Source organism: Sceloporus undulatus, chromosome 5, assembly GCF_019175285.1.
Source record: "Sceloporus undulatus isolate JIND9_A2432 ecotype Alabama chromosome 5, SceUnd_v1.1, whole genome shotgun sequence".
NCBI lineage: Eukaryota > Metazoa > Chordata > Lepidosauria > Squamata > Phrynosomatidae > Sceloporus > Sceloporus undulatus.
The window spans coordinates 166,739,143-166,866,909 of record NC_056526.1 but is presented as its reverse complement, the minus strand read 5'-3'; the positions used below and the strand labels follow the sequence as shown (position 1 = coordinate 166,866,909).

The following is a 127,767-nucleotide window of genomic DNA, read 5'->3' as shown; positions in this document are numbered from 1 at the left end:
ATGATGTCCAGACTTTACCAGAGGGAGCTAGATGCATGTGTTACATTGTCATAAACCCAGTTTTTGAGTCTTTCTGATCCTATCTAGAGATGCCTTGGATTGTTAGCATGAAAAGCATATACTAAATATGGATTCTTACTTTATATCTTACCATTTTTGGAAAGAAATTAGCAATTTTTCATTGAAATTGGCTGGTGAAGAATGGCTTGTTCAGGGACAACTTGACACTTAATTTTTTTCCAAGAATGGAAAGCAAATTTGTTTTTCCTTTTTTGGTCTACCATTATTGTGTATGCCTCAAAGAAGAAGAGCTAAGGAAAGAGCATTAATGGGAAGGAAAATTATTTTTCATCTCAATTATAGTTTCAAGGATTATATGCAAAGGTTATGCTATGCAATATTATTAAACTTAAGCATCGAGAAGAGAACTTCAAAGTGAACACAATACTTTTAAAATTTAGTGAAATTTGTAACTCTCAAAGCTATGCATCTCAACAAAATTCTGAACAGCTATTTTTACATATCTGAATTCTGAATTCTAATGACATCATAAACAGCTCCAGCCCCAATCACACTCACCACAGACCCCTCTTAAGTACACATTAAGTACAATGTAGAGGACCATACTGAATATGATGTCAGCAAAAGGTATAACTTGTAGCTTAATTTTATGTATGGGATTCTGAGCAAAGGACATCTAATAACATATCAGATCAGAAGGAAAGGGGTATTTTCCTTTAGTTTAAGATTTCATTACCTTGTCATCTCTTGTATCATCTATTCTAAAACATACAATGTTTTGATATTGTCAAGAGAACAAATACAACAAAACTAAAATTGTAATGCTCCTAAATTTTAAAATGGAGCTTTGTTTTTTTGTCTCTCCTTCTTAGAAACAGTGTGTATTCACTGGTAACATCCTGCCTCTATAGTAACATCCTTTTAGATATAACAACTGTTATATAACAGCTCTTAATGCACAAATATGCCAGCGTTCTATGTCACTTGACAACCTCTCATAGCAATAATAATACATACAAATGACACATCCTGAAAATAGTTCAGTCACTTTTTCTGAGAGGAACATGTGACTGATTACACCTCTTCTCTTTGCTGGCTGTTGACTCACTTGTTTCTCTGAGGTGAATGAAAGTACATATTACTCAGCACACATTCTTGAGAACACATTCTCTTTTAATGACTACAATTAAAGTCGCTCTTTCCTTTTTTACAATTCGATACTATTGGAATCCTGGTCATGGTAGCCAAGAAATTATAAACTATTATTTGTGTCTGTTTTAAAGTGGAATCTTGAAGCTACAGGGGGCTTTGAAATAGCAAATACGTTTTTGACGTGAACTGGTGTCTATTCGTGTATGGGTTAGAAAGCATGTATCACAATTGTTAATGTCCTTAGTGGTTTTTTTTACAAACTAACTGTAATTATGAGAGTTAATTTCTTATATACTACAACATTGCTAGTTGTAAAAGTGAAGGGGGGGATCTTGTGTATAGATGTGAAGTTGTTTTAGGTTATAGGTGCAGTAATTACAATTAGAACAGCCTCCTCTCAACTATTGCCTGTATAAGGCATACCTTCCTTTTTCAAAAACAGTGCAAGCTCATTGGAATACTGTGATCATAATTAGAGTTATAGTGACAGATTTTATGGTGATAGAAATATTTCTTAAATTTATATAAATAAAACATACTTAAATCATATACCACACCATTACATCTTTCCAAGTCCTTACTACTTGTAGGCCTTAGAACTTCTGAAAACTGGTTCCAGAAGTTTTCCCAGCTCACCAAGTCAGGTTTTTTGGATGCATGGAGGACTGCACTGGGAATGGCAGTTATCCCTGCTTCCACTGTATCTATTTGGGCTATCTACCATATACACTAGACTATAATTCGAGAAATTTATGCCCAAATATTGACTCTATAATCTGTGGTTCACTTATATACGGGTAAATACAGTAATACAGCTTAGATAGGTCCTGAAAGAAGCGCCTCCCCATGTGCCTCAGCAGTGATTTCTGAAAGAGCTGCCGACAGGGAGTGTGTGCGTATGAAAGCAGTGATTCCTTTCCCGATCTGATGTTAAAGACTTCTCTTTCTACCCCACCCCACATTTAAATCCACTTCTTTCCCTTCCCCATCTGATGTTAAAACCTCCTTTCCCCACTGCACCCCACATTTGAATCCACTTCTCTTTCTCCATCCAACATTAAAGCCTTCTCCTCCAGCACCAGAGAAGTGGTATTAGGTGATTGGAAGAGATACAGAGAAGGAGGGAAGGAAGTGGTGTTTTCCTGTTTACATCCTTTGTTATAGCCCCCTATGTTTTACTTTTGACTTATCCACAGGCCATATCAAAATCCGTGATGTTGACCCTAAAAACCTTCCCCGTGACGTCAACTTGTATATGGTAAGTGTTGTTTGACAAACAATGTTCAGCACTGGATTCGTCCCAGTGAAATTGCAAACATGTCAACAATCATTCCATGGCACTACCTTTCCATGGTGGTGGAACTGACTGCTCCCGTGAGGCAAGAGGCTATGCTGATGGTAGCAGTGCTGCTAATATGGTCTATCATGTACGGCAGGCTTTTCCTGAGAAGAGAGATGAATGTGTCAGACAGCTACTGGGCAGCAGCAGTAATGGGGTAGTGGTGACACTGGTGGAGAATCTGTCAGAGAGAATAGCAGTGGCACTAAAACAAACACTTGTTGATTTTACACAGAAGGTAAACCCCCTTTGAATGTCTTTTACCATGAAAGCCCTATGATGAGACAATCCAGAATGAAAGGAGACAGTGTCATAAGATGAGATTCCCATGATGGAAGGTATTCAGTAAGCTGAGTACAGCAGAAGACAGCTACGAGTAGCTCTGTGGTTAAAGTTGCGAGTGGACTCAAGATGAAGGGACGGACATTCAGATGTTGATGTGCTCAGAGGTGAAAGGAAAGTCTGAAGCTGCACAACACATACTGTAGGAATATGGAATTTGAGGAACATGAATCTATGAAAGCTAGTAAAACAATAAATGGAATGTATAAACATTGCAGTATTTGGAGTGACCAAGCTAAAGTAGACAGGAATGGCACACTTTAAGTCAGATAATTGCACAGCGTTTTACTCAGGAAGTGAATAAGAAGAAATGGGGTGGCATCTATAGTGAGGAGTGAGATAGGAGAGATATAGCGAAGAGAGATATAGTTAAAGAATACTGTAATATGAACAATACTTGAGAGACAATGTAGCAATATAACCATACTCCATGTTAATGTGCCAATTATAGTGGCAGAAGGGGGGAAAATGAGTGCCAAAATCTGGATTATAAATAATAATCCCTTATATAAAATGGCAAAAATCATAGTTTGATTTTTGGATTTTTAGAAATATTTTAAAGCCATAGATGACTGAATCAGTGTATATGAAAGCCTGATTGTATACATGGGCATCATTTGATGGCTAATATATAAATCAAATACATGGCATAACTGGAAGCAGAAGATAGAGAAGTTCCATTCACTTTGCAGAAAGAAGACCAGGAACAGATTCTGACACACACCATGAACTGCAAATATGAAAAATTAGAGTAACGCTAAAGAACACGGATTCAAATATCATGACAAAATACAAACTGAATAATATCCTTGTAGAATTTTAAAAAGTAAAAATAGATTTGCAGTGTTATGCCTAATTACCAGGAGCCAGATGACCTAAAGGCACCAGCTTCTGTCCAATCTTGGAAGCTAAGTAGGGCAACCATAGGTAGTATTTGGATGGGAGACAAACAGTGAATACCAGGAAACACAAAATCCCTTAAAGGGGACAGGGGATTCTGGGGTCTTCCCTATTGGAGTGCTCTAGAAGCATTATCTCATCACTTTCTACTTCCTTATATTACATCACTGTTATCAATTTAACTGCTGATAGAATAATGCAGAAGCACATTATCTTCAAGTAGGTTTTCATTGTCATTCTTTTTGTTATATTTGAACTTATTTTAACCTGAACAGATTGAGATGACTGATGCTGTAGGGGAAGAGTGCCAGGACAAGTGCAGCTTGAATTGCCAAGATTTAAGCAGTTAACAAGTGTTCTGTTTATTTATTTATTTATTTGAAAAGCAGTTAACTTTACAGGTGCTTAGCACAAACCCTCCTGGAATTACCTGTCTGAAATTTGGTTGGGTTAATCTACTCTTTAGAATTTGTTGCCATCTCCAAATTTTAAGTGTATTTCTTGGGGTGGGGGTTGGGTGGGGTAGGGGTAGGGATAAAATTGTAGCCATTTTTGCTTTCACAGTGCAATAAGGACTGGTGATCAAGATTTCTGAATCTTAATTAAGGCTTGAATTCCAGATCAAATCAGGCTTAGATATGAATTACCAATTTGGATCCTGAACTCATACACAGCCCTAGTATTAACCTTGCTTTCCTCTCAAAATGGGAATAGTGTGGCAATACCATAAAAATTAAGCATTTTTACTTCACTCTTCACATAGCAATTGTCTGAAAATGCAACTTATATAAGTTCAATGTTTTATGGCTTTCAAACAATACAGATGGCAGCATTCTCTCTGTTCCTTTTCTGCTGACATTTGTTGGCCTCTAAGGGGTGGAGTGGCTCATTCAGCTTTGTGAAGCAGCAAAAGTAAACAAGGAAATACTGTAGTGGTAATTTACCTTGCTATGGTGTACTTCCGCCTTTCTGCTCACCTGAGAAATAAATACACAGCAGAGCTTGTGAATTTTAGAAGCCTAGCTCTAATTAGTAATTAGAGTAGAGTATATGCAGTAAGTAGAGTATACCCATTGAAGAAACATAATTTACACACTGACTTACCATTCAGCAACTGATTAAAGGGATGCTTTCTGATTATCCAATGACTGAAAATTCATATGAACATTTTTAACCATTTGATTTTAACCCATCTTCCCCATTTGCCATGTAATTTACTCTCTCCCATATTCTAGTGTACTAAATTAGGAGCTGGAACCTCATCACAACTTTCTTAATTTGTGCGTGTATATGTACATACACTTTGCTTAATAATAATAATGATAATGATAATGATAATTTATTTATATTCCGCCTTTTCTCAAGGAATCAAAGTGGATTACAACAGTATAAAATAACAGAGCATACAGTTAAAATTATAATTAAGAAAGAAAAATCCCAAAACCTAGCCCACCCCCCAATCATAAAAACATAACTCCAAACCACAAAATAGGATTAAACAGCGGATAATATAAAAACATGCCATTACAATGCTTTATTGTATGCTGTATTTATAAAGTTCTGGTATCAAGTCACTGTAGTGTTCACTTAAAATACACAGTGATCTATCCAATAACATTTTAAGTTTTAATGTTTATAAATGTTAGAGAATAACAGGGTGCTTTGTTTGGGATAAGTTTGCTCTCTTTCTTGATTTGAGTATACTCTTTGATGTCTTGAAAGCTGTACTTAGAGATCAGTCATTTGTCCTCAGATAGCCTGTGGTCAAAGGAAACCAATGTGATTGTATTCCAGTTCTTTGTTCCTGAGTATCTTAAAAGAGATTGCCACCTTTGTACACTGAGCCAACTGGTATAAAGAATTTTGGAAAAATCATTTTGTACAGTACAACATGAGAGCATAAAAAATCGAATTCACGGTGAATTGATATGATATCAACAAAACTCAAGGTTGTGCTGCAGAGGTGTGAAGGATGTGAAATGTAGCATTAAATATCCAAACATAGGGATAAAATGGGGCCAGATAAAGGGCTGAACTTCATATGGTACTGTCTTCTATAGTTGCCCCTTGGAACTCACAGGGGATCCATTCCAGACCCCCCATGCAAGTTCCAAATCTCATGCATATTCAAGCCGCATAGGCTTGAATGGGGCGCGTGCATTCAGGGGGGTGCCCCATTAAGATTAATGGCAGTCGCCCCTCCACAGATTTTCAAGGCCACAGATTTCAAGTCCGCAGACTTGGAGGGGTGACTGTACTTCAGTTGAGAGTTTAGTCATTTCCCAGAATTACCGAGCACTGAACCAAGGCAGTTTAAGCGGTCTCAAACTGGAATGCCATAGGAAATTACAGTTCAAGTAGCAAGGCTTTGTTTTGCTTAAACCAGGTACGCTGAGGGAATGAAAGAAGAGGAGAATCATGGTGCTTGCACAATTCATTGTGAGTCCAATGAAACATGGCTTATTACATAGGAATAGTTATGTCTTGACCAGACTTGAACATTTATTTTAAGAAGTTAAAATAAAAAACCTTACCTTTCTCAGAAAATTAAAGTGCAGCCAACTTCGAATATTTTTTTTCTTTTTTTAAAAAAGTACCACTTGTTATTTCTCATTGCATTGAAAGTAACTTGTGTCAAAGCAGAGTTGATTAAAATAGGGTGTACGGCATAAGCTTAGTGTGCTGAGCTAACTGTTGAAGGTCTGCCAGAATAAAATCCTCCTGCTTCCCTAATCCATTAGTACTTACTATGACACTCTTTGTCCGGAGACCAGGTTTTGTTCCCAGAATTACCAGAATCATCAGTAAGTGTCAGCTATGTTTTACATGCACAGCTCAAAAACTGTAAGCCTTGATTTTCCTGCAGCTCTCTCATCAAGGTTAAGTGATTTTAAGTCATAATACTCAAACCCAGATTGTTGTTGTTGTTGTCTCCAAATCATTTTTGACTTATGGTGACATTATACTCTAATAATTAAGCAGTGGGAGAGGAATTGTGATGTGCTGGTATTTAAGATATTTATTTATAAGGGAGACTTTAACAAATATATTACCTAGAAATCTGCCTAGAGAAGTGTTTTCCCAGTATTTTATCAGAACATGGAGAGTTGTTCTTTAAAAAGAAAATTGTTTAGATAAAGAACAATCCAATACCCCAGTTGTTCTTGTTAATTAAAATATTTATATCTGATGTATAGTCAGAGAGCTCAGAGTGGTTACAAATAGCATTAAAACACGTAAAACGTGTTAAAGGCTTTGGTGAACAACCAAGTTTTAACATGGTGCAGAGATGGCATCAATGTTGGTACAAGTCAGGCCTCCAGGGGGAAGGCATTCCACAGTTGGTGTGCCATAGCTGAGAATGTCCCCTCCCTTGTCTTGATACAGTATAGTACAACCCCTGTATCCATAGGTCCAATAACTGAAATAACTGAGGATTTACTTCAAGCATCTGGAGATCCTCCGGAGTGACTCTATGATCAACTTCAACTGGAAATACAGATTTCACCATTATCCGTGATTTTTGCTGCCTGAGGTATGTCTGGGAAGGTATTTCCTGCAGATCTGACAGTCATACTATAATTGATCTCACTAGTGGGATGTGGGGGAGGGCTCCCCAGCAGATTTTAATCCTCAGACAAGCATATATGGTAAGAGGTGCTTCCTCAGGTATTGAAGTCCCAAGCTGTTTGGGGCTTTCAATTTCATCACATGCACCTTGAATTCAGATTGGAAATGTATTGGAAGCCATTGTAATTCTTTCAAGACTGGCATTGCATCCTGTCTATATGATATTCCACTCAGCAGTTGAGGTGCTGCATTTTTCACTGTTCTTTTAAAAATAGTGATTGTCAGTTCAGTTAGTATAGTGGAGACAAGCATCTAGAACTATGTACAGATTACATATTATTTGTATTTAGTACACCATTTTCATATCATGATGTCCAGTTCTACTCTTGATACTTTATTTTTAATTTTATTTGGACTTATTATTAGTGTACTGACTACATTCTTGCACAAGAGATGCAGAGATATTCAAACAGAGGTGAGCCAGAGCAAATAATTTCGTGACTAGACATTTAGAGCATATTCTTTGACCACTTGCTTAGTCACATATCACTTCTGGTGATCTTGACCCAACTACTCAGTGTGAGGCATACACATGATTTGGTTTCTGGTGGTCCTTATCAAGATCAAAAGGAGAATATGAAACCACAGTTGGCAAGCAGATATGAGAGAGGAAGCAAACGTAAAACAAAACAAAAACCTTTGTGATCCAGTTACTAAGGGGACAGCTGTTTGTCTGAAGGGAAACATAGGATTCCTGTACTTATTTTCTCCTTTATAATGAAGTTGGAGCTAGGACATTTTAAGGAGAGAATGGATGTACTTAACCCATTGATTGTTTCCTGCAGATACCTCCCCATGCCATATTTAAGCATTGCCCTCCTTTTCCCCTTGCCAGTGAGAAGCCTAAATCTTCAAGAGTGTATTTGTAGCGGAGAATGATTGTGCCAAAAAAGTTAGTTTCTGCACACACACACACACACACACACACCCTGACACACACACTGTCATTTTCCCCTCTGGTGCTTGCCCCTCTTTTTCCATTCTTGGCAGATGCAAATTAAAATTCAAGCTTGCCAAGATAACTTAGAGCTTGTGTTCTGTTTATTAACAACCTATGACCCTAAGCCTCTGGCCTATCAATCTGCCAGTGACTGAAGATTTTCCTCAGATTCTCCAGAATGCTCTTCCATGTGAAAAGCAATGCAGGCTTGACTTTGTTTGTGTCCTTTTGACAGCGACACTACATTTGTACAACGCCTACCTGGAGGTAGCTTGCTCCAACTTTTGTCTGGGCTTCTCCGGTGTCCAGAAGTTTGAGGATTTGGTGCAGTTAAAGTTGTAGTTGATGGGGTTTTTTTTTTCTGATGTTGATATTTATTTTCTGGTGTTGATACGTCATTATTCCAGATTTTTTTGTGCATGTTTGATTTTCCAGTGTTAACTGGAACTTTTTAAACCAATTGCAGGGAAGGGGAATTTATCCTGTCCTGGGAGCTTTTGCTAGAGATCAGAGTAAAAATCATTCTTCTGTATCCATCCTTCTACTGTACTTTTAGGTAGTCCCACAGATGATACTTTGATTGAGGGTATAATCTTTGCCATAGAGATTTTCTGCTGACTTTTGTTCTCATTACGTTTCTGGTTACTAGATCAAATTTTTATTTTTTCTTTGTTTTACAGCTATAGTGCTTAGGTGGTATATCAGAATTTTTAAAAATAACTATACGAGACAGAGAATGTGGATGCTGGAGATGGCACATGAGTTAGAGGTATTGCATTCATGGAGAGGGTTCAGGCAAAGGGGTGGAGAGAAATCATACCCGCATCACAGCCTAACCTCAGTTAGGAGAAAATGCTGTTGAAAAGAATGTGCAGATTGGGAATAATGTTAACTTTGCTACAACCAGCAAAAAGCCAGAGGCAAAATCCCAATGAAGTCAGCCCTTCTTGTACAGGGATTTTTAATACATGGATTCAAGCATCCATGGTTTGAGAATGTTCAAAAAAAGTATAAATTTCAAATATCAAACCTTGATTTTCCATTTTTTGTAACGGACACCATTTTACTATGTCATTACAGTATATTTAATGGAACTTGAGCATCCCACAGATTTTGTTATCCATGGGGGATCTTGGAACCAAACCCCAGCGTATAACAAGGGTCCACTGTATATTTAGGGCATGATTGGATGTGGAAATAGAAAGAAACATACCAAAGAATGGGATTCTGAAAGAGAAAGCTTCAACATTTACAGGAACTGCTGGGCAGTCTGCCAGTTAACCAGACATATCACCACAGAGCATTGTTAGACAACTGACATAATTTTGTGGTCCTGTACTAAGAATAAATGATTTTTTTGTTCTGATCACATTTCAGTACAGTATGTAGAGAGATCTTGTAGCGCCTTTGAGACTAACTGAAAGAAAGAAGTTGGCAGCATGAGCTTTCATAGACTAAAGTCTACTTCATCAGATGCATTAAGAAGTAGACTCTAGTCTAGTCTATAAAAGCTCATACAGCCAACCCCTTTCTTTCAGTTAGTCTCAAAGGTGCTACACGATCTCTCTCTATACTGCTTCTACAGATTAACATGGCTATATCTTTGATTTCAGTACAGAGTCACCCAGTTTCCATTTCCCATGTGTAAACATAAACTTGAATGCATTTAGACCCAAATCAGAATATTTATGAAGTTAGCAGTTTGGTTTGTATTTAAACATTTATACGGTAGAAAAAAGTGTATAGAATTGCTCATATTTTGGTGTATGCACATGTAAATACATATGAATTTTCTTGTAAATTAGAAAAACGAATACAATCTGAAGGGGAAATGGAGTGGACATTGTACTGGAAAAATAAAAACCTGAACAAAATTGTATTTGAAAGATTTGTTAATTCCACATTGTTGAGCAATATCATTACAGATTACAGGTAGTAGACCCTATAGTTGAGTTATCTTTTACATCAACACCATTGATTATTGAAAGCTAAAGTGTCCAAGAGCACATCTGGTTCCTAGAAACATACTTTGCTAAATGAAAAAGTGTTGAAATTGTTTACCTGATCATGTAGGTTAGGGTAATCTTTACTGAACAGCTCACTTCACAGCATTATTATTGTACTTGTTCAAGCAGCATGTTACATAGTACAGGCTATTCCTTTTTGTCTTGTTCAACTGATTGACACTTGAGAATAGGGGAAAGAAACAAAGGCAGATTTATTTTCCACCTTATTGTTAAGGATGTACTGTTCTCATTTAACGTGGACCTACCTAAAAATTAAATCCCAAGCTCTGTCATCAAATTCATTTATGTTTTTCAAATTATTGAAGAACTAGGTGGCGTGTGACACCTAGAGCATCATTGAGCCATTGGATTAAATTGAAAGACAGGTCCAAAACTGCAGAAATAATTCAGTTTGAGACTGCTTTGACTGCCCTGGCTCAATGCTAGGGAATTGTAGGAACTGTAGTTTGTGAGACATTTAGCCTTCTCTGTCAGAAAGCTCTGGTGCCACAATGAACTACAATTCCTGGGGTTCCCTAGCACTGAGCCAGGACAGTTAAAGTGGTCCTAACATGGATTGCTTCTGCATTGAGTTTTGGACCATAGTCATGCTAATCTGGAAAAATAGTATGCAGAGGTATCTTGTAGCACCTTTGAGACTAACTGAAAGAAGCTGATAGCATGAGCTTTTGTAGACTTGAGTCTACTTTCTCAGAAGCATGGAGTGGAGAGTCCAGGGACAGACCAATATAAGCAGGCTGTTTGTGAGAATAGCAGTTGAAATGCAAAACCTGTGAGTATGGAGATGAAGTGACAAGTTCAGTTTTAACCATGGTTGTTGGGGGACAAAGGCATGAAGTTGCCTAAAGTCAAAGTGAGTAGATAACCATGATGAATCATGGTGGACATATTGGAATGTAATGTGGGGACCAGAAAGGAGATATGGTGAACTGGCCAAGAGAGCTCTCGTGTGGCTTGAGAGTTAGGTCATCCAGCCTCGGAGGGAGAGATGCAGACCCAGTTCCATCAGACCTGGCCTGGACTAAGAAGGAGAGCCCTCCCTCCTCTCCATCTGCCATGGTCCAGGCCTCAGAAGGAGAGAAGAATTGCTGGACCTGATCCCCTTCCTCAGTGCCATTCCATTCTTCTTTTGTGTCATGTCTTTTTAGGTGGTAAGCCTGAGGGCAGGGAACCATTTAATTAACTATTTGTTAGTTGCTCAGAGAGCCTTTGGGGTATAAATGTTCTAAATAAATCAATAAAATAAATTAGCTAGTGTTATAATGTGAGTAGTTGACGTTCTGGAGTTCAGGGATATATTCCAGTTCTCCACTCTTCTTTTGTAGTTTTGTTGTTGTTATTCAAGGACTGCTTTTCTGAGCTGTTGTGTAACAGGTTGTTAAAGTGTGGCTGAGTAAGGCCTACTGTGTTGGAACTTTCTGCATTAATTACCACATACAAGCATGCCACTATTGTTGTTTCATAGTATCTATTTTAGCATGTCATCTATTGTAAATATGTTGGAAAGAGTTTGCATATTGTAATTTATTTATTTCATTATCTCATTGAGTTCATTAATGCTGATGTGCATTATCATTTTATTGTAGCCTTATATACTTAATTGTCCGCATTTATGTCATGTGTTATATCATGTGTCATTTCACATTGCTTTCTTTAGCTTATTATTCATAGCACATAAAATCATTCTTTGTACACATACTTTTGTATATCATTATATAACATTACTATTGTATTACATGTTTCACATTTATTTTGTACATAATCTCGCCTACTTGGTTCTATTTGCAGGAGGTGAGTGGTGTTGTGTCTTTTTCCTTGTTGTTAACTAAACTTGTTCCCATATTTCAGGTATTACAGTACATCTGTATTGCTACTCAATAATAAGTGGGTTGTTGTGAAGGCCTTGCTGGGCCACAAGGTATTGCTGTTAGATTGTGTTCCACATTATTGGTCACAGGTTTAAGTTGTCATGATTAAGGATTTTTCTCACATCATCATTAATAATTACCTCTCTCACACCGTGTCTCAGTAAATTTTATTTATTTATTTAGGTATTTATATCCTGCCCTTCAGCCCTAATGGCTCTCAGGATGGCTTACAATTATTATTTATACGCTGATCAGTACGCTGATGACACCCAAATAGTCTTCTCTATGTCTCTGACTGATGCAGTAACTAAGGATGGCATCTCTCCTCTTGATGCCTGCTTGGAGTCGGTAATGGGTTGGATGAGGGAAAACAGACTCAGTGTGAATCCAGAGAAAACGGAAGTACTGGTGATAGGTTCTCCTGGTCCAGGTAAGAAAGTTTTTCCACCTGTCCTGAATGGGGTCACACTCCCTGTGAAGGACTCGGTTCGCAGTTTGGGGGTGCTCCTTGACTCGTCGCTCCACCTTACATCTCAGGTGGATGCGACGGTTAGGAGCACCTGTTATCAGCTTCGGCTGATACGCCAACTGTGACCCTTCTTGGACTGAGGGGACCTTGAAGCCGTTGTACATGCTCTGGTAACCTCTCGACTAGATTTCTGTAATGCGCTTTACATGGGGCAACCCTTGTACCAATCTCGGAAGCTTCAATTAGTGCAGAATATGGCAGCAAGGCTGGTCACTGGTTGCTCCAGGGCCAGCCATATAACACCTGTTCTGAAAGATCTCCATTGGCTGCCTATTCGCTTCCGGGCCGAATACAAGGTGTTGGTTATCAGCTATAAAGCCCTATATGGCTTGGGCCCAGGGTATTTGGAGGACCGCCTCTCCCCATATAGTCTGCCCCGCACTCTTAGATCAGGAGAAAGACATCTGTTGACGGTTCCAGATGTCCGCTACACTGTCACGAGGAGGGCTTATTCTGTCTCAGCCCCGAGACTCTGGAACGCACTCCCTAATGAGCTCCGCATGTCCACTTCCCTTGATGTTTTCAAGAAAAACTTGAAGACTTACCTTTTTCGTCAGGCATTCCGCCCATGAACGTTGGTGTTAATTTTCTCCCCCTGAATGTGACATTTTTCCATTCTGTCAGCCTTGTAATTGTACTGTTGTTTTTATCTTGTTATTTTATTGTATATTGTGTTTTTAAATTGTTTTTACTATGCTGTAAACCACTATGATCCATGGAATAGCGGTATATAAATAAATTTTATTATTATTTATTATTATTATTATTATTATTATTATTTTTAATCAGACGGTTCCCTGCCCTCAGGCTTACAATCTAAAAGACACGAAACAAAAGAAGAAGGGAATGGTGGAGGGAAAGGGGATGAGATCCAGTGGTTCTTCTCTCCCTCTTGAGGCCTGGACCAAGGCAGATGGACTGGAGGGAGGGCTCTTCCTTCTTCCAGGCTAGTCCTGATGGAGCTGGACCTGCCTGGTCAACTCCCTCTCAGGCCGGCGGATGGCAATTTTATTTTAGACACTATAAACTGTAAGCACCAAGTCTGTCTGCTTTCTATCTCTGCCTTCTGGTTGTTAAAAGCAGTGATGAGGTAATACAGGGTCTCCATGTCCACCCCATTGTTGAATGGTAAAAAAATACCCCCCCCCCATGCCAATTGTACCCTTTGGGAAATTTCTATAGCCCATTTTGCTGTATTTAGGGCCCCTTCCTCCCCCTTTTATGGTGAGACTACTTGTGTGCATGTGTGTTTGCTTTCAAGTTGACTGTTGACTTATGGTGACTGCATACATTTCACAGGGTTTTGGAATGCTTAGAGGTAGTTTTGCCAGTTCCTTCCTCTGAAATGTAGCCTACAGCACCTGGTATCCAATGGCAGTCTCCCGTTCACATGATGAGGGTACAAAAAAGCCAGCAAATGCAGCAGATGGCCAATAGGACCCCAAAAGGTTTTCAGAGTGCTACTAGAAATTTGGGTGTAAAAAAAAAAAGAGTCGGTGCAAAACAGAGGATTGCAATCCTCCATCCCCTGGCAGTTGTCCATATCTGGTTTAAACCTCACTCTTGCATGAATCAATATGATATACTGAAGAGAGTTAATGAAGATTTGTAAACTAACTATTCTGAGCATCTCAGGGTAATTGAATACAATGTTCCCATCTATCAGTTGATTCTAGTTAACAACCCTGCATGATAGATTAAGATGAGACAAAAATGACCTAAATCCAGTCACTAGTCCCAATTAGAGCAGACCCACTGAATCAATTGTCAGCATTTATTTAAATCTAATTGATTAAACAGGTCCATTCTAGTTGGTTGCCTATTGAGTGGGATTTGGCACTTGGCCTCCCTGGTTCTGTTGCTACAGTTATGAGAGCTTCAGAGATAGTGTGTGGTAGCATAGTTTTTTTTATCCCATAAATAGGAAGTGAATGTTCAAGCCTTTAAAAGAACGAAGAGTATATTTACATCCTATCAAATTTGAAAAACATAATAATATAATATTTTCAGATAGATACATTTCAGTTGTCTTGTCCTTTCAAGTACAGAAAGTAGTTTATGTGTTATGCATAGATTGCTACCTCAGTGGTACATAAACCACAGGGCAGTAGACTGAGCAACTTGGTTTGTATTGTTCTTGTTGCCTCGTCAGACTTTGCTTAAAATTGTTAATAAGTTACGTTTCATCCACTTGGAGCATTACATATTTTTACTAATTTTATTTGCTCAGAGTAGCCTAAATGGTAAATGCAAATTTCTTAGATTCAGTGGGACTATTCAAATTGGGATTAACAGTTGGATTCAGACTTGTGTTTTTTTATCCATTTAGCCAATTATTATCTTATATCAGTAGAGAAAGCAATAAGTTATGCTATCAGGCTTACAAACCAAAAAGACAAAACACAAGAGAGAAGGAGAGTGAAGAGAAAAGGAAGGATAGGTTGGGTTTTTTTTTCCTTCTTTTGTTCCTGCGGTGCCAGAGCAACAGACATTTGGTGACTGAGTGTTCTTTCTGGCTGGGAGAAAAGAAGCAAAGTCCCTACAACTGTTCCGTCTCTAGATGATGGATGAGAATGGTCTGATCTTAAAATGGGACAGATACATTCCCTAATATTAAGCTTGGCTTGATTGTTTAACTAGGTAGGTAGTCACTGAGCTACCAACTATCTATCTTGATGCCTGCTGGTGGTGGCATTCTTGCCTCCCCTATGAAAAAGGGGCAGGGGTGGGACCTTTCATATTATGTACAGTATGCTTAAAATCTTTATATTCCCCTTTCAAGTTTTATGTAAATTTCTGCTTCTGTAGCTTAGCTTTAAAGAGGAGTGATATATTATTTTTATCAAAAAGAACCCTTAGCTGTTCCTTGCTATGGGAATATGGAAAATAATCGATCTAAAAATAGAATAATAAATAAATAAAGGTCTGAGGTCCAAATACCTGAAAGAAGTATCTCCATTTGTATCATCCTGTCATACATTAAGATATTCAAGGGAAGCTCTTCTTCCTATATATCATCATAGGCAGAAATATACAGTATTACATATTTATGGAAAAGGACTCCTTTTTATGTGTAAAGCCCCCTTGTGAAAGATGTTATTGGTGCTGATCTTGCTGCTTCTTTTTTTTTCTGTGCCAAAGAAATTTTCTCTTTTTTGTCTTCATCTTTTAATTGTTATTGTTTAGCTTGTCCACTTCTTTCATAGTTTTATTCTTTTGTAATTTTATCACAGTTATATTTTTCATATTGATGTTTACCATATGACACTGAAAACCTTAGATTTGGGAATCTAAACAGGGTTGGACCTGTTAAGTACTTGAATGAGAAATCACCATAAAATATCAAGGATCTCCAGAAAGGCTGGAAAAGAAACCTGCCTAGTACCTTGGAGAGCCACTGTGAGTCAGGCTGGACAAAAGAGGGTTATATGTTACCCTGGTTTGAATGGTCTGACTCATTGTAAGGCAGCTTCCTATGTTGCTACCATTTTTTTTATAATACCAATTAATGTAAATATATTTTTCTTAAAAAAAGGTTAAAAACCCTATACGTACTTGGTTAGATTTTATGTATTATGATTCAACAATAAACCAGTTTCTTTCATTGTGTATAACTTAATTTGCAATTGTCATATATGTGGAGCCATATTTTCGTGATTTTACATCTGTTTTAACTTTTATTTCAGGGGGTATGTTGATGGTCCTTGGAAGGAAAACCTACAAGACTTTATCCCAAAGAACTGAAGCTATAACTGAACAAGAAAGTGGAATCCACAATTTCTGTATGCTTTGTGTTCGGCAGAAGGTATAGGAGGAAGACTTTTTTAAAAAAAGTGGATGATATTTCCTTTTTAGAAATTGGACAGGAATTCATTTGTTTTGTCACACGTACTAGGCCTGATGGATACCATAGAGACAGCAAAGCTTGAAGAGCACATGGAAGGCCAGAACAATGAAACAGCAAATGGTTACGTTCGACCTGATCTCACTGTGAGTGAAGAAAACAAGAATGGCAGCAGCAAAGCAAAGAGTTTATCCAATGGTTTGCGAAAAGGTGCTAAGAAGCATCCAGACTATATACAGATTTCTATGCCCACTGAATCTAGGAACAAATTCCCTTTGGAATGGTGGAAAACAGGCATTGCCTTTGTATATGCTGTTTTCAACTTAATTCTAACGACTGTCATGATCACAGTGGTACATGAGAGGGTGCCTCCTAAGGAGCTCAGTCCTCCATTACCTGATAAGTTTTTTGATTATATTGATCGTGTAGAATGGGCTTTTTCTGTATCAGAAATAAATGGAATTATATTGGTTGGATTATGGATAATCCAGTGGCTGTTTCTCAGATACAAGTAAGTGGCTCTGCTTCTTTGCCTTCTTTTTACTAAGAATATACACAGAATATACTGACTTTTTAAAAATTCCATATACACTGATTTGAAAATGGAGTCTTACAGTGCTAGAATAGATACTTCTGGAAGCCTGGCTAATGCAGTTACAACAATAGAGTGTTTGTTTCTTAATGATCAGTCTTTCTTCCCCAGAAAGTTACTTTGTGATAAAAACAATAGGAGTAGTTTTGTGTTCAAGACAAATTGATTTGTTACAACCAGCATGCAGCATATTTAATTACATCTAAACCACTGTAATAGTGTAATCAGTTACTTGGGAGTAAATCTCATTAAAGTCAGTAGGACTTACTTCTAAAAGACATGTATAAAATTACATAGAAAACCTGAAAGAAAGGTAGCACAGTAAATTTTTAATGTGTGTTGCTGTTTGTCCTAGTTTTTATGTTCTAAAATCCTTATGAAAAGTGCACACCACAGTCACAGCCATGTGGAAGAAGTAATGTGGTGAACTGTGCATTTCCCCTCAGATGGTTGTACAAGCAGTAAGCAAAATACTGTGTGCTCATGTATAAGTCTAGAAATTGTAGTCAAAAAATTGACCCCAAAAAACTGGATCGACTTATTCACACATCAATGTAAGTAATGTATCTTAACTTTTATAAAAATAGGAACAACTCCTTTCTCTGAAAGTTTACCGGACCTTAGTCTAAAAGTTGCACCAACCACATCCATTCTCTCTGTTGCGGGGCTGCTTTTTGGCTTCTTTGGATGCTTGGGTGGGAAAATGACGACATCCTTTGGCATCATTTTCCTTAATCCTTTACATCCTTTTTTACCCTCAACTTAATGCATGGGTTATATCAGAATGCATAATTTTGGCTCCAAAATCTACCGTAGACTTATACATAAGATCTCCTTACAGTCAAATATGTACAGTAGTTTAGCAATAAATGCCACTGATCTGCATCAGTGCTTTCTGTCTGCAGTTGTAATCCCAACTTTGCTCCTTGTAAAGGATTTTAGCACATATAAATTAGGACTGTAATTAATGTGAATTTTGAATTGCAAACCTTGAAATTTCAGAATCCTGCCATAACTTGTAAGTGATGCAACTATCCCTGGATCTTAGGTCTACCCAGGGCATTGGAATTTGGGGGTGGGAAAACAGCCTCTTAGGGAATGGAAGGTTAAAAGATAACTGTTAAAGGACCTGGTGTCAGCACTGAGACTGATATGAGCATGATGAGAGCATTTTTCTTATTTATTTAAAAAAAACATTTTATAATCGGGATGGCTGACTGGGTGTGGACATGGTCACATGTGCTGACTTCATTGTTACTTTGGGAATATATTTTCCTATTCTATCACATAAATGGTGCTTATTCTCAAAAATGTATTTGACGTCAGGACAGCAGAAACAAACCCTAAGTTAGTCTTTTTTCATGATGATGTATTTGTGTTATAGTATTGAATATTCTGTCTTGAACTTTTTCCTTTAGATCAATAATAGGACGAAGGTTCTTTTTTATAATGGGAACTTTGTACCTCTACCGCTGCATTACTATGTATGTCACCACCTTACCTGTGCCTGGAATGCATTTTCAGTGTGCTCCAAAGGTAAATTCAAGTGAATAAAAATTATCTTTATTTTACTAATGAACCTTTTTGGAATGTTTTATCCAACCAAATGTATTTCAGCTTGTGTTAATTCTTTTCTTATTACCTTGTTTTAATCCTAGTTAAATGGAGATTCTCAAGCTAAAGTACAGCGGATTCTACGACTAATTTCTGGTGGTGGGCTGTCTATAACAGGCTCGCACATCCTATGTGGAGACTTCCTGTTCAGTGGCCACACTGTAGTGCTAACACTCACGTACCTGTTTATCAAGGAATGTAAGTTTCCACTGTTCACAAATTAACAGAGATGCTTGCAAAAATTCTTCAAGTTGCTTTCCCCAAGATTTTTATAATAAATTCAGTATTTTATTTACATATAGTCTTAATATGCATATTATTATTATTATTATTATTATTATTATTAATTAAGCGCGTAAATTTACACAACGCTGTACATACAATCTTTTTAATTAGACAGTTCCCTGCCCTCAGGCTTAGAATCTAAAAAGACACGACACAAAAGGAGAAGGAAGTGGTGGAGGGGAAGAGGATGAGGGCCAGCAGTTCTTCTCTACATCCAAGGCCTGGACCAAGGCAGATGGACTGGAGGGAGGGCTTGGCTTCTTAATGGATGAGTAAACTTCTTCCAGGGAGGCCTGTTGGAGTTAGCCTGCCTCTCTAGTAGGATAATGCATATAAAATACATAGCAATACAGGAAATGATTCAATAAAACAGGCAACAAAAGAACATCACATAGCAAGTTGACAGTTATGCAATGCCTGGGAACGCTTCTCTGAACAGGATGGTCTTCAACTCCGTTTTGAAGCTGGTTAAAGAAGTGATGGCTCTTGCTAGTTGTTTTGTACTTGAAAGTATTGCAATTAGCTGAGAGTATATGTCAGTCCTGACATTATTGCCACTGTAGAGGAATCTCTTAAAACTTGTTATTAGCAACTCTTATTGCATGGTATATAATTTATGTGAAACAGTTTACCAATCAGAGTGTTTTCTCAATTTTATGTCCTTAATCTGTAAAGCCAACAATAGCAAGCTCTCCCCACATATTACAGCCGTCGCACATGTCAAATACATTTCAGGTTTCGTTTGTATTTTAGTTTTATAATTTTCTCATTCATTTGGTGAACAGAGTTCCAATAGCTTTTCGCTTTTACACACATCCAGCAGTGTTTCCTTTTCTTTCAAGTGAGCTCACTGCAAGGATGGCGAACCTTTTTTAGCCCAAGGACGAAACTGAATTCCACAGAAATTTTTGCAGCCCACATTCCAGTAGTGAACAGAAGAATAGGGTCAAAAATATCAGCCGGAATCCATTCTAACTACCACTTTAATTCTAGCTAAATTCTGTCAACAAATATGAAAAACAAAACAATAGCCCACAGGTTGGAAAGATTCAGTCTACATTCCCCAAGAAAGGAGATGCCAGGGATAAAAGTAATCACAGGACCATTACGTTAATTTCCCATGCAAGCAAAATGTTGCTCAAAATTGTACAACAAAGGCTCTTACTATATATGGAGCAAGAAATGCCAGATGTCCAAGCTCAGTTCAGGAAAGGAAGAAGCACTAAGGATCATATTGCAAACATATGCTAGATAGTGGAGTGTACTAAATAATTTCAAAAGAAAACCAGCCTGTATTTTATAGATTATAGCAAAGCATCTGATTGTGTAGATCATAAAAACTATATGAACATCTTGTGCCAAACGTTTTATTCTTCATTCTAAAAGAAAATATTCCGTAATCCAATTTTTAATTTTTTAAAAAGGGGGCTGTGGGGCGGAGAGGTTTTTTCCTGATTTTTTCTGGATCCCCCCACAAGCCTTTACATTGCTAATGTCACCCAATAATCTGTATCCATAGTAATCATTTTTAAAAAGTCTACCTAGAACCCCCCCACCCCCCCAAGCTTGCAGTTCCAGAAGACTTGTTTATTATGTGGATTAATACTTGGCATAAGAGTGTCCGAATGGGAACCTTTATGAACCATGAAGGTGATATTCTCCTTTCAGTGAAATAACTTCAGTATGTCCATGAAGATTCCCATAAACATTAATATATCTCTTTATCATGTTCTGTTCAGTCTGAATCTGTGACAGTTTCTACCAAAGCAATACTTGTACTTTTGATTTCAGTATGCCAATTGTACTAGAAGTGCAAGAGCAAATACATGGGCTTATATGTTTTGTGAATAAAAAGCTTTACCACAGTTTTTAATTTTTACAGTGTTGTAATTAACATAATGATCCAATCTAGTATCTTTTTCTAATGTGACCATTTTAACATGTTACATATGTAACGTGTATCCCCTCAGAAGGGGCCACTTTGCAATTTATTGATTTTTGAAGAAAGCATCACTTAGGTGACCATCTGACTTACTAAATCAATGTGGCATTATATTAAAGTATTGAAGTGGGTTCCAAAGCAGTACATAAATTAATATTGTGTAGATGCCTAAAATTCATGAGATAGGATGGCCAATCTTCGCATGTTTTTCTTGTAAACTCTGTTGGTAATATAGTAATATTTATTATTGGAATATAGCTGTTTTTTAATCAAAGCAGGGATTGTCTACATTTTTAGGGATGTGGTGAAGAAGTAGTTAAAGCAAGAGCAGATACTGTTCTGTTATTTTGAAACAGAGTACAGTATGCTTCTTAGTTCGCTTTGAACAGGCATCTTGCCAGTATAAAAGATCCTTCCTGTGCTCTCATCCCTGTTTATCAATATATTTAACTCTCTGGTCAGTGATGCTTGTACAAGCTTCCTTCCTCCTCCACCCACTTATGATTTATTTTTGGAATGAGCAATAAAACACAGTAGTGCACTACTTATTTTTATGTTGATATCATACATTGAACAAAATAAAAAAGCACAGGGGCTATTATCTTTCAAAATGATAAAGGAAATTAAATATTATTGATGTATTGTTTGGTATCGTCTTTGCTTCCTCAGACATAAATTATGATTTGTGTACTACTAACAGTGTGGTGTAGTGCGTTGGGTGTTGGACTATGACTCTGCATGAAATTGGGCAAGTCACACACTGTCAGCCACAGCTGAAGCCATGACAAAACCCCTCTGAACAAATCTTGCCAAGAAAAACCCATGATAGCTTCACCTTAGTCAGAAATGACTTAAAGACACACAACAGCTAACCTATAACAGAACAGTTACTAGGTCGTAGAATTAAATGCAATATTTGTCCTAATGAGAGTACATCCATTGAATCAATGAAGTTTAAAGGGTTGACTGATCAAATTCCCTTTGATACAATGGGTCTATTCTGAGGGGGATTAACAGTTGGATTTAGTCATGGACTGAAAAAAAATCAGTAATGTATTACTGAATGGTATTTGTCCCCTTGTGTGACATCTCATGCTGTACATCTGTATGTTTTCATGTATTTGGGAGATTTCTGCATGCTGTCCTATATTCCCCACTTGTACCCATTGTTACAGTTAGGCAGAGGCATCGTGCAAATTTGTACAGACAAGGTGAACCAACCGGCCTCTTCTCCCCCCCCCCCCCCCCCCTCCACAACTGCCCCCCTCTCTCACACACATGCATTTTTTTCAAGAAAGAATTTTCCCTGCTGAACACACAGTATGGTTTGTTCCTGTAAATCAGGGGTGGCAAAGTGCAGCATGCAAGCCACATGTGGCCCCTGGATATCTCATTTGAGCATTTTCAGCCTTCCACCACTTCCCAAATGCCATCCACCAGCCCCATATTTTTTTTTTAAAAAATGGCATGATATTTGGAACAGTTTTTGTCTAAAAGTATGCAGAAATCTCCCAAATACAACATACAGAAGTACCGCATGAGATGCCACTTCCCATTGTCATTATGAGCAGTACTGCAGAGGAAAATGAAAGTATTTGGGCTTGATGGGGGAAGTCCAGGTGTTTGCAGGGAATTGGCTCTGGCTCCCATGCAGTTTCCCAACTCTGTTGTAAGTTACGCATGAGTGTGCATCTGTTTTGCCATTTCCAACTTCCACCTTTTTTCCTTTCCTTTTTGGAATGAGTCACCTCATCACTTTTGGTGGTATCAGTTAACCTGCTACGGCATGGGTGGTGTTGGAATAACCTGCAATGTTCTCACTTGCAACTTGTTTATTTGCTGTCCTTTTTTCACAGATTCACCTCGTCACTTTTGGTGGTATCATTTGATCTGTTGGTGCATGAGTGTTGCTGGAATAATCTGTATCCTAGTTGGACATGAACACTACACAGTAGATGTTGTCATTGCTTACTATATCACCACAAGGCTTTTTTGGTGGTACCATGCAATGGCTAATGAAAAGGTGAGCAACAAGCATGCAAGTTGTAAAATAAATGTTAGATGCATGGAGTATTCTTTTAAAATGTATATTATGTTGCGATTTCTGAGGAGAACAAGGCTTTGGGACATTTCCCATACTCCTTTTGAAAGAGGCACAGGGCTTAACATCTGAAGAGTAAGTCCAGCCTGTTTCAATAGCTCTTATATCCAAGTAAATTTCCATAGTACTGCTCTGACTATTTAACCATATAATTTTTGTCATTTCTGTGACAGACACAAATGGTTCAGGCCACAATCTGGGAAACGTCTTGATCTAAAATGCCACATCTCCTCTGCTGTGCGGCTCTTTACTGCCTAATTACCTCAGTTCCAACAATGGCAGGAACCTACTCTTAGGAGTGAACTGGTTTTCAGAGCTTTTATTTTTGCCCTTTAGTGTTTCTTATTCTTAATTTGTCATTTTGTTTGTCTCCTTTCCCCTTTTGGAAGACTCTTCATCCTACACACTTAGGATTTTATAGCTTCTTCAAGTCGTTTCAAATTGTGCCTCAAGCATCGCCAGAAAATCCCTCACTCAGATGTTCACTCTCATTGTCTTCATGTGTTAGGGAGACCTTTTGTTGTTAACCACCTTCAAGTCAACTTATGGCGACCCTGTGGATGAGACATCTCCAAGAAGACTGTCTTTCCTCCACTGTTCTGCTTAGGTCCTGCAAATGTATACCCGTGACTTCCTTCATCTATCCATCTATCCATCTAGCATGCAGTCTTCCTCTCTTTCTGAATCCCTCCACCTTTCCTAGCATTATTGTCTTTTCCAATGAGTTATACCTTTTCATGGCATGGCCAAAGTATGACAACATCAACTTTATCACTCTGGCTCCCAGGGAGGTCTCAGGCCTGATCTATTCAAGGACCAATTTATTTGTCTTCCTGGCTGTCCACGGTAACCTCAGCATTTTTCTCTAGAACAGATCTCATTGATGAATGCATGCGTTGTTGAGTTTTCACTGTGCAAGTGCACCAGAATTGAGCTTTGTGTCTTAAGGTCCTACTTTGGGAGTGACTATCAATGTCTCTGTCATTGATACCTATGACAAGCCCACACATGCAGCATTGACACACATCTGTTCTAAAGTTGCTCCAGCAGTGAAGAAACTGGCAGAGGCCTCATCTACTTCAAGTGAGTTCTGTCAAATTGTGAATTAGTCAAAATGCAACTTCCAACCCATGTTAGAGCCCATTCTATAAGGGCTATTACTTAATCATCTGTGTTTTTCACAGGGGTGTGACTCCATGAGGTCACAGCCCTCTAACTTTGTCACTTCACTGTAGACTAACCTGCCTTTCTGGGGCCTTTCCAGGGCCATTGTCTTTGATGAATACTCTATTCATCTTCACCCAACCTATCATCTAGGTTAGTAACCATTTTAGTCTCCCATCTGTGCATCAGACACCATAAAGATGGACAGGTTGCTTGCCTGTAGCTGTAGTTGCTAGAGTGGTCATCTATAAATTTAAAGAACCTATTCTCCTTTCTCATCCTGCCTTACTTTTTTCATAATGGGTCACAGACTAAAATTGGATTAGAACTGAGGCAAGAAGAGAGGCTGGGCTTCCACCAGAAAGTTCAAACTTGTACTAGACATTTCCAAGGATGCAGAAGCACAAGCACAAACTGACCTATTCATATGAGTTCACAGACGACAACTCCAAGAACCACAGTTACAGGCAAACAGCTCTTCTGTTGTGTAAATTTCAGAGTAACTTAGTTGCAAATAATCTTTGCCAAATCACACACTTAATGGACCCATTCAATGGGTTCCTTACTTGCTGTTCACCGCTATGATCTTTGGAATAGCGGTATATAAATAAAACATATTATTATTATTATTATTATTATTATTATTATTATTATTATTGACAATTAATGTGCACATTAGTTAGCTCTGATGCCAGGAGGAGTGGGTTATGATTCCATCTTTTGAAGAGACAAATCAAGAGTTCTCAGTTTGATTGTAACAGTCAGTATACTATGGGTGGAAAGTCTGCATCTAGTCACTCCAAACGGAGGAGCCAAGTGGAAGCAACTGAGCCACATACTAACTCTCTCACAATTAGCCAGAATTGTGGGTGACTATCCCGGTCCTAAACCAGTGTCTGTCATCAGTAATAGACTGGATGAGGGCAAATAAGTTGAAACTTAACCTAGACAAGACAGAGCTTCTCTTGTTCAGTTGGAAGGCATATCAGGGAATAGGGATCCAGCCCATGTTAGATGTGGCTATGTTCTCCTTGAAGATGCAGGTTTACAGTGTGGGAGTAGTACTGGACTCAGCTCTGAACCTGGAGGCCCAACTCTCTATCAGGAGAGCTTTTGCACATTTAAAACCTTTGCACCAAGTGTGCCCAATCCTTGAAATTCTGGATCTACCCACAGTGGTACACGCCTTGGGTATATTCTGTTTAGACTACTGTAACATGTTCTACTTCAGGCTAACTTTGAAGCGTGTTCGGAAACTACAACTAGTCCAAAGAGCTGCAGCCAGATTGTTAACGGGGCAGGTTACAGAGACCACACACCACCCCTGTTGAAACAGCTCCACTGGCTGCCAGTTTGTTTCCAAGCACAAGTGTAAGTGCTGGTGATGATCTATAAAGCCCTATATGGCCCAGGTCCAAGCTATTTGACAGACCATATCTCCCTCTATAAGCCCGGGCTCTGAGATGCTCTGGAGAGTACTTTCTCTCAGTTCCACCTCCATCACAAGCATAGTTGGTAGGAACATAAAAGAGGGCCTTCTTGGTGGCTGCCCCTGGACTGTGGAACACCCTTCCTAGGGAGATCAAAATGGTCCCTTCCACCAATAGGTTAAAATCTTATGCACGCAGGCTTTTGAAACAGAATGTTTTTAAAGGACTAGTGTTTTAAACAATTTAAACTTTTTAACAGTATTTTTATTCTTTCAGTAAGCAATCTATTTTAATATTGTAACAATTTAATTTTGTTTTAGTGTATCACTTTTCTGTGTTTTTAATTGTATTCTTTTAATGTTGTGAGTCACTCTGGGTCCCAGTTCTGGGGAAAGAGTGGGAAGTAATGGTGGTGGTGGTGGTGGTGGTGATGATGATGATAATATTTCCTTCTCATATTGCAGAACCTGAAAATTTCATCACAGACTAATTTTCTCTCTCGAGCATGGTGGTATCCAATATTCAATTTCTTTGAGAAGAATATCCAGGGTTCAGTTCCTTGCTGTTTCTCATGGCCAATATCTTGGCCCCCTAGCTGTTTCAAGTCTTCATGCAAAAAATATTCCCGGGTTCAAAAAACAGGAGAGGACAATGAAAAATCTACCTGAAGAAAATGAAGGCAAGAAAATGGATTGACTCTTTTGTTTTACCAAAACATTGTGCTATAACCAAAGCTCTTAAGATGACTAGATTGTTAACTGAAGAAGTGGACCAAACTTTGTGCAACTGATCTGAGAAAAAGACAATTGTAGATACACACACACAAATTAATCATCCCTTGGTATGTTTTTATATGTATATTGTACAGTTCCATCCCACTCCTTGATGCCAGTAGACACTGGCACTCAGTGACACTCTGGTGCCAAAAGAATATTTCCTGAGAGGAGGACCAGGATGTGGTTTCCTAATGAGATTAAGAGGTGCCAAAGAATACATCACACCATCTGTTCATAAATATCACTTATCCACAGATGTACCAAAACAAAATATCAGCCTCAGATTTCTGGAGTTTGATTAGCCAAACTATCATAAATGATACAGGGCCCATATTGGCTGCGCTTGGTAAATGCAGAGAGTAAAAGCAGTTAGCAAGAGGTGGTTGCATTATTTTCACTAGTGATAGCAAGATCTATGATACATAACTAGTGAAACCCAAAGTGAGCCTTGATCTTTTTGTACTCTCTTTTATGAGAATGAATACATTATGACCGTGTAATGCCACCACAGATTCTATATACTTTGTCCTCTATTGACCTTTACATTTTTTAAAATGTGTGGTAATTTTATATATGAAAATAAAACCTATTTTACCTGATGATACTGAAGGTTAGAAATAATGTCTACTAAATGTCATCAGGGTTCTACAAGAGGAAAACTAATTTATTGTTAAAATACATATATGTTAAGTCAAGAAAACTGTTTAAATTTCTGCTGGTCAGTTAGCTTGCGTGAAAGTGTGGTGCGTGTGCATAATGTATTTTTGAGTATATGTACTTCATTGTGAATACTCAAAATATGGAGGCTTGACCGTTACAAAAGAATGTTGACAGTTTTTCAGACAGCAACTAAAAGTACATGTTGACTGCTGCCCATCTACCAGAATTCACAAGTCTAACTCCATTGTTTTGAATGAGTTGTATCCTCTTGGTCTCTCTCAGCTCAGCTGACAAAAGGGTCTTGGAGGCATTGTAGTCTCCTTTCTGAGATTTGTTCCAAGGAGGTTGAGCAAGTCTTTGCAATAACTTAACAGATGAGAAACTATAGAGGAAAAGAAGGGGGGGAAACCATTTTTTCCTGTTTTGCTGATGGGTGCCTCCAGCAAGTCAGCCTTTTTATCGCAGAACTCAAGAGTACCAATAGGATGCATTCCATCCAAAATTAAGGAATTACCATTGTGAATTCTGACATTGGCCATTAGCTGATTGTCCTCACACAGTTGTGTTCCTATAATTTTGGTCATTGTCTGAAGGACTTTTGGCATTCTTTTGTGACTGTTGCTACAATGAGTAACACAGACTACCAGGCATTTACATGCATTTGCAAATAATATATTAATTAAAATGAAGCATAATGGCAACATTTCAACCAATCTTCATTTGGCTGGCTAGTCTTGTATAAACTGACTGCCCCCCTCTTTTTTTTTTTTTTTGAATGCTTAACAAGCAATGTTAACCATTTTTGCTAAAACTATAAAACATTGAGTTGGATGGGATACATTTACAGATAAACATGACTTTTGTTTTTCCTTGGCAGGAATTTGTGTTAGCATGCCAAGGTTATTCACTGCAATAGGGGTGTGTGTGGGTGTGTGGGTGTGTGTGTGTGTTTTGTTTCACTATTATCTCACACTACTATTAAATGGCCATGTGGCTAATCTGCAAACTTTTTGCTTTCAGGGTTGGTTTGTTTGGACAAAGTGTCACATTATATTATAAAGTTAATATGTGGAAGCATCCTAACATTTTAAAAGCTAACATTGGCCACTTCTTTTCTGTTTTGTATAGGAATCAGACAGTGCCATTAGCATTACAGTACCTAGCAGTTAAATATTTTCTTGTTATCAAATGCTTTTATTAAAAAAAAAACCTCAGTAAAAGCAACATTCCAGAAAAAAAAATTGAATTTGCCTTACTCTAATCTCTTCCTCTATTCTGTTAAATAATGTTTTGAAGGCTATTGTTAAATGACAAGAATGGGAAATTTGCTCTGAAAATTCTTAAAACTAAGAATGGATGTCTAATTTTCAGAAGATCATTTTGACAACAAAAAGTCCTAATAAATGAAGTAACATGACCTGATCACAAAAGTATGGTAATCCACATGGTCATCTTACTTTTACAAAATCCACAAGACAGTGATCCCTTTATTGTGCGGGTAATACTCTCGATTTGGTCTTCTGTTCGGAGGCGGAAAATCCGTGGGTGGAAATAGCTAATGTTTCCCCCCTGCCATGGACGGATCACTTCCTGGTAGAGGTGAAAATCAAGGCCTTTACCCAGATCCCCCCTGGGGGTGGTGGACCTGTTAGGATGGTCCACCCTCGAAGGCTGATGGAACCTGAGAGGTTCCAAGAAGCCTTAGAGGGGCTCACGGTTGGAAATGACGGCGATTCTGTTGATGCCCTCACTGGTATTTGGAATACCGGTCTCTCTAGGGCTATACACAGGATCGCTCCCAAGCGCCCTCTCAGGCCTGCTTCCAAACGTAAGCCCTGGTATACGGAAGATCTCCGGGCAAGGAAGCGGGCTCTGTGACGGCTAGAGTACCGTTGGCGGAAACACCTTTGTTTAGACGACAAGGCTCTCCTAGACCAACTGTTAAAGGACTACGGAGAGGCAATACGAGCAACAAAGAACTCGTTCTATGGTGCTCGTATTGCGTCCGCAGAGTCGCGTCCGGCAGAGTTGTTCAGGGTGGTCAGGGAGCTAACTCAGCTCCCTCCCGCCCTGAACCAGATCCTTGAACCTTCTAAGGCCTGCTGTGACCTGTTTAACGACTTTTTTGCGGATAAAACCTCTCGTATAAGCGAAGGTCTGAACGCCTACATTTTAGCAGAACCTAGGGTAGAAGTGTCCAGAGCCTCCATGGACTTTGTTAAACTGGATCAGTTTGAGTTGGTGAGTACCGAGGATGTGGACAAGATCCTCGGAAGTGTTCGGAAGACAACCTGCTCTCTTGATCCCTGTCCCTCGTGGTTAGCGACCCAGGGGGGACCGGCGGTAACATTATTGTTACGCCGGATAGTTAATACATCTCTGAGGGATGGGCTATTTCCATCTCAATTGAAATTGGCCATTGTAAAACCTATCTTTAAAAAGCCCTCCCTCGACCCCCTGGTACATAATAATTATCGGCCTGTTTCGCTGCTACCATTTTTGGGTAAGGTGATCGAGAGGGCGGTTGCAATCCAGCTTCAGGCGGTCTTGGATGAAACAGATTATCTGGACCCATTTCAAACTGGCTTCCGGGCGGGTTACGGGGTTGAGACGGCCATGGTCGCCTTGGTCGATGATCTCCGTCTGAGCATCGACAGGGGAAGCGTGTCCCTGCTGGTGCTCTTGGACATCTCAGCAGCTTTCGATACCATAGACCATGGTATCCTTCTGGGACACCTGGCAGAGGTGGGAATCGGGGGCACTGCGCTTCAGTGGTTCCGGTCCTACCTCTCCGGGAGGTCCCAGATGGTGCAGCTGGGAGACGTGTGCTCTGACGAGCGGACCCTTAAAACTGGGGTCCCTCAAGGAGCCATTCTGTCTCCCATGCTATTTAACATTTACATGAAACCGCTGGGAGAGATCATCCGGAGACATGGGGCGCGGGGTTATCAGTACGCTGATGACACCCAAATTATTTTCTCTATGTCTCCGACTGATGCAGTGACTGGGGATGGCGTCTCTCCTCTCGTGGCCTGTCTAGAGTCAGTAATGGGCTGGATGAGGGAAAACCGACTCAAGTTGAATCCAGAGAAAACGGAGGTACTAGTGATAGGTTCTCCTGGTCCAGGAATGGCGGTGGTTCCACCTGTCCTGAACGGGGTCACGCTCCCTGTGAAGGACTCCATGCGCAGTCTGGGGGTGCTTCTTGACTCGTCGCTCCACCTGACTGCTCAGGTGAATGCGACGGTCAAGAGCACCTGTCATCAGCTTCGGCTTATTCGCCAGCTGCGCCCATACCTGGCCCAGAGGGACCTAGAAACTGTTGTACATGCTCTGGTAACTTCGAGACTGGATTTCTGCAATGTACTCTACATGGGGCAACCCTTATACCAAACTCGGAAGCTGCAAATGGTGCAGAATATGGCAGCCCGGCTGGTCACTGGTGCTTCCAGGACCAGCCATATAACACCGGTTTTGAAAGATCTCCATTGGCTGCCCATTCGCTTCCGAGCTCAATATAAGGTGTTGGTGATTACCTATAAAGCCCTAAATGGCTTGGGCCCAGGATACCTAAAGGACCGCCTCTCCCCATACATTCCGCCTCGCACCCTCAGAACGTCTGGGCAGCAATTACTGAAGGTGCCTGGGGCTAGGTTATCCTCCACCACACGGAGGACATTCTCCACGGCTGCCCCAGCCCTTTGGAATACGCTGCCCACAGAGCTCCGCTCGACTACCACCCTGGCCCAATTCAGGAAGGACTTAAAAACCTTCCTGTTCCAACAGGCATTCCCCGACTAAAAATCCTGTGGGCCTCCCTCCTCTTCCGTGGCCAAGAGGTTGGGCTAAGGGTTTTTTAATTCTGTTGGTTTTGTTGATAGTTTTTATAAATAAAATTTTTATTATTTATTATTTGATCAACCAAAATGTACAAAATACATGATGCAGGCTTTCAAAGCACCACTGACTTCTTCATCAGGTAGAGGTGCTAAAAATCAAACAGGAGATTTTTTAAAAAATTATGCTGTTAATCACAGACCTGCATCTTCTTAAGGTGTTGTTCTGTGAAGCGATATTTATGCAAGCAGGGCCCTCCTTCTTCTTGCCATTTGGCCCTGGGAACAAAACATTCCAGAGTCCAGAAGATAAAAAATGAATTCCATTAGCAATACAAAATGGTACTTCTAAGAACAAAGTTGAAGAAACATCAACTAACAGCTCTGTGCTTTTGTTATTTAAAAAGTTACTGATTTTCAGAAGGATTTAAGCATTCTTGACTTTATGTAGATTGCTTCCAAACTGAAGTATGGACATGTGGACCTAAATCCAGTTGTTATTCTCAGCTAGTGTAGACCTATTAAATCAGTGAGATTCCCACAAATTGCTTATTCAACAGTTGATTCAATAGGTTTGTTTTAGTTGGAACAAGCAATTGAATTTAGGATTCAATTTACCTTTCTTGTTTTCTTATTCTCCTCCTGTAAGTTTGAAAACATATTTATGGACAACCAGACAAATAGACAAAAACAGAGTGCAAGAACAGTTCTTGAATGTGTTCATTCTAGCTAGCTGGCTGCATTGGACTACATGGTCACAACTTGTGAAGACTTAACCTCTGCTATTACATTCCTATCAAATATTTTAACACTTTTCAGAAAAAGTTTTGAAAGTGCAGAGTCCCTGATTTAAAGTAATCCTAACACAGAGAATCTAAATATTATGTATAGAATGTGCCTGAAATCAAATAAATAACCATCATAGGAAGAGAAAAGATAACGTACCAGTAAAAGTAATTTGAAGCACAGTGAAAATCGCTACCACTTACCCTTTTCTCTTAACTCTGACATTTTTATTGTCTTAAATATGTTTTAAATGTACTGAGTTTATCCATCAAGTACCAGTACACTAACAATTCATTGGGCATGTTTTGGATCCCAGTTTTTAAAAAAGGTTTCTCTGTTATTTAGTGAAAATCCTCTGAGAAGATTTTTGAAATAGTGGGCATTATTTTAGGTGCTAGAAAATGGGTTTAGAAGTCTGACTTCAAGAAGAAATATGTAGATCAATTCAGTGTTACATATGTTTCCACAGGCTTTTGATCTTGTTGTTATGACTTACATGGGCCAACTGTGTATAACAGTGAACTGTTTTACCATAGTTGTAGAGAGTAAATTTAGTAACCTTACAGATTCAGTTCACTTGCAACAAGTATCTTCACTGTGTTCATAGCAAAATATAAGTATAGAATAAACCAATTCAGATAAGAATTCTGTACAATGTGCCTATTAACTCTTATTGGATGTATGTGACATTACATTGCTGTTGAGCACTGATTACTTTTAAGAATCAAATTGTAGATTAATCCTCAAGAGTTTGGTCTTTTTAAAAAGACTTATACCTTTGTCCATATATGCTTTACATTAAGAGAAATTTAGTAACTATTTTGTCTCCACAATTGCAGCTTTTTATGTGTCTTTCTGGTTTGGTCCAGAAAGCAGAATAAAGATATACTCTATATTATGAATATATATGTAATATTTTATGAGGGAAATGAAAGATGAGTTGTTGGGGAAAAGGCATCTGCATTTGTAAAATTTATAAATCCAATACCCATTTTTTAAAACCAGTTTGAATCTAGACTATATTAATGTAAGCTGCATAATGTTCCTATTGACCTCATTGGAATTTAAATCATTACTGATTCATCCCGTTAATTTCAACAGGACCCAAGTTCATAGCAATAGCAAGTACATTTTTATATCACTTACCGATTTACTAAGCAGTTTACAAAGTGCAAGCTAATTGCCCTCAATAAGCTGGGTACTCATTTTAACGATCTATGGAAGGATGTCAGGCTGAGTTGACCCGGACCCTCTGATTAGTATTGAATTCACAACCTTGTTGTTTGTGAGTGAGTGGCTGCAGTACATGTAACTTTGACCAACAAAAAACACTAGTGTGAGGGCAGAGTGAGGGCATCACACCAATCGCATGGCAGACAGCATCACACTGCGTTTTTGGCACAGCATGTAGACAAGTATCTTCACTATGCAAAAGGCACCATTTCCGCAGCTCAAAAAGAAGCCGGTTTTGTACCGGTTTGGGAGTGTGGCATGCGATTGCCACATACCCAACTCAGGGCTTCCAGGGGTAGCACGATGCTGCCTCTTAACAGTGGTCTGCCATCCCCAGAGTCTGGATCCATCTCATTGCTTTAAATGAAAGGGCTTTCTAAGTTGTTCTTACAAATTCTTTGATATAAGTAGCTTGAGCAACATAAATAACAAAGGCTTTTAATTTTACCAGATTGATGTACAACAATACAACTTCTATTAATTTTAAAGTAATCATAATACAACTATATCCAACTGTTTCTGCCTTGGGATCTATCTATTCCATTCTAAGGCCCGATACATATGGGCACGTTACGGCGATATTAGGGCTTGATAGGGCTGGGCGTCCAGACGCACCCATGCCTAGTGATATGACAGGTGCACGTACCCATCCACACAGCGGGTGCCACAGCTGCACAGCTGTAGTGCTGTGTACATACGCCTGTCAGCAGAAGCAGCATCATAGGGCTGCGTTGCAGCCCTTATGATGGTGCAAAAAAGGAGCCGCCTAGAAGAGCTCTTTTTTGAGTGCACATCTGTGCAGCCACATGTGGATGCTGCTGCACAGCTGCGCAGCAAAGAGGGGCAGCATTTCGCCGCCCATGTGTACCAGGCCAAAGTTGCTAGAAAGAGCTGGTTTGGCCACTAAAAATATATATAACTGGAGAAGTGTGTGTGTGTGTGTGTGTGTGTGTGTGTGTGTGTTACAAGAGCATCCAAGCTGCATTGTCAATGGTGTAGCTGTAACAAATTTTCAAAGGCCGTCAGTGGCTAGGCATGCCATGCTGCTGGTGCTGCATACATACATAAACTTAGAGTGATAAAATCATAGAGTTGGAAAGGGGCTCATGGGCCATTGAGTCCAATATCCTGCTCAGCGCAGAATCTCCAACTAAAGCATTCCCAGCAACTAGCTGTCCAGCCTCTTTTGAAAGATATGCACAGGAGACTCCCACCACTGTAGGCGATTGGTTCCATTACCAAATCTCTGTTACTGTCCAAAGCTTCCTTCTAATGTTCAACCAAAATCTACCCTTCTGCAATTTAAAACCATTAGACCTGGCCCAGTCCTCTGTGGCAACAGAGAACAAACCTGCTTTTTCTCTGTGACAGCCCAGTGAAGTACAGTGGTGCCTCGGGTTACGAAATTAATTCGTTCCGCCATTCCCTTCGTAACGCGATAATTTCGTAACCCGAAATAGCTTTCCGTTAGCGCTGGAAGCCTATAGCATTTGAATTTCGCGCCGAAATGAATTTCGTAACCCGAAACAGTTTTTGCCAATCCAACTTTTTTCGTATCCCGGAAATTTCGTAACCCGCGCATTTCGTATCCCGAGGTACCACTGTATTTAAAGAAGTTGAAAGAGACCACAAGGGCCATCCAGTCCAACCCCCTGCCATCCAGGATCTCTCAGTCAAAGCATCTCCGACAGATGGCCATCCAGCCTCTGTTTAAAGATCTCCAAAGAAGGAGACTCCACCACTCTCTAAGGAAGTGTGTTCCACTCTCGAACAGCCCTTACTGTCAGGAAGTTCCTCCTAATGTTGAGGTGGAATCTCTTTTCCTGCAGTTTGCATCCATTGCTCTGTGTCCTGTTCTCTGCAGCAGCAGAAAACAAGTTTGCTCCCCTCTCAATATGACATCCCTTTAAATATTTAAACGGGGCTATCGTATAACCTCTTAACCTTCTCTTCTCCAGGCTAAACATCCCCAGCTCCCTAAGTCATTCCTCATGGGGCATGGTTTCAAGACCCTTCACCATTTTAGTCACCCTCCAGTACTTTTTTGCCTTTTTTGAAGAAATCCTCTGGCACCTCACTTGTTATCCAAGATTTCTCAAAAATGATAGCAAAGGGTTCAAAGAGTGCATCAACAAGTTCCTTCAGTATCTGGGGTGCAGTTTGTCTGACTGCAGATTTTAACTCATTTGGGTTAGCTAGGTGAATTCTGACTAACTCCCTATCAATCCTGATTTCCAATCCAAATCCTTTGCCAAGGTCTCTGCTGCTGCATAGAAGTACGCAGTTCTTTTTTTGGGAAAGAACTGGAGCAAAATAGGTATTAAGCAATTCTGCCTTTTTGTTGTGATCTGTTAGCATTTTACCTTCTTTACTGAACAGTGGGCCCCACTGTATCCTGGGTCATTCTTTTGTCTCAAATAGATCTGGAAACCTCCTTTTTGTTGCTCCTTGCTTACCTAGCCAGTCTCAGCTCATTCTTAGCTTTAGCCTTCCTTACACTATTCCTGCAGGCTTGGGCTACACAGGTGTACTCTTCTTTCATTCTTTATGCATATGCTTTTCCCTCGCTTCCTCCATGGGTTTCCTGTGTGTACTGGCTTTTTCAGATGTTTCCCATTTTTTTTCTTCCATGGATTGCTTGTGATTGTTCTTCAAGAACTCCCACCTTTGCTGGGTGCCTTTTTCCTTTAGCAGGTGTAGCCATGAAATTCCACTCAGTATTTCTCTGAACTTGTTAAAATCAGCTTTCCTGAAATCCAAGGTCCATGTCTGACTATACTCTTCTTCTTCGTGGTCTCTGCGAATCATACAAATGGGTTTCACTGCGCCTGCGCAGTGCTGCTCGGAACCTACTGGAATCACTGGGCAGAGTTAACTGCAACATATTGAAACTTTTTGGCGGTAACTCCGCCCACCCGTTATAAGGTCCCTGCCTTCCCGCTCTTTTCCCCAGTTCCTTTTTTCCGCCGCGCTAGCTGCTTCAGGGAACTTTCGCTTGCTTTGCTTGCTTGGAATCACTTTCGTTTTTTGACCTCGGACTGTACTCTTGACCATTCTTTGTCTCCCGCCCCTGGTAACTTCGGACTTTCGGACTGTTGACCTCGTTTTCGGATTCTCCTCTGGCTTTGTCGATCTTGGAAATGCCTGCACCTTTCAAGAAGTGCGACATTTGCGGGGGCAAGGTGCCCGTTCAAGACCCGCACTCCTCCTGCTTGCTGTGCCTGGGCAAGAACCATGACACCAAGGCCTGCCTGCTCTGCAGATCCCTCTCGTCCCAGGCCCGGAAAAACCGTGATTCCTGGCTCACTTCGGCGATTGCCCTGGGGAAGGTGCAAGAGGGAGGTTCGCGGTCATCATCTGTCCCGCCTTCGGCGCCCCCGCCTCATCTTCTCGGGCCAGTGTGTCCAGTGTCGGATCTGGGAGAGCCGCCGTCCCCAGCGTGGTGTGTGTCCCGGCCGGAACCCCTTCCACCACCTCCGATGTGGCCCGTGGCTCCAAACCGCCCAGTGCCACCGACAAACCCTCCAGCACCCCCACAAGTCGTCGGGGACTGAGGGTACGAGCCGATCCTCAAACCGGAGGGGAATCGGAGGGCTCGCGTCCGAAGAAGGGCCACCGAGCCGGAGGTCGCCCTCGCTTCGCCTTCATCCTCTGAAGGCATCCAAGGCATCGCGCAGCCCGAAGCCTAAGGAGCTGCTGGGCCTGTGGAAGGGGAAAGTCCCCAAGGCCTTCGTCGTCGGCACGGCCGCTGTCCTCCTGGACTCCCGGACAATCCGTTCTTCCCAGCAGAGGAGCTTCCCAGCCTGGGAAGAAGGCACCACGACAACCCGGTCGTGACCCTGCCCCGAAAAAGTCCAAACCCTCCAAGGATCCCAGGTCAGAGTGACGGACCCTCTCCCTCTGACCTGGACTCCGAAGACGAGCCGCTGCTTCCTTTCTGAGGCCCCCTCGGACGAGGATGTCCTCTCGGACCCGGCCCCCCCCAGAGGATGCACAACCCAGAGCCGTCTTCCCCATCGGACGACGTCCGATCCTTTACCGAGCACGTCGTCAAAATGGCGAGGGCCCTCGACATCGAGCTCGCTTCCACGGAAGACGACGCCAAGGACCCGGTTGAGCGTCGGTGCACGGACGAGTGCCTACTCCGCCTTGCCTGCCTCTCCTTCCCTCACCCAGACCATCATGAAGAGGTCCTGGGACTCTCGGCCACCCTGTCGGCGCCCTCCCGCAAGGTGGAGTCGCTCTATAGGGTCGCCCCGGCGAGTTGCCCTTGGTTGGCCGACCACCCAGGCCGAACTCTGCCATCGTGGAGGGAGCCCAACACAGCTTCGTCCCGAAGCAGGCCCACCTCCCTGTCGACCGGGAGGCGAAGAAGGTGACGGACTGGCCAAAGAAGGCGTACTCGGCATCGGCTCTTGGGGTCAAGGCTGCAAACTACACCGCCTGCATGGGGGCCTACATCCAGACCCTCATGGAACGGATCCTCCCCCGCGTCCCGGACGTCCCAGATGACATCCAGAGGCAGCTGGTGGAGATCAGGATGAGGCCCATTCCATTGGAAGTTGGCTCATCACCACTTCCAGGAATATGGCGGACTGTTCGGGGAGGGCCATGTCAGCATCCATGGCACTTCGACGCCACGCCTGGTTGAGGGACTCCGACCTCAACCCTACGGTCAGGGCGGCCATCGAGGACATGCCGCTCGACGGGACCGGGCTCTTCCACCCGAGACCGACGACCGCCTGAACCGCCAAGTTTAGGATGAAGGCGGGCGGCGAAGAAGCACGGCATGTCCTCAGCACCGGCTTCTGCCTTCCGGAAGCATCAGCGCCCGTGGCAGCCGCAAGGTCAGTCACAGGGGACCTTCCCCCGGGATCGGCAGTCCCAGCAGCAGGGCTCCCAGAGACACCGCTTTCCCTCGCAGTCTTCCTCCTCCTCTGGCCGTCGCAACTTCCCGCCTCGGTACCGCAAGTCCCGCCGGCAGGACCACCGCCAGGGAAGAAGAGAGCCTGAAGGGACAGCGCGCTTCGTCTCTCCTTCACCCCTCTTCTTTGGACATTCTGAGGCCCTTCCCTAACACCTGGCCTCCATAACATCGGACTCGTGGGTTCTCAACATCGTCCGTAGGGGTTATGCCCTCGAGTTCCAAGAGCTCCCTCCAACTGGAGCCTTCATGTCCACTCCCTCTCGAACACCCTTCTCGACGAAGTGCGCACCTTGCTTGGTAACGGGGCAATCTCCCCTTTGCCGCCCGACCAATGTCCTCGGGCCTTTTTCTCCAGGTACTTCACGGTACCAAAGCGGATGGGGGCATCAGGCCCATCCTGGACTTGAGACAATTGAACTTGTTCCTGACTACCGTCGCTTTCGAATGGTAACCTTAGCTTCCATTCTGCCTCTACTCCACCAGGGCCTGTGGTTCGCGACCGTCGACCTGAAGGACGCCTACTTCCACATCGGGATCCGAGAGTCCCACGGAGATTCCTCGCGCTTCGCTGTCGGCTCCGCCCGTACCACTACAACGTGCTTCCTTTGGCTTGCCACGGCTCCACGAGTCTTCACAAGTGCATGGCACTGGTGGTGGCATACCTTCATCAGAAGGGCTTTATGGTCTTTCCCTACCTGGACGACTGGCTGTTTGCAGCCGAACCCAAGACGAGCTGCAGGAGGCAGTCTCATTCGCCTTGCACCTTTTAGACTCCCTCGGGCTGGTCGTCAACAGGGAAAAGTCCCACTTCACACCGACCAGGCAGGTCAAGCATCGGGGCCATCCTCGATCCGAAAACTGCCTAGCCTTCCTCCCTCCGGACCGGTTTCAGGCCCTGACAACGTCCCTCAGGCCGTGCATCTCCCACAGAAGGGTGAGAGCCAGAGACGTCCAAGTCGCCCTGGCCACATGGCATCGACGACATTCGTCACTCCCTGGGCAAGACTTCGTCTTCGACCTCTCCAATCCTGTTTCCTCTCCGTCTTCTCTCTGTTGGAGGACCCTCCTTCAAAGTGGCTCACGGTACCGAGACCGGTGGCCCTTCCCTCATGGTGGCTAGACAGCTCCAACGTCTGCACCGGGATGCCCTTCATCAGCCCCAGGCACAACTGACTCTGACAACCGATGCATCCCTGGAGGATGGGGCGCCCACCTGCTAGATCTCGTCGTCAAAGACAGGTGGTCCCACAAGACAAGCTCCTCCACATCAACGCTTTGGAGATGCTCGCAGTGGAGAAGTTTTGAGGGCGTTCGAGTTCGTTGGTCACAGGAAGAGTGGTCCTCCTGAGGAGGACAACACCACCGTGATGTTACTACACAACAAACAAGGTGGTACCAGATCCAGGACCCTGCTCGACCTCACGCTCTGCATCTGGGACTGGTGCATCCAGAGGCGCGTCCTCCTCCAGGCGATCACCTTCCAGGGAGGACAACGAGCTGGCAGATCGCCTCAGCAGATCTCCTTCGGTGTGCCACGAGTGGGAGGCCATCCCAGACGATCAGCGACCTCTTCGATCGGTGGGGAACCCCCCGGTCGACCTCTTCGCGACCAGGTGGAACAGCCACTGTCCCCGTTCTGCTCCAGGAAGCGATTGGACGGATCCCTCGAGACGCATTCGCTTTCCCTGGACGGGGGAGCTCTCTACGCCTTCCCTCCGTTCCCTCTCATCACAGAGTGGTGTCCAAGATGACAACGGACTGCGCGCACGCGATCCTGATCACCCTGTGGTGGCCGAGACAGCCGTGGTTCGCATCCCTTCTCCACCTCCAGGAGATGCTTCCTCCGTCTCGACCCTCGCCCGGACCGCTGTCGATCCAGGACGGACGAATTTCTCCACCCCGACATCGAGAGCCTGCCGCTGGTAGGCTGGAGGATTGCCCTGACTGCCTTGCCGAGGCAGTGAGGACGGTGATCCTGGCTGCGAGGAAACCTTCCACCCAGCGCTCTTATGCCCTAAAAGGAGGAGATTTTGCTCTTCCTTGACCAAAAGGGCTTGTCTCCTGCACAGGTGTCCACTCCAGTGGTCTGGAGTTTTTGATGGCACTTTTGGATGGAGGGCTGTCCCTCACATCCATCAAATGCTACCTGTCGCCATTTGTGCCAAATACCAGTTCGGGGGGGAGGGTTTCTTTCTTCAAAGACCCCTTGGTGAAGGGGTTCTGAAGGGTTGTGCCAACCTTTATCCTCCTGTGTCGGTACCAAGCCGGCGTGAGCTGGAGTCGGTACTGTCCGCCCTCCAATCCAAGCCCTTTGAACCGATGGCCACAGCGGACTTGAGACTATTGACTTGGAAAACCGCTTTTTCTTGTGGCCATCACCTCTGCCCGCCGTGCGGGCGAACTCTGTGCCTTAGGAGGGACCAGCCATTCTGAGGTTCCACAAGGACAAGTGGTCCTCCGTACGGACATCACCTTCTTGCCGAAGGTTGTGTCTGGCTTTCCACATGTGCCAGGACATTGTGTTGCCCACTCTGAGCATCCAACCCGACTTGGATGAGGAGCGACGCCTACACTCTCTTGATGTCAGAAGAGCATGGCATTTACCTGGACAGAACTGCTGCCTCCAGTCGGTCCGAGAGACTTTTCCAATGCTACTCGGAACCGAAGAAAGGGTTGCCTGTGTCTGCGCAGAGGTTGTCCAATGGGTGGCTGGTACCATCCACCTCTGCTATGAACTGTTAGGCAAGCCCCCCCTGGCAGGGTTCGGTCCCATTCACAAGGTCAATGGCGCATCCTCTGCATTCCTGTCGGGGATTCCCTGGAGAGATGTCTGAAGGCTGCTGTCTGTCCCAACCTTTAACCTTTAAACATACAGGTTGGACACCAGGGCCATCCGAGATGCAGCTTCGGGAGGGCTGTGTTGGTTTCAGGGTTGCATTGATTGCACTACTGCTGTTTGTGTCACTACACTTGTACTTTACACTGTTCACAGTTGTTGAATGTTGGTTTGCACAAGTTCTGGGAGACCGGTCTGCATGACCTCTGTCCCCCCATCAGGTTTAGCAATGTTATTGCTCTGTTGATCTGTGCAAACACAAAGACTGACGCTTTTATGGTTCAAGGTGTTTTATTGTAATAAATATACTTTGGTTCACCATAGCTTTGGTCTCAGGACACTCCCTCCGCCGCATACCTTAGCTTGTCAGTCTAAACCCATTTGTATGATTCGCAGAGACCACGAAGAAGAAGGACAGGTTGCTTACCGTAACAGTATTTCTTCGAGTGGTCATCTGCGAATACATACACAATCCACCCGTCCGTCCCCTCAGTGTCCTGCTCACATTGGCTCTTTCCATCGCCTGCTGGTGGAAAAATTGCGGAACTGGGGAAAGAGTGGGAAGGCAGGGGCCTTATAACGGGTGGGCGGAGTTACCGCCAAAAGTTTCAATATGTTGCAGAGTTAACTCCCAGTGATTCCAGTAGGTTCGAGCAGCACGGCGCAGGCGCAGTGAAACCATTTGTATGTATTCGCAGATGACCACTCGAAGAAATACTGTTACAGGTAAGCACCTGTCCTTCTTTGCCTGTCCCAAAATTGTGACTTCTAGCATTACACAGGCCTCATTCGCACATAATGGGTTTGCAATCCAAATTGATGGATCTGTTCAACATGGAGTATCATTCACACTACATTTGCACAATCGAAGCCTTCTTCTGTGGCTCATTTCCCCCATCAAGCCTGACGCTTCCAATCCAGGCAATATGCTGAGGACAGAGCAAGAGGCTGCAATGGCAGAAGTTCCCTCCCCGTGCCTGACCTCATTCCCCCCTCCATGGCAGGAAGCGAGACAGGCGGCCACAGAAGGCGGCATTGCAGTGGCTCGTCATAGGACTTTCTTCAGGAGAGGAGCGTCCCCTCTACAGACTATAGATGCAGTGCCACCACCCCATCCTTGAGATACCTGGGAGGCTCCCCATTGAGTAAAATGGGAAGCCCTGGGGGAGGGTACAAGTGTCTGGAGTACCCCCTGGGTGAAAGAATGGTGGTGAGGGAAGCGGCAGTGGCAGCCACAGCCACATTTGGCCAAATGGGCTGTGCCCCCCCCCCCCCGAACAGTTTGGATCCACAACCTGTTCACACTAGCACTGAATTGATTCAGCACAAAAGACATGGGAATTCAGCAGATCTGGAAGACACACTTTAAATGGGTCTAGCGGCAGGGGGCCCTCCATAAACCGCATCAGGGATTCAGCACAAGTGTGAACAAGGGCCATTTAAACCACTTCACAAACAGGTTTATTATGTAGTGGGAATGACACCACAGTCACTTCCCCTAAAGTACCAACTACTTTGATTCCAGTGACCCACTCCTTCCTATTGGTTAGGATCAGATCCAGAATTGCCAGTCTCCTTGTTCCTTTGTGTCCCTTTTGAACTAGGAAATTATCTGCAAGTCACATCAGGAGAGCCAATGTTCAGCAGAGTTAGTCTCCCAGCAGATATCAGGGTAATTGAAGCCTACGATAACAACTAATTCTTGCATCTTTGAGATTTCCAAAAAGTTGAGTTTCTGAAAAGCATCACCCACCACCTCGTCTTAGTTTAATGCTTTATAGATTAGGGAGAGGAGGTTATATGTTCAAGCCTTGGCCATGGCAGCTGTGGCACAGACAAGTGGGTGCCCTGAGCCATTCCTTCCCTCAAGCTTGAAAGTAATGGTTCTGGCCCTACCCATTCTTCTCTTGGCCTGGCAGCACTGCCAACCCAGATCCATTATAGTGCAGATCCAGCCTTGCACTGAGGCAGCTCATGTGTGTGCAGAGGGCACTCTGCTTTGGAACTCTTTGAGCCCCAACTGCCTTACAAGGCACCAGACATTGGCGGGTTACAAACCGCCACTTGGGACGTCCTCAGGACGTCCCAGTTTAAAAAAGGGGTGTCTCTTCCAGATGCCCCTATTCCTGTTATGGACTCTGTCCATAACAAATGGCGGCGGCCGTTCCACACGGCTGCTGCCATCTTGACTTAACGGACGCTGTGCGTCCGCACGTCGCGCGGCACTACTGACATTGCAAGTGCGCCATTGGCGCCTCGTGGCGTCATTAGCGTGCTGCCAGAAGAAGCTCCATTTTGGAGCTTCTTTTTTGCTCCGTAAGGGAGCCGTACGGTTTGGCTGCGGCGGCTCTCTCGCGGAGCAAACAGCAGCGCCGGGAGACCGCCGCAAAGCGGCAGTTTGTAATGCCTCATCGATAGGCTGGAGAGCTGAATTTCAAAAGCTTTGATTGCTGGAAGCAGTAATTCCTATTCCAGTCCATTTCAGCCATAATTGAGCATGTATAAAATTTCTGGCAGTTTGGCTACTCAGCAAAAAGTGCTGTAACCCAATAGCTAGATAGAGGTTTTGTGTAAGAAACAACTCAAAGCAGATCTACGCAACAATCTTACATGCACTTTATACTAGTTTTCTACTGCAAGCCCTCTTCAGAAAGAATCCTATGAGCTGTACTCTAGGGAGGTGTTGAGGTTTATGTAAGATGATTTACTAGATTGCCCATAGGTTCATAGGTTAGACCAGAGAAGCTATGACAGTGAACAGGAGTAAGGAAATAGTGCTGGGCAACTGTATGTTCTTCTCATGGATACAGGGAAAGTAGCTTCTTAAGGAGCAGATCCTGATATAAGAAAATGGTGTGAAAGCAGCTTTGAACCTGCAGTAGCTTTGAATTTAAAAGGTGTGATTTGATTAGTGGTTTCCTCTAATGTGAACCTGAGAATTCCCTGTTGAATAGACAGAGGAAATCTCAGAATTAAGTAGGAAAGAAAATGGCTGTTTTAAATCTGTAGTATTAAATATTCCATTAGTGTCAGTCCCTGATATCTTCTCTGCAGTGCTCCTGCACAGCAAGAAGAGAGTGACCTCTGCCTGAAATCCTGGAGAGCTGCTTCTCTTTGTAGAAAATACTATATTAGGTAGACTGAGTTTCTGATTTTGTCTTTCATAGTAGTTGGTTCTTGTTTATCTAGGACCTGGTGGCACAGTGGTTAAATGCCTGTACTGCAGCCACTCACTCAAAAGCATAAGGTTGCGAGTTCAAGACCAGCAAAAGGGCTCAAGCTTGACTCAGGCTTGCATCCTTCCAAGGAGGTCGCTAAAATGAGTACCCAGATTGTTGGGGGCAAATTAGCTTACAGTTGTAAACCACTTAGACACTGCTTAGGCGGTATGAAGGAGTATATGAATGAAGCTTGTTTGTTTGTTTGTTGTAGAATGAAACCAGATCCCTCCCCCCAAAAAAGAATTATAACAGGAAGATAATGGTGTAATGCAGTCTCAATTCTACATAGAAGGTAGTATAAAACATGCATAATTTTATGTGAATTTAGGAAAATTCTTCAGAAGGGAATTTTTTAAAATTAAAAATAATACCAGTGTTCTTAGTCATATAAGGGAGTTTAAGCATGCTTTAACGCACATTATATAAACATGAGATACTTATAATATTTCATAAAATTTGCTTTCTAGTGAATATTCTGAATTTTACACTTTTTTCAAGCATTACCCATTCCTGCAGCTCAGCTTTAATTCACACACATATATGGAGATACAGAGTTATTTCATGTGTGGACTGCCATCAAATCAGTTTTAAATAAAGGATTGTGCCTTAAGGTGGCCTTCCACCAGAATAGATCCCATGGGCAGATTAAATTCTCCCAGCACATCCACATGCGCATGCACACAAACACGCCTCAATTTGTTTCAGGAACCTGGGGAGGAAGAGAAGGGAAAAACCCTTTGTGTGAGCGGAGGACCATTTGTATAAATTAGGTTTGAACTCTAAAGTAAAAAATGCAACACTGGAGCAAAACAGTTGAAAGAGATTGATTGTTATGGCAGGTGAATGGCATATGATTTGTTTTGGTTGAAGTGCACCCAGCTGCCAGAATACTGAAACGGTTAAGTTGGGTGGTAGAGTGCATCATGAAGGTTTAAGAGGATAATATGGGATGAGAAGGGGTATTTTTCCTGCTGGTATGTGCACTTGTGGTGTGAAGGTGTGCCCCAACATCACCAATTTGCCTTCAGTGAAAATTGTCACTTTATAGTACTTCCTGGGACCAAATTATATGATTTGCTGCTTGAGATTCAGACACCACCTCTTCTGTGTACTTAATTTCTTGCCCAAGTTACCTGTCTCTGAGACTCATGAGTTTGCCCTCTGTGAAATGGGTATTGAACCAGAAAGCTCTGCATTCAAGAGTGACTTTCTGTTTTAGAGTCCAGACCCCATCTCTGCTTTTTACCGACTTCATGAGTAATATAACTTTTCTTGCCCACAGCTTTCCCCCAAATTAAAAATGTAGACTTTACCTCAAAAAAAGTTTGGGGATCGTGCTTCTTTAAGTTGAAAAAACACCACCACAAAACCCTGTACATACTGTATATACTCCACTATAAGTCGACCTCATATATAAGTTGAGGGCAGGTTTGGGGGCCAAAATTATGGATTTTTATATGACCTGTGGATGAGGATAAAACCCAGGAAATGATCACACACAGACATGATAGGGATGGGGTTGCTCTCCCGTCTTTATCCCATCATTAATCTGTCCATGACTGCGATAGAGGGAAAGTTTTTCAAATGGTAGCACGGAGCCCAACATTAACCTGTCATTTAAAGCAGCATTGCAGTAACATGAACTGTTGATGCAAAATGCCAGCCAATGTCGCTTTAATGACAGGTTAATGATGGGATCGGTGCACTGTCTTCTGAAAATCTTTTGCATGATCGCAATCAGTTGCACTTTTCAGACAGGTTAATGACAGGATCTGTGCAACGTCATCTGAAAGTCCTTCCTGTGATCGTGCGGGAAGGACAGGATAGGAATGGGACAAGGACCACCTAACCCCCATGTGATGATCCCCCTAGGAATATGTAACAAAGGATTTAAGGAAAATAATGCCAAAGAACCTACAAATGCCAACAGGGATAACTATTTGTGTTCACCCTAAAAGTTGGATGGATGAGAGAGGAGGTCAGTTCTTCCAGAACAAGCACTGTGCTATTACAGTATTATTGTTATTACAATACTTCGAATTTCACCAGGGAATGGTTTCTTTTTAAATAACAGTTCAAGTATAGTGCGTACATTGACTTGTGGATAAGCCAGCTCAGGTTTTTTGGGTCAATTTTTTGACTAAAATTTCTAGACTTATATATGAGTCTATGCAGTAATCTAGATTGACCAGTTTCATTATACGTATGTGTTTCAGATTTATTTAATTATCCCAAAAGCAAGAAATGCTTGCAGCTGTAGACCTATGTTAAGGCTAGCATTTCAAGAAGAGTTATCAGCACTTGCACAAGACTAGTTTCCACAGGCCTCTGCAGCAAGAGTGGAGAATGTGAGATGTTGTTGGACTGCAACAGCCATCAGCCCTAGCCATTTTAGTCAGTGGAGGGAGGATGCTGACAGTTGCAGCCCAGCAACATCTGGAAGGCCTGGATATTTTGTTTCCCTGATTTGGGGGAAACAATGCAACTTAAACGCATTTCAAACAGGTTTAAATTGTCAAGTAGATAATGGCCTTAGGATCTTAGTCCCATCCTGCCAGTTAATTGACGCAGGACATAAAATGCCTTCTCCAAGACACTCTTCCATTCACAGGAGGCAGCAAAAATAAATTCTACAGCTGTCTCTGTGAAAGCATTTCAAATGCAATGAAACTACTGTACAACTGCTTCCTATATACATTACTTAGACGTTCACGGTTTCCAGAAGTTGACACCACAGTTACGTCTGTGGAATACCTAAACACCTCCCAGAGAGTTGGAAAAAGTCCTAGCAGAAGTAACCAACCTTCATGGCAATTTCTAAAAAGGAAAATGTCCTGCTTGGTTACCACAACAAGAATATTTGTAGATTATTATTTTAAATTAAATAAAATACCATGCATCATAGGAGGTATGTTTTTGCAAATCGGAACTGTGTGCAGTAGACATTATCCTCAAGAATTCTAACTTGAGGTGAACTTTTTAAAATGTAAAGTTTCTTTTGTGTTTCAAATAGTAATCTGACCTTGTTATTGGTTCTGTGATTTGGAGATTTTATATACACTCACCAATACTAGCAGTATGTCAAGGTTTATCATGTCCTGAAAGAAATGCACTGCAGACCAATGCTACAAAATAAAGTGCCTTTGTAAGATACATGATTCCAACTCTACAATTTTATGATTCTATAATTCTATGATTCATGTGATGTACAGTATTTTGAAATGTGTGGTATTGTAATCTTCCATTCTTTTCACTTGTTATTCTTGGTCTCATTTTTTGTAGCATGTTTTTTAAAATGACATGTCTACACCAGAAAACCTATATTCTGTACCATGCCTATTATGCAAAATAAGGAAATTTTACATATTGTTTATGCAGACACCTTGAATATGTAGCAATTAAAATATTAAAGTAGTGATTAAGGTATCAAGAGGTACCTAATTGGTCGTAACAGATGTAACTTGAGGGTTAAAAGTAATGATATCTCCCTGACAGTGACTTCCATCTCCAGCTTTTGCAGCTATTCTCACAAGTTCAAATTGTAGAAATTAGCAGAAGAGACATGTCTGAAAATGAGGAACTGCCATATGGCTCAAGATCTTCATGAATGTTTATCTCTCCACAGACTGCACACATTAATTTAGCCAAACCAGCAAAACATAAGATAGCATATGACACTCGTGACTAAACTACAGTGATGGTTTGTTGCTGTGTGCTTTCAGGTCACTTCTGACATATGGCAACCCTAAGGTGAACATATCATAGGGTTTTCATGGCAAGATATTTTCAAAGGTTTGCCATTGCCTTCCACTGAGGCTGAGAGCATGTGACTTGTGCAAGGTCACCCAGTAGGTTTCATGGCCAAGAGGGGAATCGAACCCCGGTCTCCAGAGTTGTCCAATACTCAAACCATTACACCACGCTGGATCTTAGTGATGGTAGATGTTTAAACAAATCTACTTAACCTGGTCATTTTTGTTTGGAGTAAAACAAGCACAAGCCTTGATCAGTAAGCAGCACTTTGGGGAGCAACTTTCTGGAGGGAACACTTTTTGGCACAGAACTGGACCAGATCAAAGCCTGTTGGCTATCACCCATCCCCACCTCCAAGTAAAACTAGTTAGATTAAGCCAATGTGTTTAAACATGAGGCTTCCCTCCAAACTATGGTCTAGAAAATGCAGGGTAGCTATGGTCCAAAACACACTGCAGAAACAATCCAGTTTGAGACCGCTTTATCTGCCCTTGCTCAATGCTAGGGGATTCTGGGAACTGTGGTTTTGTAAGACATTTAGCCTTTTCTGTCACAGAGCTCTGGTGCCACAATAAACTACAATTCCCAGGATTCTGTAGCACTGAGTTAGGGCAGTTAAAGCATTCTAAAATTGGATTATTTCTGCAGTGTGTTTTGGACCTATGTTGACCATTAAACAAAATACACATTGGTGATACTCTTGTTAGGCCAACGAGAAAAGTGTGTGTGGAGGGGGCGAGAACACCAGCTTTCAAAACTCTTAATAAGACGAAGATGGTACAGAATTAATTAAAGGGAACAGGGCTGATGGTGGAAGCACAAGTTACAGGTCTGCATCTGGTTTGTTTCTGTTTTAAGGGAGAATGTTTAGGCAGATAGAAAGTTATGACCGCTGTCCCCCCCCCCCCCCCAAAAAAAAAAAAAAGAGTGGCAGAGAAGTGATAAGAACAAAGTAAAATAAAGCCATAACAATTCTGTTTTTGTTGGAGTCTCCTTCTTTGGAGGTCTTTAAACAGAGCCTGGATGGCCATCTGTCAGGGATGCTTTGATTGAGAGTTCCTGCATGGCAGGGGATTGGACTGGATGGCCCTTGTGGTCTCTTCCAACTCTACGATTCTATGGCGGAATACACACCGCCATATAGTACGTATTGTATACGTACTAGGGTTAGGAAGGGGCGGTGCTTCCGCACCCCCCTAACCCTAGTACGTAAACAGTACGTGCAAGATGGCGGCGCCCCTTCCACATGGGCGCCGCCATATTTATGTACTGGACGCATAGCGTCCAGACGTGTCGCAGCGCCTATGACATTGCGAATGCGCCTGCGGCGCCTCGCGACGTCATAGAGGCGCCGCAGAAAGAAGCTCCGAAATGGAACTTCTTTTTTGCTCCGCACGGGAGTCGTGCGGTTTGGCTGCTGCGGCTCCCGCGCGGAGCAAATGGCGCCGGCGGGGGAGCGCCGCAAAGTGGCGGTTTGTATCCCACCTATGATTCTTTGCTGCAGTCGTAGAATCACAGGATTGGAAAGGGGCCTGTGGGAGCCAGCTCAATGCTAGGCTTGCAGTGATGCCCAAACTCTAGTCCTCCAGCTGTTTTAGATTTTAGCTCCCAGAAGCCCCAGCCAACTTGACCAATAGTCAGGAATTCTGGGAGCTGAAGTCCAGAAATCTGGAGGACCATAGTTTGGGAAGCCCTGAGCTGGAGTATCTTTAGCAGTTGTTGGTGGGTTTTTCGGACTACAGTATGTGGCCATGTTCTAGAAGAGTTTATTCCTGACATTCTGCCTTCAGAATATTCTCTGAAGATGCCAGCCACAGATGCAGGTGAAACGTCAGGAATAAACTCTTCTAGAGCATGGCCACATAGCCCTATTTATTCCTCATGTCTCGCCGGCATCTTTGGCTGGCATCCCAGGCTGGTGAAACATCAGGAATAATCTAGAAGGTGGCCACATAGCCTGAAAAACCCACAAAAAACTATGGATGCCAGCCATGAAAGCCTTCGACTTCATATCCCTAGCAGGTGGCTGTCCAGCCTTTTTTGGAGGATGCCTAGAGAAGGGAGATCCAGCCACCTCTCTGGGCCTTTGGTTCCATTGCCAAAAAGCTCTTACTGTCAAGAGGTTCCTTTCAACATTCAATCAAAATGGACTCTCCTGTAACTTAAAGCCATTAGATCTGGACCTACTCTCTGTGGCAACAGATCACAAACCTGCACCTTCCTCTCTGTCAACAGGCCTTTTAATATTTAAACAGTGCATTTACACCACACACATATACCCAGCCCAACATGTCCAGTTCCTTCAACCTTTCCTCCTATGTTTTGTTCCTCTGCACTGTTTATCTTCCTTGTTCATCTGAACTCAGGAAGCCTCTTCCACAGAGAGTTTGGGTTAGTTCCTGCTGGTAGGAAGCCAAAAACTCCTGATATGAGTGTGTTCCATGCATGTTGTTGTGTTCCTATAGTCGTTTCCGACTTATGGAGACCTTATCATGGGGTTTTCTTGGCCAGAGTTGTTCAGAGGAGGTTTGCCATTGCCTCCTTCTGAGGCTGAGAGAGTGTGACTTGCCCCAGGTCACCCAGTGGGTTTCCATGGCCGAGCAGAGAATTAAACCCTGGTCTCTGGAGTCCTACTCCAACGCTTAAATCCTTAGGTCCTGCTATTTTATTCACACACACGAAAAGGAAACTTTTCAAATGCATTAGTACAGAGCCAGGGCAGTTAAAGCGGTGCCAGACAGAGCTATTGTTATGATTCGTGCAGGCTTCAGCCTCACACACTGCAGAAATAACCCAGTCTGAGACCGCTTTAACTGCCCTGGCTCAGTGTTAGGGAATCCTGGAAGCTGCAGTTTATCGTGGCCCCAGAGCTCTCTTGACAGAGAGAAGGCTAAATGTCTCACGAAAAGAACGGGATCAAAATAAGGTCAGGTTGGATTCTCTGCCTCCCAAAACTAGCCTCCCCTTAGCCAGGGCAGTTAAAGCGGTTTCAAGCCGGATTATTTCTGCAGTGTCGTTTGGGACCTTAAAGTGGATTATTTCTCTGTGGTTCGTTCCGCAGTGCATCCAAATGGAACGTTCAGGTCCCAGGAGCCAGGGAAGCCCCTTTATTGCCATTGTGACGTCAGTGCTACAGAACGTTCGCTTTCAGAATCCCTCCTCTGGACCTCCCACGAAGCCCTTTTGATCTGCGTTCTGATGACTCCGCCCCTTCGGGCGGGCAGCCAATGGGAGGCGGCGCTGTTGCAAACCGGGGGCTATTTACTGTCAAGCGGTGTAGCAGCAGCAGCAGCAGCGGAGGAGGAGGATGTAGCAGAGGAGGCTTGCGTTGAAGCAGAGGAGCAGGTCCCCCTTCTTCTGGTCCTCCATGGAGGACCATGCTCCTTCCCCGGCCTCCCAGGCCTGGCCCTCGGCGCTGCTGGCGGCCACTGGGCTGCTGCTGGGGCTCTGGTGGCTGCTGGGCCGGCGGCGGCGGGCTCTGGAGGGCCTCCCTCCGGGCCCCAAGCCCTGGCCCTTGGTGGGCAACGTGGCCTTCGCCCTGCTACCCAACGCTCAGTCCCGGCGGCAGCAGCAGCTCCTCGGGGGGGCCGCCAAGGGCCAGGCCAGGCCCTTCCAGGCTCCGGGCGGAGGAGGCGGGGGTCGCCGTCCCCTCTCGGCCCACCTGCTCCTGACCGAGCTGGCCAAGATCTACGGCAGCATCTTCACCTTGTTCGTGGGCAGCCACCCCATCGTCGTGCTCAGCCACTTCGAGGCCGTCCGCGAGGCCCTGGTCAACCAGGCCGAGGTCTTCAGCGACAGGCCCAGCGTCCCCATCGTGGGCATCCTCACCAAGAAGATGGGTGAGCCCCAGGGATCAGGGAGGGGCCCTTTGCTCCATCTTGCCTCCAGGAGGGATCCCCAAAGGTCTTCCATTCTGAGGCACAATGACCAGGCGCCCTCCTTTCTCCAGGACATGGCCACCCTTTCCATCTTTCCTCCAGGAGGGGTTCCCAAAGGTCCTCCATTTTCAGCAGGACTAAGAGAACTACCATGGCAGAATGGTTTGAGAGTTGGACTATGATTCTGGAGACCAGGGTTCCATGAAACCCACTGGGTGACCTTGGGCAAGTCACACTCTCTCAGCCTCCTCAGGGGAAGGCCATGGCAAACCCCTCTGAACAAATCATGCCAAGAAAACCCCATGGTAGGTTCGCCTTAGGGTTGCCGTAAGTTGGAAACGACTTGAAGGCACTCAACAACAAGGAAAGGGCTGCATCCACACTGCAGGAATGATCCAGTTTAACCCCACTTGAAGTGCCAGGGCTCCATGCAATCAAGTTCTAGGAATTGGTGCCATAATGAACTACAGTTCCCAGAAGTCCATTGCATGGCGCCATGGCAGTTAAAGTGGTGTCAAACTGGATTATTTCTACAGTGTGGGTGTGACCTTGTTGTTGTTAGCTGCCTTTGAGTCCACCTTGACTCATGGTAACCCTATGAATGAGACATCTCCAAAGCCCCTTATATTCTACATCTCTGCTCAGGCCTGTGGTCCAGATTGAGTCTATTCATCTGTCGTGTGGTCTTTTTCTCTTTCTATTTCCCTTTACCTTTCCTAGCATCATTGTCTTTTCTAATGTGTCATCCTTTCTCATGAGGTGGTCAAAGTATAACAGCCTCAATTTAGTCATCTTGGCTTCCAGGGAGATTTCAGGCTTGATCTGTGTGTCTTTTTGGCCATCCATGGTATCCCCAGCACTCTTCTCCAGCACTACATCTCAAATGAGTTGATTTTCTTCCTATCTGCTTTCTTCACTGTCTAGCTCTGACATCCATATGTGGTTACAGGTCTAAGAAGCACAAATTTATATTTCAATGAGTGTTTTTAGTTTTTATTTCATCGTGGCCTCAATTTTTTTCTAGCATGTCTTACATTTTGCAATGCCGTGTCATCCTTTGTGGTTAGGACAACATCTGGTTACCCTGAGCAGAGAGGTCCTCCTGATCCTCCACACTTCCCTCTGCAACGAGAGGGATTGGCTCTGAAAAGGGAAAGCCAGAGAGGATCGGCTGGGTGGGGTGAGGGGACGGAAAATGGGGGTTTCATGGGACTTTGATGGGTGCTGAAGCCCCAGCTGCATTTGAAACTAACTGAAAAGCATCAGGCATCTAGAAAGATGGAGGTGCCTTAGGACTAACCTCTGGTATCATCAGGTGTACAGGCTGAGTTGCCCTTAGCTGAAATGCTTGTGACCAGAGATGTCTTGGATATTGGATATTATTATTATTATTATTATTATTATTATTATTATTGATTTTGGAATACTTGTATTTGTATATGTGTACATGATGAGCCGGCATGGTGTTGTAGTTTGAGCATTGGACTACAACTCTAGAGATCAGGGTTTGCTTCCCTGTTTGGTCATAAAAACCCACTGGGTGAACTTAGGCAAATCACCTTCTCTCAGCCTCAGAGGATGGCAATGGCAAATCCCCTCTGAAGAAACTTGTTAAGAAAGCCCTTTGATAGGGTTACCATGACTTGGAGGCCCAGACCAATAACAATATGATGAGATAGGAGCCGGCATGGTGTAGTGGTTTGAGTGTTGGACTGTGGTTTCTGGAGACCAGGGTTTGGCTTAGCCATGTAAACCCACTGGGCAACCTTGGGCAAGTTACACTCTCTCAGCTCATAGGATGGCAGTGGCAAGAAACTTCCCAGGAAAACCCTGCGATTGGCTTGCTTTAGGTTCTTGAAGGCATGCAACAACAACAAAGAAGCATAATGAAGGGATCTTGGAGAAGGCACCCAAGTCTAAACACAACATTCATTTATGTAAAAAGATCTTGTTGCACCTTTGAGACTGACTGAAAGAGAGAAGTTGGGAGCATGAGCTATGGTAGACTTGAACCCTCTGAAGCATCTGAGGAAGGAGGCTCAAGTTTACGAAAGCTTGTGCTATCAGTTGCTCTCTTTCAGTTAGTCTCAAAAGTACTACAAGATCCATTGCATGCTGATTTTCCAAACGAACATACCTATGTCTTGGAACATTTACTTATGTTTCATATACAGCTTATACACATAGCCTGGAGGTAACAGTTACAATATTTTGAATAACTTTGTGTATGGAGTATTTCACCTTGTCTTCTTAGGTGAGTGTGCAAAAGGATCTTGTAGCACCTTTGAGACTAACTGAAAGAAAGAAACTGGTAGCATGAGCTTTCGTAGACTCAAGTCTATTTGGCTTTGTACACTGATTTTCCAAACTAAAACACAGCTATGTCCTTGAATTCTTGTCTTGTCTTAGACCTGAGCACTCCTTTTTAGGATAGTAAATAGACTTTGTAAAAGATTTTGGTTTCTTTTTGTCTATCACAACCAAAATCCAGCTCATGCTTGATGGAAGATTGAGGGAGTTGTAGTCCAATAAACTAATGTTTCAAAGTAAACCCTATTGAACTGGGCAAGACTTACTGCTAAGCAAATGTCCATAGGATTGTTTTTAAAGTCAATGGAGTAATAAACATGTTCAATACATGCACAGGATTGCAGTGGATCAAACTGTAACACTACAATGGTGGTAGAATTCATAGACATAACTGTGTTTGTTTGGAAAATCTGTATGCAGAGGGATCTTGTAGAACTTTTGAGACTAACTGAAAGAGAGAAGTTGGTAACATGAGTTTCCGTAGACTTTCTACCCCATGCAACAGAAGAAGTAAACTCAAGTTCTCATTTTCAGTTAGCCTGAAAGGTGGGACAAGCCCATGAATCTGAGGAAGTAGGCTCCAGTCTACAAAAGGTCATGTTACTAACTTCTCTCTTTCAGTTAATCTCAAAGGTGCTACAAGATCCCTTTGCATACTGTTACTCTGCCAGGCATGCTAATATTATCACTGGATGGGAGAGCAGGCACTGAAACAAAACAAGAGTCCAACCCCCAGCCATGCAGGAATAATAGTGAGGAACCTTTAGTGAATCTGAGTCCTAGTAGGCCTCACAAGGTAGAAATCCCATGCAATGTGATCCTGTGCTGAGCCAGATAGTTTTACTGTGCCACATCATCTTTGTTGATGTGGTGTTTGCAAATGAATACACAAAGTATGAAGAGCTGTGTGGAGTAAAGAGGGGTATAAACATTGGAAAAAGTATATCTCTGTGTTGTAGTGAACCCCAGAAAGTGTGATGCTTTCTCTGATAACTTGTGGGGAAGGAGACTGTGGAGAAGAGGGAAGATACTGGAAGAGTGTGAGATACAGGTATACCTCAATTAAGGAAGGATGTGAATTTCTGGATAGTTCTTCTTTAACAGAGACAGAAATAACATGGAAAGAACAGGGATAGTTTCCCCACATCCCCCCCCCCAAAGAACAATTCAACCTGTTTCAGCAAACTTTTTATTCAAAATGAATAAAATGTACTTGTGATATGAAACAACTGAATCCTTAAGAAATGGTTTTGAACTTTCTAAAGACCACTTGAAGGCTTCTTTCAAAATGCATCCAGGGATGATTTTTTTCTTGCACCAGACTCTAGTTTTCTTGCGATTTCCATTTTAGTGCCCAGATTTATAGATCTGCTTTTTTGTGTTTGCACACTGGAAGGAGCTTGTGAGACAGGATTATCTGCTCTCCCCTTTTCTCTCTCTTTTGCTATCCACACATGTTCAGTAAGGATTTCCAGAGACAGCTGATATTTATGTTGCCTGTTATAAGTAGGTTTACACTGCTACAGTAGGATTGGCTAGAGCAGAATCTTTCTGCTTCTCAGGGCGAGCTTTTATTACATTATTTACTGCAGACAGACTGCTGCAAACCAGCAGTCAGATTATATGTTTCTTCATCTCTTCTTCATCCTCCCAGTCATGTTGGTGCTAAAAAACTTTCAGCTAATCAGAGGATGTGGAAGGAAAGAGTTTTCCTGGATGGGTGTAAAATGACTTTGTTAAAAGGGGCTTCTTTGTCAAAGTCTTAGTTAACTGTGGTATGATGTTGTTGTCTGTCCCTTCAAGTCATTTCCAACTTGGGCCGACTTTAAGGCAAACCTATCATGGGGTTTTCTTGGCAAGTTTGTTTAGAGAAAGTTTGCCATTGCCTTCCGCTAAGGCTAAAAGCGTGTGATTTGCCCAAGGTCATCCAGTGGGTTTAATAGCAGAGCTGGAAATTGAACCTTGGTCTCCAGAGTTATTGTCCTACATTCAAACCATTATGCCAGTACTTAAAATATTCACCATTAAAAGCCATTGGTCCTGGCCATCATCTGGTGATGCTCATGCAGGTGAGATCCTTTGGAGGAATGGAACATTCTTCCAGTGTGACCAGAGTCTGTCAGATTCATTCCTGTAATGTGGAGGAGGCGAACATGTGATGTCGAGGCAAGCTCAGGTACCCATGGAAGCCCCATCCATTCTGCAAGCCTACTTCTCTTGTTAGTGCATCAGTGATGTTGTATGCATGGAACTGGGCTCTGTTTTGTAGTGTGGAAGTTGTTGCACTGTGCATTACTCTTGAGCAAACCTGCCTAATGAGAGACCCAGAATGGTGTAGTGGTTTGAATGTTTGGCTAGGACTCTGGAGAACAAGGCTGGAATCCCTGCTTGCCCATGGAAACACACTGGGCAAGTCACACTGTCTCATCTTCAGAGAAAGGCAAAGGCAACCCCCCTCTGAACAAATCTTGTCCTGTGATAGGGTCACCATAAGTCCTTTTTTCAAGTGGGGGAAGATTACTGTGGTTACCTTCCTGAGAGGAGGCATTCTGCAAATAGACATTCAAGCTCTCCATCCACAAGCAGATACTGAGTATTTAAAGACCTTAAATGCAGGGATCTACAGATTAGCTTTGGAAGGGATTGCTTTATCAAGTCTTTTGTAAACACCGTGAGCCCCCTTCATCTTCTAGAACAGGGGTCCTCATCTGCACAAGGGCCAGGGACTAGTTTTACCCCTTCTAATCCTGCCCCACAGGTCAACCCCTGTCAGATACCCCATCAACATTGCTCTCAAATATCTTTGTGTGAGTCCTTCCCAAAATGGTGACTAGAAGTGATGTTTCTTCACCTCCTGTCACCATTTTGAGAAGGACTCAGACAAAAATAGAGGGATTTGGGGATTGGAATAAGGGGAATTGGAAGTATAATCCGATGGCAATCTGAACACAGTCATGGGGTTTAACGTTATTTTGTGATAACCCACTACAACTACACACAAATTCAGGCAATGGGAAGTCAGTCTGAATGTAATCATGGGGTTTCACGTTGTTGTGTGATAGACTGCCACACGCAAATTCGGGCAACGGCATGCTATTTTTGGGCAATGGGGAGCCAGTTCAAATGCAATGTGTATTCACGTAATTGCGCTAAACTAGCTACTTTAAGTGAATGTGTTCTGGCCCCACTTTCTTTTCATGCAAATTTAAGAGAAATTCCTCCCGTTTGATAAACTCCTAAGTGTTCAATTAAAAATGTTGCAGCTGGAGCCAAGAATTTCCAGGAAATAGTTTGAGATAATAGAAATTGTTTTACACCCACAAGTACAGTCACCCCTCTGTATCCATGGATTTTCTATCCATGGATTCAACCACCCACAGCTTGAAAATATTAAATAAGGTATATAAATATACAAACAGCAAACCTTGATTTTGCCATTTTTTATAAGGGGCACCATTTTATTACATCATTGCATTTAATGGGACTTGAGCATTCACAGATTTTGGTATCCACAGGAGGTCTTGGAACCAAACCCCAGAAGATGCTAAGGGCCCAGTGTATAACATCCGCCTGCAACATCCAAATTTGCCTCATACGGAGGAGACCATAGATTATTTCATTAATGATAAAACTGCATCGCCATGCTGCTGGCTACATCTTTCAGAAAAACTGACAAGTGTAGCGCTTTCCAGCTTTGTCTTTGCCAGCCACACCTATATGGCGAAAGCTACAGATAGGTGTATTAGATTTACAAATTATGCATAGCCCTCAGGCTGCCATAATACTGCAAAGGGAAATTGCATTGCTAAATGCCGAGTACTGACATACAACAAGATGCTGGCTAAAGATATGTTTGTTCTGAAATAATTTTAACCAGCGTTTATAGGTTAATGCATTGTCTGTGTTCTATCCTTGTTCAGCATCCCTATTTTTAAAGATTTCCTATTCATGTCATGCCAGGCTTGCTTTAGCAGCATCCTTGAAAGTTTAAAATAGCTGGGAAGAAGTGCCAAGTTACTGGGCAGTCTCTCCGTTCTGATGGAAGAATTGATATAGGCTCACAAGAATTATGGCACTGAATGTTCATTGGAAGTTTTTAAAGTGTGCTGGCTCCTTTACCCTGTAGAAGTAATTCAGATTGTCACAACTTTCAGTGCTGTAGCTCCATTCTATGGAACCCTGGGATTTGTAGTTTTATAAGATCTTTAGCCTTCTCAAGCAAAGAATGCTCATGCTTCACAAAACTACAAATCCCAGGATTCTGTAGGATGGAGTCTGCAAGTAACTCAATGATCGAGAGTTTACTCCTCCTTTAGTGGATGCTCTTGTATTCCCTTTGCTTATCTCTTAAAATTTCTTTGCAAAATTTGTAATACTCCAAGATTGCACAGTAACACTGTCATAATGGTTTTTCTTTGTATAAACCTAACGTCAACATTTAATTTCCCAAGCAAAGCATTATTATCTTATTGAACACAGTGAATTCTGGACTGTTCAAGGAACAGTTGTTTTGATCTTTCAGCAGAGTAGCTTCCAGAGATTTGAACACCGAATAAGTTTAGAGTAGTTGAAATGTTGTGAGCTTATGCTTTAACAATGGGATTCATGCATTTTATCACCAGCATGAAATTCATGGGAGTCATCATAAGTTGACAGACAACTTGAAGGCACACACACACACACACACACACACACTTCTCAACACTTAGAGGAATAGTATGGACGTATCCTGGTTTGACGTAAGTAAAACTTGCTTCTATAGAATGCATTTACATATATTTGTGTTCTACAACAGCAACATGTTACAAAATGCACAAACAAAAATTTCTCCCAAAACCAAGTTGTAATTAAATTTGTGGTTAGATAATAGTGTCTTGGCTTAACCTCAAAGCATCATAAGCTTATTAGAACTTTTACACGTGTTGTAGCTCGGACATGTTACTTTTTCAAATATCTCTCACTGGCAAACACAGAGATACATACACTGGCTTGCAAACAGCACAACTTCTAAAATATCTGTTAATTTATTTTGGCTGAGCAGTTAACTTAGCCAATGTGATTATATCCAAAGTTAGCCCCATTTCTCAGTCACTTATTTCATTTGTGTATCTCACTCCTGCCTCTTACCTGCGAATGATACACAATCAATTCCTAGTAAGACTAGCAATCCCAGAAGGTTTTTCATTTTACAAAAGTTGTGACTAGTCAGCAAATGCAACTTGACCTGGCTATTTGGCTCAGGTATCCTCAGACGTAGACTACTGCCACATTGTACATGGGGCTGCTTTTGAAGGCTGCACAGAATACAAACTTAGTATTCCATACAAAACTGTGAAAACACAGCTGCTAGGTTGTGAACAGAGCCCAGGTACTGGGAATACATATTGTTGTTTAAAGAAATTCACTAGTATCTGATCTGTTTCCAAGCAAAATTCTATTATTTATTCATTTATGACACTGTTTTGTCAGGAAATTGTCCTTGAAGCAACTAGGAATGATATCTAAAAGATGTACTCGCAGGCAATCACTAGCACTCTACTAAACTAACTTCTTATTTGATAGGACAATCCACCTTAATATCTAATCAGCATTTTGCTCGTTGCCACTATATGTGAGATATAACATTGTTGCCGTTGAGATCCTTGAACTTTGATTTTATGTTCTGGTCAATTTGAACTATCATGTCATGTTATCTTCTTCTTGTGGACTGTTTGAACTGTTGGGTTTGTTCCAGAAAATAATGGATTATTTTAACCCCTTATAGAACAATGAACATTGTACATTCTGATGCTGATTCTCTGAAAGCATCTTTCTCCAGTACACCTGTCCATTTGTGGCACATCACAATCTGAGTTGTGTAAAATGCTCTTTCAGATGTGTAAAATGCTCTTTAGCTTGGAGGTCATGGCAAATCCCTTTCTGGACTATAAGTCTATAGTTCTAGCAGATGTTAGGACCATTGAAGGAAACGGTTCCATAAATGCAGCCAGTAACTGAAGATTTGATCCTATGAATTTTCCAGCCTTAGAAAATACTATAATAATAATAATGATGATGATGATGATGATTTATTTATAGCCCACCCAATCACAAGGAATCCGCTATGTCTGTTGTCAAGGCAGTGAAAATCCTCTGTCTGAGAAGCTGAGATAAAAAAGGCAGTATATAAAGAGTATACAGCATGCAAATACAAGTGAGTGTGGTCTAATGGTTTGAGTGCTGGCCTATGACTCTGGAGACCAGGATTTACATCCCTCTTGGCCATGGAAACCCGCTGGGTGACCCTGGGAAAGTCACACTCTCTTAGCCTCAGAGAAAGGCAAAGACAAACCCCTTCTAAACAAATCTCCCAAGAAAACCTTGTGACACGTCTGCCTTAGAGTTGCCATAAATCAGAAACCACTTTGGGGGGCATTTAATGACAACAAGGAAGGCTGAACCCCCCCCCCCCCCCCACAATGTCCCAGCTCCAGTATTTCTTCCATTCCTCATCACTGACAGGCTCTCTGCTTCTCATATATGGCATGGAGGAGTATCTGTGGCTCTCCAGGTATTACTGTATTCTCATTTCCCAGCAGCCTTAGATATCCCTCTAATGAGGGATGAATGGACTAATCGCTCATCAGTATCTGGAAAACCAAAGGTTCCTCTCCTTGCTGTATGATGATGGTAAGAGCCTTCGTGAAAGGGATTACTCCAGTTCCCCTTTCCATTTTATTATCAGTCCCCTTACTATGATGAGCCTATTTAGACCTCCTTTCCTAGGTTCCCTGCTGTCCTTCCCCACCTTCAAATTCTCTCACATTCTTATTTGATGGGACAATCCACCTTAATATCTCATCAACATTTGGCTCGTTGCCCCTACATGTGTGATATAACATTGTTGCTGCCCCTATATCCCAAGTCTTTGTACAGTTGGTGCTCTGTATCCACAGATTTTTTTTATTCATGGATTCAACCATCCAGTGATTGAAAATATTTTTAAAATTATATAAATTCTTTGTTTTTGCCATTTTATGTAAGGGACACCATTTCACTATGCATTGAGCATCCACAGATTTTCATATTCATGAATGGTTGGTGTTACCCGGTGCATTTCACACTCCCTATACCCCTCTGGTGATGCTCCTGATGTTGTGGACAATGATAATGAGTTTTCCAGCATAATAATCTAAATAATCTTTTAAGATCTAGTATGGTATGGTGATTTGAGCACTGGACTAGAAATGTGGGAGACCAGAGTTCACATCCCCTTCTAATAGTGTTGCCTTAGGATTGCAGTAAGTTGGAAATGACAATATTTTTTTCTCCCCACCCATTTGTTTATGGTCCAGCTTTCCACTAGCAGGCATCTGTCAAAAACCTCTCTGAAATTAATTCCAGCCCTCAGATTGTGGGAAACCATGTCCAAAGTCAAAAATGCCAGAGGTGGGAGTGAGGCTAAACAAGACCCCTGGAGATCTCAACCTTTTTTTCCCTTTTCTTCAGGTGTGGTGTTTGCCCCATATGGCCCGGTATGGAAAAAACAGAGGAAGTTCTCCCATTCAACTCTGCGTCACTTTGGGTTAGGAAAGCACAGCCTGGAGCCAAAAATAATTGAAGAAGCCAAATATGTGAAGGGAGAGATCCTGAAACATGGAAAGGAGCCATTCAATCCCTTTCCAATTATTGGCAACTCTGTATCCAACATCATTTGCTCAATGGCCTTTGGTCGGCGCTTTGACTACGACGACATAGGATTTAAGACCTTGTTGAAGCTCATGTCGCGTGGTCTGGAAATTAGCTTGGACAACCAAATCCTTCTGGTCAACATCTGTCCTTGGCTGTACTACCTCCCTTTTGGATCTTTCCGAGAACTCAGGCAGATTGAAGTGGACATCACAGCTTTCCTGAAGAAAATAATAACACAGCACAGGGAAAGCCTGGATGCCCAGAATCCCCGAGACTTCATCGATATGTATCTCCTTCATGCGGATGAGGAAAGAAAGACCAACAGTGAAAGCAGCTTTAACGAAGACTATCTATTCTTTATTATTGCGGATCTTTTCATTGCAGGCACGGACACGACATCTAACACACTGCTCTGGAGCTTGCTTTACATGTCTCTTCACCCACAGGAACAAAGTAAAGCACTGCTTTTCAGAATGTCTGATTAGGGGGACCATTGTGCCAGGGACCCATACCATATATGGCTACATTTTTTCTGTCTTTCCTAGAAACTTGCTAGGAACTGGCAGCTAATGGCTCAGGGACCAGCTCCAGTCCAGGGACCACCACTTTTAGTAGCACTGGAATAAAAAGTGCTGTTTTTTTATAACATTTCTCCTATGGTTAGCTTGCATTAGAGTTGTCCTTAAGTCAGAGGTTTTCCCTGCTAAGCCAATACTTTTAAAATGGGGACAAAGCTTTGGAAAGTTACATTTTTGGACCACAACTTCCAGGCGACCTTATCTACTGGCCTTGTTGTCTGGGGAATTCAGTGAATTGGGGTGCAAAGAAAATTACTTATCTAGCCTGTGGCCAGAGAGAAGCATTCCACAGGGTTAGTAACAGAAGTCAGTGGTGTTGGGTGCCTGGCATGATCCCTACCTTAGCAGGGTGTGTGATGACCATTGCTGAAGCCTTCTTATACTCCTGGCGCTTCTCTCCTTGCGGCATTTGTCTGTCACGGTCAAATGAACAAGGGAAAAGAACAGAAGCTCCTCATCACCTCACATTCTCCCTTTAAGCAGATGTGTTTGTTGGGCTCAGAAGGAAGGGAGAGCTGCAACAAATAGGCTTATTCAAAGTGTTTTGTCAAAGGACCCTCTAGAACATAACTACTTGTTGACTACAACTCCCAACATGGCCAGTGGAGAGTAGTAGTCCAAATGTAGTATTGGGATTTTTGGAGATATAGTCCAGGATAGTAACTTTTCAACGCTGTGCTCTAGAACATTTTTACATGTACTTGTCTAGCTAAGAATTACTAAGCACTGGGTACAAAGCTGGAGCAGGTCCAAAGATGTAAGGTCATGTTTCCAATAATGGTAAAGGGGCTGCAGTAGTGGAGATTGGTGGGTCCACCGGAGTGGTGTGGCATGTTGAACATGCTCCAGATTTTAGCTGGCATTTTAATGGTGCTGTCTGAGGTGTTGAAATTGCCGTGGTTGAATTGCTGATCATGAGAACTGTTCTCACCTTTGAATCTAACATCTTTAAAGGAAAGCACACTTTGAAAGCAACAACAAATTACAACATTTTGAAAACTTGGCAACAAGAGGAGGGAAGGGAAGAACTGGACACACATATGTCTGTTCTTTACACTGCAAACAGTTAAGCAACCTGTTTCTAATGGCAAACTCAGCGGCCTTGGGCAAGTCTGTCCCTGAGCCCAAACTGAGCCAGTGAGAAACAGAAGGAGGTATACTGACATGCTTGTGTGAACCCTGATGTAGGTATGCTATTTTTATCCAATTCAAAGAAGCAGTCAGCAGTTCTGATTTCCTGCAACTGCTGTCTGTGCCAGTCAGTCCCCTGGCTGCACAGTCGTCACTGGTAGGTTGCTGGGTTTTGTTTTTGTTTATGAAAACTTTAAGTCTGCATTAATTTCAGTGGAAAGAAAGAAAAACACAGCAACTCCTTGGCAGAAATGTGAGAAACACTCTTGTTGGTTGCTGTATGTCTTCTCCCACCCGTTTTCCCCACTCTGCAGTAGTACTGTCAGTCTTTGGCTGCAAAGAAGCTCTTGGTGGCCATGATCCATTTGAGTTTCACTGTATGTTTGGATTTAGATTGGCTCAGAAATGGACAGAGCTATTTTACTGGGTGCTTCCTCCACCCTCTTTCTGACAACTATTTTTATTTATTTATTTATTTCTGAGCCAATCCTATGTAAACTACCAGTGGACTTTCTACTGAGCTCCTACATTCACTTGAAAGATGTATCTAATGGCAGACATTGTATTTAACAGAATTAGTGCTCCCATCTTGATTTCATTCATTCACTCTATAAATTCTGCAAAGATCAAGATTTTGCTGCTAAAGTCAATAATTTATAATTAATTAATAATTTATAAGTCACCCTGCAAGCTCTTGTTGGCTGAAGGGCAGGATGTAAATAAGCACACCTCAGTTAAAAAAAAATTAAGTGCCAGAAAACAGAAATAACATGGAAAAAATAGGGATAGTTTTGTACATCTCAAAAAAAGAAGAGTGGTTCAAAATGTTTAAGCAAACGTTTTATCTAAAATGAACAAAATGCATGTGTGATATGAAATCAGGTCAGCTAAGTCTTGTATAAGTTTTTTTTTTAAAAAGCTTTGAATCTTCTAAAGACCATTTGAAAGCTTCGTCCAAAACACATCCAGGGATGACATTTTCTTTTGCCTGATTCCCCTTGGTGGCCAGATGTATAGATTTATGTGGTGTTTGTTTGTATGCATGCTGTGAGGTGAGGAGCAGGTGCTCCCTCTCCCCTTCCCTCTTTTGCTTTTCACACAGACTGTTCTTGTTGCTCTGTGAGGGATTCTGGAAACAACTGCTGTTTACCTTGCCTGTTGCAGGCAGACAAACAACTATAGTCGGCCACAGACTGACCAAATCTAACCTGTGGAGGGTAATCTTAGGGTTGCCATAAGTTGGAAACAACTTGAAGGCACACAACAAAACCTGGTCAGACCACAACATTTTGCTCACCCTTGCAACTGAGAAGATGAGCAGGACATGGAATCCCTGTGTTACCTCCATTCTCCTTGGGTTGGAAGGAGCTTTGCGGATGGCAGGGAGGGTGATTTGGAAAGTGAGTGGAGCAAAGGAGTGCCCTATATTTTGTCTAGGAACAGAACTAAAAACTGGAAAGCACGTATTCACTGTGGAAGAATGAAGGTAGGCAAAGTTCCACATGCTATAGCATGGTGAAAACCTTTTCTTCTTAAAAAGCCCAGTGCGTTTCGGCCTTATCACCAGTTGGCCTCCTTCAAGGACAATTCTCTCTAATTTCTGGAGTTGCAGTCTGCACTCTCTATAGAAGTGGACCTTCTACAGTACTTAGAAATCCTTCCTTCTAATACTCAAAGGCTGAATACAGCAGGCCCTGCACATTCACTGGGGTTAGGGACATGGGACCCCTGTGAAAGTGGGAAAACTGCAAATAAAAAAAACATTTTTTTTTTACTTGAAAGAATACCTCTCTGGGAATCTCTAGGTCCTCTAGCACAACTTTGTGGTCAACAACCACTGGAAGATGGCTAAAGAAGTGTGCTGGAGAACCTACAAATGCCTACAGACGTGTTCTTTCTAGGAATCTCTAGGTCCTGCAGTGCAGCTTCTGGCAAAACTTGGCCATATAGAGTCATGTTGGAGAACCTAGATTCCTAGATAGAGCATATTAATCAAATCCATAAATAATCAAATACGCAAAAGTCAAAGCCGCAAATGTGTAGAGCTAACTGTACTTCTAATTCTAATACTTGCGTTGGGTTTTTAAAGACATCATATAGCACAAGGGACTTTGTCTCCTTTCATTCTTCCGTGGGTGCTCAATTTATGTTTATAACTTCGTGTGTTTTATGTGATTTTATATGGCTTTAGCATTATGAGTTTAATTGGTTTTTTTTAATTTTTATTCTAAAGTTTTAAAACTATTCCATCAGTTTGCTGCCTTGGGTCCCTTTGCAGGAGAAAGGTGGCATATACATTTAATTAATTAATTAATAATGTCTTGTCTAGGCAGAGATAACTTGGGGATTCTCTTCAGGAGATTCTTGCCATCCAATCAGTAGGTGAAGAATATATAAAGAAACCTTTTCTCACTTGAGAAACTGGAAATAGGCTTTGGATCTGATGTGATGAACTGTCATTAGAGGAGTTGAGGAGTGTGGCTGTAGCCTCTGGTATCATCTGGCCAACCACATTAGTCCTTGAACACAAGCCAGTTCTCATGAGTAAAATAGTTCCCTACTCCTGGTTTTGGATATTTCTTGGTTTGCCCACTATTACAACTACGGACTTCACTGGCCAGTCCTAAGAGGTGCTAAACTAATTTCAAAGAGCTTTCAAAAGCAGGGGAGATGTGGATCTCCTAATAGACAAAACATACTGGCAATATGAGTTGAACCCTGAGTAGTAAGTGTCCATTAATAGGACAAAAACTACAAGTGTGTGTGATGATGGTAAATGCACATTTCAATTATGGGTTGTCAGGCCTTGTGCTTTGATTAGCTGAATGACTGATGGAGATATCGCAATCCATCCATGGCATCTCCATGTCCTCCTAAGGAATAAGAGTCAGAAAGAAATGAAACTGAAGCTACTTCAAAACTGCCCCCCAACACGTTCTTACCCCATGCTTTTCCTAATGTGGAAATGATGTGTGGGTTTCTAAAGTAACTCCAGAAACAATGAGCCAGAACTTGGAAAAGTTACCATTTTAGACTATAGCTCCTACCTGGCTAGCATAGACAGTTTCTGAGTGAGGATCTGAGAGGAGGTCAGACAAAAAAGCAAGAATCGGTAGATTTCATGGATGTCAATACTGCTGCTGGAGCTTTTCTTCTTCTTCAAGATACTAGTTTATTTTAATTTCTACCAGAAATGCGTGTTAAATGGGTTGTGCCATCAATATTGAATCATATGTATCTTTTTATCAATAAGCCTAACTACTAACTTTAGCTTTAAAATGATCGTAGAGCAATTTTAAACATAGCTAAAAGAAAGAGTCTGAGTCCTATTTTTTCAAATAGGTTTTGTAAGATTGTAGCCTTGGTATTCTGAATTTAGCCACCTGAGGGCAGTGTTTACATTTTAATTCACAATAGTGATTTCAAAACAGGAATAAAGGACAGTCATAAGGGATATGCAGGGCTGACAACCAGGAAGCAGCTGTTAACAAGTTTATGCTAAATACGAAATGTAATTATTGATTTCTGTTAACCTAGCCCTATATCTGTATAATTAACATATTGTCATATGCTTAAATTACATGATGACCACATTTCAGTCTCCATGAAGGGTCCATACCTCCCAAATATGAGATTTTTCGCATCTTGTTCAGTCTATATAAAAGGAAGAATTTGCAACCTTCAAATAGGCAACATCTCTTATAATAAAGGATACTTGCTAGCCCTATAGGGAACAAATTATCCAGCTCTCAAGTAAGGGATATCCCTTATAATGAGGGACACCTGGCAACCCTAGCTAATGTATACAAGATATAAGATCAGTATGGAAATATCAGTATTGATGCAAGTAATTGCATAAATCCATTCCTTCCCATCCCCAGCTGTGATTGTTACTTGAAAAAGAAACACAGAACTCATCAGGTAAAGAAGAACCCAATTTGCAGTGTTATACCAGCCCTTTCCCTCTCTGGCACTTTAGGATTCCCACATTAGAAGGTGAGAACAGTTACTAGTAGAGAAACTACAACTCCTTTTGCCCATCAGCATGATCATTGACCATGTTGGCTGTGGGACTCTGGGCATTCTAGGCCAAAAATGGTAACTTTCCCCAGCTCTGTCCATCCTAGTACATTTGTTATGGCTGCAGATGCGTCAATCACTTCTTCTTCCAATGCTGACCTTATTGTATTTTCTTTTGCATAGAAAAGGTTCAGGCAGAAATTGATTTGGTCATTGGACGAGAGAGGCCTCCTACTCTTGCTGACAAAGCACGCATGCCCTTCACAGAAGCAACGCTCATGGAAGTTCAAAGGATGACCGTCGTGGTTCCTCTTTCTATTCCTCGAATGGCCTCAGAAACTACAGGTGAGTACTGCTCTGGACTCTGGGTTACATATGCATATTTCTGTTTGGTAGAAGTTTATTTTAACTGTTTCCTATATACATCGGAGAGGTACTCACAAAGAGTTATTTAAATTTGGAAAATATTATTATTTTTTAGGCGTTAGAGTCCAAAAAATTATTTGCAGTGGAATACCAGGTGCTCTAGGCTATATTCCAACAAATGCAGTAGCAAACCACCTCTGAGTATTCCTTGCCTATGAATTTAATGGGATCACTACAAGTCAACAAGCACATGCTTCGCTTTTATTTATAGTGGACAGAAGCATCTGCTTGCCTTTTTCAAGCATTCTTGGTAAACATGTGGCAGTGGCCTAAATATCCTAAAGGGACCAGATCCAGTATGATCCTGGAAGCTAAGAAGGGTCATCTTGAATGGGAGACCACCAATGAATACCAAGTGCTGTAGTCTATATTTCAGAGGAAGGAATTGGCAAAAATCACCTGATTATTCCTTGCCTAAGAAAACCCTATGAAAAAAATTATTCACACATTCACACCACTTTAGGATGTCTTTGGCCTGGTACAAACCGGCAGGGAGCGGCATGCCAATTCTAGAGTTCCATAGCATGCACAAACTGCATGCACCTCCTGTCCATATGGCGGCTGCCATGGTGACGTCGACGTCGCGCAATGTCCAGACGTCACTTCCAGGAAGTGATGTCACGGTGGCGTCCTTTCCCCTTTACAGTGCAGCAAAAAAGAAGCCACTTATAGTGGCTTCTTTTTGGTAACGTGTTGGTGCTGCACAGTGCGGCCACTGCGGCAACAACAAAGGGGAAAGACGGGTGGCACGGAGCCACCCGTCTGTACCGTGCTCTTGTTACAGCAAACTGCTACATGAAGCACATACCCTCCAACTGTCCCAATTTGACAGGAGGAGTTCTGATTAATCTATTTTCCTACTTTTTCAGCTGTTTTAAAATGTCTCTGTTTTCCCCTTTTTCTCTGCCTTTCACCTCAGCTTATTTCAATTGCTGCAAACTGAATCCAAAATGAAAAAGTACAGTGGACCTTCCACTTTCAGCGTCACTGGGATTAGGGGCACAAGACCCCTATGAAAGTGGAAAAAACACTGGTTTTTAGCCTAAGAAAGTACTAGGAATTTCTAGGTCCTCCAATGCATCTCTGTGGTCAATATCTACCAAAAGTTGACCATAGGATCACACTGGAGGACCTACAAATGCCTGAAGAAGTGTTTTCTCTAAGAATCTCTAGGTCTTCCATGACTCTATGGTCAACTTCTGGTAGAGTCATGCTGGAGGATCCAGAGATTACTAGAGAGAACATATTAATAAAATTTGCAAATAATCAAATCCTCAAACGTCAAAGCCACAAATGTGGAGGGCTGACTGTAGTTTTTCATGCAATTAACTCAGCAGGGGAAAGAGGAGAGAAAGAACCTTGCCTTACTAGGTGGATTAAGGTAACAGCAAACTGCTGCAGCCTTTCCTAGCTTGTGTTTTTTCCTCAATAACAGCCTTTGTCATCTTGGCCACACTCTTATGTTGCTTTACCAAATGTGTCTGGGGCTGATGCTGCACTGCAGAAATAATGCAGTTTGACACTACTTTAACTGACATGGCTCAATTAGATGGAATTCTGGAATTTGTAGTTGTGGCACCAGAGCTCTCTGACAAGAGGTTAAATAGCATACAAAACTGAAATTCCCAGGATTCCATAGCCTTGAGCCATGGCAGCAAATGTGGTGGCAGACTGCATTATTTCTGCAATGCAGATGGAGGTCTGGTTTTCATCTATGAAAAGTTGGAGGGTGTGAAAGGAGGCTAATTTTATACTGTCGGTGTGTGCCAAATTTTAGTTGACCTATTATACTGCAAAACAATTTTTTTAAAGGTACTATGAAGGGAGGAGCAGGGCAAGCCTGGTTGGGGCCAGCCAATCACAATTCAGGGAATGCTATAAAAACCCGCTAGTTTGACCTTGGACAAGTCATACTTTTTCAGCTTCAGAGGATGGCAATGGAAAAATTATCTCTGAAGAAACCTTCCAAGAAACCCCACAATAGGTTCACCTTAGGGTTGCCATATATTGGAAATGACTGAAAGGCATACAACAATAGTATAGGAGAAAGGATTTTTTTAAAAAAGGCTTGTAACTGACAGAGGGCAGAGGGGGAAAGATGTAATAGAGATAGGACAATCAGCCAGGGGGAAGAACTGAATAATATTTTGAGGAGCCATTAAATAGTACAAGGGTAAATGATTAATCTGAGTGTGTCCTAATAAACTTCTTCTTGTTTATTCCTTTTTTACACCTGTGTCTGGCTCTTCCTGTTAAATTTTGATAGAGAGTCTGATCATGCTTAGCACAGTGAACCCACAGAACAACACATCCTCTTGTTCACATAGGAATCACCTTGAGGCCCAGGTACCTGTCCCAGGGAGGAATCTTTGAGGGTGGAAGGAAAGGGACAGGAGCCCAAGGGCTGGAACTGTGAGATATGTGCAGTCAGGGTCTAACAAAAGCACCACTTTGAAGCTTTGTCTCCCACTCCCAAACTATGCCCAGTCCCCAAATGCAGTGGGGAGAAAACGCAAATGTAAAGACACCTTCAGCCATGTTTGTTATTCTTGTTGTTAGTTGCCTTCGACCCGCGACGACTCTGTGAATAAGACATCTCCAGACTCCCTGTTCTCTACCTCTCTACTCAGGTCCTGCAGGCACAGGCCTGTGGTCTCTTTGACTGAGTCTAACCATCTGGTCCTCCCCTCTTTCTACTGACTTCTTCCTTTCCTAGCACCACTGTACTTTCTAATGTTTAATTTTTCTTCATGATGTAGCCAAAATACAAAAGCTTCAATTTAGTTATCTTAAGCTTCTAGAGAGAATTCACGCTTGATCTGTTCCCAAACCCATTTGTTTGTCTTTTTGGCTGTCCACGGTATCCGCAGCACCACATTTCAAATGAGTTCAGTTTTCCCCCATCAGCTTTTTTTACTATTCAGCTCTCACATCAGTACATAATGACATGGAATACAGTGGCTTGGACTATCCTCACTTTAGTGTTCAGAGTTATGTCTTTATAACAAAATAAAAAACGTGAAAGTGTTTAAAGCTGTATTTCTGTCATTCACACAAGACAGTAAGAAGAAATCAGAATTGTTTTCAGGGGCACCTGTGAATTCAATCTAAGAATGGGGCAGTAGCTTAGAATGTAGCAAGAGACAACTGTGTTTGCAAACAAATCCTCTAGTAAAGTATGGTTTGGATATAAGGGGTTTGATATTTGGGAAGCAGAGAACATGGAAAGCTTTCTTTCATACCACTGATCAATTTAGGTTACTACTAACTTCACTAATTGGTAACAGCTCTATAACGCTTGAATCAGACAGGAGTTTTGCAGACAATCAGTCCCTTATCTGTTCTTTGTTTGCTTCAAAGAGGAAAACCAGAGCTAAAACAAGAATGAAGGAATGGACTGTGATCAGACATGAATGCTTGGACTCTAGTCCATCTCTGTGCATCTAGCGTTTTGTAGATAACTTGTTAATGAGTTACTTTTTCAACAAGCCAAGTCACCAAGGGCTAGTTTTGCACTGCAGTATAGACTGCAGTGTTGTTTTGTAGCACTTTGTAACACCTTTGAATTGGATGACCTTCTTCAGCTGCTAACAGATTTGAAGTAGGAAAGCCTATGATTTACAGAGCCATAAAGGTTATATTGGCCTTTCTTATTCTCTTATGGCTTTAAATGAAAGTTTGACTTGCCTCCCTTCTTTCTAGAAAATACCACAAATTTAAACTATACACAGAAACACAGAATTACATTCTGGCAACACCTGAAATGATTTCCATCCCCCAACCCAAATGCATACAATACTTACTTACATATTTTCAGAGGACAAGTGTTCAACATGGCTGTACCTGCTGCCATTGTTTTTAGCTTTGGGTTTTTAGTAGTTTTGCTGATTCTTGATTAGGTTTTTGAGCCTTTCACAGCCTCATGGGGATTATGGACTGTCTAGTCCAACACATCTAAAGGGCCTTGGGTTGGATAGGTTGAGGGATATACTGATGCAAACCACTTGGTAGGAGTTGTTCCTCCAGAAATCTTTGAAAGAAAGAAATAGTATTCCTGGGAAAAATATTTCCATAAGTATAACACCATTTATTAAACTCTCTCTTTGCTTGTCTTTTAAGTGCTTCAAGGCTACACTATTCCAAAGGGCAGCGTAATCATTCCTAACTTGTGGTCTGTCCACCGAGATCCCAGGATATGGGAGGAACCAGATGATTTCCACCCAGCAAGGTTTCTGGATGAGAACGGCCAGCTCCTAAAAAAAGAAACATTTATTCCTTTTGGAATTGGTAATTATTTAACTTTGTTTCCCCCCCCCCCCCCATTAAGATTGTGAGGACATACATAATAGGATATCTTTAAAACATACATAATACATTTTGCTGGTATATGTGGTGCCCCAAAAGTCTGGAGCATCTGCTTGCTTATTCCTGGCTCACCTAACATGGCTAAAATTTGGGGACGTCAAGTATGTGGCTTGTGAATTTCATTAAGGGTTGCCTATCTCTGTCATCCCTCTACAGTTTGAAAAAGTTGGTGAGGGAGAGGCCAAGGAGGGGAAAGACTGTAAAACTGAAGCTTACACACACACCTTTATATGGTCTCTGTTGCTTCAAAGTGAATTGAAAATGATACTATAACTGTATCTTTATGACATGAAAACCTCAGTCATAATTTCTTTTGTGATTCTCTTTACTCTTACCTGGATTCTCATCCTGTCCATAGTTCATATTATTGGTTAGTGAGACCTTTTTTAAAAATTCCAAATGCAAAAGAAAACAAAGAAAAGAGAAAGGGAGGAGAGAAATGCATAGGATGTAATAATAAATTAGACATATATATTATATGAGGGTTGTGAGATTTTTTTTATCATAAGGGAATCTGTGTGTATTTTTTCTGGTTTAAAGAAGTGCAACTTTAGAATGCATTTTTTCCATTGACTACAATGTCTTTGTACATATTTTTCAGTGGTATGCATTTTTAGCTGTTTGCATTTTTTGAAATATACACATGTGAATTTGCTTTTTTTTATTTTTCACGTTGTGCTGGATATCACAACAGATGTTGGTTAGCACCTAATAAATGCTTTCTCTGGTAATTCTTTTCCATTCTTACTCATCGACTTAATCAAAACCTAAATACTACTCTGACCTGTGAATGGTTGGTTTTTTTCCTTTCCATTTCTGTTTAACCTTTTTGATTTCTCTCTCAGGGAAACGTGTATGCATGGGAGAACAACTAGCTAAGATGGAGCTGTTCTTGATGTTTGTAAGCCTCCTGCAAAGTTTCACTTTTCTGTTCCCCGAAGATGAAAAGAAGCCACCAATGGAAGGACGATTTGGCCTAACATTAGCTCCATTTCCATACAATGTAATTGCCTTAAAAAGATGAAGGAACCTTGGTCAGGAATGATGCATGAAGCTTGTAATATTCCTATGAAATTCAGGGATATGTATGAATTGTACTTCACTAACACAGTCACCAACTCTGAGCAGGGATGGGGATCTTTCAGCCAACAGGGTGTCCAAAGCACTTTCCCCTTAGCATGGGGACTCTTTAATGTGTTGAAAACTTTTGACTGTGAGAAACCAAACAAATTTTCTAATCCTCAAAGTTGTAGAGAAACTGCAGAATAAATAGGAATCAAGTGGCATTTTATATTAGATTACAAGCAAGTAGGAGGAGAAAATCGGATGATAATAGCAGGTGAAAATCGGTAGAACTGAAAGTAGCTTTGTATTTGCTTATCTCTTTCACATAAGAATTTTGACATACTTTTGAAAATATTCATCAAGGATATACAGAGATGTATCTTAATAATACAATACTCTGTTTTTCTTTTCCTACTACTGGGTCAGTCAGATTTCCACCTAACATCACTGTGAAAAAAGCAGTCTTGTATACCACTGCTTCAAGTGCTGATTCAGTCCTCAGGCTTGCCATTCCCACATGCTTCAGGCAAACTGACTGGTAAAAAATAATATTGCATCATTTGCACATCTATTTGATTAAATGGGCATTTAATTATCTTCAAAAATGTAAAAGATTTTTGTAAAACAAAAATTTTGGAAGACCTATTCCAGGGACTTCCACATGGTTACTGATGTTACTGGTTTCAGACAATCAGCACTATGCACACCTGGTTTCCTGTTTAGTCATAGGCGTGGTACAAACCACCTAAATGCAGCATACTCCTGATGATATTAGGGTTAGGGACCAAGCACCAACCGCATGGTCCCAAACCCTAGTACGGACTGGCAGCGTAACAATGGTGGCATCCTGTGTACACGGGCACTGCCATTGTGATGTAAGCACCGGGTTTTTCCAGGTTCTTTTTACTCCAGAGGGAAGCTGCACGGTGTGGCAGCTGTGGCTTCCCTCTGGAGGGAATTAGGCCGCTGGCAGGCCGCCCCTTTGGGGCGCTCTGTACCACGCCATTGTGACCTTGATTTCAGCTGGGATTGTGATATAGAAGAGATAGAAAGGTAGTGAGTGTATTTCCACAGCTCGCATAATTTGTCTGTATATGATCTGAGATTTGTTTCATAATATTCCTGTTTATTATTGTTGAAATCGGATATTTTGGGGAGTAATTTGTCTTTATGCCTTGCCTGTATTCTGAGTTTTCCATAGACTAGGCTGAGCTGAAGGTGAGAGAACTTCAGCTGATTTTTAGCATCTGTACTGAAAACATTTTTAGGATCAATATAAATTTTAGGAAAAGTGTTTACATCAGCCTCTGACAAACTGGTGCCCGCACATTTTTGGACTACCAATCTCATAGTATCCAACCACTAGCCACACTATTTAGCGATTATGAGAACACTAATGAAAAAATTGGAGCGTAACAGTTGAAGGAAGCCTGGTTTTGGATGTTTCAAATTGTCTGGGTCCAAACAATCTGGAAGTCTCCTTGTTCCAACCTTTACAAGATTAAGAGTAACCCCCTACTGAGTCATTTTACTGTGTGTGGGATAAAATCTTATCCTAGTGTTCTCCCTGCCTTTCCTTCTAACCTTGCAAGACTATGAAAGCAGAAATTATGATGCATGTTTCAAGTTAGCCAGGAACATTTTCCTGGTTCTTGTTAGCGAATTAACAGCATGAATTTAGATGATTGCATTGCTTTGCTGTGGTGGCCATGAACATCTAAAAGATGATGCACTTTCATAATGGTCATATAAGAAAATGGCAGGCAAGTAACAATATCCCTGCATGTGTACCATACATGCATTCCCAGGGAAGGGAAACCATACTGCCAAAACCTCAGGCTGGCCTTTTTGACATTTCACTGTAAATATAGAGTTAATTTTAAGGTATTTGTCAGTAAGAGGAAGCAGTGATGTGGTACAAAAGTGGTGTAAGCCAGTGTACAGACTGTACAAAATTGTACAGATATGAGCAACAGCAAGCATTCAGTGTGGGTAAGCCTTTAGGAAGGGTGGTGCCAACTTCCTTGGACATTTCCTAATCCTGGAAGAGCTACAATTGCACTGCAAGCTTTCAACTGAACAATCTTAGAATGGATAGACTTTCAAGAAGCAAACTGTATTACTAAGCTGGCAATGCACCTAATCCTTTATGTGGCATGCAAGGCCTCTTGTAATAAGCCAGCCTTTTAATGAAGCACTTTATAATTTTTTTCAGGATCCAAAGATCTTTATTTCTATATTAGAAGGCATGAATGGCCTCACTAATGGTGATATATATGTAGATCGCTTATCTCTTGCTGATGTTTACTTTGTCTATCTTCTTCTTGCAAAATGAACAACTCATTTTGAATTTTAGTATGGATGATGGCATTACTGGTAAAAGCTAGCATTTGAGACCATTGCTGTTTTTAAAGGTGCCTATATTTCTACATACAGACTGAGATCTGTCTCTCAGTATAAATCTTTGTCTAAATAAAACTTTTTATTTTAAAAGCTTAACTGACTGGAGATCAATATTTGATTTAGAATAAATTCAGCTTTGTGTCTATTTGGTAACTGAATATACCATAATTTTTAAATTGGTCCTTCCTAGATAGTAGGGATATTATTTAATTTAGGGCCGGAACACACAGCCCCTTAAAGCCACCGTCCGGGCAGCTTGGGAGTGTGGCGTTTATACGCTGCATGCTCTGAAGCCACCCTGAAGCTGTCTGGAAGTTGGGCAGCCACCAGGACATGAGAAGTTTAAGATGCTACGGTAGCACAGCGTTTACACACCTCATGCAACTACAGTGGTACCCCGGGTTACGAAATTAATTCGTTCCGCGGTTAATTTCGTAACCCGAAATACCTTCGTAAGCCGAATTCCCATAGGCGCTAATGGAAAAATAGCTCTCTGCTGCCCTCCGGTGGCGGAAAATAGCGCCGCGGTTTTTTCGTAACCCGAAGAAACCTTCGTAAGCCGAAGCAATAAATCCCTATGGGATTTTTTCGTATCCCGAAAAATTCGTAACCCGGCGCATTCGTATCCCGGGGTACCACTGTAGAGTTTTTTGTAGACAGCTTCGGCAGAGCTGCCAAAGCCTACTTTTTCTGGCACAAAAAGCAGCAGATCTTTTCCACTCCTTTTTGGGCAGGCTTCAAGGCAGATTGGGGCCACAGTGTGTGGTTGCACAGCCCCAATTTGTCTTTGGAAGGGGCGGCTTCAGGCCACCCCTTCTTTCCGGTCTGTTCCGGCCCTTACCCTAGGTGTCTTTCTTCCACATTCTTCTTGACACATTCTGCCATATTTCTGATATTTTGGGCCACTGAATTACCTACCCCATAAGGACACTAACAGAGTGTTTCTGACATAGCAGAGGTCAGAAGTTACTTTTAAAGGTAACCAGTTACTATTGTTGTTCTAATGACACCATGTTTGTATTTTGCCCAGAAACTAATGGGTAGGCAACCAGTGGAGTGATTTTAAGATCGGTGTGATGTGATCCCTCCTAAATGTACCCATAATAAACCTGGCTGTCATATTCTGAACCAGTTGGAGTTCCCAGACTTGGTACAAAGGTAGCCCAATGTAGAGCACATGGCAGAAGTCCAGCCTTGAGTTTATCAGTGTGTGCACTAGCATCATCAGTCACAGAGACCATGAAGAAGAAAAGCAAGTTGCTTACCTGTAACTGGTTCTTCAAGTGGTCATGAGTGAACTCACACAATCCATTCTTCGTCCTTCTATTGCTGTGTTCGACTTCCTTGGTTGCTAGCTGCTCTCATGGACATGGAAGTGAGCATGCGTGGTATAGGAAAGGGTGGGCTCCCAGCCAAAGAGATCTAGCTCTAGAAGTTTCTGAAGATGGTCTGCACAGGCACAAAGGAGATTATCACACTAGGACCAATTCCACAATATTCACACAGAAGATAACAGGAGCATAAGTTCTGTACAGTTGTGCAATCGCTATAATGAAATAATAATGAAACAAAAGTGCACTCATGTTCTGCATACAAAAGCCAAGCACGTTGCTATATCATTAGTATATCATCATTGGATGTTTCATGTGTCATTATCAGGCTACTGTGCATGTCTGAAAAATATGGTTCTGTCCCAAACAGAACAAAATAATTTTTTTTTATATTTAACAACATGATATATATCCAGCTCAAATAAAATAGTTCTCTGTACCTGAAATGAGACAGAAGTCAACTCTGAAAATGATCCCAGTGAGGGCGAATAGCCTGTGCTGAAGTGCAGTCTGGGAAAAACTCCCCAATAGTGCAAATGCATCATTATTACCTTCCGCACATTTGCAATAGCATGAATGAAGCTCTATTGACAAACCATTCATGGGGTTTCCCCATTAATAAGAAGTTAAGAAGACAATTCCAGGTTATTCATAGGAGACGTACTGGATGAGTATGACATTGTGTGAAAATCTTCGTCTGATCATGCTATGACAGGAGCATTCTCTTTTTCTTCCATTTGATAATCTCCAAAGATTCCCATGTAGATGATCATTCAAAGAATCACAGTATAGGCAAGCAATCTGTTTTTCACCAACAAGAATTGTTAATGAAGAGCACACATGCATCTGTTTTGCAAACGATATAACCACAGTAAAGTCGAAGGCTTTCATGGCCGGCATCCATAGTTTTTTGTGGGTTTTTCGGGCTATGTGGCCATGTTCTAGAAGAGTTTCTTTCTGACGTTTTGCCAGCATCTGTGGCTGGCATCTTCAGAGAATGCTTTGCCTGGAAAAATTGGGTGTATATATACTGTGTGAGCCTGGGAATGCAGGAGTGATTTGCATGTGTATTGTTCTGTGTTGATGGCTGGTCTCAGGCTCAGCAAATGCAAATGGGAAACCATTCAGAGTCAGGGGCTTTCCCAGCAGATAATTGATCACCAATTAGCAGACATTAATCCTCGTTTGCATTAGCCTCCCAGCCTGAGGCCAGCCATCAACACAAAACAATACACATGCAAATCACTCCTGCATTCCCAGGCTCACACAGTATATATAAACCCAATTTTTCCAGGCAAAGTATTCTCTGAAGATGCCAGCCACAGATGCTGGTGAAACGTCAGAAAGAAACTCTGCTAGAACATGGCCACATAGCACGAAAAACCCACAAAAAACTAACGATATAACCACAGATTTTTCAGCTTCTGTCAACCCAGGATTGTGTGCTTTGGTTTGAGTGGTATTAAAGTAAGCAGAATTAAACATGCAATTGCAAATAGTCCAGACTTCTCAATCTGATCCAAAACCATTTGAAATATCCAACCAATTACAATTCCTGAGTTCTAATTATTGCACCCATGCCTTTCTGCCAATGAGTTTCTCTTCAGCATAATCTCCACAAAATAGCTTCTCAACAAGTAATTGGGCCAACAGGTCAAGGGACCTGATTTTTATAGCCCATATTGCTCACAAACACCATTGTGTCATTTAGGCCACAACAATCAGCCATTAGTTGCTTTCATTCTTTTCAGTAAACACAAGAGAAGTGAGCCATCTTTAAGGCTAACAGAAGTATTCTGGGATAAGCTTTTGTAAACTAGAGCCTATGTCACCAGACATTTAAATCTTTAAAGTACCTAAAGTCTTTTATTTTACTTGCAGAGACAGATTAAAAGGCCTCCAGAGCTCTTTTCTAGTTCATGTCTTTCTAGTTAGTATTATCTGGCCCTGATGGTGCAATACTGTGCCTCATATTTACTCAGAAGCAAGCTCCAATGTATTCAATACCATTTTCCTCCAAGTAAGTCTGTTTAAGATTGCAGCCTTATAAACAAATAAGTTCCATTGAACTCTATAAGACTTTTGATTAGAGGCATAAAATAATACCTTGTATTAAAAAAAATCTCATGAGAGATTGTCAACAACTAATAATAAGAACCAGTGGTAATGAAAAACAACATTCTGCATCTTGCATTTAATTAAATGCCTATCTTGGCACCTTAAAAACACTAATCATATTACTATATATACTCATGTACAAGTCTAGAAATTTTGGTTAAAAAATTGACCGAAAGAACCTGCATCAACTTATCCATGGATCAATGTTATATATGCCATCTTGAGTCCCTATATTGGGAATAAGGCAGGATATAAGAAATACACACACACACACACGTATGTGTATGTATGTATGTATGTATGTATATCTTCATCCCCTGGTGAAAGGCAAGGGTTTAATCTGCCCCTGAAGCACTGGCCCTCTTCTACTCTCTCATCCATCCAGCCTGAGAAGGCTAAATAGCTCATAGAACTACAAACCCCAGGATGCTTTAGCATGGAGCCAGGGCAGTTAAAGAGGTGTGAAACTGGATTATTTTTGCAGTGTGGCTGAGGCCTGAGGAGAAACCAAGCCAGCTGCCTAAAACAACCCCAGGCTGCATCCACAATGCAAAGATAATCCAGTTTGACACCACTTCAACTGCCCTAGCTCCATACTAAGGAACCCTGGGGTCTGTACAGTAGTTCCTTGTGGCACCAGAGCTCTCTGACAGAGTAGGCTTAATAACTCGCAAAACTACAGTTCCCAGAATTCCTTAGCATGGAGCTGGGGCAGTTAAAGTGGTGTCAAACTAGATTATTTCTGCAGTGTGGCTGAGGCCTGAGGAGAAATAAAATCCTGCTGCCTAAAACAACTCCAAGGGTGCAGAAATAATCCAGTTTGACACCATTTGTAACTGCCCTGGCTGCATGCAGGGGAATGGGAGCTTCCTCTTGTGGCTCCAGAGAGAGAGAAAGAGAGAGGAGCACCGGGCCCTGTTTGTTCTTGAGGCGGGGACTCTGGGGCTGGGCTTGAGGCAAAGGGAGGACGGAGGCCCGGCCCTCTCTGCTCAGCGCAGGCCTGGTTTCCCTGCTCCTTCTGGTGCTAGGCCTCCCTCGCCTTCGTCATCATGGCCTCCGTCGCAGCCGCAGCCTCGGCCGCCAAGAAGCTGGTGGTGAAGCATGTGACGGTGATCGGGGGAGGCCTGATGGGGGCAGGCATCGCCCAGGTGAGCCAGCCAGCGAGCGAGAGAACAGGCCTCGGGAGGGAGGCCGGAGGGCAAGGAGGGCAGGCACAGGGGATCATGGAGGGCGTCCAGGGATGATAATCCTAATCATGATCATAATGGTGGAGAAAACGTTATTAAAACATAGCTCTGTTGGCCATTTGACGAGCAGAAGACCCAACAGCCATGCCTTTCATTGCCCAGAATGCTGTTTTTGCAAACTTTCGAAGCTCCAAGGGCTCCTCCTTGACTTCACCAGGCAAGGAGACAGAATGGTAGAGTTGAAGAGACCGCAAGGGCCATCCAGTGCAACCCCCTTCTGCCATGCAGGAACTCTCAACCCAAGCATCCCCATTGACAGATGGCCATCCAGCCTCCCTTGGAAGACCTCCAGGGAAGGAGACTCGAGGAAGGAGTGTGTTCCTCCTTTTTGCTGGTATTGAGCTCACACTTTGCTGGTGAAGGAGCCCATGGAGCTTCGAAAGCTTGCCATGATAATGGAGGACATTGCCCAAAAAAGCAAAACTAAACAAACTGAGAAACACACACTTAATGAAGAACCCACCCTCCTTAGGCCCCAAACTACACCCCTCCCTCCACATTTGCAGCTTCGACTTTTGTGCATTTGATTATTCAGTGATTTTATTAGTATGTTCTCTCTAGGAAGATCTAGGTCCTCCAGCGCAACTCTATGGTCAACGTTGATTGAAAGTCGCAATGAAGGACCTATAGAGATTCCTAGAGAGAACACTCCACTAGGCATTTGTAGCTCCTCCAGTGCAACTCTATGGCCGATGCCTGACAGATGTTGACCACAGAGTTGCCCTGGAGGACCGAGAAGTTCCTAGAGAGGTGTCCTCGCAGGTAAAAACATAGTGTTTTTGTTATTTGTGGTTTTTCCACATTCACAGGTGTCCTGTGCCCCTGACTCCAGCAGATGTGGAGGGATACACTGCAGAGATAACCCATTTTGAGACCACTTGAACTGCCCTGGCTCAAGGCTAGAGAATCCTAGGAACTGTAGGGGTCTTTTTGTGTGTGAAACATTGAGCCTTATCTGTCAGATAAACTACAACTCCCATGATCCCCTAGCCCTGAGCCAGGGAAGTTAAAGCAGTCCCAAACTGAATTATTTCTGCAGTGTGTTTTGGACCAGATGCTGTATCCACATTGCACAGATAATCCAGTTTGACACTGTTTTAACTGACACACGGAATTCTGGGAACTGTTGTTTTGTGAGACATTTAATTCCCAGGATTTCCTAGCACTGAGTCAGGGCAGGGTCAGACTCAAAATGGAGGACATTTTGGAATTCCTCCAGGACAGAAGGTGGAAATGTAGGACATGCTCTGGAAAAGGAGGACTTCTGGTCACTCTGTCCCTTGGGGACCCTCGCTTCTCCCTGTACTTGGAAAGGAGGAGGGCTGCTCGTCTCCCTAACAGAGCCAGCAAGGATGGCATAATGGTTTGTATCTTGGACTATGACTCTGGAGACCTGGATTCAAGTTCTCTTGGGGCAAGTCTCTTAACCTCTCTCCCACTCTCTCAGCCTCTGTTTAAGAGGCAGGGTGACCAAGAAAACCCCATGAGATTCTCCCCAGGGTCTTCATAAGACTGCAAGAATGAAGGCGAACCTATCACAGGCTTTTGTTGTCAAGTTCCTTCAGAGTGCCTTCCCCTGAGGCTGAGAGAGTGTGACTTCCAGTGGGTTTCCAATTCCCAGCTGGGAATTGAACCCCGGTTTCCAGAGTCGTAGTCTCTGGACTCAATTCCCGACACCACGCTCATAGCAATTCTTAAGGGGATATTATTAGAAAACACAGTACTGTATGTTATTAATAGTGAGAAATGAGCAGGGCTGCCCTCAAGGACTGTGTAAAGAGGACTGTCGGGAAGTTTCCCACCCAATTTAGCACGTGATCAAAGCCCTTTAACCTGGACTTTATCACAGCTGGTTCAATTAACAGGCCTTTGTTTCCCTCACAGAGTGACCACCCTACAGTCCCTTTGAGGGAAGCCATGGGGGCTTTCCTGCTCCCTTCTCCATTGGGGTGACCGTGGGTCTAAATAACTGTCCTGGCTCAGTGCTACGGAATCTTGGGAACTGTAATTTGTTGTGGCACCAGAGCTGTCTCTGACAGAGAAGGCTCACAAAACTACAGTGCCCAGGATTCCCTAGCACTTAGCCAGGGCAGTTCAAGCAGTCTCAAACTGGATTGTTTCTGCAGTGTGTTTTGGACCCTGGTCACATTGATGGAGTGTTTTGGATGCAGATGTCCTAACCACAAAGGAGGACAAGGCACTACAAAATGGAGAGCAAGATTCAAGAAGAAAAAAATGGAGGACATGACCAAATAAAAGCTCAAAATACTCATATTATAAGTTAATTCATGCTTCTTAGGCCTGCTCAAAATGGAGGGCATTTTGGAATCCCTCCTAGACTGGAGAGAAAATTGAAATAGAGGACACTTCCTGGAAAAAGAGAGTGCCTGGTCACCTTTTTCTCCACACACAACTGGTTGTGGATCTATTGTTTCACAAATTGTTGAGCCTTCTCTCTCAGGGTTGTGAAACTTTGTAGCAAGGCCCTTACTTGGGGTGAGGCGGTGGCCTCTGGCAAGCAAAATCCAGGTCATAGAATCCTAGGGTTGGAAGAAACCCCAAGGGCCATTGCAGTCCACCCTCCCCCAATTCTGCCATGCAGAAATACACAAAACACTCCCGACAGATAGCTATCCAGTCTCCGTTTAAAAACCTCCAAAGAAAGAGACTCAACCACTGTACAAAGCAGTGGTGTTTATGGGGTTTTATGTCCAAATAACTTGGCTGCTTTGGGGTATTATACACCTTGACTTGGGTGGGTGGGAGCACCATTGGATTGTTCATGTAGGAAAATCTCTTGGACCATCTTTGCTCAGTTGCACCTAGCTAAGTGAAGACTTCAAAGCACAGAAAGATTTCATTTTTCACACAAACATAAAGCCCAAAATATCAAAGAACGTGTGTCTGCAAATATCATGGCCACTGTTCAAGGCTAGCAATATGCCATAGCTAGAGCTTCTCTCTCAAGGACTAGGCATCAAACTCTCAATTATTTAATTTTTATTATCATCACCATCAACTTAACTATCATTTACTGGAGCTTTCTTCTTTGGGAACCAAAATGCCTGACACTCCCAGGTGCTTTTAATGAGAACGAAAGACTCGTGTCTTCTTGTTTTGTGAAATACTGGCTTTTTCCTCTCTAGAGCTCTTGTTTTAGCTTGCTGCTCCTTGCATAAACATGTCCACCTGATAAGATCATTGATAAGATCGTTGCTGATAAAAGTTATCATGCTGTAGGGCAAATTGCCTGATATTTATTGTTGCAGTTTTGAGTTGCTTCTGAAATTGAGTTTCAATTATATTCATAAATATTATATTTATTTTGTTATTTATTATTTTTCACCTTGAGCTTTGGGCAAAATGAGGTAAAATGCTATTAAAAATCAGTGTTGCTAAGCCCAGAATGATGTTCCTAACAATTACCATGCAGCTTTTTTTTGAAGTGATGAACATCATAATGTATTTTGCACCCCATCTCAGTTTTTAAATGATACATGCTTTGAACTTTGACACTTTTTCTGTCTTGCACTAATCTTGTATGCAATTTTCCAAATGTACTTTTGTTATTAAAGACGTAGTGACATCTTCATCTCTACACAGCAAAAAGACGGTGCTATTGTTATTGAAAGATGCTTTGAAACATTTTGTGCCCAAGTCTGAAAAATAGTTAGGATACACAGAGTATTTCTACAGCTGCAGTTGGCATATACTCTAAATTTGCTCTGGTATGCTCTTTTATTTGTCCCAGGATTGACATTTGAAAATCCAATTCAGGCAGGAGTCCTAATGAACTCACAAATCAAACTGAATCTGGTTCCAATTCTACTCTTTGCAAAGGTCCAATAATGTGTATTTTAAAAATCTGTTGTTTTTTTCTCATTCAACTAAAGAGAGCCCTTGTAGCTGTTTGTCTTGCACCTAACTTTTGCCTAGCCAGTTCAAGAAAAGTCCCTGTCCTTCTCAGATTTGCTTAATATCTGCAATAGTAAAGTATCTTTTCTTGAGCCAGTTTCAGTTAGTTCAGGAGTATACAAATTACACAGTGCTTTGAGAGTGAAACATGAATATATGTGCATTTTTGCAATCCTGTACTAATTAGCTGGTGAAGTTATCAAATGACCTGTACTATCAAACAAAACAATTCACAGCCTTTGGACTTTGCAATTTTTTTTGTTTCAGTTAAGAAACCTATTTGTGGTACTTATATCATTTTCACTGATGACATGAAGAAAACAGAGGTTGACTAACATGGAATTACATTTTCACATCTGCAATTTCAATGGTTTCTAATTTTTATTTGAAGTTTAGAGCAATGTTTAGATACACAGGCCAGTGGGCAAGACACTTACCTTAACAGGTGGTCATGTCAGATCTGACAGTTGTCTTCCATGCCTTCGTAATCTTATGGCCACTCATTGGGACATGCTTTGATTTGACTGCAGATGTTGCATAATACAAACACATAAATTCATTGCAGGGTTAAGTAGTCAGAAGTGATACATTAGTTTTGTAAAGTTTGCACTGGCTTGTTTACCTATTTAGCTTTTAAAAATTGTGGGCTTTTGGGACATATGAGGCCAGATTCCCATACCAGGATATGTAAAGTCAATTGATAGTAACATCCCATGATGCATCCCAAAACATCCTATACCATGAGATACTTTTTCAGTAATTGTTCCCAAACCATGGAACTCCCTCCTGTTGGAAACTTGTTGTTGCATGCCTTCAAGTCATTTCCAACTTATGGCAACCCTAAGGTGAACCTAGGTTTGCCATTGCCTTTTCCTGAGGCTGAGAGCATGTGACTTGCCCAAGGTCACCCAGTGGGTTTCATGGCCGAGCTGGGAAATGAACTGTGGTCTCATATTCCAACACTCAAACCGCTACACCACACTGGCTCCAAGAAAAGATGCCAATTCTTGGTAAATATGGAGGCAGTAGGCCAAGAGGAAGACTGCATTTCCATTGCCGAGCAGGGATTCAAATAATGGTCTCCAGAATCATAGTCCAGTGTTCAAACTACTATATAATGCTGGCTCTTCTAATTCCCTTAGTCATCTTTTCGTCTGAATCTTTTGAATTAGCTCCTTTCTATTTTAAAGAATGTATTGCCATCTCAGAGCTTTCTGAAACGAATGATATTAAAAAGTAACTTTGCTGAAGAGGGAAATTAAAATCATCCACTTTGATGAGAGCTTCTTGTGGAAGGAAAAGAGGAGTGGCTTTGGCAGGTAAAGGTTCACCTGGGCTTATTCTTGCTGATTGCCTTTCAATCTAGTAATAAACATGGTGTCATTTTTGCAGAGGAATGGCTAAAGCACTTCATTGTCCTTTTGCAGGGAATCTGCCCTTTAATAACTCAGAAAGTGGGGCAGTGCAGCTCTCTGAACTGTGAGATGTGACTGCCCCTGCTTTAAATTTTGCTCATAAAAAGAATCACTAGCCTCTTTAAACTTATGAAGATTTCCTAACCACACAGAAACTGTTAGCTTCATTATGGGGAAAGAGAGGAATGAACTCCAGGTACATATAGCGGGACCTTGGTATCTGCATCGATCTGTTCCTGGACACACACACACCCCACGCAGATACCAAAATCTATGTATGGTCAAGCCCCGTTGTCCCCAATGATGCCACGTGCATGCGGCCACCCTGCCATTAGAGACAGCCCCCATTGTCCCGAGTGACAGTGCGTGCATGAGGCCATGTCACCATTAGGGACAACAGGAACCAGCTTACAGAGGTAGAGGAGAAAGAGCAGTAACGTCACTGTCACCAAAGCCAGAACCCGGAACAAGTGCTTCTCCTCAATGGCTGACGACACATCGCTCCCCAGAACCAGAGCACCCCCCAGGCCCAACACCTGGGACTGAATCCCCAGACCCCAGCTCTGGCTCCCTCCATCTGATGGCGCTCCCACCTCAGCCCCTGAATCACCTCCAAACTGCTCTCAAAGTCAAGCCCAGAAGAGGCTACCTTGAGTCAGGCATGTTCTCTTAACCAACCCCAAAGGGGTTGTTGATAGTAAAAAAAAGGGCAATGAATCATAGAAGAAAGGACTGAAGGATCATCTTTTCTAGTTCAGTCCCTTAGCATGCAGATACACCAAACCAAAGCAGTCCTGAAAGATCCCCATTCAACCTCTGTTTAAATACCTCCAAAGGTGGAGGGTTCACCACCCTTCAGGTGATCTGGTGGCCCAGTGGTTAAATGCTGGTATTGGAACTGTTCACAGCCACAAGGTTGTGAATTTGATCCCAAGCAGGGCTCCAGGTCCACTCAGCCTTGCATCCTTCTGTAGGTCACTAAAATGAGTACCCAGCTTGTTGGGGGCAATTAGCTTACATATTCTAAACCGCTTAGGGAGTGCTTAAGTGCACTGATAAGCGATATAGAAATGTACTTGCTACTGCTATATTGCCATTGCTATTTCACTGTGAACCAGCTCTTACCATTTTTAAAAAATATTCCTAATGGTTAACTGGAATATCTTTTCTTGTAATTTGAATCCACTGGTTCATATTCTAGTCTCTGGATCAGCAAAAGCCAAGTTCATTCCATCTTCTACATGCCATATTTTCAGATATTTAAAGATGGCTCTCATGTGTTCTCTTCTGCAAGCTAAACATTACACTTTTGGTTGGAAATGTGGATATTGTCAGGCTTTGAAGGGTTAAAACACAGCACACAGGGAAATGCTTGATGTGTGTGTGTGTTTGGCCATGAGCATTCAGCAGAGTGGCAAGGTTGATCTAGCACAGCTGAAGCTCATTGTGTCAAGGACTCTTCAGTGTCCAAGTGCACATAGCCATGGATGATGAAACATGTGTCTGGATTGCACAGGAGACACATGGCATGGCTACACACCTGAACTCACTGGGTTTGAGAGACCACATGGTCTGGAGACTATATAAGCCCAGGGGTTGCAAGGGTGGGTGTGGGTTTGAAGTAGGTGTTGGATTGGTATGTTTTGGAGTTTGAGAGATCTAGTTTTGTATTATAGCACTGTGAATAAAGAGCACTTTGCGGATTTTTGTTTCTCTGGTGGTTTATCAGAAGAAGCTACAGCATCGGTTTGCTGTGTGTCCCTGGAGGTTCCTGCATTGCTGCAGTTCCTGGAAGACATCCAGTTGCTGTCATCCCAACTTGGACTTTGGAGCCACGCTTCGGCTTCTGGAAATTTGCCAGCTCTGCTCCAAGGGTCTGATTTAACCCCAGGACTCGTTTGAGTTGCTGACAAGGGTTGTTGGACCCCAGCAGTTGCGCTGACAGATATTAATTTACTAAGGGATAAAAATGTACAGTGAGTTCTACCCATACTTGTTGAGTTTGGTGGGTTATTTCCCCCCTCCCCCCCCCATCTTTTTGACTTCTTTTTGGTATTCTTCCACTTTTCCACAGATTGCTGCAGCCACTGGCCACACGGTGATATTAGTGGATCAGTCAGATGAAATATTAAATAAATCCAAGAAAGGAATTCAAGACAGTCTGAAAAAATTGACAAAGAAAAAGTTTGCAGACAAACCTGAGGTATAACGTGATATTTATAAATACTGGGAATGGTGGTTGTTGGATGTGACAAACCTGTTTTGTTTGTTTCTTTTGATCTTTAATGCTTGGGGAGACAAGTACAGTGATGTTAAGATCTGTACAGTATTTTGAACAGATTTCTTTCAACAGCTGGGGTGAGTTAACAGGCTGATAAACACTCTTCCACACTGCAGTTAGCAATCTGCAATCCAAAGCAAACTTCAGTATCCAGATCACCTTTCTGGATATGTTTATGAATACAAAAGGCAGTTTTGGGAGAAAACAACTGTGTACCCAGTGCACACAAAGACTCTTGTTGGGTTGGATACAAACACATAGCTATTGCTGTATTATTGTCATTGCCAGCATAACTGATCTTACTCCCTTACCTTTTCCTTCTCTCCCTCCCCTCAGTGGGATGTGTATGGAGAGTTATGCATGTAGCAGCATCTTTATCTGACGATGGCGGGATACACACCGCCATTTAGTACGTATAGGATACGTACTAGGGTTAGGAAGGGGCGGTGCTTCCGCACCCCCTAACCCTAGTACGTATCCTATACGTACAAGATGGCGGCGCCCCTTCTACATGACGTGCCAGGCGCCTCGTGACGTCATAGATGCGCCGCAGAAAGAAGCTCCGAAATGGAGCTTCTTTTTCGGTCCGCGCGGGAGTCGGGCCGTGTGAAGGCTCCGGCTCCCCCGCGGACCTACTGGCGGCGGCAGCAGACCGCCGCAAAGCAGCGGTCTGTACCCTGCCGTATTTAGCCCTCTAACATGAGATCCTAGAGTGGCTTGCTATATCAAGAGTCTTGTCCCTTACTTCTTGAGCTCTTCTTCCCTGGCTCCATTCCTTGGTTTTTGAATCCTCCTTCTCCATCAGTGCCAAGCATTAAAAAAAGAAGCTGTATAGGGCAAGTGAAAAGAATTTCCACATGTTGGTGATAGTGAAAGTATGCCTAGAATGTAGAATTAGGCCTTTTATTGCCACTAGGGGTGTATCCATACTGTAGAAATAATGGAGTTTGACACCATTTTAAGTGCTGTAATACCAACCTGTGGAATCCTAGGATTTGTAGTTTTACAAGGTTTTTAGCCTTCTCTGCCAAGACTTGTGCCTCACATAACTGCATATCCCAGGAGTCTGTAAAATAGTCCAGGGCAGTTAGTGGTGTCAAACTGCATTATTTCTATAGTATAGGTGCACCCTAGGTTAAACTTTCTTTTCTGTAAGGTAATTAGTTTAATGTTTATATATTTACATACATATTGAACATGCAACAGAGTATTAAGAGCCAGGGCCACTGTAGAATTTGCACACATTTAACATGGTATCATAATACTGTTTTTGAGCATTATTATTCAAAGGCCAGTGGACCAGTTCCAATTCATGAACTGTCAGCTGTTGGCCCCTGGCCAGTTTACAGGAATAAAACACAGTATAATACTATCCCACAAATATGATACTGATCCCTAGCACATTGAAAAAATAAGTTGCCTGTTCATCACATCAAATGGCTTGGGAATGGCATGTTGCAACTGAAATGGGAATCCTTCCTGTGACACTGAATGAAATACTCTGTGGTTTTGTTCTTTCTCCAATTTCTCAGGCTGGTGCAGAGTTCATTGAAAAAACTTTGAAGAATATCACCACAAGCACAGATCCAGTTTCTGTTGTACATAGTACTGACCTTGTAGTGGAGGCCATTGTGGAAAATCTTTCAGCAAAAAATGAACTCTTCAAGACACTGGATAAGTTTGCACCAGAGTATGTTCTTCAATTCAAAAGCTAAAATATTTGTAGTCTGCTCTAAATAACTATTTATATTTCATGAGGGTGGTAAAGCCAAAACCTCCTATACAGCAGCAACAGCAATAATAATAATAATAATAATTAATAATAATAATAATAATAATAATAATAATAATAATAATAATAATAGCTTATTTATTTATTTCTCCAAGGCTTGAGGCAGGGTATAACATAGATTAAAACACATAAAACCATTTAAACATATTAAGATACATAAACATAGGACACATTAAAATCATCCAACATAAATTAAAAATATACCCATTTAAAATTCATAATTTAAAATGAGCTTGGTAAGCCTGCTGGAAGAGATAGGCCTTTAATACTGTTTTAAATTCAGACAGCTGTTTAGCTGTTGAAAATTTCCCAGCAGGTCATTCTGCAGTCTGGGGGTGGTCAGTGAAAACATAATCTGGGTGACAATTGCCAGAACTAGACTGGTCAGTTAAAGTAAATATCCCCTAGAGGACCCAAGTGTACAGGGCAGATTATATGTGAGGAGAAGATAAATGCTCTTCCCTGATTGTAGGAGTGTGATAAAGAAAAGTCCAGATAACTGACCAGTAGATGTACCGTTTTCTATTCCTTCTAACATCATCCATTAGTTTGGGACCTAAGATTGAAAATAGTATATAGGTATAGGAAAGAAGAATCAAACACCTTTCACTTTATGGCCACCATTAAGCTCAGGGATCACTAATATGCTAAAAAGAAATGAAAAATTCATGCTGACGCTATTCAGAAGCTCACTTGTTCTGCTAGTGTTTTTGCCATATAGTGAAATATATTTTTTTGCCATTAACAGTCTTTCAGTTAAGCTTTTGAACCACAGTAGGTTAAAAAAAGAAATTATTTTCAAGGCTACTTAGCCAGTAGTGAAACCAGAATGAGTTTAGAATAAGGCATTCTATATGAAGATTCAATTCTGCAGCAAGTTTGGAAGCTTATCCTACTTTCGCAAATGATTGTGTGATAATTTATAACTTGAAGATCGTCTCACTGTGCCCACTGAAAGATAGCTGAAAAAAGAGTGCAGACATTAGCTTCTGAAGGAAATGAAGGTGGAGCAATTCTCTTCTTATGAAGAAAGATTAAAAAGATATTCCTATACCAAAGAACCACCTTCAATGAATTATTTAAGAAAAATCCCACCCATGCCTCCAGCTGCTTATGCCATATAGGTTTAATCTTCGCTGCTACCATAGGTTTTGAAGAATTATATTTTTAAATGAGGAATGATATCGGAAAGTTAATTCTGATTTAATTAATCAGCTAAATAGGCTGCAGGGCTAAAAATGAATAGAATATAGGCCAATTTAAAAGGCACATATTTTGCAGATTGCTGTATAAATATCACTACCACTAATGATGGTCTCAGTTGTAGGAGCTGATGGCTTTAAAGCCAAAATAAGGTCATTAAAAAACAAGAGTAGTGGACATGCTTGGGAAACCCTGAAAATTGCAGATGAACCAATTTCCATTTCAGTGCCACTCAGGGGTCACCTCTCTCCAAGAAAAAAAAATGCATCAGAAAAAGTTTTGAACACTGTTAGTAGTCACCAGAAGCTTGGCACTTGAAACAAAAATAGAAACTGAGGTCATAGAATGGAATGGGACAGTATGGAATGTAGTATCCTAAAGAAGGTCATTCCTATCTATTAGAAACCCTTAATAGAAACTCATATTATAGGTGAAGATACACAATTATGTTTTGTTGCAGTTTTCACATATCCATTTAGTTATTGTTGGCTGTTTAGAGGTAGCCTGATGACTACCATAAAAAATCTACCTCCTTCTTACTTAATAGAAAACAATACTATTCACAACAGTCATCTCCTAAGACAGTATTTTCTGTTAGCTAAGTATAGTAGACTAAAGTAACTCGGGACAAAACAGACCACTCCTTTGCTCTGCGTCTGGGCGGCTTCAGAATGTGGCGTTTTGGCACCACATGGTCTGAAGCTGCACAGAAGCCTGCTTCGAGTTGCCGTACTGCCCACACATGGGCCAGATTCCGGACATCTTGGGGGCATTACAGTTACACATGCTGGGAAGCTGCCATGCAGTCACAGAAGAGCCACTCCTTTTTTGGCTGGCACCACAGTTGATTAGGACCACGGCATGCAGTTACGAAAGCCCCAATCCGGTTTTGTCAGGGGCGGCTTGAAGCCGCCTCTTTGGGGCAGTCTGTTTCACCCTCAGTTTAGGTTACTTTTATTACTGCATGTGCACAAATCTTATTATGAGGAGTGTAGTATGTTTAAGAAAAAGGCAACCCAAACAACTCTAACTGTATTTGATCACCAAATAACTATGAGGGGGTATCGTAAAGTTTTAATTATCACTTTTAAAACAAATTGACAGAAAGTTTGTTTTGATTTGTAGTTAACTTATCTCTTCATAGTCACCATCCATATTTACACATTTTCCCCAGCGTTTCTTGACCTTCTGAATATGGTAGAGGTCTGCAGATTGCACCTTACGAGGATTTTACACTTTAGTCACTTCTGACACAACCTGTCCTAAACATAAAGGACACAATCAGCTTATTTTCTCAACATCATGCAGTTAGGGGCCAATGATGGCATTGATGAAATTTCACCAATATACCATAATAACTTCTAGGTGATAATTAAGGCGCAATCTGCAGACTTCTAAAATATCAGGTATTTGGAGGGTCAAGAAATGCTGTGAAAAACGTGTATATCTGGATGGTGACTACGTAGAGATTAGTTAACAACTACAAATCAAAAGAAACTTTTTGCCAAATTTTTTTAAAGGTGTTAATTAAAATTTTACGATACTCCCTCCTACGTGTTAACAAGAGACTGCTAGATTTTTTTAAAAAAAATGATAATATATCCTATTGTCCTGAACCTCAATTTAAAATGTTTTCTGGTGTTCTGGAGGAAGAAGACAGCCAGAGCATGTGGCTGTGCATGGGCTTGGGGGATATTTCATGAAATTCATGTTCATTTCCCCCCGAAAGTTGTTTTTGAGTGGAATTACTGTATAGCTTGAAAAAACGTCTTTAACTGCTGTGTCTGTGCAGCCTGCATAACAGTATATGCTTTAAAATCGTCATTAATTGCGAATCAGCCCGATGCATTCATCAGGTGGTAAACTTAAATCCACAATTAATGTTCTTGTTAATTTTTGTTGTTGTGTGCCTTCAAGTCAATTCTGAATTATGAAGATCCTAAGACAAACCTATCTAGGGTTTTCTTGGCAAGAATTAATTACACCAAATAATCAGTTTTTGTATTAAATCTTTCATGTCAGTGGAATAGATTTTGAGTTTGTCCTTCTTACCATTTTTTTTTGTCACTATGAAACACTATTAGCTTTATGTTAGGTAAAGACGAGACACTGTATAGGAACTGTTTTGTATTTAATGGATTTATGGCTCTTTTCTGAAACATGCCTTACCAGCGATAACACAAATGAGTAACCTGCAGTGCTTCTTAATTGCATTCTTTTCTGTTATATATCCCACTAGGTGGTGCTGCAGATATGAGAATAGGATTTATTATGGGGTTTGGTGTCATATTTAGATTAAAAGGATGTAAAGCCTAGCTGAACACTGAAATCTGAACTTTAAGAAAGCATACCATGTGGACTCTTTGTCTGGAATTCAAGCTGCTGAAGGAAAGATTTGAGATCCACGAATGCTTGACTATGACTACTATGTTGTTGAAATTTTACTTGATATTTCCAAATACATTGATTACAAAGGCTGAAGTTAATTTTTGTTTTTATTTGGTTCAGTATGCCTTCCATCATGGACAAGATGCATGTCCAAGACATTCCCAACAACGTGCTGATGTATGACTAAAAGGTCTTCACACAAAACATTGTGTTTAATACTCCCTGCTGCAGCTGTTAGCCTTATGATATACCCTTTTCTAAATGTAGGAGATTATTTAAATTTAGGTTCTGTACTAGTTTATTTATATTCAGGTACTTGTTGTGTGCAGATACTTTATTTATATTCAGGTACTCATTTTGTTTTGTGATCACCCTTCTCCAAGTAGTATTTTACCTAGGAGAAAACCTTCCTGAAAAAAGCTCTTTAGATCTAAGCATGAGATTACCAGCTATTTGTGTCTTCATTTAAATTTGTATAGTAACAATATACAAAGCATTGAGCATGGAGATCTGTAACTAATGTGAAGTGGATGTTCTTTCCCCACAGGCATACAATATTTGCTAGCAACACTTCTTCCTTGCCAATCACAGATATAGCCAATGCTACTACCAGGCAGGACCGGTTCGGTGGCCTCCATTTCTTTAATCCAGTGCCTCTGATGAAACTTGTTGAGGTAAGGGATGGCAGGGCAGCAGGGGGGAGAAAAACTCAAAGTAGATATTGTGGCATGGCTGGGATTATTTCTGTTTGTGCTTTTCTGACCTATGGTGAAAACTTCATTGTAATTCAGTGTTTGAGTAAGTACTTGCACTGGGGAGTGGGCTATATCCCTTTCTTTAATAACAAACTTTTCTGGTAAGTACCAAAAATATTTGAATCAAAGTGGGACTCCTGAGAAACAAGAGGGCCTTAATGATATGTTCAAGAGAAGCTCAACATTTACATAAGGAGAAAAATATGCTGAAACAGTTACAACAGGACTCCACATGGGTCTCTGCAGCTGTCTCAGTGCACCCCATTACTGGGAAAGGGCTGGATATGTCTTTAGTCACCTCCCAGCTCTCCAATGCTTCGGAAAGGATTGGGGTGTGACGCTTTACAAATAGGATTTTGAAAGATAAAATTGAGAGCCTTCGTAGCTATGGCTCCTGGTATAGCTTCTTTGCTAATATGTATTACTTCCTACATTTGGGCAAGTTGTCTACTATTCTTCTATTCATGAGACAGTGAATTAAAGGAATAGGTTGACATCTCCAGGCTTCTATAGCCTTTGTGAAAAAGTTCCTCTGTCCCATAATTTTAACAACTTAATTTCATTATCAGAATAAGAACTTGAGTCTCAGACTAGCAGGTGCAACATAAGGGCTTTAAAATAAAGATTGTTGTTCTTGTTGTGTGCCTTCAGATCATTGATTTATGGCAATCCTAAGGCAACCCTATTACAGGATTTCTTTTTGACAAGATTTGTTCAGAGGGGGTTTACCTTTGCCTTCCTCTGGGGCTGAGAATCTTTGACTTGCCCAGGATCACCTAATCAATTTCCATGGCCGGGAATGGATTCAAAAGTCTCCAGAGTCAATAGTCCAGCACTCAAACCACTATACCACAGTGGCTCTCAAAAATAACCAGAATCTATTGTATAACTGTCTATGTTAGAAGTGCCTTTTAAATATAAACTGTTTACAGGAGAGAGCCAATATGGTGTAGCGGTTGGAGCATAGAATTAGGACTCTGCAGATCAGGGTTCGAATTCTTACTTGGCCATGGTAGCCCATTGGGTCACCTTGGGCAAGTACCACTCTCTCAGCCTCAGAGGAATAATAGAATCTTAGAGTTGGAAGAAACCACAAGGGTCATCCAGTCCAATCCCCTGCCATGCAGGTCCAACTCCCTCAAGGACAAACCTATTCTGATTCAGTATTCCCAAGAAAACCCTAAGGTGAATCACCTGAGGACCACAATAAGTCAGAAGGCACACAGCAACAATTTACAGGAGTCTGTGTCTGGACTCCCTATGTAATGCTTTAAAACCTGCAGTCAAGATTTTCCCCCCATGGGGACAGGTTCTCACAGTCAGCCATGTCCACATGATTGTAGACTTCTAACAATTGAGTAGTGCTGTAGTGAACATTTTGAAAATCTCAAACCATTGAACTAAGTGATGTTCTTTTAAGACTTTCATAAGTAGAGGGATCAGACTGCTTATTAATAGAAGGTAGCTGTAGTGTATCTGTGGCTTGAAAAGAAGCTCACAGGTGGCTACTTGAAGTGTGTTTTAGTGCAGAGCTACAGTGTGGTCCCTAGACCTGTACCAGTCACGGTGCTACTGGCTGCTTGTCCCTAACAAATTTCCAGGAAAGAACAAAAGAACTGTAATTAATAAACACAAATTTAGTTGCCAGTCCCTGCATGTTGGGGGAAAAAAAAGAGTTGCTGATCCCCTGACTCTTATAACTTGAGAAGCACCGCTGCACATAAAATCTCTGCCTTCCCAACAACCCATATGTAGTTGTATCATTTCAAAGCAGAGCTTAAATGCTGCAACCTAAGCATATCTTGCTTCCTGCATTGTGGGTCATGCATTCCTTTGCCACTTGTTTGTATGCATGGAACAAAATGGCAGTTGCTTATACGTGCAATAGCTGTCTGATAAATTACTATTTCATATTTAAAATCAAAGTAGCCTTATTATGTCAGGTCAGTGATTAGAACTCAAGCTGTTCCATCTTTTTCCTTGATGCTGGAATGTAAATAATTGAGCAAACAAACAAAAACCCCTTGAGTTAAGTTGCCAGTTTTTATCCTCAAGCAGTTCTTAAGTAGGACAGGCACATCATCCTTTTTCCCCCTCCAACTTCCACCCAAAGGGAGACGTTTTCAAAGGCAAATTGTTCTGGAATGGTAGTAAAGGCAGGGTTGTAGTGGGGTGCATTGTGGACTGTTGTGAAACTGTAAATAAAAGAGAGGCAGAATTCATATTTCTTGCACATGCTCTTTGTAGTTTTCATCCCATAGAGACAACGCTTAATATCAGCTTTAAGATGACTATATATCCTGACCATGTGGTTGACAGCAACTTGAAAGGCTAATGAATGCACTAATTATTTTCCATCCATACATACACCCCCACAAATCTGATTTACGCATTTGTTACATTTATGTCACACATTTCCTTCAGTTAGCTGAAGGGAAGATAGACTAACTGAGTATGACATCCCAGTGCACCCTGTATGATATTCTGAGGCTTTTATATAGGCTTCCAACTAATTAAGAACATGAAAAGGTTGCTGTTGATGTTAGACCGAAAGCCTATCTGGTCTCACATCCTGCTTCTTGCAGTAGCCATCCAGATGCCTGTGGGAAGCTCATGTGCAGGATATGAGGGAGTAAGCCCTTTTCCTCTATGGTCTCCAATTCTGGAACTAAGCATGTGATTAACATTCTTTAAAATAAAATTGCGGAGTGCTTCTTTTCATAGCTATTTAGTGTTTATAAATGTATCTGAAGAGCTGAAAGAGTGTTGGAAAGAAAATTATTCCTTTTCAGTCATTTGCTTGGACTGTGAAGGAACAAAGCATGGTTTATTTGTCATTTGGTTGTACAATAGTCTGTTTTATGAAATATAACATTAAATAAACAATAAATTTCATGAAAAATAACTTACTGTTGGAGAGATAGCATGGTGAGCGTTGGACTACAACTCTGGAGATCAGTGTTCAAATTCCTGCTCGATCATGGAAATCCACTGGGTGATTTTGGGCAGTCACATTCTCTCAGCCTCTGAAGATGGTAAAGGCGATCGTCCTGTGAACAAATTGTTCCAAGAAAGCCTATGATAGGTTCACCTTAGGGTTACCCTAAGTCGGAAACAACTTGAAGGAATGTAGCTACAACAACAATGTATTGTTGACATGATAAGATGACTGTCTCCCTTCACACTGATTATGTTTTTTTGCCAGGTTGTCAAGACCCCTATGACCAGCCAGAAGACTTTTGAGTCTCTCATGGATTTCAGCAAAATATTAGGGAAGATTCCAGTAGCATGCAAGGCAAGTACATTTTAAATTAAAAGAGTGCAATCTAGGTAGGAAGAGAGAGCTTCAGACTTTGCCAAAATAAATATTTTTTTCTATTTTAACACAATACAAAGTCAAACTTTTCATTTAAATTAAGTATGTACAACTTGTGGCTCTCTGGATATTATTGGGTTTTCACTCGCAGCATCTATTAACTTTGTGCTGGCCAGGATTGATAGGAGTTGTAGTTCAACAACATCTGAAGGGCCATAAGTTTGCCATCCCTGATTTAAATAAAAAATAGCATTCAGAGGAATCAGCTCTTATTAGCAAATGAAGTGTACTTTGTGTAAGAAACAGTAATAATTTTTGCAGACCTTGCGAATGTTTTTAAATGGAATTATTTATGCAATTTGTTACAGAACTTTTTGGAGAAGAGATGTCATGTTAGCATTACCCCTCAAAATAAACTGTTACAGGTAGCATTGTTACATTTAATATACTATTTCATGCTTTAGTTACCAGGGATCCAGGAAGTATATTAATTAGTTTTAGACCTTTCAAATTTGGGAGGTAGACTGCTTCTTCAGTTAGAGTGGGTGCACTGCAGGAGCCCACTGCTTATTCCTGCCCCATGGTAAGTTTCTTGGCTTTGAGGAAGGAGATGGAGGAAGAGGCAACAACTGTTTTTCAGGTTCTCTTTAGACTTTGTAAATGCTTTGTTGGAATGTATATAAAGCAAGGGGGTTTGCAAGGTGTGGCCTTGAGGCATACTGCAGCTCCCTCCCCCCCAAACCCCTGTTTTTGCAATGCTCAGGCTTTCCAGGTTTCCCTTTTTCTGGACTAAATATTTAATTGTACTGTATTAATACTCTATTTTAATCCCCATTTTTCTGTTCACAGGACACCCCAGGCTTTATTGTGAACAGGCTCCTTGTACCTTACCTTATGGAATCTGTTCGGCTCTTTGAAAGGGGTAAAGATAAACAGTGTTTTACATTGTAGAATATGAATGATGTATTTGTGGTAGAATAAAACTTTGCTCTTTGGTAGTTATTTATTATGACCATTCCTGTTGTGCATACTCGTAATAAAATTCCTGTCATGCAAGAAGTCTAAAGAATCACAGTTTTTAGATTGATTCATTGGCTAGATAAAAGCTTTTGCTTTGACATGCAGATTAATATAGTCCATCCTACATCCATTCCTATGTATACCTTCTCCCAGTGGTTGCTCTACTTTCTACAAAGCATTGATGGCATTGCTCTTTTATTCTCTATGAGAAGAGATCCAAAGATACTGTTCAGCTTTAAATATGACCCTTCCAAAAAGCAGGGTGAGCCAACCCTCTCAGGAAACAGATTTGGGATTTCATGAAAGAGCAGCAAACTACCATATACTGTATACTTGTTTATAAATCGATCATCTGGATGAGTTGAAGGCAGGTTTTGGGACCAAAATTATGGATTTTGTTATGACCTGTGGATAAGTAGAGGGTAACACTTAGGAGGCATGTAACAAAGAATGTAAAGTAGAAAGCAAAGGAAAGCAGTGCCAAACCACCCCCCCCCCCCCCCCCATTCTGACAGGCATAACTGTTTATGCTCACTCTAAAGGCTGCATGGATAAGGAAGGGAACTACAGTAAGTTGCGGCTGTGTGATGTGGGGGGGAGGCAACCATTCTGCAGAGAGGTGAAAGCCGTAGCACCACCTCTGGTGGCCAGCAGCCCTTGGCTATTGCCACTGCTAGCTGCCTCTTTCTCATCATTGTTGTGTCCCTTCAAATAGTTCCCAACTTCTTGTACCCTAAGACACCTATCACAAGGTTTTCTTGGCAAGATTTATTCCAGGGGCAGGGTTGTCCGTGCCTTCCTCTGAAGGTGACTTATCCAAGGACATAAGGAATGGAAATTAATTCCTCCACAATTAGCATAGAAGCTGGGTAGGCTGGTTGTCACAGAAGAATAAAATAATCCATCTCTGATCATCAATATCTTTGTTCATCTGTAGATTACTCACAGCTGCCAGACAAATCTTTAATTTCAAGGTTTATTTAAATATTTGGAATGAAAATCATGAGCACCGTCTAACTAAAAGATTTTATGTACAGCGCTGTGTAAATTTACAGCGCTATATAAATAAAGGTGTGTGTATATATATATATATATATATTAACCACATCTCAGATAAGTTCAATCAATCAATCAATTTTATTAATGCTTAAGCCAAAGGCCATTCGCATGATTAAAATGTAAAATCGATAACAGAAATTCAGAATTATAAAATGCTCCATCAAATAACTAACATCCAAATTTTATACATTAAACATAATAAAATTCCAGACAATTAAATAAAACAACATTAAAAAGAACTTCAAAGTTTAGATAAGATCATCCCCATGACAATCAACTGCAATGTCTGCTATTACCCTTGCCCGAATTTTGATTGATTCTGAGGCAAACAGTGAAACCTTATAAGTTACCTTAGAATCAATATCAGACAGGAGAAAAAAATATTTTCAGAAGTGGTATTAGACTGTAAATTGGACAGAATAGATCCCATAAATTTAGTTCTTGGATCAGTATATAGTGAGCAAAAAAGCAGATAATGAGGCAAATCCTCAATTTCTGGAGCTCCACAAATACATAAACAGGAATCCGTAGGTGTGTGTGAATATCTACCATCGATCATGGCTGAGGGCATTGTTTGAAAACAAAGAGCTGTAAAATCCTGCCTAAGCTTTGGGAATGTAAGCTTCCCTAGATAAATGGCCATCTGATGGTCCAATTTATATAATCTAAACTATTTGGAAAATTTCGAATTGTTAATAGTCAGTCTATCCAGATACACATCATGATTAAAAATGTATTCACGAAGCTTCTCTCTTGAATTCCGGGTAGAAGGATTTTCAGTTAGGATATGATTCAAGCAACCTATGGTATCTTAAACTCCAGACTTTGCAACTTGGTAAATGTTGGAAACACAACTTAGGAAAAACCTTAACCGGAGAATCTATTACAGATCTCCAGTAGTTAAATAAAGCAAAATGAATACGAGCGCTGATGGAGGGGAGGCTGACCTCCGCCCGAACTGAAGCTGCAGGCGTGCCAGGTGAAAGTAAGAGCAATTTCTTGAAAAATGTATTCTGGATGTTGTTTATTTTATTGTCCAGGTTTGCCATTACATGGTGAAGACTTGTGCACACTATAATGAGGATCTGAAAACTTGCATTTTACACACACACACACACACACACACACACACACACACACACACACACTAACATTGCTTATTAACAGGTTGAGGACTGTATCAGTATTAGAGCACGTACTCTAAAAGCAGAAGGCCCAGAGCCAACATGTAGTATCTCTGAAACTTTGGAAAAACACTAACAGTATAAACTTTCTTGCAGTAGAAGGACCAACAGATTGACTTAGTATAGAAGAGATTCCTATTTTCTTATATTTCTGAGCAGCACAAAAGTGTGTGTAAAATGCAGAGGTCAAGAAAAAAGCACTGTAGATGTAAGAGGTGACTAACAATCTATTTTCACTGGGCATGATTTTCTCACTACAGTAGCAACAGTATAGAGGAAATGAAAAGGACAGTTTGATGGCCTAGGAATGGCTCCTAGGTTGGGGATGCATTAAACCATAGAACAAAGTACTGGACAATTCATGTGCTTGTAATAACTCTGTGGACAGAAATGCAGGATAGGATTATTGTTTAAAACTCAGAGGTAGTTAACACTTGAAATAAGCTTTGCCTTCTTCAAAGAATACACACTTACTTTGTGAAGCGCTAAAGAGAAGTTACACTCTGTAACTATTCAAACTTAAGCCCACTTTCATGCCTGTCTCCTATTAAGAATGTTATTTCAAACATTTTATTTGGAAGGCAGCCTTCCCTTTTAGAGATGAAAGGCCTCCATTATCAAGATCTCTGTAAATATATTTTAAATATTAAAAGCTTCCTTTGTAGATCATAAAAGTGTCTTCAGCTTGTGAAACAAAATGAGCTATACTTCTTGCTTATCCATCAACAAATATCACTAATTACTCCTCAAAGGCAGAATAAAAACAAATTAGTGATATCTTCTTTTTAAAGCACGGGAGTGGCATTGCAAAAACAATACTAGTTTGGGCTAAGACAGCATATAAAATGCTTTAGCTAAATGTTTTATTTTGGGGTGCATAAAATATGTAACTATTAAATTTACATGGGTGACAAACTAGATATGACTTTTTCTGATCAAATTTATTTTTAATCTAACTTTGAATAAATTTACATGGGTGACAAACTAGATATAACTTTTTCTGATCAAATATATTTTTAATCTAACTTTGAATAGCAGTGTCCTGATTTCAGTTTTTGTTGTGGCTTTAAAAAATTGAGGACTAAAGCAAATTAATATTTTAAAACAAAATTACTAATTAAAACAAGCTAAAATAAAATATTTTGGTATTTCAGTGTAGTGTGATCATTTAGCTGCATATGCCATGCTAAAGATAAATTTTATGTCAGTGGAATTCTCTGTGCTTAATATTGTCAATAATTTTGACTTGGTCTTCATTTTTTTAGGACAACCCCCCCTAATAAAATGTTAGGATAAATATTCTAGTACATTTTCAGACTTTCTGCCATCAGATAACATTTTCTGTATTCCCATGTCTACTAAAGAATCTCTATGCATTGCATATACCACAGAAATCTGGTCATGGTAAAAGATTCAGGAATATATTCAATATACAAGCATACTAATGAATAGCAGTGTTGCTCAAACTTTGTTTTCCCTGAGGAATAAGCAACAATTTCTGCTGTTCTCAGCAGATCATATAATTTCATTCTATAAATCAAATAATGTATTTTAATATCCATATCCTTGCCTTTCTAATGCAACAGATCTACCTATTTTAGTGCACAAACTTCCTTTGGGTCCCCTTCTTGAATCCTGTGGACTACCAGTAGCTCACAGGTCACAGTGAGAAGAACTTAGAGCCTGCGCACATGTGACTGCTGCCATGTAGATATTTCTGTCTTGTCTATTGGCTTGTTAGAGAAACTCAGACAGAACCATTGATGCATATTGAATTGTAGGTGGTGGATAAGCACTGAACACATATCTGGTTCCTATTTGAAGCCACTATGAGGTCACAGTTCTTGGTGTATAGATGCATCATTTTCAACTATCAACAGCAAGTCCTCAGTAGATAAATGCCAAATAATACCTCTGAAAAGAGCCGCACCAAGTTCATGTCATGAAAGGAAGAATAGATGCTGAACTTAGTTAATCTGGCTGTCAATCTTTTTCTCCCTTCCTAGGAGATGCATCAAAGGAAGATATTGATGTTGCTATGAAGCTGGGGGCAGGCTATCCCATGGGCCCATTTGAACTCTTGGACTATGTTGGCTTGGATACGAGTAAATTTATTATGGATGGTATGTATGTTCTTGGACTAGCTCAATACTAGCTTTTTGTACTCATTTTATCTGTTGATTTTCTTTGTATTCTAAGACATGTCCAGTGAACTTCATAATTTAAAATTAATATTGGGCATAAACCACTTTTTTTTGCAAACCATTTATGCATCTATCTTTTTAGCTTGCTTTTCTAGATTTTTTTTTAAAAAGCTTCAAGGGGACTTATAGACACCATTAAAACAGCTGAAACAGGAAGAACATTTAAAATTATCAAAATAAAACAATTTAAAAGCCTGATTGAAAAGATGTGGCTTCACAGTCCTCCTTAAAAGCAGCAAGACCAGGAGCTGACTGAAGTCCTGAGACAAGTGCATTCCACAATTTGGGAACAGCACAGGATAAAAACTTCTCTACCTCATGCATGGCCATGAAGTAGTGCCTCCATAGATGATGGTACTCTCAAGGAGGGCAGCACCAATCAATGTTGTTCAGCTGTGTTGAACTACACTTTTTTATTTCAGTGAGAACTGAATGACCTCTTAAAATCATAGGAGATCCTTATTATGTCTTTCTTGTGTATCTGTCTCCAATAAGTACATTAACATCCAAAATCCACAAAACAATGATACTTTTATTTGGTTAACCAAAATGCACAAATTATATGATGCAAGCTTTCGATGCACCACTGGCTTCTTCACCAGGCAAAGGTGTTAAGAATCATACAGGAGAAAAATTAATATAGTAACACGATTACATTTTCTCAAGGGGTTGTTGGTACATTGTTCTTTGGAGGGATATCTATGCAGGCAGGTCCCTCCTTCTGCCCATATGTTACTAGGAACAAAGCACTCCAAAGTCCAGGAGATAAAATTTGAATTCCATCAGCAATGCAGAAAGGTACTTCTTCTGAGATCCCAGATGTCTCCATCCTTTGTGAGGTCAAAGCCCCCTTTGTGAGTGTGGGGTGCAATTTGAGGTTGCCAGGATGTTAACCTTTTGAAAGGGAAACAAACATTTGCAAGTTTGAAAGGTAAACTTGTTAGTGTTCAGCTTTCATCATCAGAACAACTAAAACCTAATCTAACTGGTGATGGTTTGGGTAAGGAGAAATAAATCTCACATCTTTTAAGACAGGAGGAAGATGGTACAAGCTGCTGCTTACTGACTGCAGTTGGTAGCAGTTTAGAATCTTGAGAGAGAGCTGTTAAACTGCCTCCAATATTGAGTGACAGGAGTCACATGACAGATAAAATGAGAGAGAGGGAGGGAGTTCCTATCTATATAATGAAGGACAGGAGAATGCAAATATAAATTTTCCAACAGTTAAGCAGAGGACATTGAATCTCTCAAGAGAAAGCTCTGTGCTTGTACAGTGGGAAAATTTTAGGTGTTTTAGTAAAAAAATGCCAAATATAGCCTCAGGTTTTTTTTAAAAAAAAGGTTTACCTTTGCTGAAGGCAGAAATCCCAAATAGTAAAGTCCTAGTTTCCGCTCTCTGTTAAGTGGCTGTTCCAACAGAAAGTACAATGATGAACTGTAGTTCTTGGTTTCTACCAAACCATATTAGGATGCCACTCCTATTCTGAGTCAAACAGTTGGTCCATTTTGCATCAGTTTTCCAGGGTTTCAGATTGGACTCTTTCCTACCTGTACCTGAATATCTATGCTATTCTGACCTTTAACTAGGCCTGATCCTGCTCACATTCTGAAATGAGACAAGCTGAGTATGTTCAGTGTCTGTTCTTCAGGGTTTTGTATTCTAAAAGGGTGGTCAGATGTACTTAGTCATAATAGAGCATGTTGCACCATGCTTTGTCATTCCACATTAATCTTCTGTGATCATGAATAGCACAGTGTATATTGTACTTACTACTTGTACTTACTACTGTTAGAGAGGAAAGGCTTGTGATATGATCCACAACTGGGCAGTGGCCTTGTCAGTGACACCTCAAGGTTTGGAGATCTGCATTATATCATTTCCTGTCCAGGGCCTCTGAACAGATGTAGGAGCCCAGGTTTCTTCTCCACTACAATAAAGGGGGCAGACTTTAGTTTTTTGGACTCTAGTTTTAACTAAAACTCCAATATCTACTAGCTTGACATTAGATGCAAATATTAGCTCAGGAGGTACAGCTGCCGCTACCGAAACTATTCTCTGGGATAATCCACAAACACAAATCTGCATCTGAGTTATTACAGGCCATGGACTTTAACACTTATAGCTAAAAACAGTTGATGAAGAATGATATTATACTGCAAATGACCCCGTGATATACCAGTAGATTCTGATCTATATTTAGCCCATACATTATCTACAAAATATACTGTGTGTGTCTTAATGCCCTGTGTCTTCCTGAATACAATCCAGTTTTTGTACGATTTCATGTTAGGCATAGTGGGACATGGCAAGGACTTGGATGGGAGACCACTGGGAATATCTGCGATCTCCATATAGGGCTATGACGGAAACCTGTCTGGAACTGCAGAGCACTGCAGCTGGTCAGAGTTGACAGTACTGTACTCAGTTAGATGGACCAATAATTTGACTCTGCATAAGACAGCTTTCTATAACTTAGTTGTGTATGAAGAGACTTGAAAAGTGTATGGAAATAGCTAAGATAGGTCACCAAACTGAGGTATGTAGGTGTGTGTGATTAGTATAATAAATGCCAATGTTCCTTTTTTTTCTCCTCCTCTTGTCAGGGTGGCATTCATTAGAGCCAGACAACCCCCTCTTTGCTCCAAGCTCATTGCTGAATCAACTGGTAGATGAGAAGAAATTGGGAAAGAAGACTGGTGAAGGATTTTACCAATACAAATAAACCGTATTTTTCTTGCCTGCATGAGGACAATTCCTTTGCCACTTCATATTTCTATACTGTGCTTGGAATTCTGCTTAATCGGGGCCTTAAAAATCAGTCCTTGTTGACTGCAGTGTCTTCACAGGAATTGTTTTTTTCTTGGCTAATGATTTATTCCTTTGATCTGTAATTCTTAGAACTTTACACTCTCAAGTGCCTTTCTTCTTAAGCTGCCTTTTGTTTAGGCTGAAGACACTGTCTCAAACACAAAACAAGGTTTGGAGTATTGGTTCTTATCAGAATGTTGAACCATGAAACATTTTAATGCAAATAAAAAGAGTATCAGGATCACCTGGAAATGGAATAAATTACTTTTAATTTGCATTGATTTTGATCCAGTAGGTGGCAGCATGATACTTACGAATTTATAGCTGGAATAGGAATTTTGTATGTCAACCATAGTATTTTTATTCAATGCCAAAATATGTGCACTGGTGTAAATAAATCAGCATCTATATTACAGTTTCTCATATTTTATCATTTTTGTGTTGTTAATTGCTGCCAGGTTGGTTTTGTCTTATGGCAGCTGTAAGAATGAAAAGCCTCCATGACACCCTGTCACCATGTCCTGCAGACTTAGGGCCATGGCTTCCTTGATTGAATATATCCACCTGCAATGGTGTGTCACTCTTTTCCTACCACCTCACACTTTACTAAACATTATCTTTTGTATTGAGCTATGCCTTTAATGATATTCCCAATGAATGATAGCTTCATTCTGGTCATTGTAGGAGGAATTCAGGGTACATTTGCTCTAGGACCCATTTGTTTGTCTTTTTGGTAGTCCATGCTATCTGTGGAACTGTCCATCAGCACTACATTTTAAATGAGTTGATTCTCTTCCTTTCAGTTTTGTCACTTTGCAGCTTTCACAACCATACTTAGAATTCAGAAATACTACAGTATTCTGACTTTGGTATCTGCTGATGACTTTACACTTGAGTTCCTTCACAGCTGCCTTTCCAAGACATAGTCTTTTTCTTATTTCTTTACTAGTGTTTCCATTTTGATTTATGTCTGAGCCAAAGTATAGAGTCTTTGACAGTTTTGATGTCTTCATTGTCTACTTAAAAGTTGCTTACACCATCTGTGGTCATTGTTTTTGTTTTCATAATGTTCATCTATAAAAATGGTTTTGCATTTCCTTGCTTGACTTCTCTCAATAACTATTTTGATTCTTTGCTGATTTCTGCAAGTAATACAGTATCATCTGCATATCTTAAAGTACTGGTGTTTGTTCCTTCAGTTATCAGATCTCCTTCCTGTGAGCCTAAAACAAATAGATACTGTACAAGATTGCCTGACCTCCTTGCCAGTTGGAAACAATTGGCATTGTTTTTGTATTAGATTGCAGTTTTAACCTGAAGGACTATATTAACTTTATATGAAATGTTGGGGAGGGAAAAGCAAATGTAGAACAGCAGCCAGAGGACAGGACAGGACAGGACATTTTTTAAAAAGGACTATGCTATGGAAACTGACATTTTGATAGAGATGTACTAGTCTTACTTTTGATTAATTCCAACTTTGACCCCAGAAAAAGTTATTCTTGGTTAGTTTGTCAAGCTTTTGTTCAAGTCAGAACAGAATCATTTTCTTTCTTAATGTTCTATTTCCACATTTGAATTACAGATAATTAGACACTGATAGAGTCAAAGAACATGATTTATATTTTGTGAGAATAAGCAGACTTCTTTTGTTTTCATTAAAAGATGCTTAAAACAATACAGATGTCTTTTACCAAACATATACAGTGCAGGACCTATTGAGACATTCTTCTTAATTTGGAATAGCAGGTGATAAGATTATCCTTAATACACACTTGTAAATGAGACATAAGAAAATAAACGGTACCTTGCATGATGTAGCATTAAACCACAAAAATACCCTGACTGAAAAATAAGATTCTTATGCTTAACTAGGTGGAATCCTTGGCTGCTTTATCCTCTTTCTCCAGTGGATAAATGTGGTAATTTCATGAAATTAGATGCTATTTCCTTTAAACAAGCAAGATCTTCAGCCCTGCAAATGGTTTGAACTTCAGCTGCGGAAGCCCTGACTAGCATAACTAATAGTAAGGGATTGCCCATGGGCAAGAGTTTTCCATCCCTGTTTTAGAATCTCAAGTAGAAAGAATTTAGGAGTCATGTAGAATTCTGCATGCTGTTATTTTCGAGTTATGAGCAATTACAAGTATACCTCAGTTAGCAAAGCCTCTGACAAAAAAACTCCTTTTTACAAATTCTATTTATGCCCACTCAACCTGCCCCTTTTCTACCATGTCTTCTGTCTAGATGCAAGCATTTTGGCAGTACCTACATCAGGAGGATACTGAAGAAATGCAAACTTTCAGTGCTAGATTGTAACAGGATTCCCATAGTAAACAGTGCAATAAAGTTTGAGCTGTGAAACAGCAGCATTCTATTCTTGCCAATCCTTCTGTAGCCGTGCCTGCCTACAACAGGCAAGGTACACTGTAGTTGCCTTCCAAATCTTTTACTGAACATGTATGAACAGCAAAACAGAGAGGCAAGGGAGAGCAGATAATTGTGCTTCACCACTACAGTATGTTAACAAAAATAGATCTCTTAAGTTTGGCCACCAAAATGAAAATTGTAAGAAAAGTGGAGTCTGGCAAACTTTTTAAAAAGCATCCATGGATGCATTTTGAAATAAGCTTTCAAGTTGTCTTAAGAAGCTTCAATACTTTTCTTTACTTATCAAGGCTTGCATGACCTAGTCCTTGCATTTTACATGTGCCTTTGGCTAGTTTTAGATAAAAAGTGTGCGGAACATATTGAACTTCTTATTTTACATGGTATAGGAGCCTATGCCTATTCTTTCATTGTTATTTCTGCCTTTGGTATCAAGTTTTCTCTTAAAGAAGTATTGCCCAAGAACAATCTAGCTTTGTTAATGGAGGCATACCTGAACTGTACATGGCAATTACATTAGATAGTGAGAATTTGATACAAAGATAACACAGGCACAACTAGCTGGAAGTTCTTTTGTTTGCCCCCATAACAATTTTCTTAGATTACTTTTAAATGTCTTGCAAGAAATTATGATTAAAATAAATGATTTTTACAATGCATCAGTTTTAAGAAGTGATCTTACACTGCATACTCTTCAAAGATTTTTGTTCAATGTAAATGTAGAGTACAGATGATAATTATACATTGTTTAGTGTGTAAATTCTCCTATGCATGCATGTGTGCATTCATCCCATGGGAGATGAGCCCAGTAATGATAGGTAATGTTTAGCTGTCCAGATCTTTTGGCTTGCACTAGTTTCCATCAGGTCCAATGTAGCATGGGCAGTGATGAGGTTTGGGGGAGCTTGTAATCTAGATGGCCAAAAGGTCTCTATTCATGTTTTGTTCTTTCAAAGGCTTTCTAATAAAGCAAGCTGCTCTTTCTAGTCTTAACATCTTCACTGAAGAATACTGGGTTGGCAAAAACACTGGCATATCTGGACATTATGTCTACTTAAGTATGTGTTTGGACATTGTACAAGAAGTTATCCAATACAGTACTTACTTGTGAAAAGGTTTTCCCTTGGTTGCACAATATTTTCTGGGCATCATTTAGGGTGCAACTCTACATCTCAACCCAAACAGCCATTCAATGGCTGAGGGTGCTGTGTATGCCACCAGAGCTTCCTTGTACCATCACCAGTCACTCTCCTGAACTTCCAGCCTAAATAAGTCAGTGGACCCTTATACTCCATGAGTGTTACATAGGAATTGGACCGATGAGTAATCAGATTTCACATTTAAAACCCACTGTGATAGATGAAGCTAATTAAACAATTGCAGTTTTCAATCCCCCCCCCCCCCCATATTTAGGACTTGGTGTTAACTGAGATTATCATTAACAGGGATGAAATTCATAGTGGAACTGACCTACATAGTTACTATTTTGGGATTACTGCATTTTACATTTTACTTGGCTTTGGTTAACAATGACGATGTTTAACACAGGGAGAAAAGTTCACAATCTGGTAGGGTAACATAGACAAAGTTTAGCATTTACTGGCAGTTTGGGAGGAGATTTGACATGAGTCCTTAAAAAATATGTTGAGTGCACCATCTAGTTGTTCCCTCAAAGGGCAATTGCCCTTCATTATACTTTGTCTTTAGTATCCATGACAAAGCATCTAAAGAAAAAAGTTCTTCAGCAATATGGATTTTCTAATTCTCTCTCTGAAATCTAGCAATCGTAACCATTGAAAGTGTAGACAGAGGACAGAATCCAGCTGATGCCTTATGCTAGCTAATGTTCTTTTACACTAGCTTAAAGTAACTGTGAGTACCGGTATGTTGAATAGTGATAGAAGTACCAAAGGCAGCAGCAACTGTCAAATTAACAGTTTGGGAGCTTTTTTGGCTAAAGGGTGAGGTACAAGTACAATCAATCAATCTCTGTCCCCAGACTAAGCTTAGGAGCCAGTAGAGATGGCTTTTTTGCAGCTACTCTTCAATAACAGGATCAGTGACCATTTTACAACACGATTACAGCAATGGTTAAAACAATCAGCAATGGACCTTCTATGCAAAAGGGAAGTAAAACTAATCTTTGTTAGGAAAAGTACACATCTATCTGCATTGCAGAAGCCTTCTAGAGGGCAAACAGTTACCATACAGTACTAACTCAAGTAAATTTTAGGGTTGCAGGTCTCTATAGTTAATACAGAGCATTTATCATTAGAGCAGCTACCTCTCTGTGTTGATTTTTCCCATAGTCAAATATTGATGCGAAATTTACAAAGCTAGAACAAATGTTGTCATATACACAAACTGATAGTATCTCTCCAAGTAGAATGAAGTCTTAAAAGCCAGTGGTCTTTCTTCTAGAAATCCATAATTTATTCAGCTGTCCACTCAAGCAAGTGTAAGCCAGGGCAGAACCTAGGAGTGCAGACTCACATCATCACATCTTTTCTGTAACCCACAGAGATTTCCAATGAAGAGACAAATCAAGCAATGGTAGGGGGAATATATGTGAATACTAGAAGAGAAAGAAAGTTGGCGAGGAAATTCCTCACTTGAGGTGTAGCACATGCAGTATTTGCACATTATTCAGAGTCTAAGAATTCAAACAGCTCCAAAGACATCTAGTCATATTGAAGACAGAACCTGAAATCTGCATTAAAGTATCTACAGGTTAGTATGAGTCAAGTGGATTGGGAATGAGGTGGGTCATGGGAACAGCAGCAGCACTGAACACCATGTGTTCCTCATTCTCGTACTCCAGCAAACCCAATCATATTCCTGGAGCAAGATTTCCATTTTCCACAAATAAATACTAAAAGTTAATTTGCTGGGATTGAGAAAAATAGGACATCATAAATTGTCCAAAGCAGTTTCCTACATGACTTATTGCACAGCCACATGTGATTCTTTGCATTTTGGTGAAGGAATCTTGAGTCCAGATGCTGAAGTTGGGACAAGAACTTGCTGCAGAAGGAAGGGAAAAAACCTGTCTCTGTAATTGGACTTTTATAAGGCACAGAGTGACCAGATACCCTCCTTTTCCAGGACATGTTCTACATTTCAGTGTTCTGTCCAGGAAGAATTCCAAAATGTTCTCCATTTTGAGCATGTCAAAAAAGCATGAATTGAACATTTACATTAGTGTTTTTTGCTTTTATTTTGTAAATTCCTCAATTTGTTTGAATGCTGTACTTTGATTCCCTTGGGAAAAGGCAGGATATACATTATTGTTATATTTTGTGGTGCCTTGTCTTCCTTTGCAGTTAGGACATCTTGATTAGGCATGAACTGGAAGTCACCTCCACAGAGTGTTAGGAACTGTTGGAATTAATAAGCAATTATAATTGAACCAAGAAAATAGTTACAATTTTCTCCAGGACGAGTCTTATTTCTGCCATACAATACTTACTTCAAAAATTCACTCCAGATGAGAGCCATTACTTCAAACATTATGTCACCCCAAATAAGAGTGGTATATTGATTTGAGTCTTGTACTATAACTCTGTAGATCCTTGTTCAGCTGTAGAAATTCCCTGAATGAACTTGGGAAAGTCACACTCTCTCAGCCTTAGAGGAAAAACAAACCCTCCATGAAGAAATCTTGCCAAAAAACGCATGATAGGTTTACCTTAGGGTCACCATAAGTCGGAAATGACTTTAAGGACCACAACTTATGGTAAGAGATACTTGAATCTTTTAGTAACTTGGGAATATGCAAAAGAAAAACTATCCCACAGAAAATCTGAACTCCTAAGCATACTTACTAGGAAGCGTCAAAGAACACAGTGAGGGTGCTTCAAGTAAATGTGTGTACAATTGCATGGCATAAAACAGCAAAATCCACAAATTATGCAGTTGAGTTTCCCACATTCGCAGAGGTCAGCACACCCAGAGCGCAATGGATGAGCTTCACCCTGGGAAAACCACCTTCATGATCATAGTGTCTCTCCTGCCAGGTAAGTTACATTAAAACAACAGCATGTCCATGTTAACCCATAAAAAGCCACCAAGTGGTTTAGCAGCTATAAACAAACCACAATATGAGTCCACAGTATATAGTTGGCTTATGAATACTGGCTTTTTAAAATTGTGGTTTCTTATGATACCTGAGCACGTAAAATTGACATGTCCATGGCCAATTTTCCCAACTTCCCATTCTAAAATAGCTTAGAAAAGATGCAGGAAAGAAAATTGAGAAATCAAACTGTTTTGTTTGGTCACCTGTAGGAACAGTCCATGGCTTAAGCAATAAACTACAATCAACATTATGGTTTATGACATGCAAAGCCATCCAGTAAAGATTGGGTTCTGTTCTCTCATCTACATATAAATTACAGTGGGCCCTTGGTATCTGCTGGGGTTTTGTTCCAGGATAATGGGATAACAAGTCCCATTAAATACAATGCAAAATAAAATTGTGACCCTTATATAAAATGGCAAAATCAAGATTTGCTCTTTGGAAATTACATATATTTTTAAATCAAACATAGATGCTTGAATCCATGAATGAAGAATCCATGGATACAGACTAGCCATACAATCTTAGTATTCACTAACTGAAGTTGCATTAATTCATTCAGACTTTGTTAACAAACATTTACTGAACTATGTCCACAGGGCAGAGCTGCAAATCACAAAAAACATTGCAATCTAGTATTCTTCAACTTTGCTTTCTTAAACGCAGACCTGTTGAATCAAACAACTCATTTTAACCAGTCAAGGAGTATTTTGTAGTTTTATTACAAAGCTTTTATTTAAAAAAACAAAAACAAAAAATGCTCAGCACATTAACTCAAATTGGAATGACAAAATATATATCAGTTGACAATTTTTGGCAAAGGCTGTGCCTTAACTATTTAAAAAAATGGGTACATCAATGCTCATTTCAACAACTGGCATAAAATCCCACTAAACAGGCTAACAAAAACAGATACAAATACAGAACATTTGAAGTAATAATAATTCAAGTGCTGGGCTTTTCTTTTTTTTTTACAAGGAAATTCAAGATAGGTGAGTAGGAGAGCTCACTGCAGTCAGATTTGATGAAGTATGTTGCCATTACACATATAGAGTAATTGGGACAGATCAACATGACTAGTGACCAGGCTGATTGTTATGTTTAGTATAAACGGGCACACGATTTACAATGAGGGATTGTTAAGTGTTACCAATTGTTTAACAAAAATCCAAAAAAGCCACAGTTCTCCAAACGGTTTGTTCCTCTCCTGTAAGGGGGGGGAAAAAAGAATTTCCTTTGATTTAAAAAATGTAGGTTTTGGTGCTTCTTTAAAAAGCTCAAACACAATAAAAATATACATCAAGGGGAAAAAACTAAAATATAAAAGCATTCAAGTTTTCTTTTTAGAAGCTGAAAATCCAAGATTGATCCTTTCGCACCATTAAATAATAAACTAGATTGTGCCTTCCTCAACAAATATTTGTTTCTTCGGTGTGAAGGGTCAAGATGGGAGTTGCTGCTGGTTTACATCATTCTGTCGGCTGAAGAAAAACAAAAGCAGCTGAACTATTTTGTTGCTGATTCAGTACTGACAAAGTTATGAGATACAAATGTAGGAGGTGTAAGGCGGAGTGAAGATAAAAAGCTACTCTGCTGACTGGGGAAGGTCTGAAATGCTCTTGTTGCTCTCTTATTGTGTCAGATTTGGGATGCCGCCATGATAGCGAAGGGGCCTGGCAGTGATTGTCTTTATGGTTCAGTGTCTTTGTAGCAGTGACATCAGGGCAGGTTTTGACATCCTAAACATACTCCTTGGCGGTGGCCTGTGCAGATGCAGGACGTGCCTGGAGATTTAACAAGCTTCCATTTCGAGGAGGGGCCCTGATGTCGCTGCCTTTCCTTTGCATGTTGAGAAAGCATTTTTCTTCCCACCTGCCAGGAAAAGTAAGAGTAGAAGCTTTAATAAAATAAAATTAAACAAAATGCATCAAAACACACTTATTTATCATTTGTTTAATTATACTATTGCTAAGCATTTATATAATGTTTTAAAAGTGTTGGAAGCACTTCCAAGTACATGATGTCAACAACCCTTGAAGGCACCCTGTAAGGCAGGTTAGTGTTTGTTAGATACATTTATGCACCACGTTTGTTTAATATGAGCTAAAAGCAGCACACGTGGTTCTTCTCTCCAGTTTTATCTCCACAGAAAGCCTGTGAGATAGGACAGGCTGAAAGAACATGCCCCATGTCACATAAGGGAATTATGTAATTCAATGAAGATGTGAACCTTGATTTCCCAACACAAGTGTTTGAGGGTGCTATGGGATGTTTGTCTGGCACCCTACCCATTAGCCTTTGGTCTCTCACAAAGCTCAGTTTTGTCCCCTGTACTCTTTAACATATACATGAAAGCTGAAGGGAGGGGTAATTCAGAGTTTCGAGGCTCACTGTCACCAGTAATGTTAATGATGCTCAATTTTGTCTCTCCTTTCCATTCAATTCCAAGGAATTTATTTCAGTACTAAACCAGTGTTTGCTGCCATGTAATGGATGGACTGAAGATGAACAAACTGAAGTTCAATCCAGACAAGGCAGAGGAGTTCCAGACCAGTTGGAAGCCATTTCATAGAATAGGGACTCGGCCTTTGCTCGATGGAGTTACCCCCCCCCCCCCCCGAAATTTCAAGTTTATAGCTAGGGCATACTCTAGGACTCAGCTTGAAGGCCTATGTCTGGCGGCCAGGAGTGTGCAGAGTTAAAATTAGTGTCTAAGCTACACCTGTTCCTGTTGATGTCAGCTTTCTCCACAGTAACATGGCTGCCATCCTGTTAGTGATATATGGAAGTGTAATTCCTCCTTATGCTTGTGAATGAACTTTTTCTTTTTGGTCATTCTGGAGGTTGGCATGTCCTTCCTCCCTCTACAATGGCCAAAAGCTCCTAGGAATCCCCATGGTGTTCCAGTCGTCCCACAATCCGTTCCCAAAAGCCATTCCACTGCTGCAGGGGAGAATGGAGGGAATCAAAAGAGCACCTAGCTATGTCCCATGCAACCAATAATATCATCTGCTGAGACCTCTTGTAGATGATGGTGATGATGATGATGATGATGATGATGATGATGATGATGATGATGATGGTGATGATTAAGATGTCCTCACTCTGTCTCTCGCTATGGGAAGACAGTCAGATTCTTCTCCAATCCTCTTGTCATACTCTTCACTAGACATGAAATGGCCATTGGGAGTGGGCTATTCAAACAACACAGTGAATCCTAGTGCTGGTAATGGGAGCCATAGTGGAGCCCACGTGTGGAATTATTGCACTGTGTGCAACCATATAGAATCTGGGGTTCTGCTGGGCTGCCTTTAGAAACTGACAGAAACTATCAGGTTCGAAATGTGGAACCTTTGACAGGAAAAATGGTCCCTTCCCTGTGATAGGCTGCACATTTCCTAAGGCTATCAGTGAGTTTATGGCAGAAGCAACGTGCACTTGAACTGGTAACTTTATTGGACACAGATCAGTCTTCTAGCTGTACTGTTATTTGTTTAGAGATAATCTGATATTTTTGGTTTCTCTGGAACCAGTGACTCAAAACTATGAGTCACCAGAAATGTGGTGACACAGAAAGGCCTGAATCCAAGCCAGAGTAGACCACTGAATTCTGTATCAACGTGTACAGAACCTGCACTGATTCAGTGGGTTTACTCTGGTTGGAGCTAGCAATTGGCCAACAATAAAATTCATGAGTTTCTTATACCTTACATTGGAACTCAAGTTCACATGAACTCTGTGGTCTCAAAAATGTGATTAAAAATACCTTTAATCTAGATTTAGAACATCCATTTTATGGTAGGGTCATGTGGTTATAGCAACAGTCCAGTAGTGCATCAGCCACCATTATTACTGAGACAGACTGGAATATTTGACTCAAATATTGTATTAACTGTAGTTACAAAACATGTGGACTGATGGAATGGGATAGTGCCCATTGACCCCAGTATTGATCCCTGCCCATACAGTGCAAAATATGAACAGACTTGCTATACATATTTTTTCTGTTGCATTAACACAATCATCAGCAATTATGGCTGCTCAGAAAATCCCATGCATAACTGCACATACAGAAATAGTTCTTTTCATAGCTTCCATTAAACATTATAGTGGGGACCATGAGGTGAAATTCTGCCACTCTAATATTACATGAATATGATTTGAAAATGAGAATGTGGTACTGAACATACTCTCTTCAACAGCCACAACCACACACGAGGCAGCAGCACAGCAGCAGGTTCCTTTTATAAACTCTCAATTGTAATGTAACTTGTTGAGAAAAGGAATTACAAGTAAGTTGTCGGTAACTAGTCATTTCCAAGCTATAAAATATGGCCTCTGCTACAAGACTGCGACCTCTCCATTGGTTGTTAAATATACCACATGCCTTACTCCCCCATCTTAGACAAGAGGTGAGAAACATGTGGCCCTACAGATTTTACTGGACTGCAGTTCTCTGATGCAACCCTCTTTGACCTTAGCCAGCATAGTCAATGCAACACTATTGGCTATTCTGACTGGAATGGCGGGTGCAGTTCAGCACAGATTAGTGGCCACATATTCCCAATCTCTATTATAGGCAAAGTCCAGACAATTGAAGACAATGGTTCACTCTTCATAACAACAATCTGAATTATACATCTCTTGTGCATGTTGTTGGGTAATCATCTGCATTGCTCTCCAACAGAGGAAGGGGTGATGCAACAGAATGCACAGCAATCCTTTCCAAAGGGTAAACCATGGGGTGTGGTGTTGGTTTCACATTGGTCCCCACATCATTAATTGTGTTTGATTAGTATTCCAGTGAAAATCCTAAAAATGTAGACACCTGCAAGCACTAGTATTCATTCACCGTGCCAAATTGACATGGGAACATGCATATTTTAGTTCCATGACTAAACATGGAAATATGTAAATTGCACATGATTGCATGGATGTAAAAATTTATACAGAGATGAGGCACCTCTCCTGAAAGTGCTAATCTTTGCAAATATAAGAGATGGGGGAAGGAAAGGATTCATCATTGTATAAACAAAGTGGTTTGTGCATGTAAGTGCACCATGATGCTTCAAGAGTGCAACTGCTATGGAAACACAAAAACTTAATCTAATTATCAATGCAGTGTTTAATGCCACAGGTATATCTACTTCTATATTTGCTCACATGAAAAGGAAATTTACACCTGTTGCTTTGCCAGTAGTCTGATTTTATTTTACTATTTGTTTCAGTTAAACTATCTTGACCTTTAAAAAGGCAAAGTCAATTACTCTCTGGAAAAGTGTTGAAGGTGGTCTATATGACTGACTAACCTAGTTCCTATTTCCTCATAAAACTACACTACCTTTCAACCTTAACAACAACAAAAAAGACTCCTTAGTTTCCTGCCACTTAAAAAAAAATGCTCCAGAAGAAATGGGGATCAAAGAATCATGAAGGGTTTTACTTTTCCAAGGATCATGAAAGAGAAGCCAAGTGAAAAAGCAAAGAAACGCTAGAGAGAGAGGGGGGGGGAGTGAGAGAGAGCACCCTGCCGATTTATATTTACTTTTGGCCTTTTCATCCCAGATTTTCAAAGGTTTGGTCCAGGTTGCTCTTCCTGGGAAGGTTTTCCTCCCAGTCTTACATTAAAACATTCTGTTTCCTGTTGAGGAATGGCCTTGAGGCTCCAGGCCAGTAGTTCATAGCAGCCTGATACAAGCTGGGCAATTCAGAACTACTCCCCATTACCAGCCAGGAATGCTGAAGGAAATGAAATGCCCTTCTGTTGAAACGGGTCCCATCTTACCACCCCCTCCACAAACACCCTTTTTTTAACCAGCAGCCTGTCTTTGAAGTGAGGAGGTTAAAATAAGGTCCATGGCCTTGCTCAGGCTCTAGCTTCTCAAAGGTGGACCTCCTTTTTATTATTTTATTTATTATTATTTATTATATCCATACATTTTCAAACTATGCTTTTGATGGCGACTTATTTACATATTGTACTGAACAGGAAACCTTGCATCAAATTCAGTAGCTATGCTGATGTCCATAAAGTAAAAGTCTAAATAAAATAAGCAACAGTCAGCAGCACCCAAAACACTTGCAAGGATGAGCTATGGGCAAACTGATTGGAGTTTTAAAGGAACAGCAATGGTGTTGCCTTACAGATATAAAACAGGTCAAGCCAGGGTTCTTTTCAAGAAACCACAGGTATGTGCTACAGAGACTGAAGACTTCCCACATCTAAGGCTTCACTGGAGGGCTGCAGCTGAAGTCTCGCCAAGCCAGGCATGCCCAAGCAAAGCCCAACCCGCAAGTGAAGTCGGCGCAATCAAAGACGGCAATTACAGTTCCCTGGCTGTGGTTAGGCTTCAAAGCAAAGCGCTGCGAGTCACATTTAAGCATATGTGAAGCCTTGAGCCTGAGCCACAACCGAGATCTGCCATCTCTCTGCTGTTTATGCTGTAGTACAGATCTGACTGCAGCAGAGAAATGAGGAGCCATTCCTCAGAAATAAAACTTGAACATTTAAAAACAAAAACAAAAAAACAATGTTCCACAGTTAAAAGATAACACTGAAATGTTGGCAGCAAGAAGGATGCATAATTGGAGACTTGTGACATACAAAGATCAGAGGCTGAATTTTTATTCTCTCTGCTGCCCCCGAAAAAAAGAACTGCCCAAGAAGGTTTTGCCTTTTTCTGCACTGTACATTTTTAGAGAAATGTGCAAGTAAGCTAAAACACATTTATTGTAGAATATGTTTTTAGTTATTTCAACTGGATTTTATCACAAGTAGATACATATTCAGGTTAACATTTATAGATAAGTTAGAGCTGAAAAGAGATAGTAAAGAGAATCAAAGCTAACCATTGCTGTACAAGAATCTCATGATTTAAATCACATCAGACAAATGACCAGACCTTTCACTCCAGTACATCTCTCTATCAAAAGGGTTTATTTCCATTTCCCCAGACAACGTATTGCTTTCCATAGTATGTTTTTATGTTAACAAACTAAAATATATCCATTTTTATCCAGTGTAAACTTTCAACTCAAGCCTGCTTGTTGCATCCTAAATTTACTGGTTATTACTATTTCCTTAACTGAACTCTGTCTATTCTTTTTCATATTTGAAGGAAGTTACAATCTAGTCTTTTTATTTAAAAGACAAACAAACTCAAAGCTACATCAGTCCATTGTTTTTCAACACTTCCTTCCATGTTCCTCAGCCACAATAATTTGTATTGCTCCCCCTGAGTTCAGTTATTGGGTCTATTCCAAAGTTCTTAAACTCTGACATTTAAACAGAGCACAATAATCTACTAATAATCCAATAACTCATGGATTTATTGAACAGCATCCTGTTAGTGACATATTTTCATGCAGCACAAAGCACTATTCTCCAGCTGTTTGTGGCCCATCAAAAATCTCCCTCTCCCACAGCTGTGAAGCTCAGGGAAAGGCTGCTGCAGCTCACTGGCAAGGAGAGGTGAGGCAACTCAGGAGGAAATGCTGCTGGTCTAGTCACTAAGGGAAAGGAGAGTAGACTCCATTTGTGAGTTCACTCTTATTTCTTCCTTCCTCCAAGCTGAGACCAACTGTTCCTTGCCACATCTTTCCAGCAATCAATAGCAGCAGTGACCTTTCTTGGACTTGACAGCAGCTGTCAAATCAAAATACAATTTTTAGCTATCCTATCTTTTTCTCCTTAATACATTTTCTGTGGCAAGAAAAAAAAGTGGTAGGAAAACACGGAAGAAATGCAAATAGAAGACAATGACATCTGGACACTCCATAGAATTCTGTGAATGAGTTGGCAGGGGAATTGGATAAATGAAATCCTCATCTGACAGCATCTTTAGTAGATGGATCAACTAAATTTTAATTAATTGGAGGTGCAACTTAAGGACAAACACTGTAATGTTCTAGCCTATTTAAAATGATTAAAGATTAAAATGTTATTTGCCATCAGGGCAGCTTTGACCTATGGCTGCTCTATGAATGAAAGACATCCATGAACCCTGGCTCACATTTTTCAAACTCAAGGCTATCACTTCCTTTACTGAATCAATCAGTCTTTAATGCAGTCTTCTTTTTTCCTATTGTCTTAAAGCATTATTGTACAGTACAACCCCTATCTCTATGGACATCCTATGGAGGATACATTCCCCAACTTACTGTAGAAACGCAAATTAATGGATAATAGTGAACCCTTTTTAAATGAATGACATCTGAAGGATGTTGACCATAGAGTTGTGCTGGATGACCTAGCAATTCCTAAAGAACCTCTCTCTAGGCACTTCTAGATTCTGAACGTCTACTTGACGCATATCATAGAATCATGCTGGAAGACTTAAAAAATGCCTAATGAGAACATATTTTTTCATGTGGGTAAGTGAAATCACAGGTAGTGGTCCTGCAGATATGGGAGCTGTACTGTATTTTCCAGTTAAAGATGAAATAATAGCACTTTTTATTTAAAAAATCTCTCAAAATCCCTCTCACTGGCCCATATATAATGGATTAATTAACAATGAGGCAAATTATTCATGAACTGAAATTATTTAAAGCCCTAATTTTTAACTAGAAAATGGCATTTGCTGGATGTATAGTATGTCAAATCTTAAAGACTGGGTTTCCTAAATCCAGTGCATTTTGTGAACTGTTCTAGGCCTTAGATTCTTCTCAGTGGTGTTAGTCACTAGTCTTTCCTCCATCAGGTTTTCTTACTAATATGGACCAGAACAGGGTAGCTCACCTTAAATATCTAAAAGGATATCATGAAAAATATGGAGCAAGCTTCTTTTCTGATGCTCCAGAGACCAAAACACAAACCAATGAAGTCAAATTACACACACACACACACACACACACACACACCTCTAAACATTAGGAAGAACTTCTTTACTAATTTACTGTAATGCACTCCATGCGGGACTGCCTTTGGAAACTGTTCGGAAACTTCAACTGGTTCAAAACACAGCAGCTATAATGCTGACCAGGGCCAGTTATAGGGAGCGTATAACTCCCTTGTTGAAACAGCTTCACTGGCTACCAGTTCGTTTCCAGCCACAATTCAAAGTGCTGGTCATGACCGACAAAGCCCTACAGTATATGGCTTACATCCAGACTATTTGAGAGATGGCATCTCCCCATACAAACTTGCTAGAACCCCAAGATCTTCAGGGGAAGGCTTTCTCTTGGTCCCACCACCATCACAGGCTCACTTAGTAAAAAAGCCTTCTTGGTGGCTGCTCCCACCCTCTGGAATTCCCTTCCACAAGAGGCTAGGCTGGTCCCCTCCCTGATTGCCCTTTGCCAGCAAGCAAAAAAACTTTTTATTCAGGCAGGCTTTTTAACATAATAATCATGACATGGTGGTTTTATATTTGGGGTGGGGTGGGGTGTTTCAGTTATTTTTTAAACTTTTTTCTGTGTTTTTATGTTAATTTTATACCACTTTGATTAACTGTTTTTAAATTCTTACTGTAAAGTTTTAAAAATGTTCTTATCTTGTGAGCTGCCTTGGGTCCCTTTCTGGGAAAAAGGAGGCATAAAAATTAAATAAATAAATAAGTTACTGTCAGAGCTGTTCAGCACTGGAGTGGAAAGCCTTGGATGGTGATGGTCTCTCCATTTTTGGATGTATTTAAACAGAGGTTGGATAGGCAACTTTCAGGAGTGCTTTAGTTGTGTATCCTGCACTAGATAGCCTTGTGTTCCCTTCCAACTCTTAGATTCTATGATTCTGTGAGGTAAAGGCATTTTTGATACATAATTTATGAAGATGGATTCTATACTGAAAAGCAGATTAAATAATGCCACATTACTGTTGTAAGAATAATAGGCCTAAATCAATTATATCAAGTATTGCAAAGAAACTTGGGGTAAATCCAACATTTGTTCTAGAGAAGACCCATTGAAATTAGTGATCCTCTGATTAACAAGTTCCATTCATTCAGTGAGTTGACACTAAGCAGGAATAACATTAGGTTAGTTGCAACTAACAAATTCAGCTCAGTTCAGTGGGTCTAAGCTATCAGGACTAACACTGAATTTGGTCTCTGGGTCATTTTATTTCCTCGGTTATTAAGATTGAAGAACCTTCGCAAAACATTTATTTTACAATTTTACATTAAACTTCTTCCATTTCATTTTAGAACATAAATAAATGAGGGTACAACAACTGGACCCTTTTAACTCATGCCTTAGATTAATTTTGTGAAAGAATTGGCCAGGAAGGAAGGAAGGATTAAAACTCATGTATGATGGACTCAATCCAAATAGAAGGGCCATGCTTCCATTTTGGAGTTAAAGCAAAAAGAAGGATAGCCAAATACTATATAACAAATGAAACAAGCAGTTTCATTCTTAGTAACAGATTCTGAAGACCAATGAAAGAGGGAAACGTCTGCCAAATTAGCAGGCTAGGGGACTCCGGGAGTTGTAGTTTAAGAAATTGGGAAATCCCTAGGTTGAGGAAGGGTGCCTTATACTCTTCTTGAAAGATCCCCAGAGGTGTCAGGATGACCACAGATGGCAAAACAATGCTGACCTTTGAATACTTCCAATAGATGTTTTCTTAGGTAAGCACGAAGCACACAGTTGCAACGGTAAAACATTAATAGGACACAATTACTGAACCATTACAATTTCCCTGATTGTCCCAGCAAGTGTCATTCTGCTCTATACAAAGCAGATCAGACCGGGAGCCTTCTGTAGCTTTACTTAAATGAATATGAATTTTACTCCCATGGGAAGGTACTAGTGGTGTTTTCTTCACTAAATAAGTGAGCAAACAAGCTCAAGTTCTAGTTTATGCCCAGCAGCTGAGTTATAACAGCACAATGTTTTAAATTTGCTGTGATAAATTGAAGATGAAAAACCGTTTTCCTTCATACTGTCAGAGACAGTCATCTCCTCCATTATATTTATCATAACATGGTATCCAAGAACTGTCCTAAAGAAATATAATTATTGTGATACAGCCAGGTTATTGTGAAATGATTTTTCTTCCATTTTAGTTTTACAATCATATTGTCTTGTTTTAACATACCATCAGACTTATCACGGTGTGCTGAATTCCAAGGAAAATGCTTTCTGACAAAATATTCATCACGAAACAACAATGTGGTATGGTTTTCATCACCTTTGTCACTTTGTGTGACAAAAAGTAATGTATTCTGGTCCTGAATCACAATCTTGTTGTTATGTGCCTTCATGTTGTTCCTAACTTATGGTGACCCTAAGGCACCTAATTATCCTAATTATCATGGGGTTTTCTTAGCTAGTTTCTTCTTGCCAAAGGTGGTTGCCATTGTCATACTCTGAGGCTGAGAAAGTGTGACTTGCCAAGATCAACCAGTGGGTTTGCATGGTTGAGCCAGGATTCAGAGCCTGGTCTCCAGAGTCATAATCCAACACTCAAACAAAAATCTAACACACGATGTTTTCAAAGCAATCAAACCGAGTGGTTCTTAGCTGGCTGTGTATCTTATTCCTTCTGGCAGAGTGTAATCTTCCCTAATTACATACATGGAAAGAGTTTCCTCTTCCCAGCTACTTATGGGGAAATCAGCCACACAGCAGAGGCAGGAACAAATCTTTAGCCAGTAAAAACAGCCATTTGCTGCTAAAAGGTAAGTGAGCAAGGAGTTGTTGGCAAGGCAAGGGGACAGAGGTGAACTCTGGATTTTCCAGCTATATTTACCTATACTAGCCACTGCCAAAAGGAAAGAGGTGGGGGGAGTTCATTATTCCAGCTTCATGTGGACATAATCTCAAAATTGTGTGGCCTCTGGCCAACCCCTGTACATAGTCCTTTATCAACTAGAGACCTTGTGTTGGCAGTGATTTTTTCTCTTCCTAAAATCTAATGGTCCTGCTGCAACCCCTTGAATCCAGCACCCCATGGCTGGTCAGATTCAACTAGAAAACCCACAAGTAGGACTAGTAGCTTAGGATGTTTTCCTCAGGGCTGGAGCACAGAAGGGTTAAATTCCTTCTTTGCCTGTTCTGATCTTTTAGTCATCAATCCCCTGCATATGATGCAACTGGGATTTTAAAACAAATTCTCCACCTTAGATGCAAATGTGCATTTCTTGTCAATGTCTAAGCTAGCAACTACCACCATCTCTCTTTGCAGTTAATTCCATTCATTGATTTTTTTGTGTGTTGTGTGACATATAGTCTCCTGAATTTCCTGCCAATAACACTCTACTATTGTTAAATATTATTGTTAAATACTAGGATTGGGAAGGGCAACCATGAAAGAACTAAACAAGATCCCAAAATGTAATGCTATACAAGTGAACACAAAAGTTAGAATTGTTTAGTCCATTGTATTTCCTATCACCATGTACAGATGTGAGAGCTGGACAGTGATGAAAGCTGATAGAAAGAAAATCAACTCATTTGAGATGAGTGGTGAGGATACCACGGACAGCCAGAAAGACAAAGAAATGTCTGAACTCTCCCTGGTGTGATAAACTCCCCCAATTTGCAAGTTTTGTTTAAATTCAAATGTTCTTTAAATCTTGTTTAACTTCTGTTTTCCCGCTATTTTCCCATGGGATCTCACTAGTGTGATAAAGCTCATAGTCCTGAATTTACAGGACCTGTGCAGGGCAGTTGAGGACAGGAGGTCCTGGAGATGCCTCATCATGAATTATGGTCAACTTGAGGGCAGTTAAGAACAACAATTTTTAAACAGTAGTTCATCCCATCCTGCCCATCCATTTTACCTACACCAGATATGCTCTTACCATTTCCACCTTTTTCTAGGTTTTCTTAGTGGGAAAGGCAATAGAAGCCTCCTACTCTTTTCACTTGCTCTCTTATACATCTTTTCTAACCTTAAGATATCATTTATGAACATATGTATGTGCTTCTTTTTTCCTAGAAAGGGACTCAAGGTGACTCACCATAACTCCCTACTCTCTGTACTAAATGTGGCCATGCCATAGGTTTATATAACACACAACATTTTAACACAGATTTATTTTCAATTTGCAGCAAAACAGAATCTGCAAGGGCTGGAACCAGATTGTGGCTGCTGTCTAGTATGGCTCAGCACAAATTAGTAGGTCCACACATGAACATATGATAGGCTAAACCATATGTCACCATCCCCACCCCCAAATTAATGAACAGACTCTGAAACTTTCTGCATGGTAATTCCCTGCTTCATGGGGACCAGGCAGGATCTCAGAAATGTCTGGCTACAACCCCCAGCCAGATGTGAAATGATTACAGCAGAACTAAGACTCCCAAAGGACCCTGGGGGATCTCAACACTGATGTTGGTATTTCATGTCTGGCTACAAGACGATGCTTCTGTGATCCTGCCCACTCCCCACTGAGCAGGGAATGGCTGTCCAAGAGGCTTCAGAAGTTGTTCATTAAGTGTGTTGGGGGGGATTTTAGCACTGTGGAAGGAATGAGAATACCAATCTCCACAGCACCCCAAAAAGGCATACAGATGCCTATGTCCCTAACTGAATGCCAAACAAAAAGTGTAAAACCACTCTAAACAAAGATTACATAACTGTCACATTTCTGAGTCACATTAAGGACTAAAAAGCAGCTTTTACTACAACAAGACATGCTTAACAGGGTGTCAAGGGTAGAAGTTGTCAAAAGTAGTACTGGTAGGAAATTTGCAAGAATTTCCAACACCCAATGCTTTAAAAACAATGAAAACAACCCTCCTCCCCCAATTAAGCTGCTAAAATTAAGAACACTCGGGGGTAAACTGTAGTAGATTTGTTTACGAAAGTATCTGTGTGCAAGAATCCTTTCTGTTGATTAAAATAAATTCTTGGACTAAACATGGGTTCTGAGAAACCTTGTTCTAAAATTCTCCATCTACCTTTTCAAATGACTAATTTTAAACAAGCTCTGGTTCTTGAACCACCAAGTTTTAATAATAATAATAAAAAAAAAAACAATATAAACCCACGGGCCTAAAGTCTGTTCCTCACTAACTTTGAAGAGGCTTCTATCATCTCCATTTGTTTTGCTAAATGTGTCCTACAGGCCCATTTCATATGGTGGGTACTTCTTGGTTTTGCTTTCTGCTTGTGGCAAGCTATTGCAGCAGCTGTGCCTACTTCATGCCAAGAATACCCAAATTCTGTGAACAGGATTATGAAAATGAGGCCAATCTGCATGCATCTACTTTTTGCATAATGCATCCTGCTTCCAAGATTTGAGGATTTCATAGCATTTAGATGAGGGTGGGCAAAGAGAAAAATGGCATTGGGAAATGGAGGAAAAGAGAAAGGTATCAAGGTCTGAGTTTACCATCCAACAAGGTCAGGAAGAGATCAACAGAAGCTCGTAAGAGCTACGTGGGTTAGTGAATGTCTTTTCTCCTAAGCACTGGATGTTCTTGGCCATATTTCATCTGGTTTCTAAACCACAAAGCTTTTCAGATCATTAATTTATAGCACAAAAAGTGAGCAGTTGGTTTTCATCTGTTGGATGGAGACTTCACATAAGTGTGCCTAGTTAGCAATATCTCATTTTCCAGGACTCAGATAGTAGTACACTGTTGTTGAGAAAATACAGTGTTCCTAATATTCAAGACAACTGAGCCATTGTTATTTAAAGCAACATACAATGCATACTACATGTGTTAATGACATGCATGTACTTGCTGCTTTTCTTAAAGATGAAGTGTCGGGGTTTTTTGTTGTTGTTTCTCTATTAACTTGTAAATATGATTTATGTATGCCTCTTGATGTACATCTAAACCACAGTACCTAATATACAAGTGTCCCACAACTTAATACATTGAAATTGAGGAAAGGAATGCTATGATGACAGAATAAAGATGAGAATTGGCAGTTATCAGCTGGAGGAATTAGAACTACATTGAAAAATATGAACCACTATTATAATGGTCAGTATTTATTTATTTATTTATTTATTGTTACTTAAGTCCCTGTTTAGAATTGTATGCTAATACTGTATGAATAGTATGGGTAATCACCAGGAAGAGGTAATGGGTTGGATGAGGAAAAACAAACTGAAGATGAATCCAGACAAGACAGAGATGCTTACAATTAAGGGTCTTAACCTGGGATTGGAAGTCTACCAGTCCTGGATAGGGTTACACTCCTCCTGAAAGATTGTGTTCACAGCCTGGGGGTGCTTTTGGATATGTTGCTCCAAATGACAGCTCAGATAGATGTGATGGCCAGAAGTGCTTACTGTTTTACACCAGCTGCACCCCTACCTAGAGCTGGAGGACTTAAGGATGGTAATGTATGTACTGTACTGATAGCCTCAAGGCTGGACTATTGTAATACGCCGCACATTGAGCTACTTTTGTACCAAGTTTGAAACTTCAATTAATTCAAAATGTGGCAGCCAGATTGGTTACTGGGACATCCAGGAGTGATCATATCATTCCAATATTAGAATCATTCCACTGGCTGCCAATTAGTTTCCAGGCAAGGTACAAAGTGTTAGTTATTACCTTTAAAGCTGTACATGGTTTGGGTCCACGTTACCTATGGGACTGCCTCCTTCCATATAATCCACATCATATAGTCAGATCCTCTGGCAGACATTTAGTTCAGTCAGCTGGAACCAGGTTGACAACTGTTAGCCAGAGGACTTTTTCTTCAGCTGCCCCTACACCAGCGTTTCTCAAATAGTGGGGCGCGCCCCCCTGGGGGGG

The 127,767-nt window shown here is 41.1% G+C and overlaps 4 protein-coding genes, 1 long non-coding RNA gene and 1 pseudogene across 18 annotated transcripts in view; 3 read left to right on the top strand and 3 right to left on the bottom strand.

Moving 5' to 3' along the window:
• The window catches only part of SGMS2 (sphingomyelin synthase 2), a 53,840-nt gene extending 25,443 nt beyond the window's left edge, over positions 1 to 28,397 (top strand). For 2 of the 9 annotated variants that reach the window (XM_042469582.1, XM_042469585.1), the window contains 6 exons: positions 2,370 to 2,431; positions 16,435 to 17,103; positions 18,603 to 18,720; positions 18,843 to 18,996; positions 22,882 to 23,048; positions 26,185 to 28,397. In XM_042469582.1, the coding sequence (XP_042325516.1) occupies positions 16,649 to 17,103; positions 18,603 to 18,720; positions 18,843 to 18,996; positions 22,882 to 23,048; positions 26,185 to 26,388 (1,098 nt within the window). In that variant the 5' untranslated portion in view covers positions 2,370 to 2,431; positions 16,435 to 16,648 and the 3' untranslated portion in view covers positions 26,389 to 28,397. Of the gene's footprint in view, positions 1 to 2,369; positions 2,432 to 16,434; positions 17,104 to 17,539; positions 17,739 to 18,602; positions 18,721 to 18,842; positions 18,997 to 22,881; positions 23,049 to 23,515; positions 23,704 to 23,995; positions 24,210 to 26,184 lie in introns of those variants that run through there. The other 7 variants (XM_042469586.1, XM_042469583.1, XR_006104188.1 and 4 more) reach the window with 6 other exon arrangements.
• Positions 28,398 to 51,014: 22,617 nt separating this feature from the next.
• On the top strand, positions 51,015 to 75,691 carry LOC121931767 (cytochrome P450 2U1). Its single transcript, XM_042469770.1, has 5 exons — positions 51,015 to 51,587; positions 61,425 to 62,060; positions 67,520 to 67,681; positions 71,882 to 72,049; positions 72,973 to 75,691. Exons 1-5 carry the CDS (start codon positions 51,116 to 51,118, stop codon positions 73,149 to 73,151), a joined length of 1,617 nt encoding a protein of 538 aa, XP_042325704.1. The 5' UTR covers positions 51,015 to 51,115; the 3' UTR covers positions 73,152 to 75,691.
• On the bottom strand, positions 71,879 to 80,022 carry LOC121931769. 3 transcript variants are annotated; one of them, XR_006104203.1, is made up of 3 exons: positions 79,954 to 80,022; positions 76,861 to 77,727; positions 71,879 to 72,015 (listed from the first exon to the last, which is right to left on the bottom strand). It is a non-coding gene; the product is annotated as an uncharacterized LOC121931769 (long non-coding RNA). The 3 variants fall into 3 exon arrangements; XR_006104204.1 differs by lacking the exon at positions 79,954 to 80,022 and adding an exon at positions 79,033 to 79,217; XR_006104202.1 differs by lacking the exon at positions 79,954 to 80,022 and having other exon boundaries at positions 76,861 to 77,044; positions 77,591 to 77,871.
• HADH (hydroxyacyl-CoA dehydrogenase) lies at positions 79,965 to 106,047 on the top strand. The gene is made up of 8 exons (XM_042469771.1): positions 79,965 to 80,192; positions 87,696 to 87,824; positions 89,435 to 89,592; positions 93,833 to 93,959; positions 97,246 to 97,335; positions 98,206 to 98,278; positions 102,626 to 102,742; positions 105,428 to 106,047. The coding sequence occupies exons 1-8, from the start codon at positions 80,094 to 80,096 to the stop codon at positions 105,544 to 105,546; spliced, it is 912 nt and encodes a 303-aa protein (XP_042325705.1). The 5' UTR covers positions 79,965 to 80,093; the 3' UTR covers positions 105,547 to 106,047.
• A 5,848-nt stretch (positions 106,048 to 111,895) lies between these two features.
• Positions 111,896 to 112,044, bottom strand: LOC121932334 (annotated as a pseudogene).
• A 776-nt stretch (positions 112,045 to 112,820) lies between these two features.
• Positions 112,821 to 127,767, bottom strand: part of LEF1 (lymphoid enhancer binding factor 1) — a 130,667-nt gene continuing 115,720 nt past the window's right edge. For all 4 annotated transcript variants that reach the window (XM_042469988.1, XM_042469990.1, XM_042469989.1 and 1 more), the window contains one exon: positions 112,821 to 113,970. Coding sequence is in view for 2 of the 4 variants with exons in the window: in XM_042469989.1 (XP_042325923.1) it covers positions 113,891 to 113,970 (80 nt within the window). In the remaining 2 variants the exon portion in view is untranslated. The remainder of the gene's footprint in view (positions 113,971 to 127,767) is intronic.

Bases quoted from the DNA above. Each gene is read 5' to 3' on its own strand.
- LOC121931767 (XM_042469770.1), top strand. From the start codon at position 51,116: ATGGAGGACCATGCTCCTTCCCCGGCCTCCCAGGCCTGGCCCTCGGCG. The intron at 51,588-61,424 runs GTGAGCCCCAGG...CCTTTTCTTCAG, and splicing joins CATCCTCACCAAGAAGATGG to GTGTGGTGTTTGCCCCATAT. The intron at 62,061-67,519 runs GTAAAGCACTGC...TCTTTTGCATAG, and splicing joins TCTTCACCCACAGGAACAAA to AAAAGGTTCAGGCAGAAATT.
- HADH (XM_042469771.1), top strand. From the start codon at position 80,094: ATGGCCTCCGTCGCAGCCGCAGCCTCGGCCGCCAAGAAGCTGGTGGTG. The intron at 89,593-93,832 runs GTATGTTCTTCA...CTTTCCCCACAG, and splicing joins CTGGATAAGTTTGCACCAGA to GCATACAATATTTGCTAGCA. The intron at 97,336-98,205 runs GCAAGTACATTT...TTCTGTTCACAG, and splicing joins AGATTCCAGTAGCATGCAAG to GACACCCCAGGCTTTATTGT.